This window comes from Procambarus clarkii, chromosome 29 (genome assembly GCF_040958095.1).
Source record: "Procambarus clarkii isolate CNS0578487 chromosome 29, FALCON_Pclarkii_2.0, whole genome shotgun sequence".
Taxonomy (NCBI): domain Eukaryota; kingdom Metazoa; phylum Arthropoda; class Malacostraca; order Decapoda; family Cambaridae; genus Procambarus; species Procambarus clarkii.
Window position 1 is genome coordinate 9,783,777 of NC_091178.1, and position 144,179 is coordinate 9,927,955.

Consider the following 144,179-nt stretch of genomic DNA (forward strand, 5'->3'; position numbering starts at 1 on the left):
TATTAAGATATACATCTTAATATGAACAAGTATCGATGAACGCATCAGGATATCGATTGCATATTTTACAAAAAACAGAAGATGAGCGAGTTCACGTGACGAAGATATTTGTTATGGCTATAGTCGAAACTAACATGAAATTATAATAGAGTTATCACAAAAGTTATGATATCCAATCACGTGGTGCGTTAATAGTAACTTGGCCAATTGGTTATGAGCACTGTTATGTATGACCAGTAACTGGTTGGGTGGCCGCGCGGACAGCCTAATTTTTCTACCTCTGTAATCCTTCCAGGCGTCATGTCTCCGACAATAGAAAACCAAAAGCAAAGTTTAAGTGGGAAACTTCATTAAATAGTTTAATAATATACATATAGAATTTCTGAACAATAACAAACTTTAATGTGTTGTATATAATTTACTCTTTGAATGGCTTAGAGCGAGATTAAACGATTTTGAGGAAACAGTAATGAGATACGATGAAAGTCAGGGGCTGGGAAGGGAAAGTTTGAGAGAAAGGGGGACACTAACACCACGGACTGTATATACAAACTAGAAACTGACGAGGAATAAAAATACGGATATCAATATTGCATGAAACGAGCAGTTGACATTATGATGAGAGGATGGTGCAGCGCGACGATGGTGCTTGGGTAGTGGGGGTTGGGGGGGGGGGGTTGTTAAGCTTGAGAAGAGGGAGGAAAGGATGGTGAGTGAGCGGATAATATGCGGTTAAACCAAGTTACGATATCTGGAACGTCTCACATTCTATAGCCTAGTGATAGGCCACGCTCCACTTGTTATTGGCAATGCTGCCTCCGTAATATCCGGGGTTCTCGCTGATGAAATAAACATAAAATATGACGCTCAGGATATGTACACCGGGAGGTGTACTCATCTTCTCCGGCTTGTATACACTGAGAGTTTACTTTAAAAAGTATACTTACTGGTTGGTCAATTACAGGCACTTGTAATGACCTTAAAATTCCTCCAGAGGTTGACAGGCATTAAGTCCAACACCAAAATCAAATCAGTATCCTTATTGTTGAAATTGAAATTATTAAAGGCCCCATTCAATTGCAGATATGTTTTACAAACATTATGAAAATATATATTTTTGCCTATACATCCTCATACAAAAAGGTTGTATATGATATTGTGATGTCTCTGTTTAATTCTTGATATTTTATGAAGATTGGGTCGACAAAGTTGTCTAACCTCCAGCTGACTCAACAATTTATTGGTTCAGTGCAAACTTGTCACAAAGTCTCAATAGCTTTCTGGCGTGAATATAAGCATCAGGCGAATGGAAAGGTGGCCAAATGTCTCTGTCCTGCGCGGGAGTCGAACCCGGGACCTTTCGGTTGTTATATCGACAGTGCCTCCATACAGTTATATCAGAAATTAAAGTCCCTGCAGTGGAATTGTGCAATTTGGTAGTCACCCATGCGTTAGTATCGTTGAGTCACGCGTCCATCTGTTGATATTAGCGCCCAGTGTCCTGGAAGGGAACACGGGGGGTAGAGGGTGACATGGGCTGGGTGGTGACACGGGGTGGTGGTGACACGGGGCGGAGTTGACACGGTGCGGAGGTGACACGGGCGGGGTTAATACAGGACGGAGGTTGACATTAGGCGGGAGCGAGACTGAGCGGAGGTGACACGGGGCGGAGGGTGACACGGGGCGGGGGGAGGGGTTGCTTGGAGCGGAGGTGACACGGGCGGGGTTGATACAGATGGGGATTGACATCAGCCGGGAGCGACACGGTCAGGGGGTGACACAAGCGGGGGTTACACTGTGTGTGTGTGTGGTGGGGGGGGGGGGGTGTCGTGGGCTGGGGTGAGGGGTGACACGGGGCGTGTCGGAATGAGTCACAAAGGGCGGGTGATGGAGTGGAGGGAAGCCAGTGTGATTAATCTGGCTGAATCACGAAGAGAGGGGGACAAAAAAAAGTCCAACGCAATGCAGCATCGATTTGCCATCATCGACCTTAGTACTCTTGGTAACAACAATTGTGTATGTAAAAGTGTACCGTTTACATGTTATATTCCCTAAATACAGGAAAACAGACCTACATCACGTTTTCTTATGAACATTTATTGTTAAGTGTTACAACTTCCTAATTCGATCAACGATTTACTACTATATTTTCGGCCATAAAAACCAGGTTAATAATTAGATTCTTCTTACTGATAACTATTTATAAGTATCTAATTGCTTTGACAATTTATCCATTATAGCCTCAACTAGATACGGCGTTCAATCGGCACAGATGGATAAATATATATTTCCCGCCGCACACATTCATTACTCTATCATAATTCATCACTAACGGCTCCACAACCTAAGCCTGCAAATGCTAATATGATTTGTAGTTACTGCGGACCCGCGGGTTTTGTTGGGCGCACGTTATGAGTCCACCACAATGGCTCGCCATCGTAAATAGAAGGAAGCTCTCACGGCCTCCCAGCGTTAATATGTGGATGTGAAAGAAGAGAGTAATGGGATTGTTTGCAGCAACAGTCATAGTAGTAGAAGTAGGTAGTAATCGTTGTACAGGAAATAGCAGGAGACAAAGCCTACATTTTATTATAGTTTAGGTACTATAGTAGTATTGGGTTTAAATCGTTATTTCGCCCTTCATTCACATTGCTAAATTTGTAGGTTGCATCATGTCAAGAGTGTTTACATGCGGAGAGTGACTTGTTTACATTCTTCCTGTGATACTGTGTAGTAACAACGTAAGTGAAGTCGTTAGTATTGCCATTTATGTGTTCCTCAGTAGTTTTGCGCGGAGGAAGTTTCCCATATGTTAGCACTCCCTTTGTTTCCTCTTCTTTTGAATACGAGTACACTCGTGTTGGGGTAAGTAGCTTCTCCTAGCAAGATGGACCTGCAGCATTCAGCTCCTTATCCAGCTTCTCAAACTATTGCTTGGGAAAATGTAATAATCCAGCATGTAAGATCATATTGGCCTGTTACATTATTTTTTCTTATGCTGCGTCTCTAGTTTTCGACGTTGTACCATTGTTCCTGTATTTTATTTATTGAACAGTGTGTGTGTGTGCGCGCGCGCGCGCGTGCCAAATGCTTCTCATTATATCAGTTTACTCACACAATTTTGAAAAACTTTCCAATATATTTCCAAAAACAAATATCGAAATTTTGCCAGGTGAGAGCGTTGACCTAAACTCGACCTTATTCCACGTAATCTCGTCTTTTATGGGAGATGTGATTGAAAAAATAAAATAATCACTTACTCCTTTGTTGGAGTTCTCAAGTTCGGAGAGTTCGAGAAATTTTGATGAACTACTGAAGTTATAGTCGATCATCTGACTTTTGTTCAGTTTATTGTTCATAATGATATGTAATTTCTTGTTTTCATCGAGTCACGAAGGTTGATTGAAGGACAGATTTCTTAACTGATGTTTTGATGGACGGATTATTTTTATTGATGATTTGATAGACGGGTTTATTTTTTTTTACAAATGTTTTCATAGGCGGATTTTTTTTACAGAAAAATGTGTATATTTATAAATATATATGTGTATATATATAAATATATATATTTATATATATACATATATATATATGTGCAAGTGTATATGTGTATACTGTCACATATATACTTGCAACCCCCCCCCCCCCCGCGCGTCTGTGTAGACTAGTTACATGTGATGGTTTTTCCGCGGAGGCTAATGGCCTGATTCCTCCGTGTACAAGGGCTTGAGGCTGCAGCACCACACAGCACAATACTCCCAAACGGATTAGGGTCCCGTGGCGCAGCGGTTCGAGCAGTCGATTCATAGTCGAATGTTCCTAGGCTCGTCGCCGGCGGCAGGACAGAAGCGTTTGGGCAACGAATGCCTTTCACCTAGCGGTAAATAGGTACCCTAGAGTTAGGCAACTGTTGTGGGTTGCATCCTGGGAATGGTCATTCATTCTAAGGGGACGTCGATCATCCTTCAACTTGTCCTCTCAACTAAAGCGCCTCATTTTGTACACTATGATCCCCAACGATCAAAATAAGGGATTCAATGAAAATTATCGAGTCACACATATTCATGCTTATTAAGCTTGTGTTGGTTAGGTTAGGCGTATGGCTTTAGTTCCTGCGTTTCAGTACCACTTACTTTGTACGTTGTAGCAAATCAAGAGAACAGCCTGCATCTTAATATTAGGCTTGGTGTTCCCCAACTAGAGAAAACCATAGGGTTCGGGAGAAACTATAATATATACACTTTGTACAAAGACTGTAATTGATCTCCGGCAGCGTACATGAACAGCATTGTGCTTAAAAGTCTCACAATCAACGAGTGAAACTGTACTCACAGAATAACAAACTTCTCCCCCCCCCCCTCCCTCTATCTCTCTCTCCACCATTTGTGATCAAACTCTTACAATGTTAAATTGTTTCAGGCTGCAAAATTATGATGTGGTTTTTGCACGTCTTACATGCACTTATCTACCGGGTCCTATTGGTCTGCTGGGTCCTATTCATACGGCTTGTCTGGCTCTATACATAAGGTCTAATGGGTCCCATATACCATGGTCTACCGGGTCCTATATACATGGTCTGCTGGCTCTACACACAGCATCCAACCGGACACAAGACGCCAACAAACTACTCTAGTGCCTTCTTTGTAATTATACCATTGAGCGGAAAGATTATACCATCTTCAGGATGCTGACAGAATCACTTTTGTGTTTTTTCCACCCAACCCAATTATCAAATTATATTCCAATTGCAGCCTATTTTACCAATTTGCTCCGAATATTTTAAATGTGAGGTATTCTTCAAAAAAGTATTTGTTAGTAATTTACAGAGTAAATTAAGAGTAAAGTCTATGAGCTTTTATTGGGCGTGACCGTTTTAGTAATGCTAATTTTTATTTGTCGCGAGTTTTAATTAGTTTCTCCAACCTGTCGTCCAAAAATGTGGATGGAATGCGTACAATATGGTCTCTTACGCCTTAAAAAATGGATAAAGAGGATAGGACAGAATTTCTCATAAATTGCAGTACAAATTGGGTACAAACTGTCCGTATTTTAATATTAAATATTTGTTTTGTGCTAAAATTAAATGTGAGAGGTGTTATATCAGTGTGTATATATATATATATATATATATATATATATATATATATATATATATATATATATATATATATATATATATATAGTGACCAAACGTTATATTCATCCCCCATCCAACTATCCCCACTTCCCCCTCCATACCCCCTACTCCCTATTAAAAAAAAATCCACTGATAAGCGTAAAAATTGAGGCACGATTTTTTTATCCTGATACTTGTTTCTCTGCGTCCATCAGATACTTAATGAGGGCGGACAATTATGCCAGGAATTCAGTACTGGGTTTTTTCTTGCCGAGGTGAGCGAGACTCCAGAGTATTGACCAATGCAGCCTTGAGTGCAGGTGTCGCCGTTCATTCCCTGAAACGCAATTCTCTGTCATTTTCTCACGTTAATTTAAATCGAGGGCAGAGTAGGAGCGTGGCAGACAAAGAGAAGGACAGACAATGAAGGGAGAGAGAGAGAGAGAGAGAGAGAGAGAGAGAGAGAGAGAGAGAGAGAGAGAGAGAGAGAGAGAGAGAGAGAGAGAGAGAGAGAGAGAGAGCAAATATATTTATAGACTGAGAGACATGACAAACTGAGACCGCAAAAGATAGAGAGAACATACTGACATGACTGGGAGAGAAAGACAGAGAGGGCAAATGTAATAGATCCTAGAGAAAGCGACAGATTGGAGCAATAGACATGAACCTGATAGACAGAGAAAACCAATATAAATAAAACCGAGGGAAAGCAATACGGTGAACCAATAGACATATATACCCGATAGAAAAAGAGACACATGACTAATAGGCATAAACCTGAAAGAGAAGGAGACCCGAGAGGACAAAAAAAGGACACAGACTGAGAGGAAAAAACAAGACAAAACACAGCTGTGTTCGCTGTCAAGGACAAGAGCCCAAAACCTGACAGTTTTTTTTACCGTTCTCGCGTCAGGAAAAGCAAAAGATATTGACCAAGTTAGGGGCCACCGGAGTCAGCTTTACCCAGAGGTGGAAATTTGCAAGTTGGGGGAAGAGTCACTCATGTATGAAAAACACCGCTCACGGTCCTGTGGTACTTTCTCCTTTTTTGTTTAGTTTGCGGTTAGATTTTAGGGAAAATGATTTAACCGGAAAGAAAAGAAATTTCCACTGAACTGTTTCAAGTATTTTTATGGAATTGTTTTTTTTGGGGTGTTGTTAGTTGTCCTTTTTGTTGTTTTTTGTCGGGTAATTAGAGTTTTGAAAATTATTGGACAGAAATTAATATAGAAATTATATATGGGTGAGAAATTATATATGGGTGATATATAGAAATTAATGGGTGAGTTGTTTAGTACATCATGATGTGACTAGATGTTATTATTGGTAAAACATGGTGTGTATATATATATATATATATATATATATATATATATATATATATATACATACATATATAGGGTGCTTGTTGTCCCTCACAAAACGAATTAATAACTATAACTGAAACAATCTCTATATACTAATTATTTACACTGCGCACTGTGAATATCAGACTGGCCCATCTTAGTGCAATCTGCGCAGTATAAAGACCAAACACGACAATGCAGTTTTAAAAGTCTCCACAGAATGAAACCAAACAGGAGGACAATGCTAGCTCCATCTGCTGTTTAGCGTTTGAATTTTCAGCAGCTATTTTTAATCCTGTATTTTTGCAATCTCGAAATTGTTGTGTCTATTACATTGCAGATATATTCGTATCGATATCGAAAAATACTTATGAAAAATAATAGGAGTTTAATGCGAGGAACGCTAGCCATTAATTGGGAGTTTGGTTCGCAGTTGGGAAGGTTTACCGAGGAATATCTCAAGTTTCATCCTGGCTTTGTTCAATACACTTTGTACACAAGAATCTGGGAACATATTTACTACGAGAAGGGTCAACGAATAAGAGAGCGAGAGAGAGAGAAAGAAGCAGAGAGGGAGAGAAAGAGAAGCAGAGAGGGAGAGAAAGAGAAAGAGAAGTAGAGAGGAAGAGAAAGAAGCAGAGAGGGAGAAACAGAGAAAGAGAAGCAGAAAGAGAGAGAGAAATGAGAAGCAGAAAGAGAGAGATATGAGAGAGAGAGAGAGAGAGAGAGAGAGAGAGAGAGAGAGAGAGAGAGAGAGAGAGAGAGAGAGAGAGAGAGAGAGAGAGAGACAGAGAGAATGAAAGAGAAGCAGAGAGAGAGAGAGAGAGTGCACATGAAAGCAATATATCCTATCAGTTAAACAAACAGTGATGGAAACAGAGGACCGTTTATAGACACGGGGACAGGCAGACCAACAGGCAGGTGGCAGCCGCCCGTGACACTGTTCTCCTGAGCCTCTCTACCAGGACATCAGGAGGCAGCCTCGCGCTCCACCAATAACCTTCTGTCTCTTTCAATTTTCACATCATCTAGAACTTAAAAAAACACGATAATTCCAAACTCAAGAGTAAAGACAATTTCATTACCTTTTCTTATGAGCAGAATAAGAACAATATATTATATATATATATATTATATATATATATATATATATATATATATATATATATATATATATATATATATATATATATATATATATATCATCGTTGGGAAATCCAGAATGATGAAGCGCCATGTAAAGATTAAATTCCCCAGCTTCCAATAACAGTGAAATCTCAGTACAAATGAGTGCAGGAGATATCGACCATCGGTGTATAACTAATACTCGACAACGATGATTTATCCTGGAATGTAATAGCTTATAATAAATGTGTTCGGCTTTTGCTTCACCGCTGAGGCAGTTGGCTTTGATGCATCGTCAATGCTTCACTGAGCGGCCGTTCGGAGATCTCTAAATTTGTCGGTTTCCAGGGATGAAATATTTCTTCTGGGGTCGTATTAAATCACGCCCTAACTGGCCCAGCGTCGCCGTAATGACCCCCTCAATGTGTACTAATGAGGTAGTGGCTCCTGGTATATTATAGTCTATTATGTAATTAAAATATATACTATTTTGTTGTCATCTCTGTTTATATAGCTTAAGGATATAGTGATTCTTATATATATATATATATATATATATATATATATATATATATATATAGGTGTGGGTGGCAACCAACTGACAGGACGGACCGCGTTGTACACTCACGGTGGGATAACAAACTGTTTGTATTATGGTATATATTAAATGTATTATATATGGGGGGCATTTATGCGTAGCTAGGCTTTGGAAAGGGGTAGGAATAGTTTGGTTTGATGTTGGATTTAAGGCCTATCAACCGTATGAGGGTTATTATGGCCACCATAATAGCGTGCCGACCAACAAGCAGGTATATACTATATGATATATTCAGAGTATAACGTATACACAGTTTATATACACGGAGAAATGGGATATACTCTGTGTACCTATCCCTGACCAAGGTATGGTGTTTTACTTTGATTTAGGGAGGGTCACTGTTCGGGCTGACGGTGAATGACGCGCGTTACAGGTCACAGCTTCGAAGAGCGTCAGCGTGACAAAGTATATTTAAATACAGATTCACGCCAAATGCGATAGTCTATATGTTATAAATACGCAACGTGAACCAGCCGGCCCTTTGTCTCAGGGTTGCAATTGCCACCCTAGAGATATGAGTGGCCCTCCATGTGAGTAACAGGTTGTGGCAGCACCCCTTTGGCTCCTGGGACCTGCTCCTCAGGAGCCACTCTGACTCATCTCTCGCTAGGAATTTAGACAACAGGCGAAAAGGCAATCGATGACGAGCACTGGGAGTTGGGAGGGAGAGGGAGGGAAGGTTGTAAGAGGGAATGGATAATGGGGGGTTAGAGGGAAGGGAAGAGAGGGCCAGTGGTGAGGGATAGGAAGGGAGGGGGGACAGAGGGAGGTAGTTCTCTCACCATGGAAGGGGAAACAAAGCGACGGTGATGGCAACACGCTTGCAGACGGTCAGCCTGAGGTCCCCCAGTTATCCTCCGCGTTAGTTTCCCTCCAGCCGTCAGAGAGGAAGGAGGCCGCTGTGGCTCGTTCCTCCTCCTCCTCACTGAGCCACACAATTACTGACTCCCTGTCGGCCTCGACGCTCGCTCGGATAAGTTTCAGTGCAGTGCCTCCGTCTGGGATTAACATGGATATGAGTTTGATAACTATCAGCGGAGTAACTTGACAGTTGGCATGTGTCTCCAGGACCCGAGTAGCAGTGACGTCCGGCCAGCCATGGATAATTACATTAACAAGATGAACTGGAAATACTGGATAATGGAGGTAAGATTAACATGGGTAGGCATTAATGTGTGTATCTCTTAAGGAAAATGATTTCATTAACTAATATGTAATTCTGGGAAGTAATGTATTTTTATTTCAATAAGAAATAACTTTATATGTAAGAGTGCGTTGACAGTCTTGCGAGCGACGGAGGAAGTCTGAGAGGCACGACTAAACATTAGCGCTATGAAAGTCCGAGGTGAGACAGGTAAACACCGCGCGGGACCTCCTTACCTGGTCTGAAACACCGCGCGGGACCTCCTTACCTGGTCTGAAACACCGCGCGGGACCTACTCCTCTGGTCTGAAACACCGCACGGGACCACCTCCTCTGGTCTGAAACACCGCGTGGGACCTCCTTGCCTGGTCTGAAACACCGCGCGGGACCACCACCTCTGGTCTGAAACACCGCGCGGGACCTCCTCCTTTGGTCTGAAACACCGCGCGGGACCACCTCCTCTGGTCTGAAACACCGCGCCGAACCTCCTAGCCCGGTCCGAAACCCCGCTAGTGGTGTACAGCCTCTTCCTCTGGTCTGAAACACCGAGCGTGGGACAGGAATTACTCTGTGCATTTAATCTCACCGTGACGACAGTTCAATTATGTTTATGCGGTTCTCTGCACTAATGGAGACACGCTCTGCTCTCTGTTGAAATTGTCAGCGTTGAGGTTCAGTGTGTTTGTTCTTTATTCATATGTACGTGTTTACTTGGATATGTATTTATATGTAGCTACATTTTCCTCCTCAATTAAACACAGGTATGCACTTGCAAGCACGCCCGCCCGCACGCACACACACATTGGGGGGCCTGATAGTTGAGTGGACAGCGCTCTGGACTCGTAATCCTAGGGTTCGGGTTCGATCCCGGTGATGGTGGAAGCAAAATGGGCAAAGTTTCTTTCACCCTGATGCCCCTGTTACCTAGCAGTAAATAGGTACTTGGGAGTTAGACAGCTGTTACGGGCTGCTTCCTGGGGATGTGTGTGTGGGAGAAAAAAATAGTTAGTAGTTAGTAACAGTTGATTGATTGACAGTTGAGAGGCGGGCTGAAAGAGCAAAGCTCAACCCCCGCAAGCACAACTAGGTGAATACAGCTAGGTGAATACACACACGCACGCACGCATACACACACACACGCGCTCACCCAGGTGACTGCAAATCATTAGTCGCCAATAAGATTTCGTAATTGCTCTATTAAATCCCTAACACACTGTTCTTGGCGAGTGGCACTTAATACGGACAAAGCAATTTCCTCCATTAGCAAGACAAGTTATACATCAGAAGGCGACATCCTCAGCTGCATTCAGCGTCAACGAGAATTATTGAAACGCCGAGCCACGGAATTATCGATTGATGGCGCCAGTAGCCTAGCCTAGCGTCAAGTGCGGAATGTGGAATGCTAGTCCCTTATAATCAGCCTGTGCTTGTAAGCTCTTTGTTTTTTACAAGCCTGTGCTTGTAGACTGTTTTATACAAGCCTGTGCTTGTAGACTGTTTTATACAAGCCTGTGCTTGTAGACTCTTTGTTTTATACAAGCCTGTGCTTGTAAGCTCTTTGTTTTATACAAGCCTGTGCTTGTAGACTCTTTGTTTTATACAAGATAGATACCTGTCTCTTCAAGGGTAAAGGAACAGACACTTGAGGCTAACTTTACCCAACTGATAATAGCGCAGGATTTACCCAACAGATAATGGACCAGGATTTACCCAACTGATAATGAACCAGGATTTACCCAACAGATGACGGACCAGGATTTACCCAACAGATAATGGTCCAGGATTTACCCAACAGATAATGAACCAGGATTTACCCAACTGATAATGGACCAGGATTTAGCCAAGCCTGGTCCATCATCAGGTCCTGGACCAATATCAAACGTTGTGTGAAGTCAAACGTCACAGTGAGAAATGTATTGGATAAACTGTAGGTAGGATACACGACAATAAATTTTGAAAGGGAATTTCATGTATTCGTCGGTTACTGTTTAGGCTTTTGAGTTGAATGCATTTTCATTTATTGCATTTGAATGATCTAACATGTTTGACACAATACGTGACAACATTTCATATTTTTGTTAATATATATATTTTTTGATTTGGCTGGAACAACGCACATTAATATTCATTGCTTGCAGATTTTTTTTATTACTCAGTCGTCGTCATGTAGGCAGGAAATATATACAAAATTATTTTGCGAACGATTACACTTTTGTATACTTTATTAATCTTTTTTTTGTATATACTTTATTATTCTATCTTGCAACAACGGTATTGATTAAAAATGCAAGGCCTCTCTTGCGCAGCGGACTCGCTGCCGATTGGGTCAGGGTTCGATTCTCTTGCAGGGTGAGATAGGAATGTCTAGATGCGTTTTCTTACACCTGGTGCATCTGTTCACCTAGCAGTATTTATAGCTATCTGGGAGTTAGTTTATTGATGTGGGTTGCATGATGTGGAAGCTGAGTTATTGACTAAGGTCTGAGAGTACTCACTGACCAAGGCCTGAGAGTAATCACTGACCAAGGCCTGAGAGTACTCACTGACCAAGGTCTGAGAGTACTCACTGACCAAGGCCTGAGAGTACTCACTGACCAAGGCCTGAGAGTAATCACTGACCAAGGCCTGAGAGTACTCACTGACCAAGGTCTGAGAGTACTCACTGACCAAGGCCTGAGAGTACTCACTGACCAAGGCCTGAGAGTACTCACTGACCAACATAAGAAACTTCCGGTCAACGACAAGAACAAAACAAATCCGTTCTTATTATTTTTACTACCAGGTGGGCAGAGGCATCAGCTGAAAAGACAAGGTGCCCTGGGATCGAACCTGGGTTGAAAGTCGAGGACCTAGAAAGAGAGCGTATCAATACAAAATACTTGTGGGAGTAAAAAGTCCCATTTGTGCCATATGGTTCAGATCCAAGCGTATGTAAACAAAACAGTGTGTGTCCTCTGGGTGTTATATTGATGAGACAATTGCTGTAGTGAACGACACGGAGGCCCTAAGCACGGCCGCGTAAGGTCCGGGGAGCTGGAAAATAAGCCCCTGGTAAGCCCTAAAATAACTTCACTTTATGCCTTGTTTCCTCACGTTAGCAAAAAAATAATATATATATGTATATATATATTGTAGCTCTCTCATGTTTAAATTACTGTGTGTGTGTGTGTGTGTGTATGTGTGGGGTTGGGGGGTTGGTAAGGGGTAATGGGCTTGGGGAGCCCTTAGGGTAATGGGCGTAAGGTTACCTTGCTTAGGGTAATAGGCATGTGAATATGAGCAGCATCCTCACTGTTGTGTGTGAGAGTAAATACGAACAGGATCCTTGTTGTATTACGACCTTCTGAGGGAATTTCCCTATGTGAGGCAAAATTGTATACATGTCAATAAAGATTCTATAATATCACGTATGTGTGTGGCCTGAAACGAAACATGTTCATCACACAGCATAGCGGTATATAAGTGGTAACTCACTCACTTGCTTCGCCAGCGATTTGGTCTAGGTTCGAGTCCTGGCCGGGGAGGATTGTCTGGGCGCCAATCCTAAACTGTTGGCCTCTGTTCACCCAGCAGTAATTGGGTACCTGGTTGCCAACCAATTGGCGGGTCGTGTTCCAGGGCAAACTAGTAGGGTAAGGCTTACTATAAGCTACGAGAAGGGAAAGCTCTCAGCCAGCTAATAGAAAGTAGATGTCCGTTCCTCTACATACTCCCCTGTAAAAATAAAATATATAAGCATGTTCATTCATAGCATAACGTGATAATTTTGCATTCCTGAGCATATAGTATCCTATAAACATGTTCATACCCACAGCATAACATATAAAAATGTTCATACCCACAGCATAACATAAAAATGCTCATACCCACAGCATAACATATAAAAATGTTCATACCCACAGCATAACATAAAAATGCTCATACCCACAGCATAACATATATAAAAATGTCCATACCCACAGCATAACATATATAAACATGTCCATACCCACAGCATAACATATATAAACATGTCCATACCCACAGCATAGCCAACACAATACAGACGTAGATCCCACAGCCTGCCACCATCCCCCCCTCCCTCCCCCCGCGCCCGTCATCCAAACATTACCATTCGTTTAAAATCTGTACAATTTACAGCCTCTGGCGTCTCCCCTTTAGTGGCCCAGACTCACAACCGGCGGAGGTTCTTAGGAAGCTCAAGTGTAATACAGTAAATATGAGGAATTTGCATGTCCCCTAACACAAAGTTGGGCCGTAATGATAACTTAGAGGAGGCGTCCCTCACAGCTCGGTACATACCCGCTTAAGCGGTGGAGGGAGGCGGATGTGATTGGTTGCCGGGTGGAGTGGGGGAGAGTATGGAAGCTGAGTGCTTTGTGTATGTTGGAACTGTGCGGCTGTGCTGTTTAAGCTTGATGTTTACTGGTGGGAAATGGTAATATATCTCTGTCTGTCTGTCTGTCTTTTTAACTAAGACTAGGCTTCAAAAGGAAAGTTATTGACGCTCGTAGTGACACTTCAAGAGTTGTAATCTAACTCTTGTTGTTGTTTACTAAGAGTTATTATCATACATCAACTCTTGAAGAGGAGAGAAATAGTATTAAAAATGATGATAATTAACAACAATAATAATACAAACTAATAATATTATTGTGTTGATTAGACTGTTACTGATGTATTAACAATCAGCATTAATGGCGTGACAAAATATACACATGTGAAATTGAGTTGTATCCATAACTACTGTATTTATAAATTAGTGGAAATGTTTTCAAGTGAAAATGTTCTCTGAAGTGTTCAAGTGTTCAGTGACTGGAGGTATTTTGAGAGGCGACCTGACCGAGAATGACTGACATCTGCAGACTATCTCAAGTTTATCTAGGCCTACCTAAGGTTCCTATGGGTGAGTTGTTTGTTGGTATGTGTATGTGTGTGTGTGTGTGTGTGTGTGTGTGTGTCGAGTGCTAGCTCCTCAGACCCACCTTGCGACCTGACTTCCGTCTCTCCTGTTTTTGATCATATCTACTTTGGAGACTGTTGTGTGAGCTACTGTCGACTCTCCTTATAGCCAATTTAATTTCCTCACATTTTGGAACTAAAATGTTTCTTTCTCTAACATCTCTGTGACTTATCTTTGTCTTAAGGTTCTTGCTATGTCCCCCACCGTTCTTCCCTGCATTATACTGAACTTGTTCCCCTGTTCTACAATGCCTTATACTGAACATGCCCCTCTGTTCTCTTCTGTCTTATACTGAACTTGTTCACCTGTTCTATCCTCCCTTATACTGAGCTAGTTTCCTTGTTCTACCCTGCGTTATGCAGAACTTATCCCCCTGTTCTACTCTGCCTTAGGCTTGACAAGGTATGAAGTCCATGCAGGAGCAGCATACTTCAGGATTGGTCTTACATATGTGGTAAAACACACACACACACACACACACACACACACACACACACACACACACACACACACACACACACACACACACACACACACACACACACACAAACTTCCTCCCAACTTCAGCTTTTTCTTTGTCCAACATATAAAAGTCGTACTCTGTGCCTTTTCTTGTTCTTGTCCTTCCTCAAAAGTGCTTTTCCTTTTATGTTTCATCTGTGTTTTGTCACTTCTCTTTATCTTCTCCTTGATTGCTGGACACACATTAATGTCGTCAGTGTCTGTGTGTATTTACTATTTGTGTCTACAGAATTGAGCTATTAGCTCTTGGAATTCGCCTCTCTAACTAATCTAGTTTTCCTCCATTATATATACTACATATATTTCTCTTTTCACACACACACACACCAGGAAGCAGCCCGTAGCAGCTGTCTTACTCCCAGATACCTATTTACTGCTAGGTAACAGAGCCATCAGGGTGAAGGAAACTGCCCATTTGTTTTTCCCGCCGGCTGCCGGGATCGAACCCCGGTCCCCAGGTCCACGAGTCTAGAGCGCTGTCCACTCAGCCAGCCAGCCAGCCCCTGGGCTGGCGTGCGCGTGCGTGCGCGTACATGTGGTTAGTCCTTATATACCCTTAGCAAAACGTAGTACTACTAACATGCTAAAGAATTATCATAAGCCGTATCATATTTTATCGTGTAATCTTATATGGATTAATTTGTAATCCATATATGGAGTTACTTCCAATTACGTCTCATTTCGGTGCTAATCAGCTTCTATAATTTTCTTTTATTATAGTCCATCCCGAGGCAAAGTGTGTGTCTTTATCTCGCGAGTACTTCTCTGGATCTTCTACGTCGTGATCATGGCTAGGTCTCTCCTGGTGTGACGAATGGTTCAGTTTGTATGGACAGCCACTGTAGGTTACAGAGGTTACAGCTCTTGTATCCTCTCATGCTGGCTCTTTCACTCTCCCTTCATAACTCTTTTTTTTTGTATCCTCTCAATGCTCATGTCTGTCTGTTCAGAGACTGGACTGAATACTGTGAACCTGTCTCTCTCCCACTGACTACTGTGAACGTGTCTCTCTCCCACTGACTACTGTGAACCTGTCTATCTCACACTGACTACTGTGAACCTGTCTATCTCACACTGACTACTGTGAACCTGTCTATCTCACACTGACTACTGTGAACCTGTCTATCTCACACTGACTACTGTGAACCTGTCTATCTCACACTGACTACTGTGAACCTGTCTATCTCACACTGACTACTGTGAACCTGTCTATCTCACACTGACTACTGTGAACCTGCCTCTCTCCCACACACTGACTACTGTGAACCTGCCTCTCTCCCACACAATGACTAATGTGAACCTGCCTCTCTCCCACACAATGACTACTGTGAACCTGCCTCTCTCCCACACACTGACTACTGTGAACCTGCCTCTCTCCCACACACTGACTACTGTGAACCTGCCTCTCCCACACACTGACTACTGTGAACCTGCCTCTCCCACACACTGACTACTGTGAACCTGCCTCTCCTACACACTGACTACTGTGAACCTGCCTCTCTCCCACACACTGACTACTGTGAACCTGCCTCTCTCCCACACACTGACTACTGTGAACCTGCCTCTCTCCCACACACTGACTACTGTGAACCTGCCTCTCTCCCACACACTGACTACTGTGAACCTGCCTCTCTCCCACACACTGACTACTGTGAACCTGCCTCTCTCCCACACACTGACTACTGTGAACCTGCCTCTCTCCCACACACTGACTACTGTGAACCTGCCTCTCCCACACACTGACTATTGTGAACCTGCCTCTCCCACACACTGACTACTGTGAACCTGCCTCTCTCCCACACACTGACTACTGTGAACCTGCCTTTCCCACACACTGACTACTGTGAACCTGCCTCTCCCACACACTGACTACTGTGAACCTGCCTCTCCTACACACTGACTACTGTGAACCTGCCTCTCTCCCACACACTGACTACTGTGAACCTGCCTCTCTCCCACACACTGACTACTGTGAACCTGCCTCTCTCCCACACACTGACTACTGTGAACCTGCCTCTCTCCCACACACTGACTACTGTGAACCTGCCTCTCTCCCACACACTGACTACTGTGAACCTGCCTCTCTCCCACACACTGACTACTGTGAACCTGCCTCTCCCACACACTGACTACTGTGAACCTGCCTCTCCCACACACTGACTACTGTGAACCTGCCTCTCCTACACACTGACTACTGTGAACCTGCCTCTCTCCCACACACTGACTACTGTGAACCTGCCTCTCTCCCACACACTGACTACTGTGAACCTGCCTCTCTCCCACACACTGACTACTGTGAACCTGCCTCTCTCCCACACACTGACTACTGTGAACCTGCCTCTCTCCCACACACTGACTACTGTGAACCTGCCTCTCTCCCACACACTGACTACTGTGAACCTGCCTCTCTCCCACACACTGACTACTGTGAACCTGCCTCTCCCACACACTGACTATTGTGAACCTGCCTCTCCCACACACTGACTACTGTGAACCTGCCTCTCTCCCACACACTGACTACTGTGAACCTGCCTTTCCCACACACTGACTACTGTGAACCTGCCTCTCCCACACACTGACTACTGTGAACCTGCCTCTCCTACACACTGACTACTGTGAACCTGCCTCTCTCCCACACACTGACTACTGTGAACCTGCCTCTCTCCCACACACTGACTACTGTGAACCTGCCTCTCTCCCACACACTGACTACTGTGAACCTGCCTCTCTCCCACACACTGACTACTGTGAACCTGCCTCTCTCCCACACACTGACTACTGTGAACCTGCCTCTCCCACACACTGACTACTGTGAACCTGCCTCTCCCACACACTGACTACTGTGAACCTGCCTCTCTCCCACACACTGACTACTGTGAACCTGCCTCTCTCCCACACACTGACTACTGTGAACCTGCCTCTCTCCCACACACTGACTACTGTGAACCTGCCTCTCTCCCACACACTGACTACTGTGAACCTGCCTCTCCCACACACTGACTACTGTGAACCTGCCTCTCTCCCACACACTGACTACTGTGAACCTGCCTTTCCCACACACTGACTACTGTGAACCTGCCTCTCTCCCACACACTGACTACTGTGAACCTGCCTCTCTCCCACACACTGACTACTGTGAACCTGCCTCTCCCACACACTGACTACTGTGAACCTGCCTCTCTCCCACACACTGACTACTGTGAACCTGCCTCTCCCACACACTGACTACTGTGAACCTGCCTCTCCCACACACTGACTACTGTGAACCTGCCTCTCTCCCACACACTGACTACTGTGAACCTGCCTCTCTCCCACACACTGACTACTGTGAACCTTCCTGTCTCACCCTGACATACAGACAGACAGACAGACAGACATACAAAAACCATCACTGACGAACAGACATAAATACCGTATGACCGATTAACTCTTTATAAAAATTATTTGCGAAGTCTCTCCAAAATAATACACCGATGCTTGAACTAAATGCAGTTAAGTCATTACTGGGAATTCACGGAATGGATTAATTAAGCCGAATTATCGCTCATTTATTGTCCATGCCTAAATCTTTTTTTTTTTTTTTTTTTTTTTGGGGGGGGGGGGTAATTTAGTTAGTTGCAAATGAATGTATTGCAACATGAATCATTCCCGATTCTGATTAATAGCCTGGCAAGTCTAATTAAAGTCTGAGTCTAATTAAAGTCTGAGAGGTACATGAACGAGGCGTTTATCACTATGGTCAATATTATTTTTGCGGTGAGGCTTGTGCGCAATATTTATCTTTTTTTTTTATCTTTTTTCTGTATACTTCTGTTATACTTTTAGAAAGAGTATCTTTTTTTTTATCTTTTTTCTGTATACTTCTGTTATACTTTTAGAAAGACTATCTTTTTTTTTCCCCCATTTTTTTATCATCGTCTTGGACGTTAATTGGTTACAGTTATTTTGTAATGTTGATTCAAAATTTCACGTTAAGCCTAATCTCACACTGTAACCCCCCCCCCTCCCCCTCTCCCAGTTTTTATAGTATTTTAATGTATATTTAGTCTTTTTTAACACGTATTGCCCTTTCTTTTTATTGTATTTTTAATGGGCTCAGACTTTTTATCATATATTGGTCTTTATTTTTATTATTTGGTAAATGTATTAAGTCTTTCTATCACATATTGTCCTCTGTTTTACTCTATGTTTAACGTATTTAGTCATTTTGTTTTACTTTGTGATTTTATTTTATTATTTTTACGTGATTTTTTATTTATTTTATTCTACATTCTTGTGTTGTTTTTGTTCCCAGTTGATCCCTTACTACTATGGTGCCAGCTGCTGCTGCCAGGTGGGCGAGATGAGGCACCAGCTGTGGCCTGTTTTAGGGCACCAGCTGTGGCCTGTTTTAGGGCACCAGGTGTGGTCTGTTTTAGGGCACCAGGTGTGGTCTGTTTTAGGGCACCAGGTGTGGTCTGTTTTAGGGCACCAGCTGTGGCCTGTTTTAGGGCACCAGCTGTGGCCTGTTTTAGGGCACCAGGTGTGGTCTGTTTTAGGGCACCAGGTGTGGTCTGTTTTAGGGCACCAGGTGTGGTCTGTTTTAGGGCACCAGCTGTGGCCTGTTTTAGGGCACCAGGTGTGGTCTGTTTTAGGGCACCAGGTGTGGTCTGTTTTAGGGCACCAGGTGTGGTCTGTTTTAGGGCACCAGCTGTGGCCTGTTTTAGGGCACCAGCTGTGGCCTGTTTTAGGCCACCAGCTGTTGTCTGTTTTAGGGCACCAGATGTGGTCTGTTTTAGGGCACCAGCTGTGGCCTGTTTTAGGGCACCAGCTGTGGCCTGTTTTAGGGCACCAGCTGTTGTCTGTTTTAGGGCACCAGCTGTGGTCTGTTTTAAGGCACCAGCTGTGGCCTGTTTTAGGGCACCAGCTGTTGTCTGTTTTAGGGCACCAGCTGTGGCATGTTTTAAGACCAGCTGTGGTCTGTTTAAGGCACCAGCTGTGGCCTGTTTTAGGGCACCAGCTGTGGTCTGTTTTAGGGCACCAGCTGTGGCCCGTTTTAGGGCACCAGCTGTGGCCTGTTTTAAGACCAGCTGTGGTCTGTTTTAAGGCACCAGCTGTGGCCTGTTTTAGGGCACCAGCTGTGGCCTGTTTTAAGACCAGCTGTGGTCTGTTTTAAGGCACCAGCTGTGGCCTGTTTTAGGGCACTAGCTGTCGGAAAATCCGACACCATTTAATATATCATACAGATAATAGCTGTGTTGTATAAACAAGTTACCCATAGAAAACGTAACTTGTAGTGGAATTACCGTCTAAAGAAAACGGGATATCATCACCACATACTATTATAATTCACCAGCTATTCTGCTGGGAATTATTCTTAAATACATTAGTCTTTGGACTTTACCATCATAAAAACATCTTATATAAATTAACTTAATTATCAATATTAAAGTAGAGTAAATGTGACCCTTCTATCACTTTCTGAAATGTGGACAATGTAAGCCAGGCGTCAGAGGAAGGAGGGCAGCCATCATTGTTTATATGAGACCAGAGGCTCACACGGGAGCAAATTCGGCTCCTGTTAAATTTACTTGGACGTAGTGTTATGGAACCCAAAGGTGTACCATTGTCAACACGCTGTCTACAAATACAAGTTAAGTGTCTATCCGAAACCCGTTTATCATTCATTTATGGCCATTAATGTCAGGATATAGGGTTAGCCGGTTAGAACGCGAAATCGCCTCATACTAAAGGTAATTAAGCCAGGTCTTTAATGTTCCATGTACTGTATAGTGTTTTCTCTGATATAGCTTGTCATATATAGGATTCTGGCTTCACAGCTAGCGCACTTTTGACAGGTCAAGACGAGGATACAAGATTATGTGCACCAGTTACTGGGTGATAGAAGCTACCTCAAAGAGGATAATTTGGTGTCTACACTCTAGTTATACCTGGTGGACTAACCTGCTGTACTATAAGAGAAGGAACCTCATCAATGTATGTAGCTATTACTGTAATTTGATTGGCTGCATATGTGTAATATAAACCCCCCCTAATGTGTAGAGGATCGATTTGTGAGATTATGAGATTATTGCAGAAATACAGTCCACTTATCATTATACAAATTGCTATCGAAGTATACAAATTAACGTAAATATAAATTCATATAAATTAAATAAATATAAATCTCACAGGTCGGTTCCCACATTATTTGGTCATCTTCGAACCGGATGACGGATTATTTGATCCTTTGAACCCACATTTGGTCATCTTAGTACCGGATGAACCAGTTAACCAAACCAGTGGATTCATTAAATATACTAGTGCAGTGTTATTTAAACAAAGCCAGTCAAGACAGCGGCGTTGCCTCGTGGGAGCTCAGGAGCCTCCCTCAGCCCAGATCAGCCTTAGTCAGCGGTTTCATGCACACCCACAGAAATTTGGTGGCGTGTTATTTCGTGAAATGACAGCGCTAATATAGAATCCAGCCAAATTAGTGACTGTGTCTTCGCGAGATTGTTCACGGATTTCGTGGTGTTACATTTCGCGAGAGATTATCCACGAATTTTGTGGACTTTATTTCGCGAGGTCACTAATAACATTTAATACTTCTTGATAATATTAGAAGTTTCATAGAGGCTAATTAAGAGGCTATTAACAATAATTGTGTATATTATTTCTCCAAAATAGAGAATTATTTAATATATATTGCACTAGTGATCACAGTATAATATTTACTAATTGCCAACCCATAACAGGGTAGGATATTAACTACTGACTAGTTGAACTATTATCGTTCATCCTAGTCCCATTATTACCATAGTCAGTTGTACTATATTCAACAACTTAGCACCATTAATGAATGGTGCAGACCCTATTTTGGGTGTAATTATTATCAACTCGAATTGAGTTGTATATATAATAATTTACTTATGATCATTACACCTTTGAGTGATTAATTAGTGTCTCTACCATCCTAGGGTGATATAGAAGAGCTAACCTAAAGGTACTTCCAGTGACACTGGTTTATCACTCAAATCATTAGTGTGGATGATTGTATATATATAATGTGTATTAATTTTAAGTGCTAACCTCTAGTAGAGGTAGGATTATTGCCTAGTGAGTTCAGAATTTACCCTAGGCTACCATTAGTGTTTGTTCAGTATTATGAGCAGCCCAAGTACAAGCCCCACAAGGCTTCACCAACTAGCCAGTATGGATAATGCTGGCAATGAGAGAACTGTCATACATCTAGTACTACAATTGCTGGACTTACCTCAACCTGATCAGACTGCTGACTCATTACAATCCTTCAGCATGGAGTTTGAGTCACTACTAAGAATATTCAGTCTTAAGGTTGATATAACTACTAGTGAATGGATGACCAAAGTAGTCCTTCAACGAAAATTGTCCAGCGATATACTAGATGAATTATATGCACATCAACATAACACCATCCTGACAGTACAGGACATCACTGAAGGTTTACATTCCATCATAAACAAACGACGAGCAAATGAGGAAGTTAAAGCCTCTTGCAAGCCTTCAGAAATAGAAAATAAGAGTCAATTAAAGGGTAAAACAACTACCCCAAATAAACATCAGTCAATTACTCTAACATCAAGTTGCAGAAAATCTGACAATGCAGCAGCATCCTCCAAGCCTACTGTTACTAGTTCACCCAAACCGGTAACTTCCAAACGTGCAGTAGGCTGGGGAACATGTATGTTCTGCAAAAGGAAACATTCAACATACTGTTGTGCTAATTATCCAACCAGAGACACTCGTATGGAGCGACTCCAGGAATTAGGGAGATGTGCAAGGTGTCTCAAGTCACACAACATAGACTATTGTGATACCCAATTCAACACCTGCAACAGGTGTAGAAGAGGTAGACACCATGCAGCACTGTGCAAATATACGAAATTAACGTATTCAAGACCCAAGGTGGAAGATAGCATTCCCACCACAGTACAGTACTGCAAGGTGCAACAAACAAAGAGTGTCCAATCGGCAAAGTCTAAAGGTAATACGACTTTGCCTACTGCCCAAATTACCATCCTGAATAAGAGGGCCAAGGTCCATACCCGTGGGTTGTTTGACCAAGGATCCCAGAGAACATATATTACTAAAAAGTTGGCAGATGAATTACAATTAAGGCCTGTAGCCCAGATGTCATTCAACATCTCAGGGTTTGTAACAGATGCAGGACCTCAAGTCTACCAGGTGGTACAACCATCAGTACGCTTAGGCAGGTACGTCTGTCGAGTACAAGCCATTGTGGTGGACAAAATACCAGTAGACCTACAAGTTCAAGGTCTGCGAGCAACAGCCAAATTCCTGAGAAATAGAGGAATAAAATTGGCAGATAATATTAAGTCTGATCTCCTCACTGACTTCGGTCTCCTTGTTGGGACAGACTATTGTCATCGATTCATCGGTAGCCCTACTAAATATCAGGGTATAACCATGTTAAACTCTGCAGGAGGTAAATTACTCTCAGGCCCAGTATCAAGCCTGAGGAGACCTATGCCTGCAGATAAACAATACCAGTAGAAATCTAAATTTGTCAGCTGATTATATTTCTCCAGTAGCATTATACTAAGGAGATTACAGCTGACTATAGTAACAGAAGTTGATGTTAGTATCATCATTTAAAGCTGAAGATGAGTTCATGAGGCCTCAGTGGCAAATCAGTGAACAGTAGCCTAAAACAGCTACAAGTCACTGCGACCAATGTCACTGAACCCACTGCAGTCTCAGAACCATACTTTACTTTCATGATGAGCTATTCAATCTTCTGAATCAATTAACTAAATTAAACCCCAATAAATCTGATGACTGATTTGATACATTTATTATTTAATCAAGATGTATTCCATGGGCCTCAGTGTTTATATATCAGTGACCAGTTACCTGAAGAAACTTCAAGTTATATCTAATGTCACTGATCTCACTGCAGTCCCTGAATCATACTTGACTGTAGTACTTGATCACATCCAGTCTTCTGGGTTAAATAATATGTAATAAGGCTTGAATATTAGCCTTTCAAGAGTTGACAGGGAAGTGAAATCGCATTGGACTTCTAACCCCTGCAACTCTAGTACGGGACATCCGTCCTGTACGAACAGACGCACAAATGTGTGATTACTAACTACTAACATCAAATTAATCAAATAATTCGAAGGAGGAGTATCGGTGTTCGTCTGTTCTAAAGAGGACTTCGACCCGTGAGCAGCCCCCTGGGGAATTATGTCGGAAAATCCGACACCATTTAATATATCATACAGATAATAGCTGTGTTGTATAAACAAGTTACCCATAGAAAACGTAACTTGTAGTGGAATTACCGTCTAAAGAAAACGGGATATCATCACCACATACTATTATAATTCACCAGCTATTCTGCTGGGAATTATTCTTAAATACATTAGTCTTTGGACTTTACCATCATAAAAACATCTTATATAAATTAACTTAATTATCAATATTAAAGTAGAGTAAATGTGACCCTTCTATCACTTTCTGAAATGTGGACAATGTAAGCCAGGCGTCAGAGGAAGGAGGGCAGCCATCATTGTTTATATGAGACCAGAGGCTCACACGGGAGCAAATTCGGCTCCTGTTAAATTTACTTGGACGTAGTGTTATGGAACCCAAAGGTGTACCATTGTCAACACGCTGTCTACAAATACAAGTTAAGTGTCTATCCGAAACCCGTTTATCATTCATTTATGGCCATTAATGTCAGGATATAGGGTTAGCCGGTTAGAACGCGAAATCGCCTCATACTAAAGGTAATTAAGCCAGGTCTTTAATGTTCCATGTACTGTATAGTGTTTTCTCTGATATAGCTTGTCATATATAGGATTCTGGCTTCACAGCTAGCGCACTTTTGACAGGTCAAGACGAGGATACAAGATTATGTGCACCAGTTACTGGGTGATAGAAGCTACCTCAAAGAGGATAATTTGGTGTCTACACTCTAGTTATACCTGGTGGACTAACCTGCTGTACTATAAGAGAAGGAACCTCATCAATGTATGTCGCTATTACTGTAATTTGATTGGCTGCATATGTGTAATATAAACCCCCCCTAATGTGTAGAGGATCGATTTGTGAGATTATGAGATTATTGCAGAAATACAGTCCACTTATCATTATACAAATTGCTATCGAAGTATACAAATTAACGTAAATATAAATTCATATAAATTAAATAAATATAAATCTCACAGGTCGGTTCCCACACTAGCTGTGGCCTATTTTAAGGCACCAGCTGCCAAACGTAGTGATACTAACACGCTGAAGAATTATATATGTACAGTAGAAAATATTTTCCATGATTCCTAAATGCGTTTACCCACATTGCAACTGAGGGTAATAATATCGCTTTGCCTAATTCACAAATTTAGAAATTTACCATTATTTCCTAAGAAAATGATACATGTTGTCAAGATTATTGATGTGCTAATAGTAAATTTTTTAACACAATTCGTGTATACAGAGGTATAGTTATTGACATTATAGGCAGGTGGAGGTGTTAGGTCAAGCCAGATATTAATCATTATAGGCAGGTGGAGGTGTTAGGTCAAGGCAGATATTAAGACATTATAGGCAGGTGGAGGTGTTAGGTCAAGCCAGATATTGAGACATTATAGGCAGGTGGAGGTGTTAGGTCAAGCCAGATATTGAGACATTATAGGCAGGTGGAGGTGTTAGGTCAAGCCAGATATTGAGACATTATAGGCAGGTGGAGGTGTTAGGTCAAGCCAGATATTAAGACATTATAGGCAGGTGGAGGTGTTAGGTCAAGCCAGATATTAAGACATTATAGGCAGGTGGAGGTGTTAGGTCAAGCCAGATATTAAGACATTATAGGCAGGTGGAGGTGTTAGGTCAAGCCAGATGTTAAGACATTATAGGCAGGTGGAGGTGTTAGGTCAAGCCAGATATTAAGACATTATAGGCAGGTGGAGGTGTTAGGTCAAGCCAGATATTAAGACATTATAGGCAGGTGGAGGTGTTAGGTCAAGCCAGATATTGAGACATTATAGGCAGGTGGAGGTGTTAGGTCAAGCCAGATATTGAGACATTATAGGCAGGTGGAGGTGTTAGGTCAAGCCAGATATTACAGCATTAAGCAATTGCAGCTGTGAAGGTCAGCCAGTTGTCGAGACACATGGCCACTGCAGGTGTTAGGTCAAGCCAGATATTGAGACAGGGAGCAGCTGCAGATCAAGCCCCCCGGGCGTTAATAGGCCCACTCCATCATACGCAGCTGCAGACACCAGCAGCAGCAACACCGAGTAATAACAGCCGCGGACATTAGACGTCCACCAGCAAAGGGGGGTCGCCGTGGTCTAAGTGGCTGCGTGGTGGTGGACCTTGCCACAAAACACCCTCCCTTTATTAGCTCCTCGCTGACAGTAAAGTCTCATTTGCTCCTCGGCAGTGACGTCCCACCGGGCCCCTTTGTCGTGCGAAGCATGATTACCCTTTTCTCTCTTTTGTTTTGGTCTCGTGAGACAGGATCGAGTCCTGTCCGGTGGTGGCAAAGTCGACCCCAGCATCGACTTCGCCGGTGTCGCCATAAGCGCAGGTCGATGTCCCGGCTGTGGACACTATGCAAGATTCTTTCCTGTTCCCTCCGTGGAGTTGTGTCGTTATCTTGAGCAAATGGTCAGCTGGTGGTTGAAGCAATGGTCGTGTCAACTCCTGACCTGCCGGGCCTGCTGGAGGAGTATTTCACGCTGGCAGCCGTGAACGTCACATTAGGCCAGGGACGGGGCGAGGGGCGGGGATATGGCTGGCCGGACTAGGGGAGCGTTCTCTGTGGGGAGGTGTGGCAGGGAAGGCAAGGGGAGAATATATGTATGTGGTGGGGAGAGTTTGCGTCATGGGGTAGGGGAAAGTCTGCGTCATGGGTAGGGGTGACTGCGTCTTGGGGTAGGGGTGAGTCTGTGTCATGGGTGGGGGTGAGTCTGCGTCATGGGTAGGGGAAGTCTGCGTCATTGGTGGGGGAGAATTTGCGTCATGGGGTAGGGGAAGTCTGCGTCATGGGGTTATTTTCTTGAGGTTATCTTGAGATGGGTTCTGGGCAACCAGGCCTCCTTTTTTGTTACCCCCCCCCCCTCCCCAAGGCAGCCCGTAGCAGCTGTCTAACGCCCAGGTACCTATTTACTGCTAGGTATCAGCAGCATCAGAATAAAAGAAACTGCATGCCCATTTGCTTCCGCCTCCACCGGGGATCGAACCCGGAACCTCAAGACCACGAATCTGAAGCCCTGTCCACTCAGCCGTCAGACCCCCTAAGATGAGGTAGGGAAAACGTCTGTGTCATGGGTGGGGAAGCATGTATACACCAGGGAGTAGACGAAATGGTGAAGAAGAAGAAATGGTTTAAGAATGATGAGGGGGGGGGATGGAGAGGGGGGATGGTGGGGAGGACAAGTTACAAAACGTCGCGGCGGTTGATAAGAAAATTATTTGGGCGGGAAGGAGCCCGGGACGAGACGGTCTGCGACGGGAAGGGAAAAAGTTGAGGGCGGCAGAGTTTTGTCTGGGAATAAAAGGGACTGTTATGAGGGGGGGGGGGTGTTGGCGGGTGATGGGGCGGGGGGAGAGGTAGAATGTAGTAGACAGAGTGAGAGCTGGTGGCGTGTGTGAGGGGGAAGGAGGAGACAGAGAGAGTGAGAGCTGGTGATGTTATCCTCATGCGAGTCGGCAAGACTGGAGGCATCCCACCAAGATGAGCTTGGCCCAGACGGCCTGAGGCAGGGAACAGGCTGTTAAGTGTATGGACCATACAGCGTGTGGCCGCCGCAGGAGGGAGCCGCGCGGCCCAGTTATTGGGAAGGGGAGCAAGATTGCCCATTCCGGTGAATGGGGAGAGTATGGAGAAGGGCTGGGAAGCCTCTCGCCCGCCCCCGTCGACCTTATCCTGCAGGAAAAGTTGGACAATTTATGTGAGCCTTTTCAACTTTTATCCTTTGTGGGGAAAAGTGAGGTGTTGATTGCTGGCTGCGGGTTATTAGATGCTTTGCGAACCGTACACTTGCATTCTGCAACTTAAGCTGTTTGCCATTACGGCTCTGAAGTGGAGCAGCTGGGAGGTGTCTTGTAACTAGGTGTGTGTGTGAGGGAAGTGGGGACACTCTAGCTATGAGGAACGGAGCCTTGTGTATGGATTGGAAGGAACTATTTAGACTACTATCACACACTGGAGACCCCTGCTAGCCACACACACACACTGGAGACCCCTGCTAGCCACACACACACACACACACTGGATACCCCTGCTAGACACACACACACACACTGGAGACCCCTGCTAGCCACACACACACACTGGAGACCCCTGCTAGCCACACACACACACACACACTGGAGACCCCTGCTAGCCACACACACACACACTGGAGACCCCTGCTAGCCACACACACACACTGGAGACCCCTGCTAGCCACACACACACACACACACTGGAGACCCCTGCTAGCCACACACACACACACACTGGAGACCCCTGCTAGCCACACACACACACTGGAGATTCTACTAGTACAACCAACCACTAGACTACTAGAGTATATATAGTCGTCGTGGAAGCAAAGACACCCTCCCCCCTCCACGCTATATATACACACAGGTCCTTGCGGTCGAGTGGACAGCGCCCGGGAATCGTACTTCAAATGGCCTGGATACCATCCATGACAGAGGTAGAAACAAATGGGCAGGGATTTTTTTTACTTAATATCTATGTTCACGTAACAGTAAATCGGTACCTGGAGGCAGGTGAAACGGCCTGCTTCCTGGGTGTGTGTGTGTGTTTGTGTGTGTGTGTGTGTGCGCGTGTGTGTGTGTGTGTGTGTGTGTGTGTGTGTGTGTGTGTGTGTGTGTGTGTGTGTGAGAGGCGGGACCCAAGAGCCAAAAGCTCAACCCCCGCAAGCACAAATAGGTGAGTACACACACACACACACACACACACACACACACACACACACACACACACACACACACACACACACACACACACACACACACACACACGCACACATCTCAGGATGTGTGTGCTCTTCTAGCTCTTCATGACAGAGCCCAGTAGGCTCAGGAATCTGTACATCAGTTGATTGACGGTTGCGAAGCGGGACCAAAGAGCCAGAGCTCAACCCCCGCAAGCACAATTACGTGAGTACACACGCGCGCGCGCCAGCAAACCTTTCACCTTTTAACTACACCCAGGTAACTCCACTTAGGTAACTACACACACACAGTGTCAAGAAAATAGTGGGGTGGGGGTATAAAATATATATATATCCCAATTAAACTAAATTTAGATATCAATAATTTTTTTTAGAATTAAATGATATCCAGACATACGGGTGACAAGGCTTGTCCTGGTGCGGAGCATGAGACGATAACAGCCTTGATAAAGGGCTCGGGGGGGGGGGGGGGGGCCACACAGAAACCGCTGCCTGGCTCTTCATATTTCGTACAGATAGCCACGATGAAATTTTTATGTCCGTCAGTAAATGTCGAGCCTTTGGATGTCCTGTCAGCCGGTGCATTGTAAACAACTTGCTCAGGTTATGAACACACACACACATTGTAGCTCCTCCTCCTCCTAGCTCGAGGCGGGACCAAAGAGCCAAAGCTCAACCCCCGCAAGCACAAATAGGTGAGTACACACACACACGCTTCAAGAAGACCTAGACAAGCTGAAGGAATGGTCGAACAAATGGTTATTCAAGTTTAACCCAAGCAAATGCAATGTAATGAAGATAGGTGTAGGAAGCAGGAGGCCAGATACTAGGTATCATCTGGGAGATGAAATTCTTCAAGAGTCAGAGAGAGAAAAAGACTTGGGGGTTGACATCACGCCAGACTCCTGCAGCCCATATCAAGAGGATAACATCAGCGGCAAATGCCAGGCTGGCTAACATAAGAACGGCATTCAGAAACGTGTGTAAGAAATCATTCAGAACTTTGTATACCACTTATGTCAGGCCAATTCTGGAGTATGCAGCCCCAACATGGAGTCCATATCTAGTCAAGGATAAGACTAAACTGGAAAATGTTCAAAGGTTTGCCACCAGACTAGTACCCGAGCTGAGAGGTATGAGCTACGAGGAGAGACTACGGGAATTAAACCTCACTTCGCTGGAAGACAGAAGAGTTAGGGGGGGGGACATGATCACCACATTCAAGATTCTCAAGGGAATTGATAGGGTAGATAAAGACAGGCTATTTAACACAAGGGGCACACGCACTAGGGGACACAGGTGGAAACTGAGTGCCCAAATGAGCCACAGAGATATTAGAAACAACTTTTTTAGTGTCAGAGTGGTTGACAAATGGAATGCATTAGGCAGTGATGTGGTGGAGGCTGACTCCATATACAATTTCATGTGTAGATATGATAGAGCCCAGTAGACTCAGGAACCTGTACACCTGTTGATTGACGGTTGAGAGGCGGGACCAAAGAGCCAGAGTTCAACCCCCTGCAAGCACAATTAGGTGAGTACACACGCGCACACACAAATTACTAGAGTGGAGACCCGGCTGCTCCCGGGTCTCTCTCTTCCCACTCCCCTCTCCTAGCTCTCTAATCAGTGCCTCAGCTCACATGGGGGATAACCTTGGAAAGTCAAACAGTGACTTTGTGAAGTCATAATGTTTTGTAAAAGTAATCAAGGGGAAACAAAATAGGTCAAGTGTTATAGGTATTAGTCTCCTTGCCTGTGATGTAAAGTATATGATGACAGTGAAGGGCAGTCACAGTATACAACGTAGAGATAACAAGTTTACAGACAAACCCCTATTTTGTCTATAATAAAAGGGTGATGATAGCTATATATATCCCCTGTTGCGTTCCCTCTTTAATTCCTCGTTTTCTCCCCCATTTTCCTTACTTAATGGGGTAAGGATATCATCTCTCTCATTCTCTCTCTCTCTCTCTCTCTCTCTCTCTCTCTCTCTCTCTCTCTCTCTCTCTCTCTCTCTCCTTATTCCACTAATTTTCTCCCTCGGGCACTCTCATTTCTAGAGGAACTATGTTAAGTATATAAGGTAGCAGAATGGGTAAGTCTGCCATGAAGATTTTGGGTGACGTCCATCCCCTCTCTCCCTCTAATGCTCAGTGTAAATCTAAAGAGCTAACCAATGTGGGGCATAAAGTAGAGAATCATATGCCGTACTTCCCCATTACCTCCCATACGTTCATTCTATAAAATGCCTGACCTAGCTTGTGATCCCCTCATAAAGAAGCATAAGACCTCATTCTCTCCGCTCTTATAACTTCTTTACGATTTGATTCGACTTATTTCCTAACCTGACCCGTCTCGCCATGATAGTCCTGTCTCATCCTGCACTCCAATCTCCCTGGCCTACACCCCCACACCCTGCTCGCTCGCCCCACACCCCCACACCCTGCTCGCTCGCCCCACACCCCCACCAAGGCCCCACACACCCCCACCAAGGCCCCACCCCCACCAAGGCCCCACACACCCCCACCAAGGCTCCCACACACCACCACCAAGGCTCCCACACACCCCCACACACCACCACCAAGGCTCCCACACACCCCCACCAAGGCCCCACACACCCCCACCAAGGCCCCACACACCCCCACCAAGGCCCCACACACCCCCACCAAGGCCCCACCCCCACCAAGGCCCCACACACCCCCACCAAGGCCCCACACACCCTCACCAAGGCCCCCCACACACCCCCACCAAGGCCCCACACACCCCCACCAAGGCCCCACACACCCCCACCAAGGCCCCACACACCCCCATACATCCCCACCAAGGCCCCACACACCCCCACACACCCCCACCAAGGCCCCACACACCCCCAAGGCCCCACCCCCACCAAGGCCCCACACACCCCCCAAGGCCCCCCACACACCCCCACCAAGGCCCCACACACCCCCACCAAGGCCCCACCCCCACCAAGGCCCCACACACCCCCACCAAGGCCCCACACACCCTCACCAAGGCCCCCCACACACCCCCACCAAGGCCCCACACACCCCCACCAAGGCCCCACACACCCCCACCAAGGCCCCACACACCCCCATACATCCCCACCAAGGCCCCACACACCCCCACACACCCCCACCAAGGCCCCACACACCCCCAAGGCCCCACCCCCACCAAGGCCCCACACACCCCCCAAGGCCCCCCACACACCCCCACCAAGGCCCCACACACCCCCACCAAGGCCCCACCCCCACCAAGGCCCCACACACCCCCACCAAGGCCCCACACACACCTTCACCAAGGCCTCCCACACACCCCCACCAAGGCCCCCCACACACCCCCACCAAGGCCCCACACACCCCCACCAAGGCCCCACACACCCCCACACATCCCCACCAAGGCCCCACACACCCCCACTAAGGCCCCCCCACACACCCCCACCAAGGCCCCCACACACCCCCACCAAGGCCCCCACACACCCGCAAACTCGCACCACAACTCCAAATACCTTGAAGTATGTGTCCTCCCTAAGTTAGAGTAATAGAGTGGATGGTAGCAAGAGGCAGCGTGTGTGTACTCACCTAATTGTGCTTGTTGGGGTTGAACTTTGGCTCTTTGGTCCCGCCTCTCAACTGTTAATCAACTGGTGTACAGATTCCTGGGTCTACTGGGCTCTATCATATTTACACTTGAAACTGTGTATGGAGTCAGCCTCCACCACATCACTTCCTAGTGCATTCCATTTATTAACTACTCTGACACTGAAAAAATTCTTTCTAACGTCTCTGTGACTCATCTGGGTATTAAGTTTCCACCTGTGTCCCCTTGTTCGTGTCCCTCCCGTGCTGAAGAGTTTGTCTTTGTTCACCCTGTCAATTCCCCTGAGAATTTTGTAGGTGGTTATCATGTCTCCACTTACTCTTCTGTTTTCCAGGGATGTGAGGTTCAGCTCCTTTAGCCTTCCCTCGTAGCTCATTCCTCTCAGTTCCGGGACGAGCCTGGTGGCATACCGCTGGATCTTCTCTAACTTTGTCTTGTGTTTAACTAGGTATGGGCTCCAGGCTGGAGCTGCATACTCCAGGATTGGTCTGACATAAGTGGAATACAGAGTCCTGAACGATTCCTTACACAAGTTTCTAAAGGCAGTTCTTATGTTGGCCAGTCTAGCATATGCCGCTGATGATATTCTTTTGATGTGGGCCTCTGGGGACAGGTTCGGTGTGATATCAACCCCGGTGTGATATGATTTAAAGGCGTGTGTGTAAATAACCTTGACAAGTACAGTATGTTTCTGCCGATGTTGTGAGCCCGGGACCTCCCTTATGTGGCTGCTCATGCTGGACTCTGGTGATGCTCGGAACTGTTGGTGGTGATGGTGGTGGTGGTGGTGATGGTGATGGTGGTGGTGATGGTGATGGTGGTGGTGATGATGGTGGTGGTGATGATGGTGATGGTAGTGATGATGGTGGTGCTGGTGATGCTGGGGGTGGTGCTGGTGCTGGGGGTGGTGGTGCTGGGGGTGGTGGTGCTGGTGCTGGGGGTGGTGCTGGGGGTGGTGGTGGTGGTGCTGGGGGTGGTGGTGCTGGTGCTGGGGGTGGTGGTGGTGATGCTGGGGGTGGTGGTGGTGATGCTTGGGGTGGTGATGGTGGTGCTGGGGGTGGTGTTGGTGCTGGGGGTAGTGGTGGTGCTGGTGCTGGGGGTGGTGGTGGTGATGCTGGGGGTGCTGGGGGTGGTGGTGGTGATGCTGGGGGTGGTGATGGTGGTGCTGGGGGTGGTGGTGGTGATGCTGGGGGTGGTGGTGGTGATGCTGGGGGTGGTGCTGGTGCTGGGGGTAGTGGTGGTGCTGGTGCTGGGGGTGGTGGTGGTGGTGGTGGTGGTGATGCTGGGGGTGGTGGTGGTGATGCTGGGGGTGGTGGTGGTGATGCTGGGGGTGGTGGTGGTGATGCTGGGGGTGGTGCTGGGGGTGGTGGTGGTGGTGGTGATGCTTGGGGTGGTGATGGTGGTGCTGGGGGTGGTGCTGGGGGTAGTGGTGGTGCTGGTGCTGGGGGTGGTGGTGGTGGTGGTGATGCTTGGGGTGGTGATGGTGGTACTGGGGGTGGTGCTGGTGCTGGGGGTAGTGGTGGTGATGGTGGTGATGGTGGTGGTGATGCTGGGGGTGGTGATGGTGGTGCTGGGGGTGGTGCTGGGGGTGGTGATGGTGGTGGTGGTCCAGTAAGTGCTGGAGGAGTTTGCGCCAGCGCTACTCTTGGTGGTGGCGATGTTATTGACTGCAGAAGTTCGTGTTTGCTGAAAGCTTAGTTACATTAACTTGCTCCGCGGAGAATACAATTTATAGACAGTTTGTGTCCTGTCTATAAGAGGCAAAGTCGGAATACTTGGCTAGCATTTTGGGTAATATGTATTACCCGCTCATATTCATGAGCATTTCTGAGGCCTTTGTGATTGAAGTGTCGCTAAACTCTCTTATATTTCACGCTAACTTACTGAGTGATGTAAGATATGTGAATAATTTACTGACACATTTTACATTTGGCGAGTTCTACACCAGCAGTAAGGTCAGGGGTCAGGGGTCAGATTTCCAAGGTCAGGAAATGTGCTATTAGATAATTTATAGATGTGCAGTTCTGTCTGGATATTAGTTTAACAGATGGGAAAAAAACAGTGTAAATTTTCCTTTATCTTAGGTCTGTTCAAATGTGTTCGGGCTCTGAATATATTACAACCATCAGGCTGTTCAGAAAGGCAATTCAAGATGATAATCCTCTCCAATTTTAAATGCAAAGTCCCTAGTTAACTCAGCAGTTCTTTCATGCATTCGCAGGTTAATATGGGATTGCATTCATAGAAGAAAAACTGATTGCATCATTGATTATCATGTGATATCTGAGTCTTGCTTCAGACACAAGTAGGTGACAGTTATGTCTTAAAGAGTCGAGTGTAGAGCTAGCGCTCCCTCACAATGGCGTGCTAAACCTGCAACTGAACTCATAATGTACCACCTTTGTTATATTTGTACCAGGAGACTGTACCAGGAGACCGGGAGAGAATATTTGTACCATGGGAACTCACCCCGCACAGTGGAAGATCACGCACTTTCAAATTACTACCCCGCCCTTTCGACACAGAAGGATGAAATACATACCCACCCAAGCTTCGATCTCGAGCCACATGCCCACCCAAGCTTCGATCTCGAGCCACATGCCCACCCAAGCTTCGATCTCGAGCCACATGCCCACCCAAGCTTCGATCTCGAGCCACATGCCCACCCAAGCTTCGATCTCGAGCCACATGCCCACCCAAGCTTCGATCTCGAGCCACATGCCCACCCAAGCTTCGATCTCGAGCCACATGCCCACCCAAGCTTCGATCTCGAGCCACATGCCCACCCAAGCTTCGATCTCGAGCCACATGCCCACCCAAGCTTCGATCTCGAGCCACATGCCCACCCAAGCTTCGATCTCGAGCAACATGCCCACCCAAGCTTCGATCTCGAGCAACATACCCACCCAAGCTTCGATCTCGAGCCACATACCCACCCAAGCTTCGATCTCGAGCCACATGCCCACCCAAGCTTCGATCTCGAGCCACATGCCCACCCAAGCTTCGATCTCGAGCCACATGCCCACCCAAGCTTCGATCTCGAGCCACATGCCCACCCAACCTTCGATCTCGAGCCACATGCCCACCCAAGCTTCGATCTCGAGCAACATACCCACCCAAGCTTGGATCTCGAGCCACATACCCACCCAAGCTTCGATCTCGAGCCACATACCCACCCAAGCTTCGATCTCGAGCCACATACAATATGCATCAAGCCAGAGTGGTGTTTGTCAGGTCTCATCAAACACATTTGTTTTCTAATTTTTGTCGCAATATCTTCGATGAAATGTTAAAAAAATATCATAATATTAACAGATCAGAATGTTTATTTTATATATATATATATATATATATATATATACATATGTTAACATTGGTGTAATCTGGCCTGCCTAAGGTAGTGCTAAGGAAGAATTGGCCTGTTTAGCTTAGGTGAGGTTGTTAAGTTTATTTTGGTTCAAAATATACAAAATTATCATAACTACATTGAGTGTATTTACCAATCTATACAAATATTTAACAAAATATTGATTAATAAGCGAATTAATAAGACTCAGGCAGAATATACATAAAACTGATCAAGTTTGGTCAAATCGTATACGAGAGAAGAGAATTATCAGGGGGGAAAGTACCAAGCTATTACGACTATATAGCATTTGGAAAGGGGGGGGGGGGTCAGGATAAGGATTTGGGATGGGACGGGGGAAAGGAATGGTTCCCAACGACTTGGACGGTTTGGGATTGAACGCCGCCGACCTGCATGAAGCGAGATGGTTCGACAAAGCTCGTTTTCTGAGTGATAACCAGAATGGATCGTTAGGTTAAGTTAGGTTAGGTTGGGTAAGATTAGGTTAGGTAAGGTTGGGTAAGGCTATATAGATTTTTAAAACAAATAGAGATACAGGGACAGATAAAATCAGAAGAGACAGACAGACAGACAGACAAGCATACAGGGTGACAGTTGATATAATCTGTCCCCGCTCCAGCTTCCGGCCGGGCGTCCGGCGTTCCCGAGGGCAAACTCATTAATATCGCCGTTACTTACCCCGTAGCCCGTAACACATTCCTCATTCAGAACTTAATTGCCATAATAACTTAACACGGAAACTTAATTATACCGTTATTAAAAGATAATTGTGCTCCATTTGTTTACAATTGTCATTAATTACCGGAAGCTGAGTCAGTTACAACTATACAATTCAAATAAATTCAATCTGTAAATTGGAACAGAATCAATGTGATGTGTGTGAGTGTTGATGTTGTCCAATAAGTGTTTTATTTACAGTTTTTTTATGCAGATCATTATGTATGAATGAGAGATTATTAAAAATACACAAGAGAAGTATTCCCTACGTCTCGGTGTATATACGTTGAGATCTTATTGTTGGCCGCTAGTTTATTGTGCAACCCATACTCAGTCTGTGAGCGGTAGCGCAAAAAAGAACTACAGAGGGCACAAAAGGTCTTTTATCAGACCTCAAAGGGGATTATTACATTAACAATTACGTCTATCCTGCACACCTTATAATTATAATGTCAGCTAATTTCGCACAGCCTCCAGGCTAGCTTAGGCCTGGTCGAGGACCGGGCCGCGGGGATGCTAAGCCCCGACGTCATCTCCAGGTAACCTCATGGTAGTTACAGAGATTTTTTTTCCATTTAAATATCTATATATATAAAATAAATCAATATACATTATTGATAGGTCTTTTCGCTAATACTTTAAGCTGTTTTAGCTTTGAAGGTATTATAGGATCATAGAAAAGCTGTCGTTTGTTATTAGTCTTCACACTACGCTGTTTGAGATTATACCTTTGTCCGGGACTTTGTTCAGGGCTAAAGGTATACCCCCTGAACGATGATGTGCCAAAATGGTTTGGCCATAATGATGTGACCATTTGGATGATGTAGCCATAATGACCGATAATGTCATTAAGATGATGTGGCCATAATCAACGATGATGTGGCCATATTGATCAAGTTGTGGCCATAATCAACGATGATGTGGCCATAATCAACGATGATGTGGCCATATTGATCAAGATGTGGCCATAATCAACGATGATGTGGCCATAATCAACGATGATGTGGCCATATTGATCAAGATGTGGCCATAAATCAACGATGATGTGGCCATAATCAACGATGATGTGGCCATATTGATCATGATGTGGCCAGAAATCAACGATGATGTGGCCAGAAATCAACGATGATGTGGCCATATTGATCATGATGTGGCCATAATCAACAATGATGTGGCCATATTGATCATGGTGTGGCCATGCCAACCACATCGTGCATTATATAAAAGCTGAGATTAACCAGATTCAATTTAGACCCTCAACTCGAAAAACCTAATTCAGACGTTGAATTAAAGTAAAGAATAAAAATACAATACAACCCTCTCCAAAAAAATAATAATGAAACTCTTCTTGTATGAACAATTAAATATAACAAGCCCCTAATATAAGCAATGAAAGCAGGGGCCGTTTGGTTCTTCAAACCGGTTTTTGCTTCTGGGGAAAGCGTCGAGAAAACGAAGACGCTATAGAACACGGAGAACCGGTTCTCTCCACTTATCATTATTTCCTTCTTGCATTTGCTTGTCAATGGCAAATTTTCCTCCCTGCCCCCCATTAAATGCGTTTGAGTAGGGATGAGCGCGATATTGCGCTTAGAGAAAGTGGGAATGGCCAGGAATTTGCGAACCAACGAGAGGGAGGGAAATTGTTAATTCTTCTAACAAAAGGGGGGAAGGAAATTAGGCTTGATGAGGCAGAGGATGCTGGAGGAATTTATGTAAAGAATTTATCTTCACTTTAACCAGGAGCCTCGTTCAGTTCTGTCTGCTTTCATAGCCTAGCCCTCTAAATAATGTTAATATATGTTTGAAGACTTGGGTGATAGTGATAGGGTAATATGTTTTTGAAACCAGGACCCCCAATGATGGGAATAGTCTCTCTCTCTCTCTCTCTCCTGCATAACAAGGGAGAGAGAGATTCTCTTAGCTAAATCTATGTCTGCAGTAGCCACGTGTCTAGTGTACTGTCACCCACCATCTTGGTTTTCGAATTCACATTGAATGTATTTGCTACAAAGTGTATTCGCAACAAAGTAGAAGCTGAGTAATATGGACTCACTGTTCCAATAGTTGGCATGCAAAGCACAATGAAGTTAATGACATCACAGCCCGGTGCCCAGTCGATCAAGAACCTTGATTTCTTCAAGCCCAAAATCCTGACAATCGTTCAGATGAGATCCCAATATACACTTCCGGAAGAATGGTATAGATGGCTGACGTGGAACTGCACATGTGTATTCACTCTGGCTAATGTCTATATATCCTACAGTGATGTCTATATATATCCTCCAGTTTTGATCAGGAATGTGGCGCAGCCAACTATATGGAAGCAATCAAACACACTATCATCACTATATCCGAGACCCTTGGCCCTAGAGGCAAGTGTGGCTGCCATGAGCTTTATCTGAGATTTGGGTTCTAAGCTCATTGACACTATCAGAGACTCAAGAGCTGGTAGTTCATTGTGTTCTCGCCTGCCTGGAAACTGAGGAGCTCGAAGAGATTCATGAACTTTGACCATTTACTCTTATCCTTTGTAACCGTTCACTATGTCTAATAAAGAATAGAAAAAGTGATAATTGGAATTTTAAATTCTCTCTAATTAACACAAGTCATGCAATACCTAATGAGGTAATTCTTTTGTAAACAAATATTTTAGCTAAGTTACAATGATATTCTTACAATTTTAAGTTGACATTTTATATATTTACGAGTTCTACATTTCCTTTTAAACGAATCAATTTTTTTTAACAGCTTTGCTTTGCAACTATTTTGGGCATCTTGCAAACTACACTCCACATATACAGCATCAAAAATTCCTTAATCGTGATACAAATAATTACAATATTGTTCTGAACTTTTGTTTGCGCTTGGGCAACTCTCTCTCGTAGAGATCCCAATAATATTTCCGCCCAATTGCTCACTCTTTACTAGCTTTGTCTGTCGTCCAGGAAAATACTGGTGGCACGCCTGAGGTGAGGCGACCCGCCTCTCTTCTGACTCTCTCAGCAAAGATCTTATTTAAGGCTTCAGAGTTTTCTCAGCGACCCGGATCTTTCTTCCAACTTTATGTAATTGTCTGGCGTCTCTTAACATCCTTCTTGCTCTGTTTCTATCCCGTGGTATAAAGATAATAACAGTATATATTCGTTTTGTTAGGCTGCCGTCAAATGGAGGAAGAGTTTTGACTGCGCAGGTTACGCGAGTCATAGCCCCTGGATATTTGATAGGCTTTGACACCCGTCACTGATGCGTAAGTTTAAGCGACTTTTGAGTAAAAATAAACTATTTTACCAAATGCAACAAGCTTTCACTTTGTCATCAACAAATATTCCTTCCGCCAAGGCGCCAGAGAAGCATTCGTAATTGTGTATTCGAGGCTAGGCTGAAATTTTTTTCCCACTTTTGTAGAACATTTAATTCACTGAAATCCTGGAGTTAACTGGAGAGGTTTGCGTCTGCGCAGATGATTACACACTCGGTATTAATGGAGAAATGAAAGAGAACACAAGTAAACAAATATACCGTCTTAACATAAAGCAATATTATATATTATATAATATATTATATATATATATATATATATATATATATATATATATATATATATATATATATATATATATATATATATATATATATATATATTTATATAATTTATTTAAGAATATGTCCTTTACATGACGTGCTAAAGATGTTGCAGGTAAATATGTTAAGAAATTTGCATGTGTGTGGAGGGTGGCGCATCACCTAGAGACTAAGGGGTGTTTAAACTCTTTAGCACTCATAAATTATACTCTGTAAGGAGTATAATACTCCTTACAGAGTATAAGAATTATACTCTATAAGGAGTATAATTCCGTCCTATTTATTTTATTTAGAACTGCTGTTCAAGGTTTTATCTAGAATGGTTAGTAAAATTCGAGTCTAGACCACACATTCAGTGGGATGGAAGGAAGGAATTATCAGGGGGGAAAGCGCCAAGCCACCACGACTATATAGCACTTGATGGAAGGGGTCCATGGTAGGGATTTGGGATGGGACGGGGGGGAAGGAATGGTGTCCAGCTACCTAGACGGTTGGGGGATTGAACGTCGACTTGCATGAAGCCAGACCGTTGCTCTACCGTCCAGTACAAGCAAAAATGTTTAATCCTAATAAATACTTTCCTCCATGGCAATGAGTCTACATTGACGGACTCTGTACCGTTCATGTAGACGGTACAGAGTCCGTCTGTACCCTCAAGAACAAGGTGAATAACATGCAGCGACACAGATGACAACTAAACACATGTTCTCTCAGCATGAACAGACCAATTTCACTGTTTGTATCACACACAATGCACTCAATTATGCAATTAATATATTCATCAGGCGGGCAACCGTAACCCTTCATTATGCAAAATGATTTTACATTTTTTTTACAAGGCTGTATTTGCTACAAATATCGTTTTAAAAATATTGTACTAAAATAATAATAATTAATATTATTAATAAAACTAGCAATTATTAGTATTATGTTTTAAATAACAATTATCAACCATATCAATAAAATCAAGGTAAATAATAATACGTCTTGTGGTAATCGCTCTACCCAGAGGACGGCCTCCTCTTAGGAAGGTTTAACAAATACCTAAACTTAATTTGGTGTTGGGCTTAAGTCTATCAACCTTTGGAGGGTAATTAAGGCCATTACAATAACTTACCCAACAAGTATAATTTTCTGGATATATACACCGAGAAGCAGTTACGATATACCTATCAATGTATACACATCGAGATGTGGTAAATACACCTATCGGTTTATATACATTCCTGTTACAACTTAGTATCGAGGGGAGATGTGTCCGACCTCTCGTCATGTATGCTCTACCATTAACTCCTCCTTTCACGTAATAGGTCGAATTTATTACGGAATTAACCAATCCGTTAAATATGAGACGAAACCTTAAAATCTAAAGCAACTGTGATAGTGACGTTCTCTCTGAATCGGGCTCGATTGATTAGGTGGTTTGCTTGGGTATATATGTTTCTCTGGTGAGGCAAAACAGTTACAAGTTACAGTCCTGCTCCTGTGCCAGGTGAGTCCACTACGGGCTCACCTTAGCCCGTGCTGATTGGAACTTTTTTGTTCTCAGTAGCTAAATCTAAAACAACGTTAACAGCTGTATTTTTTACGGAGAAGGAAATAGAAAGAACCCGAACTTTTATGGAGTTGAAATTTATTTGATTTCAATTTTCATATTGAAATCCTTAATTATATCACCTTCAGGTAAGCAGTATTTTTGTATAAGAGAGGTAAATTGGTTTTCATTATTTTATTTTATTTTCAGAGATTTTAAATTCAAAAATGAATTGTAGGTCAAAAATATTTTCCAATAACTCTGAAGTTGATAAGTCTCAACAGTGGAGACAACGACCAAGCAGTCACTAAAACTCGCCCTGAAGCAACATTCCGCAATTTCGTGCGCAGAAGAAAACGCAACAAAGAAAGCTTTCCACCACTCGGCAAAAGTTAATTAAGTGCGAAGGAGCGTCATCAGAATTAAAATAGTTCACCACTGAATTTGGTGAATTTACTCCCTTCAACTAATAATACGGGCGCTTGGGGGCCACACAATTATATTGTTGCTGATTCTTCTCGTCGATATTGAAGCTTCGTCTGATAATAATTATTAGTGTTGTACACTCTTAGCATGGTGGCTTCTCATCACTTAAACAATCACAGTCCACTACGGGCTCACCATAGCCCGTGCTGCTTGGAACTTTTTGTTCCAAGTAGCGAATTTTAATCAACAACAACTTAAACAATTGAAACTTGCATAGTGATATCACAAAAGCGTGATATATCTATGGTGTCCGTTGAAGCTGTACAATATGGGATCGAATCCGTGTCACTAGACTCCTCAGTGCTTGTGCCTGAGGGGTCCAAGGACGCAGGTTCGATCCCATTGTGCAACTTCAATATTTTCCCCAACTGAAATGTTCCGACACTCCTTATTATGTAAATGATACCGAGAGTGACGATGACCTCATGAGTTAACCTGCTTGTAAAACGTTCAGATATATGCAGTCTATGGTTCTTAATTACCCAGAACCATATATCTATACGTGAAGTAGGAGAAAGTCATGTATATATCAGATACATCATACACTTGGCCTTTAAAGTCTAACCAGGTTTCGTCATGGTTACATTGGACGTGAGTTTACACCAAATGGCAAAAGATTCTTGGAGCAACTATCCAATTCATTCACGGATATTTCAATATGCTGTCGTATTCTACCCATAGTTGGCTAGAGGAGGCTAGGAGACTACACTCTCATCCCGAGTTTTTCTTTGATTCCACATATGCCTATCCATCCTATGAGACGAGGACGTGAGATGAATTATAGCTAGTTCTTGATCTATAATCTCTTATCTCTCATATATAGAATAGGACAGCAGCACTCTAGTTTGTACCCAAGCTTGTTTGAAGAAGTAGGTCAAACCAGACATGGTTTTGACAACACGTCGATGTCAAAACAGACTTATTCATGGTTATAGACCTCTTACACACACACAACTGCTGACAGTTGAGAGGCGGGTCCCAAAGAGCCAGAGCTCAACCCCCGCAAGCACAACTAGGTGAGTACACACACACACACACACACACACACACACACACACACACACACACACACACACACACACACACACACACCTAACGACACGTTTTCATAATCTAATCCTTCCTGTAGGATAAGAGTAGCGAGGCATTTCTATTTCCAAAATGGCCACTTTTTTGGATCTTTGGTTAAATTTGTCATGAGACGTACCCACGTCTCAATCTAAGCCCTATTATGCCTATTAGTATATACAATTATGTTTAAACAACCAATATTTGATATTAGATGGTATGTAAAAAAAAAATATATGCCATATTTTGTGATATATACATGTGTAAAAGTTCAAAAATCACAATTATCAAAGTTTTCCTCTCCCACTGCTGCGCACACAATGCATTTTCTCCCAAAATTTTTAGGGGAATATTTTTCTAATTTTATTCCAAAACTATATGTAGTTTGAGAATTATTTTTCATTTTTTTTCCTTTATTTAGATTACATTTCATTGCTGATACTCATCAACACATTCATGAAGGTACAAATGATGAAAGTGAATACTTTTTAAGTTGGACGCCGCCTCCCCGAAGCCTACTCCCCGACGACGCAAACGCACGAACGTCCACGAACGTCCACGAACGATGTGGTTGCACGACAGCCTTTCTATGTAGAGATAGTTTAGTTTAATTTCGCTTTTCATGGACCCTTCACCCAGCCTGAGGGCGGGGACGGAAAGATTACAGTACAGCGTGATGGAATCAGGAACTGTACCCACGTGTTGTTTTAACTTCGCTATTTGCAATTCATGCTTCGTATCATAATAAATGTGTATATTTAAATGTGTGTGTGTGTGTACTCACCTAATTGTGCTTGCGGGGGTTGAGCTCTGGCTATTTGGTCCCGTGTGTGTGTGTGTCAGGAGATTTTTTGGAAATGCATAGATAAGCTTCTCTTTTTGCATTGTAGCGCGTTAATGGATGTAAATAATAGTGTAGATTTCAATTTGTCTCAGATCAATGACTTTGTTGCAGGATCCGTTGTTGTTGTTGCAGAGACATGAGGCGTTGAGTTGGAGTTGCAGGATCAGTATAAGTTGCAGGAGGTGCTGTCGATTTGCAGGTGATGCAGGATCAAGGGCTGTTGCAGAAACAGGAGGTTCTGGGTTCCATGTTGCAGGAATAGTCAGCAAGTCAGCTGGCATTTTGACGGTTGGTAATCCACTATTAGCTGTTGATTATTGTGACGAATGTGTTGGTTGTCGGCTCCGGTCAATCCTATCCGCAAGTTTAAGTAGTACATGAACTGTACTGTTATCTGTGGTAGGTGACGGCTGTGGCTGGGTTGGTGGTGGGGGAGGCGACTTTGGGTGTGGCTGCCCCTAAAGTTAAGCCGTTGTGTAGCGGCTCCACCGCTTGATAAGACTGGAAACGCTTCTGACTGGATGATATAGGATGTTGCCGGGCGAGGTGTGGTTGAAGCCGTGTCTGGCTGCCGACATTTTCTGGAATTCTTCCTTCCTCATCGGGGATTCAGGCGAAATGGTGATAAGTGCTTCACCGCAGAGTTTTTGCATCGTGAGAAGGGTGATGACTGCAGCTCTTGTAGTGGGGGTCGAGGGAGCAGATACTGCATTTAACCCTCAGTGTACACCTCCAGGTATGTTTGGTCATATTCGTAGCACTTGCAACAATGCCACATTTGAAACAACTTCTCCTTCAATGTATGTATTTATCGCAGCAATGGCTACTGTCACTTGCTTGCTCGAGCTATTTTGTTGTAGGGGTCCACAGGTGAGGTGGTGGTTGTAGGGGTCCACAGGTGAGGTGGTGGTTGTAGGGGTCCACAGGTGAGGTGGTGGTTGTAGGGGTCCACAGGTGAGGTGGTGGTTGTAGGGGTCCACAGGTGAGGTGGTGGTTGTAGGGGTCCACAGGTGAGGTGGTGGTTGTAGGGGTCCACAGGTGAGGTGGTGGTTGTAGGGGTCCACAGGTGAGGTGGTGGTTGTAGGGGTCCACAGGTGAGGTGGTGGTTGTAGGGGTCCACAGGTGAGGTGGTGGTTGTAGGGGTCCACAGGTGAGGTGGTGGTTGTAGGGGTCCACAGGTGAGGTGGTGGTTGTAGGGGTCCACAGGTGAGGTGGTGGTTGTAGGGGTCCACAGGTGAGGTGGTGGTTGTAGGGGTCCACAGGTGAGGTGGTGGTTGTAGGGGTCCACAGGTGAGGTGGTGGTTGTAGGGGTCCACAGGTGAGGTGGTGGTTGTAGGGGTCCACAGGTGAGGTGGTGGTTGTAGGGGTCCACAGGTGAGGTGGTGGTTGTAGGGGTCCACAGGTGAGGTGGTGGTTGTAGGGGTCCACAGGTGAGGTGGTGGTTGTAGGGGTCCACAGGTGAGGTGGTGGTTGTAGGGGTCCACAGGTGAGGTGGTGGTTGTAGGGGTCCACAGGTGAGGTGGTGGTTGTAGGGGTCCACAGGTGAGGTGGTGGTTGTAGGGGTCCACAGGTGAGGTGGTGGTTGTAGGGGTCCACAGGTGAGAAGGTGGTTGTAGGGGTCCACAGGTGAGAAGGTGGTTGTAGGGGTCCACAGGTGAGAAGGTGGTTGTAGGGGTCCACAGGTGAGAAGGTGGTTGTAGGGGTCCACAGGTGAGAAGGTGGTTGTAGGGGTCCACAGGTGAGAAGGTGGTTGTAGGGGTCCACAGGTGAGAAGGTGGTTGTAGGGGTCCACAGGTGAGAAGGTGGTTGTAGGGGTCCACAGGTGAGAAGGTGGTTGTAGGGGTCCACAGGTGAGAAGGTGGTTGTAGGGGTCCACAGGTGAGAAGGTGGTTGTAGGGGTCCACAGGTGAGAAGGTGGTTGTAGGGGTCCACAGGTGAGAAGGTGGTTGTAGGGGTCCACAGGTGAGAAGGTGGTTGTAGGGGTCCACAGGTGAGAAGGTGGTTGTAGGGGTCCACAGGTGAGAAGGTGGTTGTAGGGGTCCACAGGTGAGAACGTAATTGAAATAGTGAAAATGAGACATAAAAGGGTGGGAGCCACTGTCCTAGGCTACAACCCACAAAAGTTACCTAACTCCCGGGTACCTATTTACTGCTAGGTGAACAGAATAATCAAGTGAAAGTAAACGTTTCCCCTCAGCTGTATATCTCACCCGTCCTCCCAGCGAGCATAAGAAATATTGCCGGAACAACCGTGGACATCTTCAAGAGAAAACTGGACGGTTTTCTAAGAGAAGTTCCGGATCAGCCGGGCTGTGGTGGGTACGTGGCCCTGCGGGCCGCTCCAAGCAACAGCCTGGTGGACCAAACTCTCACAAGTCGAGCCTGGCCTCGGGCCGGGTTTGGGGAGTAGAAGAACTCCCAGAACCCCATCAACCAGGTATCAACCAGGTACCCGCAGGAACCGAACTTGAGACCCTCTGTTCTGAGTCGATGATTTAGACCACTGCGCTACAGGAGAGGTGCATCCCGCTTCTCTATCAAGAGAATTTTTGCAAAGAGGAGAGGTCCATCCCGCTTTTTCTAATCAAGTACACTGAGAGTTTACTTGATTAGAAAACTGTTGTGTGGCCTTAATAATCCAATTACGGTTGATAGGTGTTAAACGCAATATGAGAATATGATACTGCACGCCCTCAGCCTTTCTCTCTATAGCCTAGTGCTCAAAGAAACTAAAAATTATAATAATTATAATTCTACTACTACTTCTACTGATAACAACATTATTATTATTAATTTTATGTAAAAAATATAAACAAAAACACGGTATATTGCGTGAATAGTTGTTACACAAAATCCATATATAATAAAACCACCGATACGTAAAATGTATGTATAAAAGGCCGTATAGTTCCTTACACTCTGGACTTGAACAAAGCCTGTTGGATGTATCGAAGTCTTAGAACCTTCCCCAGAAGGTAGTTAACAACAGCGGCCTGACTACCATCTACTTACAGACGTATTTACAGTCATACTAGTTGAACAGACGTATCAGGTGAAAAGAAACATTGCCCAAACGCTCCTGCCCTGCCGCAGGACTCGAACCATGAGATAGCTTAGAGTGAATACATAGCCTAACTTGAAAGTAACAAAGCAACAAAGAGAAACCTGCTCCATTAGACGTAAAACAATAACAACGTTGTCACAGTAGAAATCAATGCTCTATTTTTTCATGTTCCATTATGCCTCTGTTATGACCCGGCCAAACACTCGCAGCAAAAGAACACCAGTTTTTGTGTCCCCCGTTGACAATAAGCCTGTGTTTGCACTCTTTTTGTACAAAACGATACAATTACTCCCCCTGAAGCTCTCTCGTGCTGGGGGATTTATGTTTGTTCACTTTGCAATAGAGTAATGATTTACTTTTACCTTCAATTGTTAGTCGGTGATTTATCTTACAAATTCTTTTATGAATAACGATGCAGAAAAAAAAGGACGAATTAATAATTGGCATGAGAGACAAATACAGCAAAACACACACAACGTAAGAGCAACGTCGTTTCAGCGTAAACAAAATAACATTGTGGTTTGTTGTGTGTTTGTCGGGTGCGAATATTTTATTTGTCCATGTGGACGTTAGGTATAAGATTCGTCCATATAGTCAGAAATAAACAGACTCGTTACAATGTGTGTATTGTAATCCATTCGGCTGTATATACATTCCCCCCCCTCCCCTACACCCTTTTAATCCTGCAATTACTTTATCAGCTTATTTTAAGCTTATCCTGACGCAACTAATGTGCATTTGCTATAATGGAAATATGTTTTCAACTTAATATTTACATATAATGTTTTAAACATGTACTCACCCTGTGAAAACACACTTTTTTGTTGTTGGTGTTGTTCACTAATATTTACCAGGAAACCTGAACACAAATTCATCATCATTTCAAGTTCAAGTACGTGTATTGAGACAAGGAAATACATCTCAAAGGGGTAGAGTAGCCTAGGCTATTTCTACCCTCCTTCATCATCATTATTTACATTTAAAGCCTACATTTTTTCCTTGCAGGAACGTGGAAGTAGGTTTAGGTTAGGTTTCGGAGTCTTTCAGGTAAAGTAGTTTACTTTGCGGAAGCTTCAGGCCCTTGTGGCGGTCGTGTCTAAGCCTAGCAACAAGCTTACTGTATAATCTAGTCCTCAACATTGTACAAACTAATGTTAAGACACAACGCATTCATACAGAATTAGGACGCCTCTCTGTATATACATACAACCTGTCCTCTCAGTAATACATTTTATTTTTGTTTACCTTATCGCAACTAACAACGTTACAAATGCAAATTATTAAGAAAATTAACTGTTTCCAAATATCTGTTTACTATGACTCCGTAGGTTAGGTGGGTTGCTTTGGTTCGTACGTTTCTAGTTAGGCTAAAAGGTTGGACTTTTTACAGAGTGGCAAAACATACGAACTGGCTGATGTATGTTCCAACTCATTGGTTTTGGTGTAGGGATTAAAGCCCATCAACCCCCTAGAGAGGTGTCAGGTCCACCGCAATTATTTGCAAACCTCGTGATTTTTGGAAATGTAAAATAGTGGCAGGCAAGACTCCTATGGCAAAACTTTAGTGCCATGTAAATTACGTATTTCCATATACTTGGGACAAGTATACGTTAGGCTTCAGCCCAGAACTACAATAAACTCACTTGAAACATACATCGATACGGGGCTCACCATAGCTCGTGCTACTTGGAACTTTTTGTTCCAGGTAGCGAATCTTTTAACAACATACACCGATAAATGGTATACATTTCTTGTCTATATTTCTCTTCCCGATTCTGGCGTATTTAAATACTTGACAAAAACTACGTATATAACATATTGGCTTAACTGCATAAAAGAATAATGTATGATATTACATTTTATATTTACTATGCTCTTTCAATGTAAACTGTACGAATATTAACGTTTGGTAATGTATTTTAGTTTGAATAGCTATTGTTATTTTGTTCACCTATCTAAAGGATTGCTTGAACAACCCCCCCATCCTACTGAAAAAAAATCTCGTTTTCTATTGCCTCACTGAGTTCAGAGGGGGAGACTGAGTTTGGCTGGAGTTCAAAACTGAAAAGAGGATTACGAACTACACCCTGTGACGAGAGGCAGTTTGGCCTTTCTTTGATTCTTTTAGAACACATTTCTGCTAGGAAATTAGTAGAAATAATGCAGCGAATCGATAATAGTGTGATATTACTATTTTCATTGAATAAACAGTTTTACTTGTTATGGGTGCCGGACTTAAAATAACCATGTCAAAACTTTGCATAGATGTAATTAAATATAGCTAAAGTAATTTAATATACTAGCTAATCTAACGGAGTATAAACTAACCAGCAAGAGACATATATCCCGAGAGGAGTATACCATTTTTTCAGTGTACATTCTCTGAGAACTTTCATACACCCAACTGTCCGTCCTGGACCACCATGAAGGGCATTGAAAGATTGGACAAGAAAGTCAACATGTAAGGTAAGATTGTGAGGTGAAAAGCGAGAAAGATAAGGTATGCCGGAGTTAATAGTAATATAAAAAAAAACAATTGAAAACTGCAGAAGTCCTAATGGTGAAGAAAAATAGGTGAAATACAAACGAAAGGTGTAGTAAAAACAAAAAGAAATAAAAGAAAGACAGCCTAGAGGGGCTAAAGTTCAGTCAGATCAGAAGTTTGATCATTTAAGTAGGCACTGAGAAAGTCAAGAGTCAACAGCAACAAAGCCAGAACTAAGATCCATGTTGAGCATGTTATGTATCAGAGCCGATTCGACAAGATTGCCTCTATGAAGAGTATAAGGCAGGTGAGATTATTTTAGAAGATCTACACGATGATTAAGAGTCCTTAACATGACAGAAAAGAGTTTTGTTTGTGTCTGCAGACTTAATACTTCTTTTGTGTTCCTTAAGTCTGTCATTAAGAGTACGGCCAGTTTCACCTAAGTATTGGAGAGGACAAGAGGAACAGAAAATAGAGTAAACATTAGGAACAGTGTGAACCAGATTATTACGAAGTTGGTTTGTCGAAAGGCCAGTTTTAAATCAAGAGGACGAAGGGTATTAGTGATATTTTCGTGTTCAAATATGAAGAGAAATCACAGCACAGTGTTTCTATGGTAGGAAGCAGGTTTAAAATGTAAGAAAGGTCTTTTAGCTTGAAAATAGAGTTAATAAAATTTAAGGAATAACCAAGATAAAAGGATATAATAATAGTCTGGATGGACCGAAACGTCATCGTTTCCTTCATTTTCAGTACCATCATGAGGTTATCTTGATATGATTTCGGAGCTTAGTGTCCCCGCGGCCCGGTCCTCGACCAGGCCTCCACTCCCAGGAAGCAACCCGTAGCAGCTGTTTAACTCCCAGGTACCTATTTACTGCTAGGTATCAGGGTCAAAGAAACATTTTGCCCATTTGTCTCCGCCTCCACCGGGGATCGAACCCGAAACCTTAGGACTACGAATCCGAAGCGCTGTCCACTCAGCTGTCAGGCGCCCATGTGTGGGTTGATTGTTTACATTTTCAGTCATGGTATTGTAACTAAAGTCCTGCAAACACTGAGAATTTACATTAATCCTGAACTATGTTCAAAATTACAGGGTACGAGCTAGTTAGTTAGCGTTACGACCTTGATAACGAAAAATAACTAACCTCACAAAAATATATAAAACAAGCCTTGCCTCGTCTGACACAGGACGTGCCATCCTCAAACTCATATTATTACCATAATGGGTGCATGTAGCGTGGGCGTCATCAAACAGGTGACGGATAAATGCACTCAACATCAGTGCACTGTTCACGGGGTAACTATTTTATCACTATAAAGAGCAATCATAAAGTAATTAAAGAGACCTCAGCTCTACAATTATTAAAAATTCGATCCACAAAATGGTGACCTCTATTCATGCCCACTTCACCTACTTGTCGGACGCTTAATCCGGATGATGGTTAATGTATCCAACAATAACGAGGCTCTGTGACTGTGACTTCACAGGCACAGGTGAAGGGAAAGTCGGCTGGCGGAGTGGCTGGCAGCCAAGAGCAATAGCACCAGAGAGGGAGGAGCTCTGGCCGATTGTGTGTTGATCAACAAACAACAGAACTACTTTCATCGTATATCCCAAACCTGTTTAATGTCCCACAGGCAAGCTCCTCACTAGTCACAAATTACAAGTTTTATACAACGTGAATCAAAATCTTCTTTGATTGGGACACAAAGTATCTTTAAAGCGTCATCTAAATAGGTTTCGTCGTGCATGGGAGACTTATTCACTACTACTCACTCACACACACACACACAACAGCGCTCGGGAGTCAATAGTCCAAAGGGTCTGGGTTCGATTCCCAGCCGAGGCAGCAAGAAATAGACAGGTTCTTTCAAGTGATACCGCTGGTTTACCTAGCAGTAAATTGGTACCTGAAAGCTAGAAAGTTACCACGGGCTGCATCCTGAAGATGTACTCACCTAGTTGTGCTTGCGGGGGTTGAGCTTTGACTCTTTGGTCCCGCCTCTCAACCGTCAATCTGTTTGTGTACAGATTCCTGAGCTTCTCGAGCTCCATCATATCTACATTTGAAACTGCGTATGTAGTCAGCCTCCATCGTGTGTGTGTGTGTGTGTGTGTGTGTGTGTGTGTGTGTGTGTGTGAGTGAGTGAGTGAGTGAGAGAGAGAGAGAGAGAGAGAGAGAGAGAGAGAGAGAGAGAGAGAGAGAGAGAGAGAGAGAGAGAATATTTAGTAGTATGTTTAGAGAAACTTAGCTCGGGAGGGAGTACATTAAACAACCGACGGTTGGAAAGGCGGGGTCCAAGAGCTAACAGCTCGATCTTGCAGACACAACTAGTAAACACACACACACAGTACTGTAATGCGAACAAAATTGTAGACACGTGAACAAATGAAGTGAGTACAAATAAAATGAAGAGAATTGTAAACGGTTGGAAAGAAAAGTTATGTGAAAAGGCGGTGGAGGACAATACCGTCAGAACAGTAGTCTGAAAGTGTCAACTCCTCTTACAAATTACTTCTGAATTTGGCCGTTGGCTGCATGGCCGAAAATGGGCATAATTTGAAAATGAAAACATTTAAAATAAATGTTGTATTTTCGTTTTCCAAAACAGCAAGTTAAGGGTCCTCTGGTAGGTTAGGAGGGCAGGAAGTTCTCCTAAGGTTTCAAAACGTCATGAAATCGTTAATTGAAAGTTTCCTCTCCTAACGTAACCGAGTAAGCCGGAGGACTCCAAACAGAAAACGGGACAGTACATCACTTTCATGAGCCGATTTCATTTAAAATTACGTCCATTTTTGGCCATAGCGCGCATACGCGCGAAAAGCGACGTTATTTTTAGGAGGTCGGGTTAGACAAAGAGTACTGGGAAGACGGGACATCACGAGCGTAGTTCTGTAACTCGATCTGGGTAATTAAACTTACGTAATTACACAGCCCAAGGAGCTGCAACGCACCCTCTGTCCCTTTGGCCTATCTTGAGGTTATCTTGAGATGATTTCGGAGCTTTAGTGTCCCCGCGGCCCTGTCCTCGACCAGGCCTCCACCCCCAGGAAGCAGCCCGTGACAGCTGACTAACATCCAGGTACCTATTTTACTGCTAGGTAACAGAGGCATAGGGTGAAAGAAACTCTGCCCATTGTTTCTCGCCGGCGCCCGGGATCGAACCCGGGACCACAGGATCACAAGGTAAGGTAATTATCAAAAGAAGGCACCAAACCGGGAAGGCTATGTAGCACCATCCACAGGATCATAAGTCCAGTGTGCTGTCCGCTCGGCCGACCGGCCTAAGGTAGAAGAAATAAGGAGACCCGTAACTAGTGTCGCCCTATTCTTGCGGCAGTTTATGATGATAATTAATACCAGACCCTGTTTGCAATAGGGCTAAATGGCGCATATTTCATGGGCCAAAGTATTATTGAAAGCCTCGTACCGATAGAATTGAACGCTTAAAAGTCAAATTTCCCAGACATGTGACCTAGTATTAAACGGTTTAGTTTGCCCTAGAAAAATCATTTTCGATCATTTACAGCTTTAATTTGAATTTATATTGAGTAAATATACATAAAACAACGAAAATTTACCAGTAGTGAAATAAATTAAATGGACTTGGATGAGACAGGTAAACGAATATCCGGATATGAAACGAGTGAACGAATTTATGTAATTTTTATGTGTTTTCCCCTGTGTTTAATGTTGATGTGTCCGCCCCTGTGTTTAATGTTGATGTGTCCGCCCCTGTGTTTAATGTTGATGTGTCCGCCCCTGTGTTTAATGTTGATGTGTCCGCCCCTGTGTTTAATGTTGATGTGTCCGCCCCTGTGTTTAATGTTGATGTGTCCGCCCCTGTGTTTAATGTTGATGTGTCCGCCCCTGTGTTTAATGTTGATGTGTCCGCCCCTGTGTTTAATGTTGATGTGTCCGCCCCTGTGTTTAATGTTGATGTGTCCGCCCCTGTGTTTAATGTTGATGTGTCCGCCCCTGTGTTTAATGTTGATGTGTCCGCCCCTGTGTTTAATGTTGATGTGTCCGCCCCTGTGTTTAATGCTGATGTGTCGGCCCTGTGTTTAATGCTGATGTGTCCGCCCTGTGTTTAATGCTGATGTGTCCGCCCCTGTGTTTAATGCTGATGTGTCCGCCCCTGTGTTTAATGCTGATGTGTCCGCCCCTGTGTTTAATGCTGATGTGTCCGCCCCTGTGTTTAATGTTGATGTGTCCGCCCTGTGTTTAATGTTGATGTGTCCGCCCCTGTGTTTAATGCTGATGTGTCCGCCCCTGTGTTTAATGCTGATGTGTCCGCCCTGTGTTTAATGTTGATGTGTCCGCCCCTGTGTTTAATGCTGATGTGTCCGCCCCTGTGTTTAATGTTGATGTGTCCGCCGTGTGTTTAATGCTGATGTGTCCGCCCCTGTGTTTAATGCTGATGTGTCCGCCCTGTGTTGTGTTGATAATATAATAAAAAATAATATATATCTTCTGGATAAAGTGACATCAGGATAAATTATCAGCTATGTAGCCAGTACGACTACACAGCACTCGGACGAACATGTAGATATATAAGGATTTGGGATAGGACGGAGGGAAGGAATGGTGTCCAACCACTTGGCAGCGCGGAGATTGAACTCCAACCTGCAAAGAAGCGAAACCGTCGCTCTACCGCCCAGGCCAAGGGGTTGATTCCGCTGCTGGAGAAGTGAATCACTCTGTCTCTCAAGGCGTTTAGAGACCGAGTGATTTAAGATGGTAGTCACGTGACAAGGGCTATATACACAGGGAGGTGTACGCTTTTCCTTAGTGTAAACACTTAGTATACTCGTGTCATGGACGTCTTTCAGGTCTAAGGCATAGTAGCAGTTTGACTGGTGTTTGTGGCCAGAGTATTGTTGTTGTTGTTTAAGATTCAGCTACCAGGAACAAATAGTTCCAAGTAGCACGGGCTACGGTGAGCCCGTAGTGGACTTACCTGGCACAGGAGCGGTGTTGTGTAGACTGGCCAGAGTGTTGATCATCGCAGCTTATATCCTGCAGCCCAGCAACTCGACTCACGCATCCCCACTTTAGTTTCGGTAAACTCTTACTTTCTCTACACTGTGTTTACTTTATATATTCACCTCTTTTCTCACTATACGCTATTCCCACTGTTCTTTACACCACATCAACTCCTCAACACTATTGTCTGCACTACTCCCCTGCTCTCTGGGGCGCTGCTTTGACTCTACCGGGCTGCTCTCTACAGTATTTCAACTCTGCTCTCCACATTACTCTCTCACAGTCTCCGCATTGCTCTAATTTCCAGTGGTATTCTCGCTGCAGAGTAATGAGGCTCCTCCCCCCCTGCCCCCCCACCACTGCGCAACTAACACACTCACTCAGTCTACTTGACTCATTCCAATGCCCATTTATCCACCTTGTTTTTCTTATTTTCCAACTGCCTCCACTTCCACCAGCGGGCAAAATGTCCACTCGTAACGTCGATTCAATGTTACGGGTGGATGTTTGTCGACTGCGCCCTGGCTTTACTCCTCTGCAGTTCTCTCGTTCTATTGTTCCTTAATTTGAACAATTGTGTAGAGAACAGTGGGAATAGCGTATAGTGAGAAAAGAAGACAACACAGAAGGTAAACATAGTAGCGAGCGAGAGTTTGAGGTCAACTAGCCTATGGCAAGATATCTTTGTTGTAGTTCAGTCATTCAAATTTACTGATTGTAGTTGGCTAGTTTATTTATGTAAGGGGGGGGGGGTTATAGTGTGTTTTATGTCTACTAGTTTTTCATTCTTGTTTTATAGGGTGCATCTGTTTTTTTATGTTTATATATAATTTAAGAGAGTTTTTTCCATGAAATTTTTTTGCGTTGAAAAGCTAACGCTTTATTTTTTTTTGTTAACTTGTACAATAACTCTTAACACATGAGGGAGGACCAGTTCACACATATTGTTTATATATATGTAATGTATGTATAAACACCTGAGGGGGGGGGGAACTATAATAATATATGTATAAACACACGAGGAGGGACTTGCACAACATACAAAGGCATAACATACGATGATATATATGGACAAGGCCACACGTACACAAATGAAAGACAAAGTGACAAATATGTCATCAAGTAATCAGCAACAGCAAGATCATCTACACGTTTTTACCATGACGTGGGGCAGCTAGGGCACGGCGACGCACGCGGGGTTTCATAGCAGATTAGGGACGAGGCTTCCCAGAGCGTTGTCAGGCTACTCCGCGTCGGGCGCTGGAGCGAAATTCTTTTGGAAGCCGCCGGAGCTGTTCGCGCCAATTCTTGTGCAAATTACGCCGTCCAGCGAGCGTTTATTGCCGCCGTCTTCTAGAGAGAGCCTCCTTCCGGGATCATGTGAGCGCCACGAAAGAGAAGATTGTCACTAAGAAGCTTTTTGAGCAAATGAACACATGAGCGACACGCATATATAGTTCTTCCCTCACAGACTTGAAAGAATGCCGCAGTTACCATCCATAAAAGAAAATCCATCAGCTTGAGCTGGTTGGTACGTCGACGGACTTGCCTCTTGCAAGGTTGGCGCTCGATCCCCAATCGGTCCAAGTGGATGGGCACCATTCCTTCACTCCAAAACTATGCAGCAAGGCTCGTTCCTGAGCTAAGGGGACTGAGCTATAAAGAAAGACTGCTGGAACTGGACCTCACTGCACTGGAAGAAAGGAACAAGGCTGATAGTATCTTGCATGTCGTTATCATGAGGGCGGAGTGACATAGGAGACAAAGAGACGATGTTCAATTTAAGGAACAATACAACGAGAACATAATTGGAAACTTGAAACACAGATGAGTCACAGAGACGACAGAAAGAACTTCTTTTGGTGTCAGAGTCGTAAATAAGAGAACGGGATAGATAAGGAAGTTGTCGTATCTATTCGATATAGACTTTTAAATGTAAATAAGACAAGAAAAACGATGGAAATGAGGCGCTGCATTGAACTATTGTTCGAAAGTCGGGACTTGAGAGCAGATGTCCGACCCAGCAAGCGCACACACACGTTGTTTAAGATTCAGCTACTGGGAACAAAAAGTTCCAAGTAGTACGGGCTATGGTGAGCCCGTAGTGGACTTACCTGGCACAGGAGCGGGGCTGTCCATACACACACACACACATATATATATATATATATATATATATATATATATATATATATATATATATATATATATATATATATATATATATATAATATTGGATACCACGTCTGGTGCAATTGTAGGGACCCATAGTCTGGGAAAAGAGAATAAATGGCATTCAGAGAAGACATTGTGGATTCGCCCTGAACACCAGAGTATCTTCTACCGACTCCACTTTTTATCATCTTGTACAATATGATTTATTACAGTGTGTATACCCTCGTATGTAGATAAACCTACATTCACATATATCATTCATATGTAGATAAACCCAGTCACATATATCCTTCATATTTAAATAAACCCACAGTCACATATAACAGTGGCGTAAAATAAATAAAACAAATGTTTAACACGCACAGAGTCACTTTACAACACCAGGGCTCAAAATTGCCGTTTCTTCCTCACTCGCTATTAAAATGAAATATTTTATATATATATATATATATATATATATATATATATATATATATATATATATATATATATATATATATATATATATATTTATTTATTTATTTATTAACAGCATCACTTCAGCAGATTAAATTTTTTAGTCTAATTAATCTTCGTCATTTAAAACATTCTTCATGGCTGTAATTTTTTTTTGTAACTTGCATTGTTAACTCCCAGTCAATAAATCAACCTTTAATACGAAAGATAAACACACAAGACACCTGAGAAACGCATCAGATAGGTATTAAATTTGAAACATTTTACCGTGACAATTTTAATTAAACGAAGGACAGGTTGTAAATATAAACTCTCGTTAAACTTGTCAGTTCCATGATTGTTTTGTAAATTTTCCTTGTAAATAAATATTAATAAGAACGAAGTATTTGCTCCTATCTCTTTCCATATTTTTTTTTTTTTGCAAGGTTCCCGATAGCAATATTAATAAATTCCTGCCAGTATCACAGGTATGTATACCTTCACGCATATATGCATACACACACATGTGGCAACGCCGCATGTAAATACATAACCGAATTTGATCAACTTGTATTAGTCTCGGGAAAGTGTATATATATAACCTTGATGTATAAAATGCATAAAATGAGTGGAATACATAAAATGTATGAAATTCAAAATTAAATTATAACATTTATGAACTATACAGAAATGTATGGAATTATTGAAATGTATACAATCCGTGTGAATCATGGGTTATTAAAAAAAAACATGAAGGTAAAATAAATTGTATAAACATATAAAATAAACTACCAATAGCCAAGACCGTTACGATATGGAATTTTTATATGATTTGTAGAACGGAAAACGAAATATTGAGTGTAAAGCTGTTCCAGAAAACTCGAACATATTAATAAAAAAACACTTTAATATCATCTCTTTAGCCTATGATTACTAAACACTAAATACTAAATATTATTTAGTATTTATTTATTATTAAATATTGATTATTAAATATTATAATAATTTTTTATTATCATAATTATTTATAGTATTATTATTAATGCACACAGGCCATAGCGGGTGATTTTGACACAGAGACAATGAGAGAGATAGAGCGCTATACATGCTTACTACAGGTCTCCTGCTGATGCCATGGATAATGCACCTAAAGGGGAAGCTCTCATGTGGAGGGCCAAGGTAACAGCGACAGTTGGACGCTCCGCCTCACTGACCCTTGTCCACTTTGCTCTGAATGCAGCTGTATATATATACATATATATGTTTTATATAATGTATATATATTTTGGGAACAAGCTTGAATGGTCCCCCAAGCCAATATGCAACCGAAAACTCCTTACCCCTGAAGGATTCGAACCCAGACAGCCAGGGCTCCATGCATATCCAGTACTTAACCCGCTAGACCACACTGACTGATCAGAAGAATTGAAAGTCGTCAGACCCTTAACCCAATCCCCGACAGCACTCTGTGGTCAATTTTGGGGACAGATATTTCATCGAATCATCTCGCTTATTGGGGCCACGTGAGTAACAGTGTGGTCTTGTGGGTTAAATACTGGATACGCTAAGGTGCATGGAGCTCTGGCTGTCTGGGTTCGAATCCTTCAGGGGTGAGGAGTTTTCGGTTGTATATTGGAAGGGGGACCATTCAAGCTTGTTCGCATTTGTGTTATTCACGTAGCTTAACCTCGCTTCCTGTCTCCTCACTTGAGAATGAACCTTGTAGGTTCGAAACGTTGTGTAAATTAAATTAAGTTTAAAACATTTTACTATTAATTTATATTCTTTTAGTCAACCTTGAACAAATATGATATTTGAAGAAATCCTCTTCCAATTAAGCCAAAATACAAGAGCACTAGTCTGAGGGATAGAAGCCCTAAACAAGAAAATAATAAACTCGAAATATGTAGTCATTTTAAATGAAACATATACTGTATATATGTATTTGTGTTAACTAGCGTGACGAAGGTAACGAAAAACAATACTAAACATATATGACATCATATTTTTAACAAATATTAAAAAAAATATCAGTAAATACTCAGAGCTACAACCGCTGTATCCTGTCACTCGCAATACCTCAAACAAGTTTGATTTAAAATACTTGATTTGAATCAAACTTAATTGACCTATTATTTTCGCCCTTTTGGTAATGGCAGTGACTGGAAATCGAGGATAATTAGTTCAGTAACTGAGCACACCGTTTTTTTTTTTTTGGGGGGGGGGAGCGAGATTTTAAATTGTTCTGAATTGTAATAATTGGATAAACCGAGCCAGAAGTGCTACTGCAATGGCAGGATATATGCCACATTATCCTGATGTGATCGTCCGGGTTAAGCCATCCCACTGTGCAACGCTATGTCATCTGCACCTTGTGTTGCTCTGACCTCTAGCCTGCACACACCTGGCGCCTCTGCACACATCTGTCATCTCACACACCTGTCCTCTCACACACCTGCCCTCTCACACACCTGGCCTCTCGCACATCTGTCCTCCCATCTCTCGCACTGCACCCTTCTCAAGCAACCCAGAGCCACCTACACTCACCTACTCTCTCCTACACCCACTCACTCCCACATACACCTTTACAAACCCATCTACACCCTCCCCTTCCCATCTACTCCCCTCCTTCACCCACCCACACCGTCCCACTTGCCAGCTACACCTCTCCCACCCCACACCCACTTACACCTTCCCCCTCCCTCCCACCACCACAACACCCACTTCCCCCTCCCACCACCACCGTTCCACACACACAAGCCCACCTGTCAACAGAATCCCACCTCTCAACAGAAGCCCACCTGTCAACAGAAGCCCACCTGTCAACACAAGCCCACCTGTCAACACAAGCCCACCTGTCAACACAAGCCCACCTGTCAACACAAGCCCACCTGTCATCTCGGGCTCACTGGTGTCCAGAAGCCTACATCAAGAAGATATCATCATCGGCGCTTGATAGATTATTTAACATAGAAACTGCCTCTTGAAACCTGTAAGAAATAATTTTGGACTTTGTGTCACAGTTAATTAAGTCCAGCTCTATAATATACCGAGGACTCCTCATCTAGTCGAGCACAAAATGAAGCTGGGGGAAAGATTGATGGTATTACACTGCACTGTAAGACGGAAAGGTCAGGGCGAGATATGATTACGACATACAAAATTCCCAGGGGAAATAAACAAGTAACGGGCTCGGGAAACTGTACACAAATTAATTGAAGCTATAACCAATGTTCCAGCGATGTGTCAATATTTCATTCAAAATGATCTGCTACCAGAAATTTTAGCCAAATATCCCCAGTTTGCTAACTGTAGGTAGTAACTAAGTGATTGTAACCTATCCACCGCTTCCCACTGGATGGGGGGCGGTGTGCAGGACAAACATATAACTTGTGACACTAGCTCTCCACATATGTCAGTTGCTTAATTTAGAACCTGTACTTGAGGTCGATCTCGAACCCATTGTTGATGTGATGACTTATATTGAATTTTGTAACTAGCTCATCAAGATTGTAACTTGCTTAGCTAAATGAATTGTGGGGTTCAGTCCCTGAGCCCATTATGTGCCTCTGTAACCCTTTCCACTACCGCCCACAAGATGGGTATGGGGTGCATAATAAATGAACTAAACTAAGCTTGAGAGGCGGAGTCAAAGAGCTGAAACACAACCAACTCAAGCACAATGAGGTGAGGACAGTGTCCCCTAGCTCTCTCGTCCTCGGGGGTACTGCAGCAACTGATAAACACATTACTTTCTTTCACTTGGATATATTAATTTTCCATGTCTCACCCCCGTCTCCTGTTATCTCTATCTCTTATCTACCCCACACTACTCCACCCCACTCTTTACTTCCCCACCCTACTTTTTTTTTTGAAGATGGAGAGGCAGAGGTGTGAAGAGAAAAGTAATGGGAAATATTAGTATGACCTATGATAGCAGTCCGCCTTGCTGACACCGGGCGGACCGTCCGCCTTGCTGACGCGATGTGTGCGTGTGTGTTTGGTAGCTAAGGTAAGCTTGCTGTCTTTTGTCAAGGGAGCTGCGAGTGTGTGTAAGGTTCTTCACATGTATTTCAACATATATGGATGTCGATAGAGAAATACTGCGTAGCATTCACATAGACCATCTTGAGTGTCTTAAGCTCATTATTATTATTGTATTTGTATTATTATCTACTACCCGCCCAAAACCCCTATCCTTTCCCCACACCCACTGCGTCTCCCCCCCCCCCTCCCCTCCCCACATACCTGCTTCTCACCCAACACTCCACCCTACTTAATGATCTATAACACCTAACAGTACATTTCTACATATACTCCTCTTGCATTTCCAGTTCCCCTATTCCATCCCCTCTCCCCTCCCCACCCACACTTCCCCGCCCCGTCCCTCTGGTGTTGCCCCCCCCCCCACACCCATAACAATTAGAGGAGCGAGAGAGCGCAACAAACTGTGGCACTCCTTCTCACACCTGTGCCAGTTGTCCCAGTCAAGGACACTCCGGCGAGGCACTCACGGCTCTCGCTGCTATGCAAGTCCAGGTAGTAGTCCGGACTCCCTACACCCTCAGGCCAGGTAATAGTCCGGACTTCCTACATCCCTAAGCCTCGGTAATAATCGAACTCTATATAGCTTCAGGTTAGGAAACACTGCGGTAATTTACTGCTCGCGATTGGGTGATGCTGACTGTGTGAGGCTGTGCTCTCTGCTGGCCAGTGACAGGTGACTGGGACATCCACCAGTCAGCCGTGAGTGTGGACTCGGTGACATCCACCAGTCAGCCGTGAGTGCCCGGGATGGTCAAGGGCCTTCATGGTGACAGGTTTTGGACTCGCAGACATTTACATTCGGTCCATTACTTCTACGGAATGGTTGAGGTTAGGTTTAGCGAGGCCGTACGTTGTGAGTTCATGGGTGAACCGGTCCATGGGGCGGCATGCTGGTTGTGTACCGGTCCATGGGGCGGCATGCTGGTTGTGTACCGGTCCATGGGGCGGCATGCTGGTTGTGTACCGGTCCATGGGGCGGCATGCTGGTTGTGTACCGGTCCATGGGGCGGCATGCTGGTTGTGTACCGGTCCATGGGGCGGCATGCTGGTTGTGTACCGGTCCATGGGGCGGCATGCTGGTTGTGTACCGGTCCATGGGGCGGCATGCTGGTTGTGTACCGGTCCATGGACGGGGTAGGGAAAGCCTCATCCCGGAGGAGTAGAGAGTAGGAAGAGAACCTTCTGCTGTAGTGAGGGCCAGGGGGAAGAGTGGTCACATTCGGCCACGTTCACAACACTGGAGCCCCTTGCTAATACACCCCCCATTAACCCTCCATTTACAGCAAGTAAAGGGCAGGATAAAGTTGACAAGAAATATAGCTTCTCAGATCTCTCTTTGGACGGCGTCCAATCTTGCGTGTGAGGGCAAGAGGGCTCGACCTCTTGCCCTCAGCCTCGATGTGGATAATATCCCAGCAACGCCGCTGCTCGCAAGCCTAGACCTTCCCAGCACCCAGCCTCGGGGCGGCCACCTGGGGCTGGAGGAGACGAGAAAATAGTGCTTGCATTGCTGGCAGGCTTAGCATGTTCCTCCTGGTCCCCTGGCCGCCCTGCGGACCTTCCTGGTCCCATGGCCGCCTTACGGACCTTCCTGGTCCCTGGCCGCCCTGCGGACCTTCCTGGTCCCATGGCCGCCTTACGGACCTTCCTGGTCCCTGGCCGCCATGCGGGCCATCCTGGTCTCCTGGCCGCCCTGCGGACCTTCCTGGTCCCATAGCCGCCTTGCGGACCTTCCTGGTCCCACGGCCGCCTTACGGACCTTCCTGGTCCCTGGCCGCCCTGCGGACCTTCCTGGTCCCTGGCCGCCATGCGGACCTTCCTAGTCCCTGGCCGCCCTGCCGACCTTCCTGGTCCCTGGCCGCCCTGCCCTCCCTGGCCCCTCCCAACACCGGGGGTCAGAGGTACTTCTCAACAATGGAGGCGGGGTACAAGTCCAATAAGATATTTCACTGGCTGTTGTCACGGCTTCCGGAGGTGTGTGTGTGTGTGTGTGTGTGTGTGTGTGTGTGTGTGTGTGTGTGTGTGTGTGTGTGTGTGTGTGTGTGTGTGTGTGTGCGTGCGCGCGTGTGCGTGTGTATGCGTGTGTATGTAAACCACTGCATGGAAATGGAATAGGGAAAACAATTCCCATTGCGAATTACTTTTAATAGTCTTTCGAAAGTTTATGAAAAATTCACATAATTTTACCCGCGCGTGCAATTAACTGTTACTCGGGTATTCATTTGCATTTTAAAACACCGGAACGTTCTAAAACATAACACCAAAAAAAAAAAGGAGTCAGTACAATCCCCGTCGCTTGGGGACTATTTTGAACTTGTAAATAGCAACTAATAGAGGAGCCAATTAACAGCATCCAGGACACGGCTCTAGTGTGCAAATAATAGGCTTAATTGGACCGAAATTAATGTTCAGGTTTCTTGTTAAGGAATACCATCATGGTATTGCATTGTGGGAGGTGGGGACTGAGTTTGTATTTAATTACACATATCAAAGAGAATATTAAGGCGTTTATCTGCTCTGCTTAATATATGTAATATATTAATAAGTTTAGGTGGATATAAATATGGGCCAATAAGCCTTCTGCATGCAATTTCCTTCATTCGTATGCTTTAATAAGAACATACATAAGAACAAGGGTAACTGCAGAAGGCCTATTGGCCCATACGAGGCAGCTCCTATTTATAATCCCCCAATCCCACTCATATACATGTCCAACTGGGGCGATATACATGTAATATATCTCTTCGAACCAAATCTTTGGTTAGCAATCATCTTGTGAGCTTTAGTACATGACCTGTGCTCCGTATCTTGCCTCACAAGGGACCTTGGGTCAGGAATTGAACCGTAAATGGAGCACTTGGGTTGAACCTGCCAGGAAGTGTAGACGTAGTCAGCTACGTTTTTGTGTTCTCTCACTCCCGAGTCGTAAGAGTACGATGAGAACAATTGTTTTTCAAATGAACAATTTGTTCATTTGATGCATCACGCTATTGTGATTTCTGTGTGTAATGTTTTTCGATTTAATTTTGACCTTTTTTTAATTAATTTTCAAAATTTCTGCCGTACTATTGTGATAATAGGATGTAAAATTCAGGATGACTTGAATACATGTGTTAAAATATGCATTTTGTATACATATTTTTGTGTAAAATATGTTTAAAAAAAAAATTGCTGTCCCAATCCTTATCCCTTCCAAGTGCTATATAGTCGTAATGGCTTGGCGCTTTCTCCTAATTGTTCCCTTCCCTTCCCGACAGCGATCCCCTGCTATTCTCGTCCCCCTCCACCCCCCCCCCATCCCCACCCCGAGGTGTGGAGAGGGACCATCATAAATATAAGAATTAAGGAACCTGCAGAAGACCTATTAGCATATAAGACCTCCTATTTAAATTCACCCAAATTCATTCGTGTCTAACTTACGCTTAAAGCCATCCAGTGATCTCACGTCTATTATGTTACCCGATAATTTGCTCCATAAATCTACAGCCCTAATTCCAAACCAATATTTACCCACGTTTTTCCTGATTTCCCAGGTCTTTCCACATAGGTTTTGATATTCTTCCGTCAGTAATAATGTAGCGCGACTCTCAAGCCGGCGTCTTTGTCAATGACAATTTTTCGTTCTTTTCAGGTGGTGTTTCTGGCGCTGGCGGTGTGGACGTGCGCAGGCGCAGCGCGGCCGTGTCCAGATGTGTGCCGGTGTAGCCTGGATGGCCGCGGTCGCCGAGCAGTGAGGTGCGAGGCAGGTGGCATGGCCGACCCCATACCTGTCTTGAACATGGCCGTGAACACGGAGGTGCTGGTGATCACGGCGCCTCCTCACCATCCCAACTCCCTCACTCTCGGCCCGATCTTCAAGGAGCTGCGACGCCTAGAAGAAATCCACATCACCTGGGCCAGCATTCCAGCTCTCGGGGCGCACTCTTTCTGGGGACTCCAGCGGCTTCACGTCCTCAACCTCACGCACAACCAGATCGCAGCGCTCATGGACACCAACTTCCGCGGCGCCGACGTGCTTCAGCACCTGGACCTCAGCCACAATCTTATCGAGTCCGTGCCCTCGGCGGTGTTCAGATACGTGCGTCGCCTGCAGTCACTCACCCTGGCCCACAACGCCGTGCCGGAGCTGGTGCCCAGAATCTTCTTTGGCCTCACTCGTCTGGAACGACTTGATCTGAGTTTCAATCCACTGGGAGATCTTCACCCCGAGCAGTTCTCAGACGTTCCCGAGCTGCGACATTTGGTGTGCGCTGGGTGTGGCCTCTCATCTCTCAGCTCCTCACTACTCCAGGCCCTGCCAAACTTGCACACCTTCGATCTTCACAATAATCGCATGACGCAGGTGCCATCCGGGCTGGCCACCACATTCCTGCCCAAACTTATCAATCTCAATTTAGACGCTAATCTGATCTCATTTGTTGAGCACGGAGTAATTGCAGGCTCATCGCTCGGCTACTTGCACCTGGGGCACAACCGGATTAGTCGCGTGGAGCCCGGGGCCTTCACTAACAGCTCACTCAAGTATCTTGATCTCTCTTACAACCGTCTCGTCAATTTTGATAACGAAGCTATACGAGATGCTCTGGGCGACCTCCATGAACTTGATCTCTCCGGAAACTCTTTGCACATAGAGCAGCTGTTGTTTGTGCTTCCTGCAGCACGAGAACTGCAACGATTAGGTCTGGGGGACATGGGTCTCATGCGTCTGCCACCTGGCCTGCTGCAGGATTTGGGGAACCTGCATCATCTCAACATCTCCTCCAACTACCTCTCTGCCTTTCCTACGGATGCACTACTGAATGCTCCTCAACTCCGTTCCCTTGATCTTTCCCGCAACAGCTTCAGAGGACTCGATGACAAAACGGTGTCAGCAATAAGTGCCTCGAAACAACTGCGTAAATTGCGACTGGAAGGAAACCCATGGCACTGCGACCAGTGCCACGTGGGACCTCTGCTTCGCTGGCTCCAGGACGCTCCCGACCAGGAGTCTGGCTGTCAGGAACCGCGAGTGTGGACGTGTCTCAAGTGTGTCAGTCCTCCTGGCGTGGAGGGACTTGAACTGGCTCTACTGCCTCTGGGTGACCTTCCCTCGTGCCCGCAGGAGCTGCCAGCAGCCGCGCCCTCGTGGAACACACCAGTCCTCAGCGAGGGCACCATCGAGCCAATGTTACCGCGGAGCCAACTGACCATTCAGGAAGACCACAGCATAGACTGGTCCTTGACGAGGCTGCTGAGAGAGAAGCTGCACATGGTAATTGTAATAGGCTGCTGCATTGTGCTGCTCTTTCTGATCCTGGTGATAGTGGGCGTGGTCGCCTACAGCCGCCACTCCGCCTTCTACTACACCTGCGAGGGACAGTCGCTTCATGCCAAAAAACTGAAAGCAAAAGAGATGAAGAACAAGAAACCCGGCGTACAGAGCTCCAGCCGCCCAGACGTGACCATCGCCACAATAGACGAGTTGACAGACATCGCCGGATCCCAAGAGGTGATCGAGGACAAAATTCATCACACACAATATTTTGGTTAGTTTTCATAGCGTCGAGGCAGTGATAAGAACGTACGCCATTCTGCCGTTGCTTTACAAACTTGCAAAGTTTATTCAATGAAGTGGAATGTTTATGATCCTCTCCAAAGAGGTCTTTAGTGCTGCAGTGAAGGACTGTCGACACAAAACGGCGGAGCACTCCACATTCTCTAGATATTGCAAGAGTTGCAGCCAAGCAAACTATGCCGAGGAGCAACGTAAGAAGCTGAGCGACTCAGGCTTCATATTCTCCAGGAAAAATTTGCGTATAAATGCATATTTTTACGCGTGTTTGTGTATGTGTAAATGTATGTTTTTGTGTGTAAGTTACTGTGAGAAATTTATTAAATATTATCTCTAGTTCCAATAAAGTGAACAATAATGAAAAAGAATAAGAGAAAATATCTTGCCTTCCATAAGATAAATCTTAGTCCGTAAAATACGCTGAAGAGGCAACGCTGCTCTACAAATCAAGTTATCACTGACGATCAAAATGAAAAAAAAAAAGTTCTTTTCCAAAGTTTTGACATATCAAAGCATTGTTTATGTGTGTGTTGGTAAATGTTTGTGTGACTGAAATTTTCCAGAACAAAAGTGTAAAAGAAAGAAGTCTAATATTAGTTTCAATAAATCCGCCCATCTCTGGACTGTCTCGCACTCATTCACTCACTCACTCACTCACTCACTCACACAGGTGCGGCCGAGTGCACAGCGTTCGGGAGTCGCAGTCCACGGACCGTTCAATTCCAGGAAGAGCTAGAAACAAATGGACAGAATTTCTTTCACTTGATGCATCTGTTCACCTAGAAGTAAATAAGTATCTGGGGTAGTAAGTCAGCTGTTGCCGTCTGTACATCCATGGGGATGTATTCGTGTGTGACAGAGACATATGGTAGATATGAGAGAAAAAATAGGTCGGGAGCCAGTACAATAGATAACCAACGGTTAGAAAGGCGGGACCCAAGAGCAACAGCTGAACCCTGTAGGTACTAAAAGGTAAACACACACACTCACAAATCAAACACACACACATACACACAACTCGAGAGCGGTGGTCTGTGTGCGAGACATAACTTTTTGGAACTTTCGGAAGGAAATTTTTGAGTTGGAAAGGGGGATGAAAAGAGAGGAGAGAGAGAGAGAGAGAGAGAGAGAGAGAGAGAGAGAGAGAGAGAGAGAGAGAGAGAGAGAGAGAGAGAGAGAGAGAGAGAGTAGAATGGGAGAAATAATGAGAAATAGGAGAGTGAAAGACAGAGAATGAGAGAGAGAGAGAGGGAAACAGAGTTCCAACTCGATTGGAACTAACTCTTTCGTTTTGGAGCACCCCGAGAATGTGTTCGAGCAATGCTTTGCTTCGCTCAGGCGTATGTCCGCCTACACCTCACTTACTTTTCCCCCTCCACTCTTTGTTTCAGTTTTCCCACCGTGAAAAAATGCCATGCAGCCAACTTGGGACTATTCGGAAAGATGACAAAAACAAGAGTTTTTTGGGGAAAATCTGGGCTCAGTGAGCGTGGTTAGTTTGCTAGTTAATTTTTGCTAGTAGTTTTAAATGATCCCTGTTTTTGTTGTTTATCCATTCGATTTTTTTTAACATACTGTGATCATTCATTAGTATGATATGGCTTTATTCTTTCATCCTTCCTCATTCTTCCTCTTTTTCATTATTTCCAGTGTGTTCTTATTAATGTTTTGTTCTTCTCCCTTTCCTAATTTAAAATTCTTCTTAATATTCTTATTGCTCTTTGGAAAGCTGCTCTTCTCGTGTAAAGTTTAGGTCGGTAGGCTGCCATGAGTTATGTGACCACAGTAATCTTTCAGAAACGACCTTCATGTATCTCCATTTGAGAGAGCAGTTAAAGGATTAAATAGTATATATCTTAGAACACGAGGCAGCCAATTCCAAGATACGTTTAGTGCCGCAGTGACCATGTATGAAAATTTATCACCAACCATTTCCTATATAATTTGTAATAGAGACCAGAGATGTTTGTGGTCAGTCCAACAATATAAAGAACACAGATGTTCGTAGCCAAATCAGCACTATAGAGAACCCAGGCATTCGTGGCCAAATCAACAATAGAGAGAACATAGGCGTTCGTAGCCTAGCTATCAATATATGGAATACAGGCGTTCGTGGTCTGGGGTCAGATTCACGAAGCAGTTACGCAAGCACTTACGAACCTGTACATCTTTTCTCAATCTTTGGCGGCTTTGTTTACAATTATTAAACAGTTAATGAGCTCCGAAGCACCAGGAGGCTGTTTATAACAATAACAACAGTTGATAGGGAGGTTTTCAGGCTTGTAAACTGTTAAATAAATGTAACCAAAGCCGTCAAAGAGTGAGGAAAGATGTACACGTTCGTAAGTATTTGCGTAACTGCTTCGTGAATCTGGCCTCTGATCAACAACACTGGGAACATAGATGGTAGTACCCAAACCAACAATAAGACATACACCAACTCTTCAGTTGGCTATCGTGGACACACGAACTACCTAACTTCAGTCATCGAAGTAACAAATTTCAACTGCACACTTAAACATACGAAATGCCCACTTCCCATTACCTATGCAGTTAAATAACAATTTGATGTTATTCCAATTATTCCAATTCCAGTTATTCCAATTTCAAGTATTCCATGGCATGAAGACCAGAATTAATGTGTGTGTGTGTGTGTGTGTGTGTAGCTCGCTGTAATCTATTTGGGACAGAAAGGATACATGAGTTCCATATATTCCTCTGGGGGGCAAAAGGAAAGTGTTCAATGTTGATAGACCAAGCGGTAGAAGCCAGATTTTAAATGTTCCATTTTAGTTGTTCAAGAACCCATTTTGGGTTAGTTGCAAGTCGTGCTGTATGTCGCTGATCGCTAGCAAGGTTTTGATTTAGTGGCTGACCTCATGCATACTTGTCTCTAAGTGAGGAATATCACATTGTCTTAAAATGAGGAATATCACATTGTCTTAAAATGAGGAATATCAATTTTTTTTTCAGTGTGGAATATCATATTGACTTTCCTCGTGTTATAAACAGAGCTGGTCGGCTTAGGAAGCATATTTTATAAAAAATCATTTATGTTTGTTTATATATTTCTTGTGTGTTGGGGGGGAGGGGGGGGGAGGGGTTCCCGGGAGGATTAAGCAAACAGGTTTTTTTATTTGTATGTATAATGAATAGGTAACTTTTATATACTGACGTGCCACAGTAAATGCCTAGAGATATATATATATATATATATATATATATATATATATATATATATATATATATATATATATATATATATATCTCCGGGCCTAGTAATATGCTATATGTACGAGAAGGCATTTTCTCAATATATCTCACCAGATATAAGATATATTTGTCAAATCCAGATATACTTTTACGGATAATAGTCGCTAATTCGCATGTCGATGTTCGTAAGTCTGCCCCGTAAGGACTGCTATTCATAGGTAATTTATAGCCAGAACCAACTAATGCTTCTTAGTTTGTGTTTCCGTACAGTGTAGGACATATTTTCTTGACAATAGCATAAGATTTATGTTGTTTTCAAATGCTGAACCCAGTTACCGTTCCTGTATGATTAGATTACATTTATACAAAGCATTTATGTAATTTTTGTGTGTTTCTTAGTCTTGTCTGTAAATATTATGTGTGCTTGCATAATAGAAGATCATTTTGGTGCTTGTCGTTTGTTAGGAAACATTTTATACTACTGATGTAACATAATAAATTCGGAAAATATTTTAAAATCGTGTTTCTCCTTCAGTCCTTACATTTAATGAACTCATTTTAGTTTTGTTACCTAAAAAGGTGACGGGAACCGGAACTGAAGCCTCATAACACTTGACACCAGGCTATGGCTCTCTCCCATTGTTAGACAGCCTAGGCCTACCGAATTTAATTCTGACGTGGTTTTAAATACACTTCAATTTTGATTGGGAGAAGGGAGGGATTTTAATAATTTCAAAGTTAATTTTTAAAGTATTATAACTGCAAAAACTTAAATCCAAAACCACGAACAAATTTTATTGCTGCTATTTGTTTTATATCATTGATCATTTGAAATATAAAATGCATCTCATTGACGTGAATTAAATTCACTCTTCTGCTGACTGCAGCGTCAGTTTTCCTTGTACACCCGCCCGAGCCCCACCGTGAACCTGTCTCTGCCGCCTACAGACGGGTACCAGAGATACAGAGAAAGACAGCCAGAAACAGAGAGACAAATACAGATAGACGCAGGAAGAGAGAGAGAAAAAGATCGAGAACAACAGAGAAACAAAAGATATAGAAAAACAAAGCGAGACATTATATTCAGCATCATGGCAAAATGATGTCGCAGGAAGGGGCGACCAGTAGGGGCTGATGGGGAACTTGTGTAGTCCAAGAAAGTGACTCGTCGAATGGTCAAAGCATCTTAAAGTGGGACTAGGCGCCCATCTATGAAGTTAAGTGTCTGACCACAGGGAGTGTGAAGCCTCCTGATGGGTTAAGGTCCATACCTAGAGGCTGGAGTGGCTCTCTAGTGACCACCTGATGCTTGAGCGGGAAGGTAAGTGAGTTTCGTCGGTGATGGCGCCATTCTGAGACGGCGAGAGGAAGGCAGACTGGGAAGTGAAGCTTTCTTTTAAATTTTATAATTTGACATTTTTTTTTGTGTAATAACCTTTGCCCGTAGCTTCCATTGCTGTTCCGTCATTTATAATGAGTTGTGTATTTAATAATGATATAGTTGGATTGGTTTGGTGTTGGGCTTCAGTCTTATCAACCTCAGAAGACTTATTAAGGCCGTCATAATTAATTACTGACCAACCAGCAAGAATACTTTAGTCTTGAACATAGTTTAGTATTAAAGTAAACTCTTAGTGTTATATATAATATTATATATATATATATATATATATATATATATATATATATATATATATATATATATGTCGTACCTAGTAGCCAGAACGCACTTCTCAGACTACTATGCAAGGCCCGATTTGCCTAATAAGCCAAGTTTTCATGAATTATTGTTTTTTCGACTACCTAACCTACCTAACCTAACCTAACCTAACTTTTTCGGCTACCTAACCTAACCTAACCTATAAAGATAGGTTAGGTTAGGTAGGGTTGGTTAGGTTCGGTCATATATCTACGTTAATTTTAACTCCAATAAAAAAAGTTGACCTCATACATAATGAAATGGGTAGCTTTATCATTTCATAAGAAAAAAATTAGAGAAAATATATTAATTCAGGAAAACTTGGCTTATTAGGCAAATCGGGCCTTGAATGGTAGGCCGAGAAGTGCGTTCTGGCTACTAGGTACGACATTATATATATATATATATATATATATATATATATATATATATATATATATATATATATATATATATATATATATATATATATATATGGAGAGGCCGAGTACACCCACCCCCTTCGTGTACATTAGCTGGTGGAAATATTTGAGTTATTTAGTAAAGACGAGGACTGGGTACTCTGGCTCAGACGAGCACAAGAAGCTGATGACAGCTGACCCTGGCAAGCATGTCTGGTACGTCCATATGTGAGGACATGACTTCGTATCAATTAATGAAAATAAAGTACCCACTTTCCCCTAAATATAAAGCACTAAATTGTAGCATTCAGCAATGCACTATTACTATAGCTATGTCCCGGTACCGTCTCGGTACACCAGTAATATGGGAATGAATCGAACACAGGCACATCTACAACCAAAGATGTATGCTGCTTCTCGGTGAATATACACTGAAATTATACTTTTGGTTCAGGACAATGTCCAGTACAAAAGTATACTTTACGTTGTAGGTTGGTCAGCAAGTCTCTAGGTTAACTCTCCGGCGGTTGAGAGGCACTATGAGCTCAAACCAATCGGCAGTATAGTCGTGGATTAGTACAATCGAAATAGCAATATATCTTTTGATTTAAATTCGGTAATGAATTCAACGACGCTTGCCAAGTAGTGATATAAAAATATCACGAGGAGTGAATATATTATTCTCATCAATATTTTTCTGGAATTTCTAATATGAATTTCATGAATGTATAATCTTTGAAAAGGAAACGGCCAAGAAATATATTGGACTATCGTCTGCCGTGTTTGGTTGCTGCTCGTGTGAGTGGCAACCCTGAGAATATGGCAGGCGTGAGAGTGTGGCAGCCCTGACAGTGGCAGCCCTGAGAATATGGCAGGCGTCAGAGTGGCAGCCCTGACAGAATGGTAGCCCTGACAGAGTGGTAGCCCTGACGGTTTCAGCCCTTACAGACTGGCAGCCCTGACAGAGTGGCAGCCCTGACAGAGTGGCAGCCCTGACAGAATGGCAGCCCTGACAGAGTGGCAGCCCTGACAGAGTGGCAGCCCTGACAGAGCGGCAGCCCTGACAGAGCGGCAGCCCTGACAGAGTGGCAGCCCTGACAGAGTGGCAGCCCTGACAAAGCGGCAGCCCTGACAGAGTGGCAGCCCTGACAGAGCGGCAGCCCTGACAGAGCGGCAGCCCTGACAGAGTGGCAGCCCTGACAGAGTGGCAGCGCTGACAGAGCGGCAGCCCTGACAGAGCGGCAGCCCTGACAGAGCGGCAGCCCTGACAGAGCGGCAGCCCTGACAGAGTGGCAGCCCTGACAGAGTGGCAGCCCTGACAGAGTGGCATCCCTGACAGAGTGGCATCCCTGACAGAGTGGCATCCCTGACAGAGTGGCAGCCCTGACAGAGTGGCAGCCCTGACAGAGTGGCAGCCCTGACAGAGTGGCAGCCCTGACAGAGTGGCATCCCTGACAGAGTGGCAGCCCTTACAGACTGGCAGCCCTGACAGAGTGGCAGCCCTGACAGAGTGGCAGCCCTGACAGACTGGCAGCCCTGACAGACTGGCAGCCCTGACAGTGCGGCAGCCCTGACAGACTGGCATCCCTGACAGAGTGGCATCCCTGACAGAGTGGCAGCCCTTACAGACTGGCAGCCCTTACAGACTGGCAGCCCTGACAGAGTGGCAGCCCTGACAGAGTGGCAGCCCTGACAGACTGGCAGCCCTGACAGACTGGCAGCCCTGACAGACTGGCAGCCCTGACAGAGTGGCAGCCCTGACAGTGCGGCAGCCCTGACAGAGCGGCAGCCCTGACAGAGCGGCAGCCAGGTAAATACCAAGCGAACAATACACTCAATAACAGGCGAACAAACTAACAAATATCAACACTTCTGCAGGTGCCAATAATCATCGCTCATTATTTTCCGCAGTGGAGGACAGGACGCCTGTTAGACTAATCGAGGTAATCCCAGGTCAACTTACCTAGAATGCAACCCCGCAAAACGTGGACGGAAACGGAACCTATAAACTTCACTGTACTGCAACGGGAATCGAACCCAGGTCCTCACGGTTTTAACTCAACTGCGCTTATAACATTGTGTTCTTATCTCTGTTTTTTAGGTTATTTAATTCGGTGATTTTATATAATTGCTTAGTTACAGGCGAGGTCACATGTCAACAACAGTCAGGCATCAGTCACAACCAACGAGAGTAGTTAGCGACACTAACGAAGCTAAAAAAGTGCTTCGCGCAAGAGGAATTTAAACAAGACTGTTTAATTAACGAGAAGGTGACAGTAGAGTTCCGTGCCTGCTTACGACTGTTCGATTGAGTGTTGCACTCAAGCGAACACTAAGACTCAACTACACTGTGACTCACCTACACTGTGACTCACCTACACTGACTCACCTACACTGTGACTCACCTACACTGACTCACCTACACTGTGACTCAACTACACTGTGACTCAACTACACTGTGACTCACCTACACTGACTCAGCTACACTGACTCACCTACACTGTGACTCAACTACACTGTGCAACCCGCTCTCATAAACAAAGCCAAATTCTCGTTAACCCAGCTGCCAAACCCCCTGTTTACGGATGAAAATCGGTTCACACACGACTCACAACGAGTCAATGTGTAACTCAACTGCTTCACTGACGGCATCTGTTCGAACCACTGTGTTATAAATGCTTCATCCACGCACTTCAAGCCCAAATAATCGCAAGTTCACGCGAGTGAGTGCTGGTTACGTATGGGAAGGTCACGCGAGGTCAGATTACGTAATTTTCCTTAATGGCCAAGCCCGAGAGAAGCAATTAGCGTGAGAAAGCGCGGCCGGCGACGACGCGGGTCTCGGGCTAAACAAAGCTCAGGGCTCGCTCGCCTGCAGCGGTCCCCTCCTACTCCTCCTCCAGACACTCCCGCCCGAAAATAATCCTTCCACTCCATTTCCAGGAAGGTTTATATTCCTCCTTGGCTGCGCCCCTTTACTTGCTGGGCGATTAATTTCTAGTAAGGAAAGCTGGTGTTTATTTATACTGAAGTCATAACCCAGAGAGGAAGATAAACTGATAGGCAGCAATTAGGGGAAATATTGTATTTATTTACTCTGAACCTGAATCTTATTCAAGATCAGGAACTTGTAAATACGAGAATTTCATTTGAATTAATATTAAGAAAAGAAAAATACGACTTGTAATACATGTTAGATATATGTTACGTGTTCATTTATTATGCATTCCTATACCCATTCTGAGAGTGGTAGTGGACCCCATGCCCATCCTCTGAGCGGTAGTGGACCCCATGCCCGTCCTGTGAGCGGTAGTGGACCCCATGCCCATCCTGTGAGCGGTAGTGGACCCCATGCCCATCCTGTGGGCGGTAGTGGACCCCATACCCATCCTGTGGGCGGTAGTGGGAAAAGGTTACATAGACACACAATGGGCTCAGGAATTAAACCCCAACAATTCCATTCAGCTAAACAAGGAACAAGCCTAATAATCAAGATCCATGGTTTAACATACAAAGTAATCTTTTACAACACAATACGACCAGGAATTTAACTCCAATGATCGTTTAACATTAGTCTACGTTATTAATTGCAATTAAAATGCAGAAGAAATAAAAGGTGGAAGTGAGACTGTCCTTTTGGCCCGGAGAACGAGCAAGCTGTTCCGTTGCCGCCTCTGAAGGTTAAGCCTCTGTCTTAATGTTTATGTTTCTCATGATCTAAGTGGCAGGCTTCACCTTCCTTGTTATGTCCGACGCCAGGTAGTAGCTAGGCCGCACGTTGTTCTCTCTTTCTCTGCAGGTCCTCGCGGCCGAGCGGACAGCGTTCGGCGCTTGTATAACTAAGGATCCGGATTCGCTTCCCCACAGAGGCAAAAATAAACAGGCGGGGTAGAATTTTTTTTTCACTTGATGTCCCTGCTAAACTAATATTAAATAGGTACGTAGGAGATAGACAGCTGCTACGACCTGCATCTTGGGGATATGTGTGTGTGTGTGCGTTAGAGAGAAATATATGATAGTGGTAAATAGGTCGAGCGTCAGAATATTAGACGACCAACAATTAGAAAGGCGGAGTCCAAGAGCTAACAGCTCGATCCTGCCGGCACAAATAGTAAACACACACACACATACGGCCAGGGTTGACCACCTCTTCCACTGCCCCCTGCGCAGGCCTGCACGTTGCCAATACAGATATACGAAGGCATAAAACGACTCTTGACGGTGGCCGGCCACCCGTGCCTCCCCGCCCCTGCCTCAGGCACGCTCCCGCCAGCCCCTGCTCCTCGCTCCATTTTACGGCACCCTGGTGTTGGGTGTCACAGGTGGACGACAGCTGGCGAGGGTGGAAGAGTTGCGACAATGGGCTCCCACCAGCTGTACATATTGTCCACGTCACGCTCCACCTTTGTGAATAGGTCGCACCACCTGGTCTTCCCCCCCCCCTACCCACGAGCCAGCTGGTACCCCCCTCCCCCCTGCCAGCTGGTGCTCCCCCTCCCCCCTGCCAGCTGGTGCCCCCCTCTCCCCGTGTTTAACTGTAGTGTTCTTGCCATCGCAAGCATCTAGATTTTTTTGGGGTGTTGTTTTCATTGCAAGAAGATCGTATTGTTCATTAAAGCAGTCTCCTCTTCAGCGTCTTACAGAATGCTGCTAATGCATTTTCTCCCCCATTCTTTCCCTCGTACACGAGGTGGGCGGGTCGTACACGAGGTGGGGGGTCGTACATGAGATGGGTGGGTCGTACACGAGGTGGGCGGGTCGTACACGAGGTGGGCAGGTCGTACATGAGATGGGTGGGTCGTACACGAGGTGGGCGGGTCGTACACGAGGTGGGCGGGTCGTACACGAGGTGGGCGGGTCGTACACGAGGTGGGCGGGTCGTACACGAGGTGGGCGGGTCGTACACGAGGTGGGTGGGTCGTACACGAGGTGGGCGGGTCGTACACGAGGTGGGCGGGTCGTACATGAGGTAGGTGTCCCCTCCCTCCCTCCCACTCACACTACTATTCCCCCCCCCCCCCTCCAATACCCTACTATAGTAATCAGTTTTTACGACAAACAAATTTCTCAATCGAGGGAACTAACTCCTCCCTCCACATCAGGTTATCCAGACAACGCAGCGTCCGGCATCAATATTGATGATAACGTCACTGGCGATGTCATCAGACTAAGAGCCACGTCCGTCAGTCTCCAGGACAACAGACTGTCTTTACCAATCAAAATGATCGTGATCTATTCGGACGTTATTTCGGTAAGCTTTGTATATAACAATTAGCTAAGTGAACTAGTTTCTTCACAGAGAACTCACATTATCGTGATATATGAATGAGAAAATCCACAGGAGCCGCGATCAGGAACCTATATGCGCTCTCATCGGCTGGCTTCGAACCCAGCGCATAGGTTCGAATCTTCATTGCGGCTTCTGTGGATTTTTTTCGGTTTGAATCTTGTTGTGCTCTGCTAAAGCCATCTGCTATAAGCTTCTTGTTGAAATGACTAAGCATTTGCAAGGCCCTCATGTATGAGGAAACATTTCTAGAGCATTACGCATTTCTAGAGCATTTTAGAGGAACATTTTTAGAACACATTCACTGCAGCTCCAAGCTAAATGCTTCACTTCCTGTTCTACGCTCGTTAAAACTAACGTTTAACGAAATGCTTTCTGACATTTTTTGGCAGATTCAGCTGTACAATATTTGCTCACAAAAATTTCAGCTAAAGAAAAAGGGTCATAATTATTTCTGCTTCAGTTTCATGTTTCTGCATTTACGAATGAACTGGAACCCAACAAGCTAAAGGGTTTTGTTGCTACTCAGCCTCGCTCGCTGGACTCTGAACCCTACGCTGTTGGAAGTTTTTTTTTTCCTGTACCTCAAAAGAAAAACAGCATACATTTTTCTTTTGTGTTCCCAGGGTTGATTTATTTGTTCGTTTTCTTTTTCCATTTTTGTTTTTAATTTTTACAATTAAGAGTTCTGCAATCTTCAAGAAACTAAGCTTTGGCTAGCTGTGCGTTTCAGTGAATCTGACTCGTATGTTGCAGATGGTCTGGTTTCTTAGTTGCTGGAAATGATTACAGGTGAGCATGAACTGTAATCATGGACATGCCTCACCTGTCCATCTGATCGTCTGTAATACTGGCATTTCTATCTTCTGTGATATTAATTGCAATCTCTCAAGCATACGGATAGCCTAGTCGTAGTCTGTATTATCTGTTCTTCACTCGTGAGGTCGTTTGTACTGACGGTCATGCACCGTTTATGAGGTGCGCTGCAGTTCTGGCAGAGGTGGTCGATGGAGCAGATGTTGCATTTTCCTTCTGTCAGTGTACACCTCCGGGTTTAGTGGTGGTATTTGTAGCACTTGAAGCATTGCTTTAGTTGGAAAAACCTCTCCGTCGTAACTTCTCTTGGTGTCGAGATGCCATAGCATCTGAATCTGTTGTCTTCAGCGATGGTGGTTTCATCAGAAGAGTTGATCGTTAGCTTCAGCGTTGCATTTTTTTACTTCCTTTTTAATCATTTTAAAACCGCAGTTAGAGCAAAGTGTAGAGCTTTATGCCATCTATTCGTCAGTGGGCCGGTCGGAAATCCAAGTATTTATGTACCTAACAAAGATGGTCCTCTCTGCCAGGGAACGTCGTGGTGGAAGTAATACCAGGTTAGCCTCACACAGAGCGGTCTGGATTGCAAGTGTTAGCTGTATCAGGTGCTGTCTCACTGGAGAATAGGAGTGGGGCTCTAATGCTGTGGTCTTGGATGACAACAGTCGCAGCTTCAGTGACGCGGCCAAGAATGTCGAACATTTCCCTCCTGGTGAACTAGTGGGTCCCCCGGAACCGTACTTTTATCTTGTAAATCATTATAATTTTTGATGTGCACACGAGCGGGGGCAAGAGCCCAGAGCAGATCAGCTGCCACCCCCCCTCAACGGGCCGCAACGGCGATGGAAGAATATTCTCTCACTCTCCGAACCTTCTTCCTCTCCAGTTAGTGGCATTTGGATATCTCGCAATGTTAAGTAGTAGTGGACTGAATACTCCTCTGTGTTTTGTGTCGTTCCCTAGAGTCTTCTATTGGGAAACGTCGACCTCCGAATCTTACTCGTCTGCATAATAGGTATTCGTGGACCCAGCTGGGTAAGTTATCCTTCACACTCTTTTCAACTAACAAGCGTTGAATAGCTTAGTGATTTGTAAAATCAAAAGTTTTCTTACTATAACTAGGAAGAGAAGTTTGACATTTGTGTAAACAAAGACATTTGCTCGGCATCTTAGCCTTCTTTTTGCTTCATTGAATTTTAGAATGTTTGGATGAAAGGACATGATTCTCACTGCCCGATCACGATCTCTGTTGCCTTTGACGTGCACGAAAAGCAATACCGTATGTTATCAGTTCACATCTTCTGGCTTGAGAACTGAAGTGATAACTGCATCCTTCCAGCTACCTGGGAGCTTGTCTTTAATCTTAAGGAGCTAGTTGATAAGAAATAATGCAAGTTCCTACGTCTCAAGAATTCTCAAAAGATTAAATTTGTCACATCCCTTGCAGGAACAATATTTAACTTTCTCCTTCTAACCTGTGCCAGGATCGACGTGAACGGCATGGAGACAGAAGAAGGGAAAGTGAACAACAGTTAAGAGTATGACAAAGACGTAGGAAGTATAGGGATAAATGAAGAATAGCCAGAAAGACTAGGAGGGAGTTCGGGCAGGGAGGAAACAGATATGATAAGAACGAGACCAAAATAAGAAATGACAATTTTTTGAGGAACATAAGAGCATCGTATTGAAAAAGAGAGGGAAATAAAGAATGCGATTAAGACAGGAGTAAGCACAAAAGAGATAAAATGGAAGCCATCTGAGGGAGACAGAGACAAATACGGTCTCCCTCTCCCCACGCAGAGAAAGGGAGAGGCAGACTCCAAATAAAACTGTAATGCGAGAGGGGAACAGAAAACGAGAAGATATAACACCATAATATCCGAGAAAAAATAATGAACAGAAATAAATACATTTCAGGAATAACAGATATTAAGATAAAGGGCGCAGACAAAAGATAATATACAAATATTGAGACTATGAGAGATAACATGCCACTGTTAGCACTACAAAAGAAACGAGAATAAAATTTGAGAAATAAAAAAAATCATAATTAACACGTTGACGAAGCAAATACAAAAAGAAAATGTAGACTCGTGCTTTTGCTGTTTAACTCATCTCGATTTTTTTTTACACATCTTTAATGTAAGAACGAATAGTTAAATTTACTTAACAAAATATAAATAAATAATATTATACAGTTAATATTTTATTACAGTTCATGTTTGATAAAAGTTCACATACATAACCTGTTGACTCAGGCATTGTAAATTTTAAATCATTCATTACTCTTATAATTATTTTATTGAAGTACCAAAGTCGAGTTCACAGTAAAAGATAACTTTAGTCCTAGTTATATGTTACTATGATATTTTAATTTTCTTTAGGTTGAATATATATAAATATAAATTATATATATATATATATATATATATATATATATATATATATATATATATATATATATATATATATATATATATATATATATATAAAGGTGTACTCCGAATCGCGGATTGTATACAATTAAAGTAAAATTTGGCTCTGGACTACGTTCAGAACTAATACATATATGCTCGTTGGTTAGCAAGCTCTAGTAGTTTCCTTGTTAATCATCCAGAGGCTGAAAGGCATCAAGCCCAACATCACTAAAACATTAATACACAAGTTACATACGAACTCTAAACAAATCCCCGCTTTTCGACGAGTTTGCTATAAATCCTTATCATAGTTAGGGACTAAGTACTTCCACTACGATAACTACCAATAACAAAACTAAAAATAATAATGACATATAAAGCGACATCATAATATAAAATAATTATTACAAAATAATGAAAATTATCAAAATTCAAAATGCGATTGATCACAGGCAACACAAGAGCAGCAGTACAATACCCCTCGATCATTAATGTTCGCTCCGGAAATAGATTTAACTGAACCGAACGCGAGAATTCCTAAACAAACCACTACTTTATGTCCCCTTGTATTGGCTCCCAGCCGGGCTGGTGGATCCCTCTATATCTGGCCCAAACTCGCTTCCTACTGCCTACTCAGTCTTACCGATGCTTACATACGACCACAGCGAGGCCTAATCAAGGTTTTCTAGAAGCCTGCCAGAGGCCTACTCACTTTTGCATTCCAGTTCATCTAACTCATTTCTTTTTTTATTAACACATCTAGGAACATCTGCATTTGTGCAGCTACCCTAGACTATATGAAGGGGAGTACAGCGTGCCAAAAAACTAGCTATATAATGTTAAAAATCCCCATTCTTATACACACTGCGTTACAAAACATATACACAAGATATTCAGAACCTTCATCCTAACAATACCTAAGCAAGATAAAACCCCATCGGAAAATCTTCTCAGGTATAGTATGACGCAGCAGTCATCAAGTAAAGAAGTCGTCACGTACAGAAAGCCTCGCTTTCATCACAATACCTTGAAATCTAAGTTGATTACGACGCCCCACTTCATTGCTCTAAAAAATGGCGAGAGGTTATAATGCTCTGTAGTGAAGCTGCACCTTCTCTCCGAGAGTAATCCAAACTCCAGCTTCGAGGACTAGCAGTTCAGCTCAACTTTCCAAGGAGACTCTTAACCGAATTAAGAAACGGTTAAGCAAAGAGACCCATCGGACTCTTTCTTCGCGAGGCCCATGTAGTCATTACCGCCCAACGTTACTTCAGTCTGCGATAAAAGTGAGAGGTGGGGGGGGGGGAATAGGAGGGGTGACTATGTCGTAAAGTTGTCTGGGGCCGACGAGTGGTCGGAGGAAGGGGAAGTAAACCCTTCCTGCTGTGGCCGACGAATTGTGTGGTGGGGAAAAAATGGTAGGCATAATAGTTTCCCTATTTCTTTATCCTATGTATCGAAGGCTACTTTATTTAACTTGAAATCCACTGTATTCATCATCTTTATAGTAATATGAACATACATAAGCTTAATCGTCATCATTTACCACGGGTCAAATGGTTCTTTATTTTTTCTTTTAATAATACAAATATACACGTAACATTTTCTATTAAACATCAGAGATGTAGCAACGCTTTGATTAATCTATTTTTTGTAATTGATGACTCTTTGCAGTTATATAAAGCAAGTACTAAACTTAACCCTAAATACCATTCAAATCACTGGTGCTGTCCCACCTCGAGTACTGCTCAGTACTTAGATCCCCTTTTCAGAACAAGAAAGAATAACTACAGAAAACGCATGCGGATGACATAGACACGATAAAGCACTTATATTCACAAAATGAACTCTCTGGAAAATGAGACGAGAGAGGTATATCATAATATATACATGGGAGATACTGGAAGGTTAGGTTCAAAATTTATACCATAAAATGAATACATACTGGAATGAACGATATAGGAAATGAAGAATAGTACGAGTGAGAGGTAGAGGTGCCATAGGCAAAATTAGAGAACACTGTATGAACATCCGAGGACAACGGGTATTCAATTCCCTCCCAGCGAAAATAAGATATATTGCCAGAACAAAGGTGGACTTTATAAACAAAATAAATAAGATACTCTCCTGCAGCAAGTGGAGAGTATCCTGGCCCAGGCCGCCGGGCTTGGGGGGGGGGGAAGGTTATAATACTCCTAGAACCCACTCAAAGTAAAGGTAGCAACCAGGTTTGGTGTTAGGCTTCAAGCCAATCAATTGCGGGAGGTTATTAAGGCCACCATATTAGCTTAATAGCCAACCATCAGGTATAATTTTGTCCTGAACACAGTTGAAAAATAAGGTATCTCTGGGTATGTACACAGGGGACCGGAGTACACCTCTCGGTTTATAAGCTCCTCTCTTGTACCGCTCAGTGAAAATAAATGTCTATTGAACCTCTGTGTACATATGCCTTTGTTGCATTTATGTTTATATAGACCATTGTTGTACCTCTGTACATACATTCCTGCTGTATCTGTCAGAGTATATATGTTCCTGTTGTACCTCTGTAACTCTTGGCGTATATATGCCTCTGTTGGACCTCTCTGTGCACATTATGAAGTCCAAATCATTAATCAAGATATCGAAAATGGATTTCTAACGTATATATGTGCAGTTAACGTTGCGCCTATCAGGCAGCTAGTCTAACTTAAACCTGATAAATTGGACTATTAAATCACTTTAACGTTAGTGCCAAATTTGACATGACAGCTGCAGGGGGTTTGATACATTCCATATAGCTGATACATAGATCTTGCACTACACACTCGGTCCTCATAGGTCCTATGTCTGCACTAGGTCCTCATCTTACCCACACAGTGTGTTTGATCAAGGAACTTTAAACCTTTTCTTTTTAGTTATTAACTATTGAAAATTAAATTACTTTATTGAAATAAGGGATATTGACACTTGAAGCAACAAATGAAGGTATAGAAATATAAGCAAAATCTTCAGATATAACCGTCTTTGCTTAATTATTCGGGGGTCAAAGGGACACATACACCAAGAGGTATACCCCGCTTCTCGTATATACACTGAGTTTACTTCAGTCTTGGACTGTGTTCGCGACTGAAGTATACATGGTGGTTAATCAATAAGCAATTGTGGTGTGGAGAAAGTTCGTAGAAAATATAATATCACAAGCTGAGGGCTTTTATGAATAATTACACTGGGTAAGGGAAGACGTGAAACTACTTGGCTGCAAAGGAGCTTTGTCGTTTCCTTGTTCCAGTTAACGCGAGACGGGCTTCTGGGAGGTAACCCTGTAGCTTGGTTTGTAGGTTCGTCGCTGCCGTCTAATTCTGCAGTACCCACGTATATTAATTACATTATTTAGGTAGTAGACTGCGGGCAGCTTATAACCCGCAAGTTTGTTGTAGCGGTATGTTGCGCAAATCTACTATAATACAAACATTAAAGCAACATCGGCGAGCCTATTTCACCTACTGTGAATCTTGGGTTTCTCAATTTCATAACTGAGTCACCACAGAAAACATCCTAAATCCGATCGTAATGGCAATTGTCTAAGTATCTACAGACAGGAAAAAAAGAAATTGCTCACCAAATGCGTGATGTGCCAGGGAGTGGGTGTCCACACACGGTCCAAGAACTGCCACATCTTATTTTGCGTAGCGAAAAGTGTTGACAGTGGTCGAAGGTGGAGGCGTCCTACTCCCACACAGTTCCCTAAATGATCGTAAACTGTTACTGTAACCGGAGATCTGCGATACTGTGGGCGTGATAATGCCTCCCTGAACGTCGAGCACTAACCACGAGCAAGGCAAACGCCTGCCAATCAGGTGTCCAATACGGACGAACACCGCCAACGCAGCCGTTTATAGCTGACAACGAGCAAACAACGAGCAAGCCGTAGCGCGTCTCAACAACCAGTGAGTTGTGGCTGACTTGGTGTCTGGTGACCCCTGGTGGCCACCCTCCCTCACCAACGGTGATGCCGCAAGAATTTTGATTATCGTTAATATTAATGCTGGGGAACAATTTATATTTAACACACCAGACTTTTATTTGTGATAAATCCAACTATAAGCAATTGAATTACATAAAATTGTAAATATAATTCATATATTCTTGCTACTAGGGTATGAAACTCCGTATTATTCCGGTTTCAATTGGCAAATATTCCAATTTACTGACATCTATTGGCGAAATCAGTAGTTCAGAGAACCCGGTGGAAGAATTTTCCACAGTGGTGGCTTTAATATCCCTCCAGAGGTTAATAGACTTTCAGCTCAACACCAAAGTATTCGGCGTCGATTTCATGCACCCAAATCTACTTGAACCATTAAACAATGTACAAACAGTTCGGTAAATTCAAGCTTACTCGTCCATATTATCTTCCTTAGTTAATGGGTTTTAGGCTTAATAACCTCCCTTAGGTCGCTGGCCTAAGTAATTGGCCTACAGTAATCATGGGCACCCTCCTACAGCGATCATTGGGGGGCTTAGTGCTGAAGGGAACCTACAACACTCAAGTGTACTTTAGATGACTTTGTCTTATTATAATATAGTAATCTATTAAATCTTACATTCTAATAACAAACTCAGTTCAATAGACTCAATACAATACAACTATTATCATAGTCTAGCGAAGGTTTAGCGATTTGTGGCATGTTGTTGTTACTTAAGATTCAGCTACTTGGGTTTCAGCTACTCGAAACGTTACTTAAAGTACTACAGGCTCACCATAGCCGTGCTACTTGGAACTTTTTGTTCCAGGTAACGAATCTTAAACATCAACAACGGAACAAAAGTTCAAAGTAGCACGGGCTATGGTGAACCCGTAGTGGACTTTCCTATGTGTGGCATGAAATACATACGCTAGATAAAAGTAATTCTAAACTTGTAAAAAGCCTGTTCAACAGATATGTAAAATATATACACCAAAAAACATATCCCACTTCTTGGTGTATATATACAGAAAGTTTAACTTTACCCTCAACAATATTTCAGGACTAAATTATTCTTGCTGGCTGGTCAGCAAGCAATTGTGAAGGCCATAATAATCCTCCAGAGGCTTATATGCCTTAAGCCCCAGCACCAAACCAGACTGTTGACTGATTACATATGAGGCTACGATATCCTTGACTAGAGCAGAGAGGTGAGCGTGGGAGATGAACGGTGTGGTGAGAGCTGAACGGTGTGGAGGTGTGCTATTTGGAGAGTAAAGAGAGAGAGAGAGAGGTAGGGGTTAAGCCTTAGCTTGCCTGGATGTGTTTGTAATTAAAGGCTTTCATGGGTGTTCAGTGAATACCTTCGTTTAGCTATTAATCAAGTAGCTGAATATCGCAGTTTGCCAATAGTCTTGGTGTTGGGCTTAAGGCCCATCAACCTCCGGAGAGCTATTAAGGGCCACCACAATAGCTTATAGCTTTAGTATACTTTACTATACTCAGACTAAGTATACTTTAGTCTTGAACATAGTCCAGGGCTAAAGTAAACTCGGTGTACCAGCTCGATGTATCAGTACTGGATATCTGTTAAATACCAGACGGCATGAATAAACCAAATTATATTATATATATATGTGTTTTTTTATATATATATATTTTTTATATATTTTAAATGTGCTTCTCCAAAATTTTTGACATAATCCTAAATAATGGACTGAATGCTTGTTTACCGCTTTATAGGTTACCATGTGTAAGGATTGCAAAATAACAGTATACACCATCTACTGAAGTCGAGCAAGCGACCAACATCAGTAATAAGAAATAGGTTGTAATGTAAAAACCCCCTTTATCTACGGTAAACTAAGATCGTTCATTTTTTAACCTCTTTATATGTGCTCATATATAAGATAAACAAACTACCGTTGTCTGGAGGACAAACAAACTACCGTTGTTTCCAGGACAAATAAGCTACCGTTGTCTGCAGGACAAACAAACTATCATGGAATAATTCCAGTTTGGGAGCTCTAGCAGCGTGGACCCTCGATACAAAGACCTCTATCTTACCCTGTTTTTGTCCTAGCTGTGTTGCCTCTGTATTTGTAATGAAAATGTCTTTGTTCTCGCATGCGCGTGTAATTGAAAAGATGAAAGGGCATACAACCAGGACTGTTAGAAGAGTTGCAAATGAATGTGATGATGATACCTTTGTCTTGTGTGATGCAGTAATTTACAGATGAAAGGTGTGAGAGATTATCAGAGTTGAAAAGAATGTTTGAAAGTGTCTAAAGAACACTGATAAACAGCTTTTTACGAATGTGTTAGAAATCTGTTAGTTCAAGATTGCATTCAGCGATGAAGATTCTCTTACGACTTATGTCTTAGCCTCTCGACGTAGCCTCACCTATTGCCTCTCGATCAGTAGGTGAGCAAGAACGGAACAAAAGTGGATCTGCGCATCTCGACGACTGGTTCAGGAGGAATGACTGCAATCTAAGTTGCTCATCAACTATTCCATTTGATATTTTGTTCCACTCCTGACAAAAAGACACTAGAAAATATTATTATATTAAAATATATTATGTAGTTCTGAGATGACAATAAAGCCTTAACTGGAAAGTTACAGCGAGCTCTTGCTGTAATTATCAGTCACATTACACACCCCAGTGAAAGCATCTCCTGTAAATTGCTTTCTCTACTTTCTCCTAATTACACAAACACAGGCAGACGCTAAACTTGTGTATGTACGAGAGAATTAGCATATTCTTTTCCACTTTATTTTTTCCTTCCCAAAATTGTCGATTTATGTAGCCTATTTCCAGAGACCGTACATTGTGATTTTGGTAGCGTGAAAAATTACGAGAGGGAGAGTGTGTATATGAGTGAGGGGACGGCGAGAAGAGGAAGGGGAATGTGAGAGAGGAGACAGAGGTAGGGGAGAGAGAGGTGGGGAGAGACAGAGAGAGAGAGAGAGAGAGAGAGAGAGAGAGAGAGAGAGAGAGAGAGAGAGAGAGAGAGAGAGAGAGAGAGAGAGAGAGAGAGAGAGAGAGAGAGAGAGAGAGAGAGACAGAGAGAGACAGAGACAGAGACAGAGGTAGGGTAGGTGAAAGAGCAGCTGGGAGCTAGAAAAGGCGAGTGAGGATGGCGCCCAGAAGGATAGGAGGCGTTGCAAAGTGGAGCTTGACAAGCAAGGAGGATCAATTATCAAGGGGCACCCTTGCGGGTAGCACAATACAACACATTCATGGTAAATTATGATCATTTTTGCCCTTTATTTTTCGCTTTCCTGTCACCCGACTTTAGCATTTTATATTACAATACAGTACTTTGTTCCTAACCATTGCACATTGCTTCTCATTGTATAAGTTAGACAAGCTCCCACCTGACATCTCACAGGACAAACGATAAATAGAGCCAAAAACCACCCAGAACCATCATATTTAACGTCAACTCCAGACCAATCGTCGTCCTCCTAACAGAACGTCGCATTTTGACATATACTCTCCCTAAGGCCAAAAATCAACGCACTAGAAAATGGTAGCGGCTCGCGAAATTGACATACTGTCCTGTTTTCTGTTTTGGGTCCTCTGGTGGGTTAGGATAAGGGCACTTTTGTACGACAGTTTCTTGACGTTGGGAACTCTTAGAAGGACGGGCTTGCGAGGAAACATGACGGAAGTGGCCCCGGGGCATGCCACATTACATCTGGATTCCTGAAATGACACAGAAACCTGTTTAAGTATCACGAAAGCTCTTAGGACTTGAGACTTAACAGATAACGACAGGACACACACACACACAACACACTACAATGCCATATCTTGACGCCTCATTCCTAATTTTAAGTTTATCGTCTGGTTTTGTAAATAACGATTCACACCGATATTTTGAAAGCGCTGGAAATCGGTGAAGCGCGGTTGTGTAGACTTCTTTCAAAGAAACTGAAAAAATATAATATTACCGTCAAGGCAGAGTCATGGCTGCACGCACCTTCAAATCAGAGAAGCTCATATAAGGAGCTCAGAGCCATCACACAGCTTCAGTAATCTTCGAGACCAGAACATGGTCCAAACTCAGCGTTTGGCCGAAACGCTATGAGTTTCGCTTGTAAACGCCGAAACGCTTGTATGTACTACCTCTATATTTAATTCAAACAGAATCTTTGTACTATAACTCTGCAACTTTGTATGTACTTTTCCTAAATAAATTATTATTGTTATTATTATTATTATTATTATTATTGTTATTATTATTATGGACTCTGGATACTGCTAGTGAAGCAAAACCATCAAGCCTCATGTATTCAAAGGTATAGAAGAATATATGAAACTTGCTAATACCTTCCTGCCTGGTACTGTCCACATGCGCGAAGAAATGATAACTTTGCACCTTACGAGCTGGTAACTTTTAGCCAGATATCAGACGGCATCTTGAAGTATTTAACAAGAACGTAAGAGTGGATCATATTCTGGTGGCAGATCTGTATGCTCCAGCTTCCGGTAAAGGCTTGTGGAAGCACGGGATATACACTGCTTGATACTGCTGCTTCCTGGGCACATCTTGTAATCCTTATAATAGGGATTTTTTGTTTTTTGCAGGGATATTCCTGCGCGGGCCCTAAGCCTCTGGCTGGCCCACTAAGTGTTGCTTGTTTCTGTTTTACTTGGGCGGAGTATGAGTATTTATGACTCATATAATAGGGATGATGGCCTCAACAAACATATGGAATTGAAAGGTAGGTAACATAATTAGCATTTGGAAAACAAATGCGGATACATGTGTTTGGAACACCGGTCGTTACATCACTGGGGGTGATCTGTGTTCCAGGTTCACTTCCAAGTTTTCCTTGTGGATCTCTCTTCCCTGCGGTTGTTCTTTAATAAAAATAAAGCTTGATATTTGCATTTCAACCTCATTTCTAAGACTTTGTTAAGTAGGTAGGTTTTGTTTTAAAGGTTTTTAACGACTTCACAATCCTAATAGTGAAGTACTCTGATGAGATGTGGATACTTTTTTTTTGGGTACAGACATATACCTTCCACACACATTAGAAAATATTGCTAATGTTATTTAACTAATCGTTTCAGTAAAGTTATAAATCTTTGTTGCTGTCCCAGAAAACTCTGGCGCAGAGAATTGAAATACTGACGACACATGTTTTCCTTTACCATAAATGGTATAGTATAACTTGCACTCCATTCATCCTCTCTCTCTCTCTCTCTCTCTCTCTCTCTCTCTCTCTCTCTCTCTCTCTCTCTCTCTCTCTCTCTCTCTCTCTCTCTCTCTCTCTCTCTCTCTCTCTCTCTTCAAAGGTGCGGGTGTTGCACATCCTTCCTTTACTTGGCGAGCTTCAGGCAGGAGGAGCTGAACACACAGCTCTGGTATATTAATATATTTCAACGTTTTACAAGGTTGGAAAGCGTTGGATACAGACTCACCATTTCGTAGTTGCACTTTCATATCCATCAACAATTTGCAATTTAATATCCTGCATATATATATATATATATATATATATATATATATATATATATATATATATATATATATATATATATATATATATATATATATATATATATATATATATATATATATAGGATATTTAATACACACACACACACACACAAATGTGTGTGTGTGTGTCCAAAGAGCCAAAGCTCAACCCCCGCAAGCACAAATAGGTGAGTACACACACACACACACACACACACACACACACACACACACACACACACACACACACACACACACCCACAAACACACACACACACACACACACGCACACACACACACGCACACACGCACAATAAATATAATAACCTTCCCCGCGTGTGGCCTAGAGATCAATCTCCGGAGAATGTGTGTTTATGTAGCCGCACTGAGCAAATTTGGGAAGATATTCGGGTGGTATTCTCAGGCCGCGCATAAAATCTGCCGATCCGGCGAAGAGAAACAAAATAAAACATAAATAACTTATCAAGCACAAGCATACCATAGTAAGGAGGTGTACCCCACCTGCGAGGCTGGTCTGGCTATAGTGACTATATGGGACTATATAGCCCTATAGTCGCTTATATAGGGATATATAAGCGACCCCGTGGGTAGAAGTAGCTCATCTCCCCATGCCGGTGACGAGACCCCGCCAAAGTATATACAAGTACTCTTATAACTGACGAGAAACTACGGAAGGTACAAAGTATTAGGCACTTGTGACGTCTTGCCAGTCTTCCTTATGCAGCTGCGGTTTACACCCCCAGACAGATGGAAAAAGCAAACAACTCAAGCCACTTACCACTCTCCCTCTCTCTCTCTTAGAGGGAAAAACCATTTTCGTGGTCGGGGGGTTTCCAGTCGAGTCTGGCATCTCTTGACAAGATTCATGAACTCGTCTGCTTCTCGTAAGTGGGATACACAAAGCTTTCTAGCGGCGCTGGAAAAAAATTAAGCAGCAAGCCAAATGACTTCACATGGAAATGGGTAATCGTTTAAAGATATAGCGTCAGAGTTCAATATAGGGGTAAAGGAGAAAATTCGTGGGAGCTGTAATGACGGTTCGAACCTATGGGATTGGTGTTCCCTCACTCACGCCCTAGTCATAGATTTTCCCATTAACACATCAGGTTAATGTGATTATTATCTATGTATAGAGGTAAATATATTCCAGCTGTTCTTGAAGATTATTTTTAATGGGTGTTTTTGGATTCTTGCTTTCAAGACCACTGATCTCTTATCAATCTCTTTCGCAAACGCTAAATGCAACTTCTTCACTTCATTTGACTTCCTAAATATTATCTGTATCTATAAAAATAAAGGTATGTATGTTTGAATGTTTGTCTATAAAAGGTTGGATTCCAGACGCTTGGGGCGAGGTTGTAGACTACTGTCACAGGCTTGTAGGGGTCGGCCTCATTTCTCCCACTAAAGGAGGCTTGGCTCCCATGGTAACCACATATTAAAGCGAAGGTAAAGAAAAATGGTTTACCAAAACCTCTAGAAATTCAACATTTTTCTACTCTTCATAAATCTCCCTTCATTCCTGTAACCATGTTCGCTACATACCAGCCTCACTATGATTCACCGGCATATTAAATGTAATTTTCTTTCATGCATGAGAGGCGCGTGACTGGGAGTGTGTCCCCATCCCACCTTTTCCTACTCTCCCCTCCCTCATCTCTCTTTCCCTCCCTCATCTCTCTTTCCCTACCTCCCCTCTCTTCCTATCATCTCAATACTACCTTCACCCTCTTCCATCCTATCTAACATTTAATATGTTAGATGAATCCAATATAATAAATGGGAATGGAGAACTTTAATTTAGTGAGATTGGAAACAAGTGAAATTTTTCATTTATTGCAAAAGTGAACATATAGAGTTCGACTCCAGTCTTCCCTTTCCTTAAATATAATATTCGTGATAGGAAATATTTCTATCTGATGAAAAGTCTTCGGGCATCTCATCCAATATTTCACACTTGTACCAGAATTGAATCTGTGATAGTCGGATAGAGGGGTGTCAATAATTACGAATGTTTCTTAAATTATTTAACTTAGACCTATCCCGACTAGCCTATGTCCGTCCCTTAACCCCAATCCATTATCCGCTACAAATTTAGGCAAGCATAGGCCCAAGCGTCTGGCCTTCACCTTTGGACAAACAGAAAGACAGAGATTCTTTTTCTCACTCGTATGTTTAAACAACCTAGATAGCAAGAATGGGCACCGTGGAGGTAAACAGGACAGGTAAAACGACAATCAATAAAAATGTATAGTTTGTTTACAGACAACTGTGAACTGTGGGAACGTGACAGTCTGGCTGTAATGGAAAATAAACATGAGGACATCAAGAAAAATAACAATCATGGAATCAAACAATTTATAACTAAACTTAAACTAACAGCAAAGGGAAATGAACCAATCCTGTGAAAATATTTGTATGTTCTATCAAAATACCAACAGACAAATTGTAAATGGGAATAATACGCAGTCAAGAAAAACTAATCTTTCATATTTCCATGCAGTCTCAACACTCGCTATTCTAATTGTCCAATCAAGTAGTTAATAAAGCCTAGTCTCTAATCGAATTTTTGATTAAAGTGTGGCCCATATCTTACATAGAGAAGTCGTACTACGGCGTCTCCCGTCACGGGCTCCGACAATCCCCTGGAAAATTCTAGTGTCTTCTCCGAAGAAAATGTCTGTCAGTGCATCTCAGGCACCACAGGTCTGAAGGGGAAACTCGCCTAACTAATCGTTAGGCGAGTTTCTAAGCTTATCTAATAACATAGCTAATCGTAGCATGCTTCCCCACCAGGGAGAAAAACTAAAAATCTTAACTTTTATTAGAGTTAAGAATTTTCTTACATAACGTTGTGTTGGGTCTCAGCAAACGCAACAAGCAACTGCTATAACATTGTCCCGTGTGTGGAAGTTGCTTGATGGTGCATGTGGAAGAACAGCGACCACCGGAGGCTGAGAGCATTGCGACTCTTTATCCGGTTGATGAAGGTCAGAGTGTTGTGGTTGGTGTAGATGGTGAATGGATGTCCTCTAAGATACGTATCAAGTTTAATAAGGGCTATGGGGAGCTTGAACCTTATTCACCACGGCGAAGAAGCATTACTTAAGGGAGATGAACGTGTTGCAGTAGCGCCCCGGGAGCAGTTGATACCCATCATCATCTTGTTGCAATAAAGCCTTCCCTAAGGAGCTCCTGCACAGTCTTCCGAGGCGTCTACTTCTAGCATGATGGATCACGAAACTCCTGGAGTGGAGTTTCAGCTTATTCGTTTCAATTCTGTAGTCAGGAACGTCACATATATGTCAGCTGTTTTGGTTTCATGAAGAGATTCACTTTTACCTGTATCTCATTTGTTTACTTGTTCGCCTCTCGTGATATTGTGTGTGTTGTTCTGTGTGCCACCAGACATTGTCTGTTCCTCTGGACGGGTCCTCTTTATATGCTTCTCCGCGGCCCAATGAATTATTTCTCATGTTAAGACCTTTACTGCTGGTCGTGTACTTCCCTAAGGACGCCAACCCGAGGCCTTCCTTCCCCCTGTCGGTCACCAGAGGACCTCCTCCTCCTCCTCCTCCTAGAGTCCAGGACCCACCAGCAGTTCACCTACGGACGTCCTCCTCCTCCTCCTCCTCCCAGAGTCCAGGACCCACCAGCAGGTCACCTGAGGACGTCCTCCCAGAGTCCAGGACCCACCAGCAGGTCACCTGAGGATGTCCTCCCAGAGTCCAGGACCCACCAGCAGGTTACCTGAGGACGTCCTCCCAGAGTTCAGGACCCACCAGCAGGTCACCTGAGGACGTCCTCCCAAAGTCCAGGACCCACCAGCAGGTCACTTGAGGACGTCCTCCCAGAGTCCAGGACCCACCAGCAGGTCACCTGAGGACGTCCTCCCAGAGTCCAGGACCCACCAGCAGGACACCTGAGGACGTCCTCCCAGAGTCCAGGACCCACCAGCAGGTCACCTGAGGACGTCCTCCCAGAGTCCAAGACCCACCAGCAGGTCACCTGAGGACGTCCTCCCAGAGTCCAAGACCCACCAGCAGGTCACCTGAGGACGTCCTGGAAGATCATTGCGCACGTGAGGCGCCTGCTAACTCCTCTCAGCTCTCGGACATCTTCCATTTTTTACCAATAATCAACAGCTTAGGAGCCGTCAGAGTCCGCGGTTTCCTCCACGAGGTGAAAACAAATAATCGCGAACAATGTTCCCGCGATAGTAAGCAACGTTGGAGGGAGCGTCTCCGAGGGAAATGCAGGCTTCGCGTTCCAGCCCATCAAACCACACAATTATTCAATAAAAAACATGCACATTTTTTTGTTTTGGTTTTGAGCGCTTTTCATAAAAATGTAATATAGGTCTAAAAAAAACAGAAAGCTAATAAAACATGCTGTCATTTTGTTTTTATCGGGTCAACAATATTTATTTAATTCCCGTGTTATTTTTTCCCGGCATTTCCCCCCCCTTTCAGTGGCGCCAACACAAGTTGTTGTTGTTGTTGTGACTGATATACGAGTCCCAGGACAGGTCATGTGATCCCTGGCGTCCTCCCTTAATTGGTCAGCTGCGAACAGAGTCAGCTTTGAGGAAGAGGCTCCCGTGTGGCATAGGAAGGGTGGGTGAAAGGGGGGGGAGAAGGGGGTTAGGATGGAGGAAGAGGGATGGATAGAGGGAAGGAGATTGGAAGAGAAAAAGGTGGGAAGGAAGAGCCATATTCCACCTGACGTCATCACGGTTCAGGTGTTGATAAGAATGCATTTTATACTACGATATAAAAAGAGTATAATGATGCCTCTATGTGACGGACAGTTTGTTCCCTACTGTCACTATGTTTGTATGTGTGTGTGTGTGTGTGTGTGTGTGTGTGTGTGTGTGTGTGTGTATGTGTGTGTGTGTGTGTGTGTGTGTGTGTGTGTGTGTGTGTGTGTGTGTGTGTGTGTGTGTGTGTGTGTGTGTGTGTGTGTGTGTGTGCGCGTGTGTGTGTGAGTATATGTGTACTCCCGTATTTCTTCCTGAAAAATAGTACTTCCGCTATTGGAAACCCACCTTTCCACCCCACCGGTTGTCTAATGCTTAGTTCATCCCATAGTCTTGCCCCTCTTGTGTGAAACAACTAAATTCTAACATCTCTAAGGCTCAATTAACTCTTCAGCTTCCACATCCTGCTATTTTGGTACACCCTGAGGAAGGTACACCCGGAGAAGGTACACCCAGGGAAGGTACACCCAGGGAAGAGGCCTTCAGAAACGCATTTCTATAAGGATAAACATCAGTTTCTTCAATAAACTCGAAAGGCCAGTTCAGTTATCAGAAGCAACACGCATGGAGCCATAATTCAATAAGGAAGTGGTTATATATTGGAGCGAGGCGGAGGGTCCGTGGTTACTTTATGTTGGCCAGGCAGGCCAGGCTGGATGGTGAGTGGACGAGGCCGGGTGGTGAGTGGACGAGGCCGGGTGAGGAGAGGGCGAGGCCGGGTGGTGAGAGGGCGAGGCCGGGTGGTGAGAGGGCGAGGCCGGGTGGGGGAGAGGGCGAGGCCGGTTGGGGAAGAGGGCGAGGCCGGGTGTGGGAGAGAGCGAGGCGCTGCCTGTGCACTATGGCTGTACTACCGCCACTACTCGTCGGGAGAGTGATGGAGTAATATTGGCGTGGCGTGGGAGACGGAGGGCCCGGGAGGCCTCCTAATGAGAAGACGATGCTGAATTAAAAACCTTATTTATTATGCGGGGCCCAAGGCATGTTTCTATCTCTGTTTCTCTTGATCTGGCTCTGTCTGTCTGTATCTCTCTGTCTGTATCTCTCTCTCTCTCTCTCTCTCTCTCTCTCTCTCTCTCTCTCTCTCTCTCTCTCTCTCTCTCTCTCTCTCTCTCTCTCTCCCTCTCCCTCTCTCTCTCTCTCCTTTTTAACACAGATGGGTACAAATGTAGACGACTTCTGAGTTCTGTTAAAATAAGTAGATGTTTCTCCTTCCCATAGTTCATGGTAAGCTTTACCCTATAACATTTCCTTGGTGCACAACCCGCAAATCGATTTACAACCGGGTCCCCAATTACTGCTTGGTGAAAAGTGATTTACTAGACACATTTGTAGAAATAAAAACATTTTCATCTACCAATGTTTCTTATATATATCATAACGATCTCTCACAACTCTGTGGGTGAGTAGCGTCTGGAACTCTGGATCACTCATCACTTACTCACCGGCTGAGATGAGTTACGGTCGCTCCTCTGACCACACTATTAATAGTAGTGTAGCATCACAGCCCTGGAGGATTTCTTCAGTATTTAGTAGCGTTATTTTTATTTATTAATACAGGAGGTACATCTGCGTTAGTGCAGCTACCCTAGACTATATGAAGGGGAGTACAGTGTGTCAAAAAAGCTAACTAGGTGATGCTAAAAAATCCCCATCATACAGGATGGTTAGTCATACAGCAGCATGTGATAAGCAGTCTGCACTGGCAGACTCCGGAAGCATTTGAGGATATGAACAACACAAGTTTGAATAAGGTAGCAGTGGTAATAAAAGTCCCCATCTCGCAGGATGGTTAGTCATACAGGGCCATATGTTTAGTAGTCTGCACTGGATAGATTAATTATTTTCGGGATAAAACTCTACGGTAATATATATCCACTGTTCACTATGTGCCTTTGCCCTGCCAACGGTGTTATATGGGATCCTCTTGATCCTGGTGTCTTGTACAAGAACAAAGCCCACACAGACACACGTGCTTAGTCCCTTTGGCTGCCCCATTGCTGCAAAAACTGCACACACGAGAGGACACTACGACCCCCCATACTGCTGCACCAGACCCCAGGTGGACACAAACACTCACGGGCGCCCTGCACACGGCTGGGGCGTGAGCATACACCAGCACCTGGTGGCACTGTCACTCGCTTTGGTGTTGATACCAGAGCTCCCAGAGGTCCATCAACCTCTGGAAGGTTTTTAAAGCCTTGTCTTAACCTTCCTCTTGGTTATTAAGGCCCTTTGAGTAGGGCGATATATTAAATATCCATTTTTTTTTATTGATGAACCATTCGGGAAAAGTTTGAGAATCGCCTTATCTGTTTATGGTCATGGAGGGAGATTCAAGTCCTGAACAAACAGGACTTGGGTCTCTATGTGGACGAAGGTTAACTCTCAGTGTATGTAAACTGAGCAGTGTGGTACACTGCTCGAGGGTGTGGATGTCCACTACATGTGGGTTGGTGTTTTATTATCTATAAGGATTATACACATGATGTCTTGTAAAACATATTAGGCACATTTACAGACAATGCTCTCTTCTTAGACTTAGGCTCTCTCACTATAGGTCTCTCCAAATCCGACATCTCTGCTACCCGTCGCTGTACTCTTCACTCTGACTAATAATAGCAACCTGACTATTGGAGCGAGATTGGTTGGTGTCCCGCACCACTGTAGACCATTGCTGAACTGTCTCTCTCTATATATACAAGTCCGTCCTCGTTATACTACACAATCCGATGTGCGACCACAGGGGAGGGGGAGGGGGAGAGCCAAATAACACGACTTCCCTCGATGACGTCTCAAATGCCAATGATCTCCGACCACTCACAAGGCTCGCTCGGTGACGCGGCGTCTGCCACGTCGCTTCCCATTGGCTGCTGAGTGTCGTCCTCTGGTGACTCATGGTAGAATCTATGCCTCCCCGAGTGTTCTAGAACATTCTGTCACAAGTTAAATAAGAAAATGCACCCTATCATATTTCCTGCCTACGTAGTCACTCTCTAACATAGTGTACATGACCTAGAGCAATCCGAAACATGTAAATATATTGGGAATAACTCTCAGTCCAGGCGAGGAAAGGATTTATGGCGGGCTGGAGAATCATAACTGACGTCAAGAAGTAATAAACACTAAGACAAATGCCTAGGCGGCCAGTGCTAGAACTAGATCTCGGCCTCCATAGACACAATTAAGAAGGTAAGCACCATTATAATCCACCTTCGCCACCGACAAGGCATAAGAGGAAGCTGCAAACGCAAATGAGTCGAAGAAATATGAAGACATAATCGTACCCTGTACGGGTTGTCAACAAGTGGAATGCACTAAAAGAAGAAGTTGTGGACCTCCATTAGCAACATTAAGGCCGGATACTACAAAGATTTCGAATGTCAAAATAGGAAAGTAATCGCACAGCCATGCTTGTAGACAGAGCTTGAAATACGAGATCTTTTTCCCCTAGTGTATATTGATAGGTAAGCACCTTCACCACCACCACACACACCATCTGTTACCACACACAACCACACACCACCAAACATCACCACACACCCCTAACCCGTCCTCCTAATAGAACGTGCGCCTTTTGACGTTTACTGTACTTAAGCCACAAAAATCGTCGTACTAGACAGTGGCAGCGGCTCGCACAATTGACATACTTTCCCGTTTTCTGTTTTGGGTCCTCTGGTATGTTAGGATAACTTCCTGGCACGGTCTTAAGGAACAAACGGTTGCCCTGGTGCGCGCGTAAGGTTCCATCAGCCGCAGCTGTTTGTGTGATCGCCAGATTCTGTTTGCTTCCCCGTCAATTATCCGGGTTGTGCCAGGGCTCCTCCCGCCGGACCGTTTCTTAAGACAGAATACCTTTATGCTGCGTCTCCTCCAAGCCGTCTTTAGTCTTTATCTTGCAGACGTCCGATAAGGCAGGTCTTGACGACCTGATTGTGAGGAAGGAATCTTGGGTGTAGTGGACGGGGCTCCCCAGCTCTGCCCCTCACCTTCCCCATACCTTGTGGGGAGGGTCTTATCAGTGGCATAGAGAGAAAGAGAGAGAGAGAGAGAGAGAGAGAGAGAGAGAGAGAGAGAGAGAGAGAGAGAGAGAGAGAGAGAGAGAGAGAGAGAGAGAGAGAGAGACAGAGAGAGACAGAGAGAGACAGAGAGAGAGAGAGAGAGAGAGAGAGAGAGAGAGAGAGAGAGAGAGAGAGAGAGAGAGAGAGAGAGAGAGAGAGAGAGAGAGAGAGAGAGAGAGACAGAGAGAGACAGAGAGAGAGAGAGAGAGAGAGAGAGAGAGAGAGAGAGAGAGAGAGAGAGAGAGAGAGAGAGAGAGAGAGAGAGAGAGAGAGAGAGAGAGAGAGAGAGAGAGAGAGAGACAGAGAGACAGAGAGAGAGAGAGACAGAGAGAGACAGAGAGAGACAGAGAGACAGAGAGACAGAGAGAGACAGAGAGAGACAGAGAGACAGAGAGACAGAGAGACAGAGAGACAGAGAGACAGAGAGACAGAGAGAGAGAGAGAGCGAGAGAGAGAGAGAGCGAGAGAGAGAGAGAGAGAGAGAGAGAGAGAGAGAGAGAGAGAGAGAGAGAGAGAGAGAGAGAGAGAGAGAGAGAGAGAGAGAGACAGAGAGAGACAGAGAGACAGAGAGACAGAGAGAGAGACAGAGAGAGAGAGAGAGAGAGATGGAACACCCGAGGCACTCCACGTGAACCCTCTTATCGGTGCTCTTACAATGAGGTTTTATTAGTCATACTGAAAGTGAAACTATGAGAAGCAGAAGAGAGAAGGAAGGAGAGGAGCCCATGGAAGGGAAGGATAGGGAGGGAAGGAGGGAGGGAGGGAAGGAGGGAGGAAGAGAGAAGGAAGGAAGGAAGAAAGAAAGAAAAGGAGCCCAAGGAAGGAAAGGAAGGAGGGTGGGGCGGGGGGCATGGAAAGAACATGTACTGAAAATAGAACTGTTTTCCAGACAACTCATTATTTGCCGAGTTTCTGAACTAGAATTCCCAGAGGCACCAAATTTTTTGGACCCATTTTCTTTTTCGGGGGGAAATCAAATCTGAGTTTCCTTTTCATGCACGAGCGTTCCGAACACACGCACGTGCCCACACCACACACGCACGTGCCCACAACACCCACACGTGCTAACAGCACCCGCGTGCCCTCCACACATATCCAAAGAACGAGCACCAAATTTGCACATAACCTCACATGGACAACGAATACATGTCTAGCTGGACAAGACGTCGCAGCACTTGCAAGGTGATGAGAAAGAGATTGATTGATTGATTGATTGGCTTCTAGTATTTCTCAGTACCAATATCCACGAGGTCATTGATACCTCATCAACGTAATAATAATAAGACAATGTGGGTATTCATAAAAAAAACTGATTAACGGTTTAATTGTTTATGCAAGTTTTACCTCTAATTTTGCTCTAGCTTTAAAATTATTTTTAAAGCTATAACTTTAGCTTTAAAAAAAAAATTAAAAATTCACTTTAAATTAAACGAATTTCCAAGCGACAGAGCAAGAAAAACATCGTCTATCAGAAGAGCATCGATAGACAGGCATAGATAGCCTTGGTGTTATGTCTAAGACTCACTTCTAGCAACGTCTTCAGGAACCACTGTGGGGTAGTCCGTCAGCACGTTGTTCCCCTCCATGCGTTAATACGCTGCGCCGCGCGTTACCAATACCTTGTTTGGCACCTCCAGTAACTTTACAGAGCAGGTAACTGATAACGATAAAGAAACCAGCAGGATTTGAAGAAAACATTTTATCTCTGTGTTGACCAAATCACACACACACTAGAAAGTGAAGAGACGACGACGTTTCGGTCTGTCCTGAACCATTTTCAAGTCGATTGTCTTCTCACAATCGACTTGAGAATGGTCCAGGACGGACCGAAACGTCGTCGTCCCTTCACTTTCTAGTGTGTGTGGTTTGGTCTACATATTTCAGCCACGTTATTGTGACTCCTCGTCTGCATTTTATCTCTGTATTTGCTAAAGAAGAACTCAATACTATTCCTTCAATTGATCAAATCTACGCTGGTGTTGATTAGTTTAGTGGTTACCAGAAAGGAAGGTATTCAATAGACAAATTAAAGCTAAACAAGTCGTCAGGGTCGGACGAAGTGTTTGCCTGTGTGCTTGAAGACTGAAGAAGAACTTTGTTAGCCTTTGTCTTGCACATTCAATAAATTATTAGAATCGAACAGAGTATCGGAGTCGTGAAGGGTTGCTAATGTGGTACCGATTTTTAAGAAGGAAGATAGATTGCTTGCGCCGAATTGTTGGCCAATTAGGTTAACGTCTATTGTGGGAAAATTGCTTGAATCGATAATCGCAAAAGCCATTCGTCTTCATCTTGAAAAACATCGATTAATAAATGACTTGCATGGCTTTACTAAGGGCCGCTCACGTTTGACAAGTTTACTTTCATTCTATTCCAACATATTTGAGGCAGTTGATAGTGGAAAGGTTTGTGACGTTGTGGACCTTGACTTTAACAAAGCTTTTGATACAGTGCCACATGAAAGACTGATTAAAAATATAGAGGCTCACAGTATTGGGGTACAGTCTTAAGCTAGATTAGGACATGGTTATATCAAAGGAAACGGGGTTAGTATAAATTAAGTGAAGTCAGATGGGAAACCGTAGTGAGTGCCTCAAGGCTCCATCCTGGGACCTTTGCTTTTTTTACAATATATATATAAACGATTTAGATTCAAGACTGAGCAGTGATATTTGCAAATTTGCCCACGATACGAAAATTGGGGAGAAAATAATTTCAGAATATTCAATATCACTTCAAGACGATCTAGATTGGTTTTTGAAATGGTCGAAATATTGGCAGATGCAGTTTAATGCTGACAAATATAAGGGTCTGAGGCTAGATAAGGCAGGATATAAGTTAGATGTTGGTGAGACTGCGTAGTCTGATGCCTAAACAAATCTCGGGATCAGGATTAGTGGAATTAAAGGGAAAAAAATACATAAATATTCGAAATAAAGTTTCTGGGGTTTATGTCTATCAGCGTTAGCAAAAAAAAAAAAAAAAACTACTAATGTTATTCTACATCTTGATCTTGTTAGGTCCCATTAGGATTATGCTGGTCATAATCTAAATGGGTTATGAAGATGTACTATAGATTGGACGTAAATTCATTTGAAAGCGTTTAATGAAGAATGATAAAGGTATCATTCTGCAAATTAGGTGTCTAATTTGCAAATCCTGTAAATTAGACACCTCTTATATGACGACCGACTAAAAAGCTTCATTTTTGAAGAAAATGAACTCGTAAACTTGTGTACTGTTGTATGGGACTGATAGCTCTCTCGGGATCATGCAGGTGCCACTAGCCAAGAGTTAGGCTGTCCGCGCGGTCTCTCATCCAGTTACTGGTCACACTCGACGGTGCTTAACCTGACTGACACATATATCAGCCACTGCGCTTTACTCAATGGTGCGGACGCCACGTGAGTGCGTGTAACACATTCAAATGCCCACAAAACATCCACGCATTCTGAACACCAGTGTACTCATCACACCAGTGCACTCATCACACAAGTGCACTCATCACACCAGTGTACACAACACACCAGTGCACACAGCACACTCACATCTGGAGTGAAACACACTTAGACCAAAACACCAGCATGAGTCTGTGGTCGCCAAATCTTGCTCTACACACTTCATAAACGTGACAGGGTGCTAAGGATGCGACAGGATGGACACACGGTGTATATATGAACCATCAGACAGCCTTCCGCACATTATCCAAGAGACTAATTAATGTATAAGTTGGAGAAACAGGCAGAATTGACAAGGAGGGTACTCTAGTGGATAAGGATGCACCCCAAGCAACGGAGGACTCCACCAGGAAGAGAGGAGAGCCTTCAGGGTGGAGAGAGATGCAGCAAACGGGTTCCCATTGAGGAGGTAAGTACTTGGGTCCAACCTGTTCCAGATTTACGCGTATAATCACCAGCAGAGTTAGACTCCATAGTCGCAAGACTTGCAGATGGTAAAACATTTGAAGATTTGAAGATTGGAATATTGCAGAAAACTGTAGGATGCTCAGATATGGTAAAGGCAAGTAATTATCATAGGACACTGATGAAAGCGCCAAGGCAATGACTATACAACACATGAAAGGGCGCTGTGGAGACAATTAAGGAGCTGGGATATGGGGACGGAATGAATGTAGGAACTGCTGCCAACTGCTTGAACCATTTGGGATCGAACGCCGACCCTGCAAAAGACAAAACCGTCGCCGTACCGACTTGTCGAGGTGGATGAGTCGGAACACCTAGACAAATTTAAAAATTGGCCCATTAAATGGCTTCTAGATTATAACTAAGGTACAAGTTAGAGTACATGGGTGTTACGGACCATAGGGCGCATATTAGTTACCTCGCATCACTTGAAGAGAAAAGAAACATTGGAGACATGATCACCACATAAAAAATTCTCAGGGAATAATCAAGGACAGACTATTTGGCACAGGTGGTACATGAACGAGGGGGGGGGGGGAGGCATGGGTGGAAACTATCAGAACGAGCCACTGAGGCATACAAAATACTTGTTTGCATTGTGTGTGGGCAAACTGAATGCAGATGTGGTGGAAGCAGACGACATACATACATTTAAATGTTGATATGACCGAGCCTAAACGGCTTGGAAACCTGTGTACCAGTTGATTCAAGGTACGGAGGTGGGATCCAAGAGCTGAAGACCATTCCCCGCAAGCACAACTAGGCGAAGATATATACAACCGTGCGCGCTTAATACGATGAGCAGCATAACTGCGCACTCAGCTGGAAACTCCTTATAAGTTCTCCCAACGACTTCCATCCCCATGGATGTCCCCTAATACTTCCCCATCCCCATAGATCTCCCCTCACACTTCCCCCATCAGTCTCTCTCTCTTCCCCCATCAGGGGCGCCATTATGGCCTCACAGCTTAGCAAACACCATCAAAACAAACACATTTTGATTAGTTCCTTCCCTTCTCTCCAGACGGCTGCTCCTCACCGCCGCTGTCTCTTCCAACTCTGCTCTCTCTCCCCCTTTCCCTCCCTCGGGCCGTTATTACAGCCCCATCCCCACCCCTGCTTCCCATTTCCCACCCCCCTCGTTACCATTAGCACAAGTCACGTGACCACACAAATGAAGCGGTGGCGCACCTGCCTGGGGGAAGGCATCGTTAGGGAGGAGGCCGTCCGTCTCCCAGGGCCCGGTAATGTTGCGACTGCAGCCTCGCCTTCTGCGTCTGGTGCTGTCTCACTCTCTGCTGGAGTGGGAGTGTTTGTGTGTGTGTGGGCGGGGGGACGATGTGTGTTTGTGTGTGTGTGTGGGGGGGGGGACGTTGTGTGTTTGTGTGTGTGTGTGGGGGGGGGGGGGGGCGTTGAGTGCGTGTGAGGCCGAGGGTCAGTGTCAGTCGCTGTGACATTTGTGTAAACAGATACACAAGAGTGACGCGCACAACACAATCACTAACACCGATCAAAGTGCCCCCGATACGAAAAACAAAAGAGTATCGACCTTCACTACTATTTATCAAAATTTATAAAAAATAAACACGTTGCCTATATTATTATAACTTCCTCTTATATAAATAATTCACTGAAATCTAGCATAAACTTGATGAAACATGTACAGGCCGCTTACGCACAAAGCTTCTAATTTGGTTGTATTTTATTAGTGTTTCACCCACTTGTTACTGAGCTAGACCTCGCCTTGTTAACCCTCCTCTCAAGGGATACTCTGCTAGCTTTTCCCTGGAACACGATCCGCTGGCTAGAGGGTTTGCAACTAGGTTCACAATTACTGACGAGTTAACAGCGGTGAACTGTAAGCGTTCAATGTGCAGGTGCACCCCACCAACCCCCCCCTATCATGCTCCGGGACTCGAACCCGCCCCACAGATTTACTTCAAGCCCTAGGTCTTAATGACCAGCCCCACGCGTTACTGACTAGCCCCAGGTGCTGTTGATTATCCTATTATGTTACTGACTATCCCCTAATTGTGAATATGCCTATGAAATTACAATCAGATGATTACATCGGTGTATGTGAGTGTATTTTCAGGTTTAGATATCAGGCTATGCACACGAGGGAGAATATATATAGAATATTTAATAAATAATTTAATTCCAAGGGAGTAGGATCTATGACCTGAGAAAATGCATAATTTTTACATCATCGCTATTCTTCAAACAAACTCAACCTCGGGAAAATAGGAGATAAAATTATGCGTTTTATATAAAGTGTAAACGAAGTGTTTGACGTCTCTATATTGACAGGTTTGGTCTCTGCTGTTCGAACCTCTGCTCCGACCTGTCACCACGCCTCGAGGAAACTGCTATCAGTCAGCCTTCCTGCCAACACAGAATACTCCATAATTGCCTTGCACACTAAACTTAGCAATTAGAATATACATGGCAAGGGTGAGGGCGAGAGAGAGAGAGAGAGAGAGAGAGAGAGAGAGAGAGAGAGAGAGAGAGAGAGAGAGAGAGAGAGAGAGAGAGAGAGAGAGAGAGAGACAGAGAGAGAGAGAGAGTGGGGGGGGGAGGGTGACAAAACGCAAACTTCCAAATGATTCAGTTATACCTTCTCTCACACTATTTAATCCCAATATTCCTAACTTTTCCCGTTCTCTCTATGTTGAGGAATTCACAGATGCGTTTAAGCCCTTCTTTCACTAACTGCTTTCTTTTTAACTAAAGGGCTCATTGTCTTATCTGTGTTAAAAGTTTTGTCTTCATCCTGTTTTCCTTTATAAAGAAAAACTCGTTCTCTTTGAAGCTTTTTACGTCTCGTTTTCTGTAAGATGAGGAATGTTCTCATTTACATCTTACTATACTACCTTTCGCCTTCCTAAAAACAGAACACACTTTTTTCACTAGAAATCTTTCAAACTTAACAACGTTGTTGCATTAATTAAACTTAAGACTATAGCAACAAAGGTATAGTAGATATATGGAAAAGAATGTATGTGTATATGTGGGTTTATATATCTGAAGGTTATAGTGAATATGTTTGTCAGAAACAACTAGTGTTGCGGCCCTCGCCCTGCACACAGGATATGGCACAAGTAAATGTAACTTTGATCTCGTGTGTTAACAACAAAACCAATTGTCGGTGCTTTTCCGAGGTTAGTGGCGTATAGGCGATTAATTTTTGTTGCTAGTGTCTAGGAAATACCATACCCGTTACTCCAGGCTCCCAGCTGCGTCAATATATATATATATATATATATATATATATATATATATATATATATATATATATATATATATATATATATATATATATATATATATATATATATATATTTTTATATATGTGTGTGTGTGTTTTCTGTTACCAGGGAAAGAAGCAGCCCATTAGTTAATCAATGTTTCGAACAATATTACATAGTCTGCAACTGAACGAGCATCCACTAGACAGATATATTCATATATTTAAAAATTCGTAAATACTTATATATATTTACAATACAAAAGTTATTTGGAATTTAATTTGCAAACGCATGTTGCTTGTTCCATGGACACAAATACGTTGCTAAATGAGTCACTATTTTATTTAGATTGAAGAAGCAATACAGTGTATTAAATAGACTGAAGAATGTGGTGCGCCCTGTCATGTTCTAGCAGCGCTGGTCCTCCAGGTGACGAGACGAAACTCGCCGAGCAGAACAATTACAGTAATTACATCCTGAACGAGAACTGAAAGTGTCAGTCAGGACTACTACTATGTGTTATTCATAGCTCTGATTTGAGATTATATATATATATATATATATATATATATATATATATATATATATATATATATATATATATTAGTGGAACTTGAAATTGACTCATTAGAAGGTGTCCAACAGAGTGACCCTCTCGCTCCTTTTCTGCGTAGTCATTAAAGAAGTCACCGAAAACCTATCCAGTGAGCTCAACATTTGTCTCTTGGACGATGGTACTAGAGCTGGCTCCCCAGAATCCCTCCTGGAGGACGTAAGAATAGTTCAAGAGCAAGGAACAAATCAAGGCCTCACCTTGAACTCTTCCAATTGCGAAATAACCTCTACCAACCAGAGTAGAGGTTACTACCAACCACACTCCTAGGAGCTCCGCTTGGAGGAAAGACCATCAACGAGGCCCTTGGTAAGAAGATCGCTGACCTAAAGAGCATGGATGAGGGGATTGAAAACATTGATGCTCAAGACGCACTTTACCTTATCGCCAGAAGCTTGTCCCTCCCCAGACTGACCTACTTTCTTAGATGTTTGACATCTTTCAATAGCCTGAAGCTAGAAGAGTACGACAGCTTGCTGAAATCATTGTTAGAAAAAATCCTTAACCTTTCTTTCAATGACCCACAGTGGAAACAAGCCTCCTTTCGTCTCAGACTCGGGGGGCCATGACGTTCACACAACACAAATTGCTGTACCAGCGTTCCCGTCCTCGTCAGTGGCATCTAACAACCTGGTGAAGGAAAACCTACCACATTACCTAGATCAACAGGCAGTGGCACACGATCCCAATTTTATACACTGAACCACCAAATGTGTCTCTCTTTCAGGACCACCACCTTCTGAAACCCACAAGCAATCCAGCTGGGATGGCCCCATTGTACACGAGGCGACAAAGCATGATATCTTATTTAATTAAAATCTTGTTTACTTTAAATTAAAATCACAGCGTTTCCAATATATCTTCATACTTATTATCAGATGTAAAATAAAGAAGTGAGAAATTAAAAGCTAATTAGCCAAACAAGAAACTCATACACAACCGGGTTCTTTACTACAAGATAATACAGTATATACAAAATTAACACTAATTAAACAATAATAATAAGAACAAACCCAGAAACTTACCTTTTGTAAATAGTTAGAAATATTATTTGACATATGATCTACAACAAAAAATATAAATTAAAATTACATTTATGATCAAAATTATTAAAAAATCTTATATAAAAACAAAACAAAAAATTATTATAAATTATCAATTACATTCATTATAAAAAATACAAATATTACAAAATAATTGATAACAATTAATATGCTCAATATTTCAATGAAACAGAAATAATTATAAGACAAGACGTCACTCAAAATTAGCATAAACACTCACATCAAGGGGGAAACTACAGAACAAAAATTAAAAGAGTAAAGTTTACATGAAGCATAAACAAAAGAAAAACCAAACTATAGATAAGGTTTACATAGTATACAATTAGATACTTCAAACATTATTATTTAACAGAGGGCTCAGCACTTTGATATATAAAGATACCATTATTCGCTAGTTACACTGATAACACTGATCTCAATTAATAACTCGCTAAGAGATTCTTCTTCGACTGATGACTTTACTCAATGCGATAGCGCCCAGTATGATTCCAAGACCAAGGAATATCTAGAACTGCGAAGGATTTCTGCCGGGTTCTAAGCTCAATGGAGAACTACATAATAGTCCTCAGTGTTTCTATTGGTTTAACAGCATGGCCAATACTCCTTATTAGAGGGTCGGAAGTGGGATGGTAATTGTTCCATTAAAACCAAGGTTTTCCTGAGTAAATGGTTCTGTGGGAGATTACAAGGGCTTCTGCGTATGTACAAGGCTTCACACGAGCCCCTTGGAGTCAACGGGCTTGTGTGGAGCTCTAAGGCTCGTTTAAGATTCCACGGATGGTGGAAGCCCGTTTTCCTGGGGAGGGGAAAAATGTGAAGTGAAAATTGCTTGTCATACATCATGGAAAGTTAGAGAACTCAGCGAAAGAAGGAGGGAGAAGTGTGTGTGTGTGCGTGTGTGTGTGTGTGTGTGTGTGTGTGTGTGTGTGTGTGTGTGTGTGTGTGTGTGTGTGTGTGTGTGTGTGTGTGTGTGTGTGAACGGCATTAAGACAATACGTCCCAAGTTAGCTAGGCTGCACGTGAGAAGGATGCTGGACACATCTCAGCTATGCCCCTCACTCTCTCTCTCGGCGAACATTTCAGAGCGTCATATTAGCTTCTGACAAATAAGTATTCTGCTCGGACATTCTTCCCTTTCTTGTTCATATCCTAAAGTTCGTAAATGTTCATCAGAGAACACAACCATACTTGCCACGTTGCTATTCCAGATTTAGCTAACCTGGTTCAATTGTTGTTGTATGTACACCTCTATGTATTAGTCTTCTGTGTAAGCGTCAGCCTTAATGAGATAAGGAGCGCACAAGTGTTGCCCAGTAGACGGTGTTGAAGATGGCCACCGTGCCAGGAATCACGTAGTACCTCATCACCTTGAGGATCATCTCCGGAGGAACCTTTTCCAGCATCTTATTGATGCGTTCAGGAGTTTGACTTCTAAAGTTGTGCACGCGATGAATCTTGCTCCTGACGACGGTGTGGCAGACGATGATGAAGAAGAGGAGTAGGATGCAGTAGAGGAACCACACGTCGATCATCTTGACGTAGGCGGTGACGGGGAGGGAGCTGGAGCTGCTGTTGAAGAGCGTGTACAACACCAGCAGTGTCGTCAGACTCAGCTCCATCCGGCTCTGAGGAGAATAAGTTACATCAAGCTTAACAAATTTGCTTAAGTTCTAAGTCGTTGAGTAAAGAGAACTCGCGGATACCTATGGAGAACGGGTCTCGAGCCATGAGCTGGTTGTGTTCTGGATAACCAAGTCCATCAGAGGTAATTAGTTGTATTTTATCAAGCTTATATTACTCTCAAAGCTTCAAACGTGTCACAAGCTAGCAGATCGACCAAAAGTCTTAATTTAGACGAGGTAAATCTCATTTCTGACTTAGCCGAGGCAGGAATCATTTTGTTTTAGGAGAGTCAAGCATCACCTTAAAGTTACTCGATACCAATTGACACTCACGCCTTGGTCGGCCACCTCGAGGAAGAGAGTGGCGTAGCCTGTCGCCAGGAGCATGTTGGTGGGCAGGTACAGGTTCATCATGATCACTGTCCACCGTCGGTGCAACTCAAACTCCACCTGTAGTGAACAATATTTGGTCATCCTCGGCCAGTATAATAGTGTGTGTCTTTTAATATTTTTACTATTTTACTATTTATTTGCCTGCATAATCAAACTATTAGCTCTTAGATCCCGCCTTTCTAATATATATTCCACTATTATTTATACTTTATATATTTCTCTCTAACACATTCAGTGTGTGTGTGTGTGTGTCAATATTTATTGTAAGCTAGTTAAAGAGCAAGGAATCACAAGACCATATCATCATAATATGGTCTCCTTTGTTGGAACTGACAAAAGGATAATTAACGTTAGCACTGTACTAACATGTCCTCGCAGGGGAAGAAAAGGCATTATGAGAGATTAATTGACATTGTTAATTAAGAGTGTGACACCTTCAATCACTTTTATGAAGTAGATTACTCATGTTTTCAAGGTGTGAGCCTAGACCCTCTTTGGACGCCATGCACTTAAGCCAACGCCCCGTTACCAACGTCACGTTCATTAACAACAACGAAGACAACACACTCTACACTATTGAGAATTCCTGAAAACTAACCTTTTCCAGAAAGTTAACAATCAGTCAGCTTCTTGTTTTTACTTGCCAGAAGTTAGCAAACGAGTGAAAATATTTCACTGGTGCGGCAAGCTTGAGGTCACGGGCGTTATTTTCTTGTTTCTACGAAAGGGACAGATAAGGGAGCCTACAGTGACCACCCTAACAAAGGGAACAGGAAAGAGCCCCCTTAGTGACCATCCTGAAAAAGACAATGTCTGTCTATCTGTCTAAGGTCGGAGGCCAAATGCCAAAGGCTAGCTTCACTCAATTTTTCAAGATGTCACATTGGTGGTATGTGAGTGCTGTAGGCTGCTCAGGATCGGTCACATTGCCGCCCTTTAAGAAATATTAGCTCCTACCGTCTACGATTTTGACGAAGTCTAAAATCGGATATTTGTTTTGCGTAGAGTTTTTGATAAATATGTAATTTTTTCGTAATATTGTATTACATATTTTGAAAGAGAGAGCAAAAGAGAGGGAGAAAAGAGAAGATGTTTGGGTCAAGGGAGGAAGACAAAGTGGGATATTAGGAAAGAAATAAATTCATAAAATTGAACACTAAAAGGAATATAGCAAAATGATTTACACAATAATAAAAAGTTAGACATAAGTCTGCACATTCCCCCGGGCTTTTTCATAACCGGCGCCTGATGACTGGCGGCTGCCACCATTATTGTTATATAAAATTCGCCACAAACTAAAAACTATGAAGCATGACAAAACTAACAAAAGATTTTCTTTTTATTGAACACATTTTTTATGAAGGTAAAAAAATAAAGAGTTTTTGACATAAAAGAAAAAATAATATTTAGCTAAAATGAAAATAACTAATAACATATTTATCAATGAATCATTTTAAACCTTATACTTAGGACCTAACACTGACCCCAGGACACTGATCCCAGTATACTTACTGCTGTTTTTTTTCTGAATTTACTGCACAAGCACGGCACAACTAAACTTTAATAACAAACCAAAACATAATAAAACTTTTAAATTGCTGGTTGAAAACGTGTTAATCCCGTTTATTATATATATATATATATATATATATATATATATATATATATATATATATATATATATATATATATATATATATATATATATATATATATATGCTCATGATGCACTCTACCTCATCACCAGATGTCTGTCCCTCCCCAGGTTAACCTACTTTCTGAGGTGCTCACCATCTTACAGTAGCCAAAAACTAAGTGAGTATGACCGGTTACTGAAATCAACGCTAGAAAAATCCCTTAACCTCTCTCTCGATGACCTACAGTGGAAACAAGCCTCTCTTCCCGTAAGACTTGGGGGCCTCGGAGTTCGAACAGCAACGCAAATCGCTGTTCCAGCCTTCCTGTCCTTATCACCATCCGACGACCTTGTGAAGGAAATTCTACCTGCCCACTTACATCAGCTGGCAGGTGTATATGATCCCAATTTTACACGCTGTGCCACAGAGTGGGCCTCTCGTGCAGGCCAATCACCTCAACCACCATCCCCAAAAGCCCACAAGCAATCCAGCTGGGATGGCCCCATTGTAGAACAAGTTGCTGCAGAGTGCCTGGGTGCTGCAACAACACAACACGACATTGCTCGCCTCACAGCAGTAGCAGCACCACATGCAGGGGATTTCCTGTTAGCAACCCCAATGTCGGCAACTGGCACGCGTCTCACACCACACGCCCTCCGAATTGCTGTGGCCCTCCGCCTTGCTGCCCCAATCCACACCAGATATAGGTATATTTGCGGCGAGGTGGTGGCTGACAGGTACGGCCACCATGGCCTACTCTGCCAAAGCACAGGGAGATGGCACTCGAGGCACAGTGAAGTTAACGACATCATCAAGAGGAGCCTCACCACAGCTGGATGCCCAGCTGATAGAGAGCCTCGTTACCTAACGCCCCGTAACTCTGATGCTCTTATTGGTCGCCCGGATGGTATCACAGTGAACCCCTGGAAGAATGGCAAGCAGTTGGTATGGGACTACACGTGCGTATCAACCCTGGCTAACACCTACATTAACCTCAGTGTTGCACAACCAGGTGGCGCTGCCACCCACAGGGAAGCGGCCAAATCCCGTAAGTATAGAGAACTGGATCACCACTACAATTTTGTCCCCATTGCTTCTGAGACACTCGGCGCCTGGGGTAAAAGTGCTACCAGTTTTTTGAAGGAACTGGGTTCTAGGCTCACTGAAACAACAAGGGACCCAAAAGCTGCAAGCTTTCTTTTCCAGCGCCTCAGTGTGGCGATACAGAGGGGAAATGCGCACTGCATCCAGGGTTCCTGCCCGCCATCTAAGGAGCTGGAGGAACTCGACAACCTATGATAACCATCTTTGTAACCCATATGTAACTCCTTTTTTGTAACAAAGTTCAAATAAAGTAAATATATATGTGTACATACAAAAGAATGGGGGTGGTAGGAGAAGATAATATTAGTGTTCAGTGAGAAACCACAAGGTCTCCTCTGAATACTTTTTATTTTCTTCTCCGAGGCTATGGGTCCCCACATTGGCACCAGAGATGGTACCCCCTAATATATATATATATATATATATATATATATATATATATATATATATATATATATATATATATATATATATATATATATATATATATATGTCGTACCTAGTAGCCAGAACGCACTTCTCAGCCTACTATGCAAGGCCCGATTTGCCTAATAAGCCAAGTTTTCCTGAATTAATATATTTTCTCTATTTTTTTCTTATGAAATGATAAAGCTACCCATTTCATTATGTATGAGGTCATTTTTTTTATTGGAGTTAAAATTAACGTAGATATATGACCGAACCTAACCAACCCTACCTAACCTAACCTAACCTATCTTTATAGGTTAGGTTAGGTTAGGTTAGGTAGCCGAAAAAGTTAGGTTAGGTTAGGTTAGGTAGGTTAGGTAGGGTTGGTTAGGTTCGGTCATATAACTACGTTAATTTTAACTCCAATAAAAAAAAATTGACCTCGTACATAATGAAATTGGTAGCTTTATCATTTCATAAGAAAAAAATTAGAGAAAATATATTAATTCAGGAAAACTTGGCTTATTAGGCAAATCGGGCCTTGCATAGTAGGCCGAGAAGTGTGTTCTGGCTACTAGGTACGACATATATATATATATATATATATATATATATATATATATATATATATATATATATATATATATATGTATATATATATTGCACACAGTATCATAGATGCTTTGAAATATATGTGAGAGATAATGAGATTAAGAGACACACCCACAGAGACTGACTGACGAACAGATTAGCATATGGTTTAACTAGCGGTCGACTCTGACCTCATTTATCGGAGTAAACGCACACAGAATTTACAAAACCATTGTTTATATAATGAAGAGTGATGCATGTTTACGGTCTGCTGAAACATCAATCACCATCAACATCAATTATGACTACAACACATGCAGCGGGCGTCAGCAGTTACCATTTGGCACCCTGTGAGCCATTTGGCACCAGCAGACAACGGTAAGCACCAATAGAATTCAGTTGTTTGTTGTTGTTATAGATTCAGCCACTCGGAACACGAAGTTCCAAGCAACACGGGCTATGGTGAGCCCGTAAAGGAAATCAGTTGTTGTTGTTATAGATTCAGCCACTCGGAACACAAAGTTCCAAGTAGCAAGGGCTATGGTGAGCCCGTGATAGACAACAAATATGAACTACTAGACTGGATACGTTGCGGTGCCCGAGTTTATGGTTAGGTTAGGGCATTGTATTTTGAACGTTGTGGTATATTAAGAGCAAGAGGCTACACGAGGTGCAGTGCTTGTAGCTGTGTGGACTGGTCTTGTGTAGGGACATTAACACAGGCAAAGGTATAGACTCTATCGTGTGTTAATGATAGCATGTGTTTTTGACTGCCGTTTAGCGGTGCAGCCAAAATTAAACATGTGTGCTAGAATGACGAGTCAACTGGGAGTTTGTCGACAGGATGCCATGGTCTCTGACCCGCTGACCCATCGCTAATGTCCCTCTCGCTGCGAGGTAGTTCGATTTGCACATTGCCTAGATTTTGGACCAACCCGACTGATCCCTCGACACGTCAAGGAATAACCTACCTGAAGAAGAGCTTACCGATAAGACACTGAAGCGCGTCAGACCTTGACCTCGGTGTTTGGTGATGGCCTGGAAGTTGTTGACGACGTACAGGGGCAACTCCTCGAGGCTCGTGTACTCCGCCGTGGAGCCGAACTTGGTGAAGGTGACGTTGTCTTCCCTGACAGATGAGAGCTGGATGAGGACCGAGCACCTCTGCTTGTCGAACGGGTAGTAGAACACATCGAACTGGCAGGTGAAGGTCCCACTGTAGAGCCACAGTGGGAGACATGTTCTGAACAGATTTTTTTTGTTTTTGTTTATTAAATGTTTGGTCTCCTTAATTAACACTGTTTTTCTCCACTCACGCCCCCCCCCCCCTCCTTCTCTCTCTCTCTCTCTCTCTCTCTCTCTCTCTCTCTCTCTCTCTCTCTCTCTCTCTCTCTCCAGTATTGCATTTTATAATACACAAGGTGTTTTTGTCAAATTTCAAAGGTGTAACCGTACCTGAAGTTACACATATCATTATTACCTGAAGATCTTAAATATTCGGTATCATTAACTTATCGCGGTTATTACTTGTACAGTTATATATTACATTATCGTTTTAATTTAACTTTAAACGATCAACCATAAATTTTTGCATTTTAATAAAAAAATTCCAACCCTTTTTCGTGTTAGCCTCCATAAAGCGGCGCGTATTCCTTCAGCATAATTCCATTCCTCGGCCTTGTAATATTGAGAGCTTGCATCCTCCCTCGTCTTTCTTCAAAATTTAAACACTTCGAAGATCAAAGTAAGGCCGGTTATTCTCCTTTATCGCTCCCGTTCAGGACGAGCATCGCTGGAGTCTTGGCAACTCCTGCATCGCTGGAGTCCCTGGCAACTCCTGCATCGCTGGAATCCCTGGCAACTCCTGCATCGCTGGAGTCCTTGGCAACTCCTGCATCGTTGGAATCCCTGGCAACTCCTGCATCGCTGGAGTCTTGGCAACTCCTGCATCGCTGGAGTCCCTGGCAACTCCTGCATCGCTGGAATCCCTGGCAACTCCTGCATCGCTGGAATCCCTGGCAACTCCTGCATCGCTGGAGTCCTTGGCAACTCCTGCATCGCTGGAATCCCTGGCAACTCCTGCATCGCTGGAGTCCTTGGCAACTCCTGCATCGCTGGAATCCCTGGCAACTCCTGCATCGCTGGAATCCCTGGCAACTCCTGCATCGCTGGAATCCCTGGCAACTCCTGCATCGCTGGAGTCCTTGGCAACTCCTGCATCGCTGGAATCCCTGGCAACTCCTGCATCGCTGGAGTCCTTGGCAACTCCTGCATCGCTGGAATCCCTGGCAACTCCTGCATCGCTGAAGTCCCTGGCAACTCCTGCATCGCTGGAGTCCCTGGCAACTCCTGCATCGCTGAAGTCCCTGGCAACTCCTGCATCGTTGGAATCCCTGGCAACTCCTGCATCGCTGGAATCCCTGGCAACTCCTGCATCGCTGGAATCCCTGGCAACTCCTGCATCGCTGGAGTCCTTGGCAACTCCTGCATCGCTGGAATCCCTGGCAACTCCTGCATCGCTGGAATCCCTGGCAACTCCTGCATCGCTGGAGTCCTTGGCAACTCCTGCATCGCTGGAATCCCTGGCAACTCCTGCATCGCTGGAATCCCTGGCAACTCCTGCATCGCTGGAGTCCTTGGCAACTCCTGCGTCGCTGGAATCCCTGGCAACTCCTGCATCGCTGGAATCCCTGGCAACTCCTGCATCGCTGAAGTCCCTGGCAACTCCTGCATCGCTGGAATCCCTGGCAACTCCTGCATCGCTGGAATCCCTGGCAACTCCTGCATCGCTGAAGTCCCTGGCAACTCCTGCATCGCTGGAATCCCTGGCAACTCCTGCATCGCTGGAATCCCTGGCAACTCCTGCATCGCTGGAATCCCTGGCAACTCCTGCATCGCTGGAGTCCTTGGCAACTCCTGCATCGTTGGAATCCCTGGCAACTCCTGCATCGCTGGAGTCCTTGGCAACTCCTACATCGCTGGAATCCCTGGCAACTCCTGCATCGCTGGAGTCCCTGGCAACTCCTGCATCGCTGGAGTCCCTGGCAACTCCTGCATCGCTGGAGTCTTGGCAACTCCTGCATCGCTGGAGTCCCTGGCAACTCCTGCATCGCTGGAGTCTTGGCAACCCCTGCATCGCTGGAGTCCCTGGCAACTCCTGCATCGCTGGAGTCCCTGGCAACTCCTGCATCGCTGGAGTCCTTGGCAACTCCTGCATCGCTGGAGTCTTTGGCAACTCTTCTAAACGTGATTTCAATAGTCTAGAGTTTCTTAAAGTCAGTCGCTCACGATCAACTGGATGGGAGGCATAAATTGCTAAGTTTACATGCCAGGATTGACTCACACTGGAGACATGTGTGATGCTTATATCATGGAGCGACGAAGACGCCACATAGAGGTCAGGATGTAGATCATTCGCTGAACGTTCAGCTTTGCGTCGTGTATATGTTTTTTGGTGAATTCTGTGCTCAAGGTTTACCACTCTCTGGAGGGTTATTAAGGCCAATAACACTAGCTTATTGACTAACCAGCCAGTATACTTATTGTCCTGAATGAGTATTGAAGTAAACTCTGAGTGTATGTACACCGAGAAGATGGGTGCACTTCTATATACAGCCAAGTGTTGAGTGGAACTTATAAACATCAACTGGTCCTGTTGGCAGGATCGTCATGCCAGTAAATTTAGATTAATTTATTTATTCTGCGCCCCCATACCCATTCCGGGGGCCTCATTCCAGCAGCGACCCCCTTTTATATATTCCTTAATATGTCTCAATTTGAGTAATAAAAGAGGAAGTGATACAATGATATTTCCTATTATGAAACACATCCCCAAGTCGGGTTTCTCGATCTATTGACCGTTACTAAATGCGTATATATATATGTGTTAATGTTTATCCTGCTCTGCTAACGAAACTATATTCGTTGTTTCCTGAGAGAGGAGAGAGGAGATCTTGTTCACTGAATTCGCCTCTTGGTTATCAGTGATCAGATGCACATTCTCCTGTCTCTTAAACATTTGTCATTAATAGTTCATCGAACACAGTAAAAGAGTGAATTACTCTTTTTTGTTTGTAGAGCGTCGAAAGTAATTATTTCTGTTATGTGTATTCATGAACTAATACAACGCCTGATGCTTGGAATCACGTTGCATCATTATTTTAAATGGGTTGCAATTAGGTGCATTCATTCTAATTACTCATTACTCGTTAACATCATCGTAGATTAAACATTATACTCTCTAGATCAATATTTTCCTCCCCTTTTTCTCCAATTGCATTGATCTGAAATTATCAAATACATAATGAAAAAAAAGTTATAATTGACACTAAATAAATAGACTTTTTTTAAACATTTTCTTTGTTCTTTGTCCCCCGCTATGAAAACTTTGAACATAGTTCTCTGTTACTGATGACTCTCACTTCGAGACTTGACACTAAGTAATAAGGCTCGCCGCGAGGCTCTGTGTGTGTGCTGGATGACGCTCAAAGAACCTCTCGCTCTGCTACTAGTAAGATCGAGGGAGATCCGGGCCGTCTGGGTCGAATCCCAGCTCGCTCAGGTCGAGTGAGACCCGGGTCGTCCGGGGCGGACCCCAGCTCCCTCCGGCCCCACCAGGAACATCAATCTTACGGACCGATATGACCAAGTGATAAAACAGCTTGGCTTAGAGTAGATGATTTATTTTTCTGCTTCGAACACAACGAGATTTCCCTAGAGCCCTGAATAACGTGAGCCCTGGAGCTCAGACACTACATGTTAGACAGGGTCCTGGAACACAATATTACACGTTAGACAGAGCCCTGGATCACGAATTCTAACTATTGACGATTGTCACAATAGGTTTTATCTAAACAGAAGGATGGGTTGTTTGCTATCCAATCAATTTCTTAAACCAATAAACTTTTCTCGATGAAGAACTCACACACATTTCGTTTTGCCGTTTTATACATTGAAATAAATTCGGTCTGGTGCACATAGAGTACCACATAGAGCACCACATACTAACCTGTAATGTTGTACTTGAACAAGGGATGTTGTGTCTCCTGAGTACACCGCCTCTGGGAAAATAATATATTTTATTTTACTGCCTATTATTGAGAGTTTATAACTGCCTATTATAAACAAGAAAATATTGTTTATCGTTAACTTCATGAAAAACTAAAACCGACGATTGATTCTTACCCATTTTGATGTCGTTATATTCTGGGGGAAGAGGATTTCCACCTTTCTCAGCGTACAGCTTCTCCTTCAGCATCCTCACTTGGCCGTCTTGAACGTTCGGGAACTCCAAGATGGGTCTCCATATGCTGTCTATTTCTTGCTGTGAGAGCGTGTTCCATTCCATCGTGTTCTTCAAGTTGAGGTACTTGAGCCGTGTGTCTTTCCAGACAATATTTACGTTCATTTCGAGACTGACAATTCTTCCGACATCGTTAATTTCCGTGAACCGGAGAACTTGAACTTTAGCTAAAAGTTGGAGAGGTTTATTTAACTCGATTGCGTCAGGGGGTCTTTCACCCCTATAGCTCTCTGGCTTCGACACAAGGTGACACCCGTTCTCGTCAGAGAAATCAATGCAATCGTCTCTAGAGTTACAACGCTGTTCTTTGGTAATGCAATCTCCGTTACCACACGTGAACTCGGAGTTGTGACAGGGCGAGAGGCTTAGGTCAAGTTTGGTGTTTAGGGGAAGATCACACACAGGATTCTTGACTATCCAAGTTTTTCTACCAATCGGGAAGTCAGTGACGGAATTCAAGGACAGAATGGCTAATGTTGCATTAGTTCTTGTGTCGAAAAGCGCCCACGATCCCGATCCTTTTTCAGTCAAAAAAATCATTAAACCATAGAATCCATGAAAGTATGGTTTCCTGTTGATGTATCCAAGAATTTCGAAAGAAGTCTCAGCTTCCGTTCTGAAGCACATTCCTCTAAGGATGAGTGGCGGATTCTGCCTCTTCGTGCAGGAGATGCACGACAGGATGCCAAGTCCACACGCTTCATCGCTCCACTTACCATCGAACACTGACATGTATACACAGTTTTGTATCGTCTGTCCATCAGGTTGACCCAGCTCCCAAGACAAATCCTTCATGACTGTTTTGTCAGAGTCCCTTCGCCAAACTCCTTCTTCCTTCTCATCTGACACACCAATCCACATGTGGTAAGTGTTTGTACAGGTGTCCAGAAACTGTAGAGAGTCGTTGTACATTTCCTTATTCTTTTGCGGTGATTCTGGTGCATATAATCCATACCCAAGTCTGTAGCATTCCTGTCTCCCTTCGTAAATGCTGAACATCATTGGGATGACAAAAAAATCACTCTCGGGCTCACAGAGTTTAGCCAGCGGCACAACATCGCGAGTCGTTCCCACCTCCTCCACAATGTCCACATCTGACGAAAAGACGTTCCCTTCGCCATACATTTTGCACGAGGCGATGTCCATGACATCCTGGTCGCTTATTTTCCGGTTCCAGATGTTGACCTGAGCCATGTACCCGCGGAAGATCTGCGTCTTGTCGAAGCCACCGCCGACAGAATCTTGTTCCAAACCAAAAACGAGCGTGCTGTTGACTGGTAACAAGATGTCTTTCTCAATGAGTGGTGCACCAGCTTTCTCTTTGCCGTTAATGAAGACTTTGAAGCTGCCCTGGGAGAAGATGTAACAGTGATGCTCCCAGCGGTGGAGCACCAGGTCGGTGTAGAGATCCGTCAGCCCAGGCTGACCCACGTCATGGACGTACACGTCAAGCTTAGACCCTATTCGCACTGGAAAAATTGTTTCAGTATGACAATTAAACAGACATTTAGCTCCATGCAGTGCATTTATTATTATCGTAACATCTGGTACGATGGTGATTTCATAAAACCAATTGATTCAACTAATTTAATGAAAAATATAAACAGGAAAGATTCCAACTATTGAAAGCGAAACCAATATATATATATATATATATATATATATATATATATATATATATATATATATATATATATATATATATATATATATATATATATATATATATATATTTATGGCGGTTAAAGTATCGCGAGATATTCCCCATGTGTCGAATTTTACCAATCATACTTTAGGAAACTTTAAAACATAAATATCCTTTACACATTCGTCTCAGATCTGCTGTTGTTTACTTTTAAATGTTAGAGTTGTAACAATCAATATATGGGGAATACCTCTCGATACATTAAACACCGAATCTGTGAGCATTTATATTTTACTACATAGTTTTGCCCTGTAAGCAAGCTTCGTCCTCTGTTCTACAAGATCACTGGAAAGCCACAATCCACTCTTAACATCTTTGAATGTATTCACGTCAACAAAATGATTCCTCGTGTCAATCAATTTCTTGGGTGGACTCCATGTGTAAATTTTGTGGGGAAGAACTGGGTTTCTCTCCATCTCACTTTCCCCTCTCACTGGAGGAAGATTGGAGAGAGGAACTATGGCAGGTGTAGATGAAGGAAGCCATGCTTCTGGTGTTATGATATGTGCTGAATTCTTAATGTCATGAATCTTGTTATCTTGAGGTTATCTTGTGATGATTTCGGGGTTTAGCGTCCCCGTGGCCCGGTCCTCGACCAGGCCTCTTTTTGTTACACATCCCCAGGAAGCAGCCCGTAGCAGGTGTCTAACTCCCAGGTATCTATTTACTGCTAGGCGAATGGAGGCATTAGGGTGAAAGAAACTCTGCTCATTTGTTTCCGCCTCCACCGGGGATCGAACCCGGAATCTTAGGACTACGAATCCCAAGCATTGTCCACTCAGCTGTCAGGCCCCATAATACATGGATTTTCCTATTATGGCCAAAGTAGGATAGGTAGAATTATTTTGACAATTTTGGCATGGCCTAGCGTTCATTGTGCACTAATTACGGTACAGAAAAAAATAATAATAATTCCGAGATGAGTGATAATGGAATCAGAAGATTTGTTGTGGGGGTGAACTTGGTACAATATCATGTGACGCTCTTCTCAATGATGTCAGTTGCCCCATGTTGGCCATGTATCAGCATGGCCAACATGGGCAGGTCGTCCCCCCCTGTAATTTTCCCAGCAATTACTGGGACAATTTGGGAGACGCGAGTCCCAAGTGTCTGTCCTCCAGCCTCAGACTGACAGACACACAGAGACCTTCCCGTGTCTGTCTCCTCAAGGCTGCAGGCCAGAATAACAAATGGTGACTGTGGTGAAAAGAATGTGTAGTGAAGGTTGTTACAATAATGAAGCTATTGTGTAGGGAATATGTGTCCTCCGTCATCTATGCAACGCTGGGTATCCCCCCCTCTTGTATATGTATACACATACGTATATGTATATGTGAGTCTCTCTCTTTGTCTCTCTGAATTCTATAAGAAATCACATCCACAAACATTTTTCTGTATCTGTGCATAAATGACGAAATGTTTTGGAAATAAGTTTTGATATGAACAAATCCACAAGGGCCGTGACGAGGATTCGAACCTGCGTCCGAGAGCATCCCAGACGCTGCCTTAATCGACTGAGCTACGACAGCGTCTGGGATGCTCTCGGACGCAGGTTCGAATTCTCGTCACGGTCCTTGTGGATTTGTTCATTTGATGCATCACGCAATTGTGATTTCTGTGTGTAATAAAGTTATGATATTTCTCATAGAGAGGATGCAAAATGATGTGAATAACAACAATGACAGTAATCTCGCTGGAACTTACTAACAACCAGAGCATCGACGTTCTCGCTGTTGGCGGCGAAGTGGATGTACGTCTCGATCTGCTCCAGACTGGTGGCCTTGGCCCGGTAGCACACGCTCAGCTCCCTCGTGTCCGGGAAGCCCTGGTGGACGGACGGAAACAACAATAACTGACTCTTCTCGGGATTTTTTCGCTCTGACATGCATGAGTTTTTACTCGACTGAGCTCTCGTCTTTTGACTGCGCCGCGTTGGGTCCACCACTGGCCATGCCACCTCATAGGTGTCATGTGCTCAATTGCTGACTACACCTCCTGCAGGAATACCCTCACCTCTCTGTGGTTCGTTGGTGATACAATGTTAGACCTGTAGGCGCTCGTTATATTTCCCTGCTTGTGGAGTAGATTGTCTACTTCTATCTCAACTGACTCCCTCAATATTTTGAATGCTGTTATCATGCCTTTTCTAATGTCCTTCTTCAGTCTAACCTCATTAAATTGAGCTCACTTGTGTTTATAGCTTGGTCATCCCAGCAGCTCTCTCCTGCCTCACCTTGGTTCTCCTGTCATGGAACGTTCTCAGATGAGTCCCACATGACACCCCTCTACATCAGTGCAACCATTGTGCTGTAAATTTATCTTCTCCAAGTGCTTCCAGATCATCTTCCTCACTATTTCCTCCAGGAATCTGTATAGGGAATACATTCCGGCGATACTAGTTAGTTCAGGGAATTTCCTGGATTCCAAATTTCCTAAATACTGGTGGTTTTCTAGATGTATGACAGCTTCCGTATTAATATTGTAGCATTGTATATCCTAGGCAATGGCTTGCAAAACATTCTCCCCCCTCCCCCTTCCCATCTGGTTCTGACCCTGATCCCTACCCTCCTCCAGGGTGATGCTGGTTGCCATCATCTCACTCTAACCCTGGTCGCCACACTCCTGTACACACACACACGTCTCTCCCTCAGTAGTGACCCCAATCTAAAACAAAAAATAAACTCACCTTTTTCCCGAGGTTGAAGCGGATGAAAATGTCGGCTCGCGAAGGGACCCACATGTCGGCTTGGAGCCCGAACACCTTCACCTCCTGACCCACAGAGGTCAGCCCGGTGGTCTCCGCTGTCGACAAGGTCAACATTAGGTCAAACGATCTACCAGGAAGGGGAAGCAACTTAAAGAAAATGCAACATATTATCAACACTCAAAATGCAAAAATATATATGTTAAACGCTTCATTTAGTATCTCTCCTGAGTGGATTAACAGGAGCGGTCTCTCCTGAGTGGATTAACAGGAGTGGTCTCTCCTGAGTGGAGTGGTGTCTCTCCTGGAGTGGATGTGGTGTCTCTCCTGAGTGGAAGGGATAATATACTGATCCATACCAATGGGATAAATCCGTGGAAATGGCTGAAAATTATTGAGGCGTCTTCTGTCAGCTGATAAATGTTGTTACTTATTAAGTCATGAGGCAAGTAAATAAACTGAAAAGATGAATCAGAGTTGTAAGTTATACAATCTCACACTCACAGTCTAGGAGTCACACCCCAGGACGCCCCGTCCAGGGTTACGTGAAAATATTAGTAAAACTCCTTAGAAAAATTATTATGCTTATTTTTTTACATATTCTAATCATTCTAATGGCAACTGCTGTTTTTAGAAATAATTAAATAATTGTAATTATTACTGCAATTTCCTACACAAGCCTCAAGAATTATGTAAATAGGAATAGAGGAGAAAACTGTAGAAAGGAGAGGAAAAAGGAATTAAAACGGAGACAGGAGAGGAAGGGAGAAAAGGAGAGGGTGGAGACACAATTAACGGCAAGGTGGAAAGTAATGGTATGGACCCAGCAGGAGAATTGTGGCGAGCTGGTGTGTGTGTGTGTGTGTGTGTGTGTGTGTGTGTGTACTCACCTAGTTACTCACCTCACCTAGTTGTGCTTGCGGGGGTTGAGCTCTGGCTCTTTGGTCCCGCCTCTCAACCGTCAATCAACAGGTGTACAGGTTCCTGAGCCTATTGGGCTCTATCATATCTACACTTGAAACTGTGTATGGAGTCAGCCTCCACCACATTGCATCCTAATGCATTCCATTATGTGTGTGTGTGTGTGTGTGTGTGTGTGTGTGTGTGTGTGTGTGTGTGTGTGTGTGTGTGTGTGTGTGTGTGTGTGTGTGTGTGTGTGTGTGTTAATGTATGTGTGTGTGTGTGTGGTGTGTGCGAGTGTGTCTGTATGCATATGTATTTGTGTGCGTGCGTGTGTGTATAAGTATGATTCAACATACCACAAATTCTCAGCCCATTGTTAAAAGTTATACCTTAGCAAAGAAAGATTACAAACATCACCTCGCCATTAACAATCACAGTCAGTAAGACATTCTCAAGATCCATAATATCCAGTCGATATTTTCCTTTCTCTAAGACCTCGCTCAACCTCATGAAATAATAATCAACAAATAATCACTAAACGTAGAGCGTACACGAAGGCCCAATCGAATTACCGTGCAAGACCTCATTCTCCTGCTCGAGGAGCTGATCAAGTGGATCGAGGGGGCATTTAGCAATGCTCGAACGATACCACTAGCATAAAAGAATTTCGTGTTCCAGATATATGCAAATTTAACGTGTCCACATAATATAACAATGACCACCAACGCAGGAAACGTCTGTGGAAATTCAAGGCCCCTCCAGACCTGGTTATAAATTTAGCACGGTGCTTTGTGTTGCTCGCTGGTGCACGCAAATAATGATCTTGATATCGAGGACAACACCTTCAGGCAGGCTGAGCAAATAGGCTTCGTTGTCAATATTTTCCAGGAGCGTTTGGCAGCCATCGGTTCGTGACAAACTAGCCACACAGTACTCGACATGCGTTTAGTCTCCGTTGCTCGTTGTGATTCACTCAGGATGGGGGAGAAAAGATCAGGCATGATAGTTATAGACGTATCGTACAAGTCTTAAGCGTTGAATGTCTGGTCTATAGTATCTTCCTGGTGGGGGCTCTGGAAGCATGGTCGCCTCCTCCCCCCCCCCACAACCTCCATCTGCTCCGCTAAAAGCATCCAAATTGGTTGGCCAAGCAGAGTCCCTCGGGGCCTGGCCAGCAGTTGGCCAGAGGAAACACACAATAATATACCTGCGTGTAACTGGAGGTTGTGTGTATATTGACAGAGATGTTTGTGTTAGTATTGGGTGTTTGTGTTAGTGTTTATGTTAGTGTTGGGTGTTTGTGTTAGTGTTTGTTGTAGTGTTGGGTGTTTGCATTAATGTTGGACATTAATGTTAGTGTTTAGTGTTTGTGTTAGTTTTAGGATTGGGTTTAAGGCACATCAACCTCTGGGTGAGGTATTAAGAGCCACCATAAAGCTTACTGACTAAGAGTACTGGCTTAAACAGTACTAAGACTTGTACTGTGGAGGTACTGACTTCATCAATCAAATGACCATTATATTGGGCGAAACATTGTAGTGTTCTGTTGGTACTGGGATCCTGCCTTATAACCGGGGTACCGAGTTGTTGGTACCGAGCACCAACAGTCCTTTTGTACTGTTTGCGTGTGTGTGTGGTGTAGTGGGTGGCACCCTCATCACCTCGCTTCCCGAGAACGGCCTAGAGCCGAGCCATGGACCGGGATGATTGTTCAACGTACCTTCACTTCCTCTCCCTATCCCCGCACCCGAGTTTGGATGTAAAGTTAAAAATATTTAGTCGAGTTCTCGGGTATGTACAAATAGGATAAAGCGCTTCAAGAGTGAGATCTCTTAGCCAGCAGGCAGGATTAATATAAATATGTAAGAATTAGGTAGATTAAGATTTGTTTGGTTAAGACTCACAGATGGAGTCAATTAAGGCAAGGTTCTTTAAGACGTGCCTCGTATGAGCCACAGGGTCTGCTGCTGTGCTCTTCCCTCAGTGTATGTTGGTATATGCACAATGATATCTTTCGGGTACTAATCAATCACTTTTTTATCTTTATGTGTGTGTTTAAATCTACAATTTAGTTGTCTTGTGTATGGTCCTCTCTCCTGAGTGGCAGTGAATACGAACAACATCCTCATTGCAAGAAGACCTAATTGAATTATTCAGATTAGGACAAGTTATTTATTAATTTTGTTATATATTTTTTTATAATTATATTCTACCACAGTCGTGGCTACATATTTACAATGCTAATCAGCATATATACATTTTCTTATGTCCTTCATGGACAGTGTTAGAGATATAATTTATGAATAGCTCCGTGGAGGGGCTTTCCTGACTAGTGATATCTGAAAGGAAGCTGGTCAATCCCAAACTTCAATTAAAACTTTGAATTTAAACCTTAGATAAGATAAGAGAATTAAAGTGTAAAAGATGATGTGGGATGGAAAAGAGAGAGAGAGAAAGGGAGGGAAGGAAAAAGAGAGAAAGGGGGGAAGGAAGCAAAGGAAGAGAGAGAGGAAGGGTTTAGAGATATTGGCTACATAATCAGATACGTATCACAGAACTTGAAAGGAGCAGGACTAACAAGTGTGAACACTGACATTAAACAAGAAACTCGGCAGCAGAATACCATGAGGACAATTACCGGTCTATTGGCCTCTCACGGGTCGATAACCACGCCCAGGAGTCAACAAAACTTTAACATTAAGTTTACAATTCCGAGGAAACTCACTTATTCCGGTTGAGTGCAAGCACACTGGCTGATAAGCATATGTACATTAGGCTTACGTTCTCCGAATGTTAACATAACGTCTGGCGTAACATTTTCCGCCCACGTATCATACCAGAGTCAGATTTTCTTAAACAGACTAACGAATCGTTAATGAGAATATCAACAATATTAATTATAGTAAAACAATTTTTACATGTGTAAATTTTATCCTCGTCATAGCCACTTGCTACAATGGTCCTGTCATACCCACTGACCACAATGGTCCTAAATTACCCATTGACCACAATTATGGTCCTACCATAGCCACTGGCCACAATAATCATGTCATAAACCACTGGTATAGCTCACGTAACAGGGATCTAACTCCCCCTCGACACAAAGCTCGCATAAGAGATTTGCCTTCGACAGGATTTGCATTGCTTGTCTGTAGGCTATCGGCTTCTCAACAAAAATACCACAATAAAAGTAAAATATCCAGCTGGTGGTTTCCCTGTTTTTCCCCACGGGGAGAAATCCAAGAATCAAATATATATAGACCTCTCACATCATTCTCTAACTGCATTTCCCTACAATCATGATTATTGTTTTGAGTGGCCAGTAATAAACGAATTCCTACAAAATAATGAATGGTTTATACTCTTTTAACTAAAGATCAATCGTCTGTGTTTTATTTCTTTAGACGTGGACATAAAAGGCAGGCAGCAAGTCGCAATGAGTATAAAACGGTGATCAAGGATGTCACACGAGGATAATAGCAGAGGATGTTACATGAAAACGGTGACTGAGGACATGCCATTAAGGAAGTCTTAGTATACACTGTACCTTACTAACATCTGCACATCGCAAGTACAATAGTCCACAACCACACATACTGAGACACTGACTGTATAATAACTGTTTATTGAAGCAAGTGTCAAGATGAACAAAATTCAGTTAGTATGACTTATATTCTGACTTTCAGGTCTCTTCGGAAAGTTTACGAAGAAGTTTCAGACAATCTTTTTTTGTCAAATAGTTTTAACACAAGTTATGGATACCACGAGTCTTAATGGATACTGGATACTGTCTTAAAGAATAAGTACAGTAGATTTGCTAAGAATATAATATGTCTTATTCATCACTCCATTTCACATTAATTATTTGTTTATAATAACATCATTTGTACGTGCTAAAATAATTATGATTATCAAAACAAAAGGCATTAACCTCAGTATTGCCTCGGCGACGGCCAGCGGTACGGGATCTAAACCTTTTCAACTGTGGATCAACGTAAACAGCACATAACAAAAGGCTAAAACACTTGTTAGACCCCAATTTCTATTGAGAATTAAGTCACAACCCCTCCGCAGGCCGGGTGAGATATGTGTGTGCTTGCCAGTTACCAGATAAGCTTGTCTGTTTAGAAACCATTAAAAAATCTTGGTGTGTTCAGCATCACCAAATGCTTCCAGGCATGTAAAAACAACATGAGAGCTGAGCAGCATGGGAGAGGCAGGACTCACGAGCAGAGCAGCATGGACGTAGCAGTACTCCAGAGCTGAGCAACTTGAGAGTGGCAGTTCTCAATAGAGTGTAGAACCAAGAAACTACAGAGGGTCGTAGAGTGTCTTTCGTTATACACAAATTCCCCGTCAGCAATGCATACATGACACCACCTCCCAGTTGTCACATAGATCTAATACATAGATGTAACTGCTTCCCTGCATCCACAAGGGGAGGAAATATTGTGCACTAGATAACAAGGGCAGGAAACGGGGGTACATATTTACATGGGTTACGGCTCGGGCTAATTCTTTAAATGCACCTTTTATGTTCATTGGTGTTGTTGGTTTACTACGGGAAGCCTCATGCTATCTATGTGTGTTTTACGATGTGCTGTTATCTCTCGATCTATTCACGATTGTTTTTTTTAACTTAAACTACGGTATATAATGATACAAACTTAAACTCGAACGCTTCAGTATTATGTAAACAATGTTTGAGAGCCGTAACCTTTCTAAGACAGCCCTCTTCTGCCCCTGGCTTCTCCATAACATGGGGAGTATGGTAATATAGCGTTACATATATAGCATGCTCTTACCGGCCACTGCAGTATGTCCTCTGAGACGCCCTTAGTGTGGGCGGGCGAGATGGGAGAGGGGAGGGGGTGGGTAAGGGAGATAGGTAGGGGGAACTCAGCTAGATATGTTTGCGGGGTCGAGCTAGGCTCCTAGCCCCGCCTTCTGGACGTTCTTTGATTATTTCAGTCACTAGTTTCTTACGCTTTTATTATATTTACATGTCAAGTTTTAAATCGAATTAGCTTTAACCACTTCTACGTCTAACATATTCTACTTATTGACAGCTCTAACATTTAAAAAGTTCTCTTTGACTCATTTTGAGTATCTAGTTTCCATTTATGACCCCTCGTTCTGCTGTTCCCAGCTTTAAACAATGCTGCTTAGTCTACTTTGTCATTTTTCCGATATAATCTTATACGTTACTATCATGTCCTTCTTATCTCAACTTTCCTCCAGTGTGGTAAGGTCTTGTTCTCTCAGTATTTCCTCATAGCTGAATTCCTTCAACTCAGGAACGAGCTTCATTGCATATCTTTGGACCTTCCTACCTCTTTTAGATCTTGTTTCAGGTAAGGGTTCCATGCTGGGGACTCATATTCAAGAGTGGATCTCACCTTTGCTGCGTACAAGCTCCTTTGTCCAAGTTTCTGAATGATACGCGTATGTTGACCAGTATGCCATATGTAGTTGTTGTTATTCTGTTAATGTGGGCTTCTGGCATCAGGTTTGGGGTTATGTCCACTCTCAGGTCTTTCTCCTTTTCTGATTGAAGAATCTGCATTCCCTTCATCCTATTAGGCTGTACTGGTCTTCGCACTCCTGTTGCAATCCACATGACTTTCCATTTGGCTGGATTATATACTATAAGACGCTTTTCAGATCACTTCTGGAGTGTGTCTAAATCCATTTGCAATGCTTCACAATCTCTGTCTTTACCCTTCTCATTAGTTTTACATCTTCTGCAAACATTGATATTAAAGAACTAGTTTCCTCAACATAAATTATGAATAAAATGAGCCCTAGAACCGACCATTGTGGTACTCCATTGGTAACCTCTCTCTCTCCACTCTGATATCTCTACTCTCACTGTAACTCTTTGTTTCCTTTCTGAGAGAGAAACTCTCTATAACCTGCCTTAGGACTCTTCCCGATATACCAGGATGCTTCTCCAGCTTTATTAGGAGTCTCCTATGCGGGACAAGATCGAATGTTGTTTGACAGTGGAGAAATATGCAGCCTGTCCATCCTTTTCTCTCTTGTTTAATATCTTTCTTATTGTAGAACTCCAGTAAGTATGTCCAGGAAGATTTTCCTTTACTAAATCCATGCTATTCATTTGAAACAATTTTTGTCTAATCTAAATGTTCAACTAGCCTGGTTGAGATCAGTCTCTCTAGTAGCTTGCAGGGGATTCTTGTTACTGATTCGGGTCTGTAGTTTAACGGTTTCTGTCCTCTCTCTTTCTCTCTTGAAGATTAACACCACGTTAGCCATTTTCCAGCAGTTAGGAAGTTCTCCCGTTTCTAGAGAGAAATTATTATAGCAGGGGGGACTGCACAATGCTTCAGCTGCCTCTTCTAGTATCCAAGGCGATATTTTTGGGGGTCCCACAGCTTTAGTCACATCCAGCTCCTGTAGCTGGTTCTATATTGCTTCTGGTGTCACTGTGATTTCAATGAGGCTTTCCTGTGGAAGTGCCCGTCCGGTTTGACTATACGTTCTAGTGGCCAATCAGGTTACAGCTTGAATACTTGCTGGGGGTATTCAAGCAAGCCTCCTTATCATTCTTCGTGTGTCCTCACTCACTTACTTTTGTCAGGTCTGATCATTCACAGTCATCTTTCCCTTGATGTGGCTACGGAACAGTTTTGGCTGGGACTTAGCCATGAGTGTGTGTATTTACTATTTACTATTTGTATCTGCAGAATCGTGCTATTAGCTCTTGGAACCCGTCTTTCTAGCCAATCTACTTTTCCTCTATTATATCTACTACATATATATCTAACACACACACGCACATCCCCAGGAAGCAGCCCGTACCATCCCAGGTACCTATTTACTGCTAGGTGAACAGCTGCATCAGGGTGAAAGAAACTCTGCCCATTTGTTTCTGCCTCTGACGGGGCCGTTAGGACTACGCCCCCAGAGTGCGGTTCACTCACCCGCGAGGCCCCTTTAAACAGGGTTACGGGTGTATGTGTGTGTACTCAACTAGTTGTGCTTGCAGGGGTTGAGCTTTGGCTCTTTGGTCCCGCCTCTCAACCGTCAATCTATGTGTATGTTGGAGACTATACAATCCACATTTAATAACTAACAATGTCAAAACTCAAGATAACGTATAAGATCAAAAAGTGGTTATACTTGCTGGGTATATTCATACTTCCTGGACATATTCATACCCAGTAAGTATATATATGTTAAGTATTTATTTACTATATACAATTATATGCTGCTGCGCCAGCATTGACATTTAAAAAATTATGAATTGTAACAAAAAAATGAACTGTAAAGAATTCGTTTGAAACTGCCAGCACTGAGATATCTGATGAACGGCCAAGATCAGGAATGTCCCAATGGCGCCTGACAGCTGGGTGGACAGCGCTTCGGATTCCTAATCCTGAGGTTCCGGGTTCGATCCCCGGTGGAGGCGGAGACAAATGGGCAAAATGTTCCTCTCACCCTGATGCCCCTGTACCTGGAAGTTAGACAGCTTCTACGGGCTACTTCCTGGGGGTTGTAACAAAAAGGAGGCCTGGTCGAGGACCGGACAGCGGGGACGCTAAGCCCCGAAATTATCTCAAGAAGAAGATGGCAACAGTGTTCTCGTCTGGTAAACTGTAATGTTACGCTGGATTCTCTGATTCTAAGTAAACTACGGCACTACTTGTCTCAAATGACGCTCGACAACATTTAATGATGTGATTATATGTACCTTGTTTCTTGCTGCTGGTGTATACCCGTGTGTATAACCTTCCAGGTGGCCCGCATATCACAATATTCCGTATAAGTTTCCAGGTGGCCAGAATACCTCTGTTGAATTTTAGAAAAATTCATGTGATCGAAGTCATACCCAGAATTTCATTTTATTTTCAATGTGGTGTGTTTTCTGAAGAAACAACAGATGTTCTTTTTCGTTTTCATTGTGGCTCTTGTGCTCTTGTAAGTACTAGACGCGAGGTTTTAGCCATAAGACTTATATAAATTATTGTATTTCCTTCTTCCCGACAGTTATATTTACTAGGATATATTCACCCAAACATCTGGATACGTCTGTAGCTGACAGCTTAATTGTGGTGATTCTCCAACATCTTCTAAATGATTAGCAAGATGCAATAACATTATGTTATTAATTAAGTCGACAAAAGTATTTAGAATGGAGTCAAAGTTCATTTCAAGCGAACTCGCTCTCCAATTGAGAACTCGCTCTCCAATTGAGAACTCGCTCTCCAATTGAGAACTCGCTCTCCAATTGAGAACTCGCTCTCCAATTGAGAACTCGCTCTCCAATTGAGAACTCGCTCTCCAATTGAGAACTCGCTCTCCAATTGAGAACTCGATCTTCAATTGAGAACTCGGTCTCCAATTGAGAACTCGATCTTCAATTGAGAACTCGATCTTCAATTGAGAACTCGGTCTCCAATTGAGAACTCGGTCTCCAATTGAGAACTCGGTCTCCTAGTAGCGTTAGATACATACTTTTTAAAGTTGTAGATTATATATTTTACTTTTCTTCTGCTGTATACTTTACAAATTATTCAAACAAACCTGATAGACTTTATCTAGAACCTGGTATATCTTATTTACAACCTGATAGACCTTAGATAGACGTTGGTATAGCTTATTTACAATCTGATTAACCCTAGCTAGAGCGAAATCTAGAAAGTCGATTAATTTACCATCATATTATCCTAAGAAATCTCCCTCTCCCTCCACCTAGTCTGATTTATCAGCAAAATTAGTAGGGGGCCATGTTTCGTGCACGTATCTTTATCCCTGATGCCTCTGTTCACCTTGCAATAAAGAGATATCTGGGAGTTATTCGACTGTGTAATATCCTAGTGAGGGTCAGCACTCCCGATCCGAGACCACGATGAAAATAAGAGCTAGGCTTCCTGACTCTGTCAGAGGGGGGGGGGGACTCACCCGTTCCAGTCTAATCCGCTCCTGTCTCACCCCCTCCTGTCTACACGAGGGGGTGAGACAGCGTGATCCTCAGTGTCAACACTGAGGATCTGCCTCTACTGAATGATTAAAAATCTAGCACACAGTGTTCACCTGTACTCACCGAGCAGTCGACGTTCCTCCTCCATGACGGCCACTAAACTGAGCTAGGCTTGACAATTGCATAAATACAATTTAGCTCCGTTTCAAGTCGTTTGTTCCGTTCAGTTTCTAAATTTGTATATTTCAAGGTGCTGCGTTTCAAATGAGAGCAATACTACTTTTTAGTCGAGTAATTACTGCATACGCGGTATATTAAACGAAGAATATATTTTTAAATTGTGAAACATTTTGTAATATTTATGCGTAAAACTTGCCAGTCAATTATACTTTTGTAATCTGGATTTGCTGAATCTATAAATATACAAAAAATCTTAATAACATTTTCATACTTTGTCGTTTCCTTGGTTGGCACATTATGTAAAATTAACATGAATTTGTTTTTTAAATGTAGTGTAGTAATGATATTGCAAGGCATTATGTTGAGAACCGCACTGCATCCACGCACCCTACGTACCTGCCACCACACAGACACGTACCCTACGTACCTGCCACTACACAGACACGTGCTATACGTACCTGCCACCACACAAACGACTTCAAGAGACAGACACACGAGCACCATAGCATGAAGCACCATCAGAGAGGTCTTCATTGTTGCCGTTGAGGTAGGCCTACTGTTGCCGCTGAGGTAGGCCTACTGTTGCCAGTAAATATGCTATAATATATGTATATTATATCTGACTAATGTGACGCAACAATACATGTAAGTCCCTCCAGGTGCTGTGTGTCTACATAATGTATATATGTGGCTTGAGAAGGCTGCCCTGTTGCCTCCGACTGTGCAGTTCAAGTGAAGGAGCTGTCACCAGGTGCGCAGTCTTTGACAGGCGCACGCGCGTCACCTGCGCTTAAGGCTGTCAAGCTGCAGTCTTGTGAAGTCACCTTTGGTGCCATTATCAGCTGCGAGGTGTGTCCACTCTCAGCTTGCTGGCTCTATTGATTGCAAGCGTCTTCCTGTCGACAAGATGTTTTTTCGAGAGTTTTGAAATGGATTGAAGTTTTTCCATGTACCAATATTTCATAATATGAAATTACATAAGTAATGTCATAATATTACATAAGTATTAGTAATATAAATAGCAATATTACATAAGTATTAGTAATATAAATAATATAATATAAACAAGATTTATTGAATATGTGGCCGAACGCCCAGTTTGTAGTGTTTGACTATTTATATATACCCTGTGTATACAAAGAATGTAGAGCTTGACCAACTCATATAACCTAAATCTTTTCCAACCTAACGGTCACCAACCAACTTAACTTAAGCTAACTATCTAACCTAACTTTTCCTCACCTAACCTTCATCAAATCTTCTAATCTAACCCAACCTTAACCAACCCACTGAACTTAACCTCACCAAAACAAGTTGACCACACACTAGAAATTGAAGCAACGACGAGGTTTCGGTCCGTCGTGGTCCATTATCAAGTCGATTGTCTTTATTAAGTCACAATGGACTTGAAACGCTGCGCGAACAAGTGGCTTTACAAGATTGTAATTACCATATTATGCATCCTCACAATCCCAATGTACCTTCTTGTATATATATATATAAATAAATAAATAATGGTCCAGAACGGTCCGAAACGTCGCCGTCTTTTCAATTTCTAGCGTGATTTGGTCAACATTTTTCAGCCACGTTATTGTGACTCACCTAAACAAACTTATTAAAGTCGAACGATCATTGTCCAAAAGAGTGTACATATCTAATGCATTTATTTCCACTAAATAAAATTAATTGTGCACGCTGTTTGCCGGCCGTACAAATTAAATGTGAGGACGAGTTTATTGAATCTACATTAAATTTTACTCGCGTCCTTCCAAATATATATATATATATATATATATATATATATATATATATATATATATATATATATATATATATATATATATATATATATATATATATATATATATATATATATATACATATATATATATATATATATATATATATATATATATATATATATATATATATATATATATATATTCATTTCATCATATAAATGTAATGAAAGGATACAGAGAACATATACGGCACGCATAGATGCAATAAAGCACCTAAATTATTGGGATCGTCTCAAAGCCCTCCAAATGTACTCACTAGAAAGAAGACGAGAGAGATATCAAATAATATACACCTGGAAGATACTGGAGGGCCAAGTACCAAATCTACACAGTAAAATAACAACGTACTGGAGTGAACGACATGGAAGAAAATGTAGAATAGAACCAAAGAAGAGCAGAGGTGCCATAGGCACAATCAGAGAACACTGTATAAACATCAGAGGTCCGCGGTTGTTCAACGTCCTCCCAGCAAGCATAAGAAATATTGCCGGAACAACCGTGGACATTTTCAAGAGGAAACTAGATTTATTCCTCCAAGGAGTGCCGGACCAACCGGGCTGTGGTGGGTATGTGGGCCTGCGGGCCGCTCCAAGCAACAGCCTGGTGGACCAAACTCTCACAAGTCGAGCCTGGCCTCGGGCCGGGCTTGGGGAGTAGAAGAACTCTCAGAACCCCATCAACCAGGTATCAACCAGGTAAAGGTATAATGAAGCAGAATTTGAATTAACATAATAATTACATTCTAAATTAATTTAAAGCAGGCTTACTCTCAGCCTTGTATTATATACTATATTTCTTATGTATGAAACCCTGTTATGTCTAACATTGAACAACAGCAACATCCTCAATGCTATAAGATGACTTAAATATTCAAATTAGGAGAAATTATAAAAATTGCAAAGTACAAAATTAGTTTTGTTTACCATATATAAAATCCATTTTCTTTGAGAAAATGTATTGTAACACTAACTAAATCATTTTCTGAATTGTGCCATAAGCCATAAATTTAATTCAGAACTTTTTGTGTAAAACGTGTACGCAGCTATGGAAGAATTAAAGAGAAGCATAGATAACTAAACTGGTGCAACACTGTAGACATGACAAAACTTTCCAGAGTATAAATACGTATTTATACTTTGAAAATTCATTGACAACTCAATAAATTTTCAGATAAAATTCAAGATAAATTCTTGTCTTGAACTTTTTTCTGGCTATATTTTCATTCTAGTTGATCAGTAAGAACACAAAAGTATAAACACAGTGAGATGTATCCTATTTAGAGGGATTTACTCAGAAGTGTAACCAGCTTCTCGATGTATATACACTTGAGACTTAACTTTAGTCTTGAACAATGTCAAACTCTGAAGTATACTTGAGGGCTGCCTTGTAAGATGTTGTTGTTGCCTTAATAACCTTCCATAGGTTGATAGGCCATAAGCCCAGCACCAGATCGAGAGGGAAGGGAGAAGGGGGAGCCGTCTCACTGTTTGCATACTGATAGCTGACTTAAAAATATTGGCGTTCCTGCATAATTTCCATTACCTTTCTTTTCTGTGGCAAAAACTACTAGTCAGCACCATCACCAAGATGGTTTTAAATGAAAGATTGATGGGATTTAAGTTGTTATTGGTCCAGTACAGATCAATGGTCAACCTTTGACATATGGACAGGCCTCTTAGATTAGCTTTAGGATGCCGTTCTGATAGATGTTCCACAGAAATTATCCATTATACTATGAAAGTTAAACTAGCTTCCAAGACAAGAGGTACTGTTTGAAGATTGGTTAATGTTCTTACCTAACAATCCAAGAGTCCCGAGTTCGATTCCTGCTGTTTCAAACAACGTTCCGGAGGATAATCATTTTCCCAGCGGCTTGTCGTAAACACCCAATTGGCTCACAAATAACCAGCCAAATTTGTGAGATATTCACGGGTCTAGATAGTGACTCTAGACCCATGCGTGGTCTTACACCTTACCTTCAGAGTGGGTGTTGATCCTACCAGTTGTATCACATTCTGGATTGAAAAGGACTCATGATGACGGAGAGGGTGGAAACGTAGCTACTGGCACCGTTCTCGTTGCTCCTCATCGTTCTTAACGTCGCCCTCGTCGCTCCTGGCGTCGTCCTCGTCGTTCTTTTACGTCGCTTCCGTTGCTCCTGGCGTCGTCTCACTTAGCCTGCAGCCCGCCCCAGATAGAGCATCATAAACATCCTGCCTAACTGTCTGAGACGCAGCCAAAGCTTCATGGTCAGCTGGCCGCACTGGGACTTAATAGCGGGTCTCCCTTCAGCCGGAGTCATTATGATAGTTAGCTATTATGCAACAAGTGAGATGAGAAATAATTATTACTGAAAAATCCGACTAAAGAAGTATCTGACGCTCAGAAAACATTAACTGGTTAACTTATATGATTGGGTAGGAACATCAAGTATTAATAACATGCTCACTGTACACATTATTGTATTAATTAATGGATCACTAGCCCAATATGACGGTAAAGAGAGAAGTGATTCGTTACCTGTGGAATAACGAGTGATGGTTTCCATTTCTCGCGAACAGGAAGGCTGTTAGGGGCAACGAACGTTAGCATAATAATACAGTAACCACCTCGTCTGGTGGCTTCTTTTGCCCTTCCAAACTAAATTAGTGTGGGAGTGAGAGAGTGGAAACGTAGCCTAGTTAGGCAAGTGAGGTCTCACCGCGCACCGGAAGATGGTTTGTGAGAATGACTGATCTATAAAAATGTTCTTTGCCAGCTAAGCAGTTCATTGAGGGATTTTTTTTGTACTTGAAGAGTATCTAGAACCAGTCAATTATAATAATTATTATTTGATATAATTTAAGTTTGTATTATTAATATTTAGTTAGTGATTATGGCTGACGTATGGCAGATATTGATGTTTATTACATGTCGCTGTTATTAGGGTCTGACGTAGAAACTGTATTAAAGCACATATAAATATATTCCTTTGTAACTGGACTAGGGTTATATATATTATTTATCAATATACGCTGATTTTAGGTTGTGTTCCTTTCCTCATTGTGATAGTTACCCTAGACACCCACGCCCAGCCAGGAAGGCTGACACACAAATATAATATAATATAATATAATATAATATAATATAATATAATATATATATATATATATATATATATATATATATATATATATATATATATATATATATACATATATATATATATATATATATATATATATATATATATATATATATATATATATATATATATTATATATATATATATATATATATATATATATATATATATATATATATATATATATATATATATATATATATATATATATATAAATCTGAGGGATTCATTTTTAATTTTTTCCAGTCTATCAATACTTTTGCCATATTTTAGAACTGAGGGTGAATTATAATAGTCTATCATTGACTTTGTATACTAAGAACATCATTTGTTTTTATTCTAATATTTATGCCTTATTGAGGGCTGTATTCCGCCGCAGGTCTGAGAGCCTTGAATCTATCTTTGTATTGTTGATGTAATTTTTTGACTGCAGTTACGATATAAGGGTTCAAGACATCAAGGTATTTGAAAGAGGATACATTGTCTTGTGGTATGTTATCAGTCTTTACTTTTTGTGGTCCACTTTTGTTATTAACAATTTGTCTGATAAATACCTTATTTTTTTACAGTGTTGATTATATGACCAAGGCTCTCACAAACTGTTCTTATGCAATTTAAGATTATTTGCATGTAGTGGTGAGTTTTACTATGTACAATTATATGTACATTGAACTGCATTTACTAATAGTGATTTTTTAGGACTAGTTGGATTTAATTTTATTAAGGCATTTATCTGAACATTACAAATGGTGGGGCTTAATACTCCTTGTGGTGTGCCTAGTTTCATTAATTTAATGTCATTTTTGTAGCTTGGAACAGTGCGGAGTACTTCTGGTTGGTAAGATAATCTCGCATACAATGTGACAATTGACTACCTATATCCATTCTAAGTAATTCACACAGGATCACTTCCCTGTTAGCAACATAAAAGGTATTTTTCAAATCAAGAAATGTCGTGTATTTGTGCCTTTTATCTCCATGAACAGTGAAACAGGTTACGATACAATTGTGCACAAATTTTACCATATGTGAAACCTTTGATACCAGGTGACATTTGTTGTTTACTTCTATGCAATAATCTATTGAGCACCATTCTCTCAATGGATTTACACATGCAGCTGGTGAATGAGATGAGATGAAGGCATCACGTTAGCCAGGATCTCGTACTGTTGCCGGGAGACTTGTACTCCATGAAGCAGGCAGCTGCCCAGTGACATAACTCGTATTAAGCAATTCTAATAGTGGAGTTCAGAGAACACGACGTAGTAGAGAATATAACCTGTATATCGGGGTGAGACTCAGACTAATATACATAAACACGCGCTCGATGCTAATGTTTCCAGCAAGTTGCATCAACGTTCATCATTACATTAATGAGAACTTACGTGCTGCCAATTTTTCCCCCCATTATTATTACAATCATTTTCAATACTTTCGAAAGATGTTTTTCTGTGCCAGTGTCAAGTTTATGAAGCTAAGGAGCCGAGGAGCAGCGCCCAGAAGATGATGCTGAAACCAAGAGTGAAAGAAGGCACTAAGTATCGTCTCATAATCTTCAGGAAATATTCGGGAGGAACCTGGTCTAGGAGCTTGAGGCGTCGAGGAGACGAGGTCGTGAGGTTGTGAACTTTGTCGAGGTCCGGCTTGGCCAGCGTGTGGCAGACGATGATGCAGAAGATCAGGAGGATGCAGAAGACGAACCACACGTCAACCATCTTGACGTAGGCGGTGACGGGGATGAAGCTGGAGGTGTTGTTGAAGAGGGTGTACAGCACTAGCAAGGAGGTTAGAGTCAGGTCCATCCGCTCCTGTGGAGGGGAGAGTTGGTCTAGTATACCTATTGTCATCCAGTAGGGAGGAAGAAGGTGACTTGGACAGGTATACATCCCCGCTGGCCGTAAAGGTCATATGTACATTTAATATACTTGCCCCACTAATATACTTTACCCATTAAACTACGCCAACACTAAAACTACGGCTGGTATGCTGAAAAATTAACTCAATAACACAGAATAACGAGAAGCGGTATACACCTCTGTGCTACTCTGCAGTTCCTTAATATTTTTTAATCAACTTTTGCTCACCCCTTGGTCAGCCACATTGAGGAAAAGAGTGGCGTAGCCTGCAGCCAGGAGCAGGTTGGTGGGTAGATACAGGTTCATCATGATCACTGTCCACCGTCGGTGCAACTCAAACTCCACCTGCGGTGAAAATATTGGATTAGAATGGAGACTTTCAGCGTTGTCACAACAAGGGGATCGTGAGCCACTATAGGTACCACCACCATGAGGGGAACAGGACAGTATGAGCTAGATACCACCACCTGATGTCATCTGGTGGTGGTGGAATGGGAGTGTTATCTTATTTGTGTTACCTAGGAGTCTTATCTTATATTCCCATCTAAAAGACTTCTTGAAATTCCTATTTCATGCATTGTAAACAACTGTCTGTTATCTAGACAGGATGTGAGCATCCTGTCAACAATATTGTAGAGCGGTGGAGGAGTCACATGACGGAGGGAATACCGATAGAACTCGCTGCTCTGATCTGTCACTGCGGTCATGAACTCTATGCTCTATGACGACATGCTAGGAATACCGAGACGACACAGGCGACATGATGATTATTGAAGGTTTTCCCCTGACAAGATACCATGGCGCTTTTGCCTCTATTGTGTATAATGAATATCTGAGTGACAAACGACCCTCCTAATTAACACAGTGTTAAACCCTGACGAAAGCCTAGCCCCTTGCTTTCAATGCCTTAACTTGGAATCACGCCTCTGCTTGTAGCCTAACTTTTGGACGGACTAATTCATTCCTTCATATGGATTTAGTCCAGCCTGATAGATCCTGCAGAACTCCCAGAAGAGTAATCGATGGATAGATCTACCTGAAGGACTTACCTTCAGGACACTGAATCGCGTCTGGTCTTCCTGTCGTTGTGTTGCTGCTGACGTGAACCTGTTGACGATGTATAAAGGCAGTTCCTCGAAACCCAAATATTCCACCACCGAGTCCGAATGTGTAAAGACGGCGTCCTGTATGATCGAGGAGAGCTGAATGTGCACTGAACACTTCTGCTTGTCGAACGGGTAATAGAAGAGCTCGAAGTGGCAGGAGAAGGTCCCACTGTGGAGATACACAATGGAGGGTTCATGGAGTAACTAGACAGAGGGGAAAAGTTGCGGGATGTTACGTAGTGTTATGAGGGGAGTAGTTTAGACGACAATATTCTGCTCCTGTGAGAGCCATACACGAACACTTCCTACCATATGTAAATGTTAGGGAATATTATATTTTTATTTAAGTATAATTCAATGAAATATGTAATTTATTTCCAGTGTATACAAATTTATTTTTCTAAGCAGAGAAAAGATGGTGATAAATGAGACTTTGACGTCACTCGTGTCATTGCCTCAGGTGACTTTCTTAAGCCAACAGAGACACATGATATTACAGCGAGCTGTGATTGGCTGAGAAGTGAAATATCAGCCAATCAGCTTGAACATCGATGATGTAACGCAAGAGCCTGTGTGTCAGATTGACTCTAAGAAGTTCACTTGACGTTTAATCAGAATATTTCATTCGCTTGGACCACTAGCGCTCCGAGCCGCGGACCACAGAAGCAGCAGTCCACCGCCCTACCAACTGAGCCACCAGCACCCACAATAAGGAACGACCAGTAGAATAGGACGTGGATCACCTAACACCTTCATGTCAAAGTGTCCCCCCCCCTCCCCCCAAGGGCAGGCTTAAAGTTTCAGATCGATCCCAGATGAGTGTCTCTGGGATTCTTTCTTATTGTGGGCGATGATAGTTCAGTTGGTAGGACTGTGGACTGATCTTTTTGTGTTCCGCGATTCGAGGCTTCAATGGTCCAAGTGAATACACTGTTAGCAATTTATATCAACAAGTATTTATAACAGCTATGCTAGTCAGTGATTTGAGTGACCTCGATATTAGTTGGTTGCTATATCAATAATAATTTGGTATACCCTGAAGTACTAAGAGATACCAAAACTACACCCATGGTGTCCTCAACACATCATGGAGTCCTCAATGACCTCAACACCACACCCTTGGGGTCCTCAGTGACTCCAAGGATGTGTCAATGTTTCTTAATTTTTTATTCGATTTGCCATTATCTGTATGAAAGCGCTGCCATTACTAACCTGTAATGTTGTTCCTGAACAAGAGAATTGGACTCTCCTGAGTACACCAAATCTGGGGAAAAGATAATTATTCTGTTTATGAGCTCTTACTGAGCAATACATATTAATTACTATTATCTGCATTAGCTAAGAGCGACAATTGATTCTTACCCATTTTGACATCGTTGAATTCGGGGGGAAGAGGATTTCCACCCTTCTTCACATACAGCCTTTCCTTCAGTATCCTCACTTGGCCGTCTTGAACGTTCGGGAACTCGAAGACAGGTCTCCATATGCTGTCTATTTCTCGCTGTGTGAGAGTGTTCCATTCCATCGAGTCCTTCAGGTTGAGGTACTTGAGTCTTGAATCTTTCCATTCTACTTTCAATTTCAGTTCAAGACTGACTATTCTCTTGACATCGTTAATGTTCGTAAAGCGAAGAACTTGAATCTTGGACGAAAACCGTACAGGTTTCCCCATATTCTGTGAAACCGGAGGTCTACCTGAACGATAGTTTTCTGGCTTCGACAGAATGTGGCAGTTATCCTCATCAGAGAAATCGGAACAGTCGTCTCTGGAATTGCATCGAAGATCTTTGCTTATGCAGTCTCCATTATCGCATGTAAACTCTGAGTCATGACAGGATGAGAGACTTAGTTCAAGTTTAGAGTTTTCGGGAAGATCACACACCGGATTTTGAAGGATCCAAGTTCTGTGTCCTATGGGAAAATCATTGACTGAATTCAAATCCAGAGTGGCTAATGTTGTATTTGTATCTGTATTATACAGCACCCACAATCCTGGAATGGTCATGAAAATAATTAAACCATAGAATCCATGAAAGTATGGCCTCTTATTTTGATATCCTAAGACTTCGAAAGCAGTCTCGGCTTCCATCTCGAAGCACATCCCTCTGAGACGGAGCGGCGGATTCTGTCACTTCGTGCAGGAGATGCACGCAAGGACGTTAAGATCACAAGCTTCGTCACTCCACAGACCATCAAACACTGACATGTATACACAGTTTTGTTTTGCCATTCCATCAGGTTGACCCAGCTTCCATGAGAGATTCCTCATGACTGCTTTGTCAGAGTCCCTTCGCCAAACTCCTTCTTCCTTCTCATCTGACACACCAATCCACATGTGGTAAGTGTTTGTACAGGTGTCCAGAAACTGTAGAGAGTCGTTGTACATTTCCTTATTCTTTTGCGGTGATTCTGGTGCATATAATCCATACCCAAGTCTGTAGCATTCCTGTCTCCCTTCGTAAATGCTGAACATCATTGGGATGACAAAAAAATCACTCTCGGGCTCACAGAGTTTAGCCAGCGGCACAACGTCGCGAGTCGTTCCCACCTCCTCCACAATGTCCACATCTGACGAAAAGACGTTCCCTTCGCCATACATTTTGCACGAGGCGATGTCCATGACATCCTGGTCGCTTATTTTCCGGTTCCAGATGTTGACCTGAGCCATGTACCCGCGGAAGATCTGCGTCTTGTCGAAGCCACCGCCGACAGAATCTTGTTCCATACCGAGACAGAGCGTGCTGTTAAGGGGTAACAAAGCATCTTTCACAAGGAGAGGTCCACTAGCTCGCTCGTGGCCGTTGATGAAGACTCGGGAGTGTCCGTGAGAGAAGACATAGCAGTGATGCTCCCAGCGGTGGAGCACCAGGTCGGTGTGAAGGGCGGAGAGGCCCGACTGCTGCACGTTATGGATGTACACCTTCAGCTTGGAGCCTGTGCGTGCTGGAGGATGGTGAGATTAAGTCCCATGTAACCAGTCCCATGTAACTAGTCCCATGTAACCAGTCCCCATGTAACTAGTCCCATGTAATCAGTCCCCATGTAACTAGTCCCATGTAACCAGTCCCATGTAATCAGTCCCATGTAGCACCAAAAAGGGC

At 43.3% G+C, this 144,179-nt stretch overlaps 2 protein-coding genes and 1 non-coding gene across 3 annotated transcripts in view; 1 reads left to right on the plus strand and 2 right to left on the minus strand.

Moving 5' to 3' along the window:
• Positions 1-9,039: 9,039 nt before the first annotated feature.
• Positions 9,040-70,463, plus strand: LOC123765034 (platelet glycoprotein V). Its single transcript, XM_045753410.2, has 2 exons — positions 9,040-9,331; positions 64,813-70,463. Exons 1-2 carry the CDS (start codon positions 9,242-9,244, stop codon positions 66,709-66,711), a joined length of 1,989 nt encoding a protein of 662 aa, XP_045609366.1. The 5' UTR covers positions 9,040-9,241; the 3' UTR covers positions 66,712-70,463.
• Positions 70,464-107,897: 37,434 nt separating this feature from the next.
• On the minus strand, positions 107,898-123,289 carry LOC123765175 (uncharacterized). Its single transcript, XM_045753652.2, has 7 exons — positions 123,143-123,289; positions 122,161-122,281; positions 118,634-120,220; positions 118,458-118,509; positions 114,437-114,665; positions 109,650-109,766; positions 107,898-109,319 (listed from the first exon to the last, which is right to left on the minus strand). Exons 1-7 carry the CDS (start codon positions 123,275-123,277, stop codon positions 108,975-108,977), a joined length of 2,586 nt encoding a protein of 861 aa, XP_045609608.2. The 5' UTR covers positions 123,278-123,289; the 3' UTR covers positions 107,898-108,974.
• Positions 123,290-138,373: 15,084 nt separating this feature from the next.
• The window catches only part of LOC123765176 (uncharacterized), a 9,142-nt gene continuing 3,336 nt past the window's right edge, over positions 138,374-144,179 (minus strand). The window contains exons 3-7 of the transcript XR_011229955.1: positions 142,441-144,021; positions 142,291-142,342; positions 141,022-141,247; positions 140,201-140,317; positions 138,374-139,924 (exon numbers count right to left, since the gene is read on the minus strand). This is a non-coding gene — a transcript (uncharacterized protein). The remainder of the gene's footprint in view (positions 139,925-140,200; positions 140,318-141,021; positions 141,248-142,290; positions 142,343-142,440; positions 144,022-144,179) is intronic.

Bases quoted from the DNA above. Each gene is read 5' to 3' on its own strand.
- LOC123765034 (XM_045753410.2), top strand. From the start codon at position 9,242: ATGTGTCTCCAGGACCCGAGTAGCAGTGACGTCCGGCCAGCCATGGAT. The intron at 9,332-64,812 runs GTAAGATTAACA...CGTTCTTTTCAG, and splicing joins GGAAATACTGGATAATGGAG to GTGGTGTTTCTGGCGCTGGC.
- LOC123765175 (XM_045753652.2), bottom strand. From the start codon at position 123,277: ATGTTGACCTTGTCGACAGCGGAGACCACCGGGCTGACCTCTGTGGGT. The intron at 122,282-123,142 runs GTGAGTTTATTT...TCCGTCCACCAG, and splicing joins GCTTCAACCTCGGGAAAAAG to GGCTTCCCGGACACGAGGGA. The intron at 109,320-109,649 runs GTGAGTGTCAAT...TATTCTCCTCAG, and splicing joins TCGAGGTGGCCGACCAAGGC to AGCCGGATGGAGCTGAGTCT.